Below are 143,639 nucleotides of genomic sequence, written 5' to 3' on the forward strand. Positions count from 1 at the left end.
ATTTCAGGGTTCACAGGATATCTTACGACTTTCACAGTAGACGATTGTCATGCATTTGTCGTGATGATGTTATTGTTGAAGGATTAACATGCTGTTTTATTCTGCTTTTTCCATTTATCTTTTAATCTTGCGTGATTGTGTCCTCAGTCATGTCCCACTCTTTTGCGATCCCATGAACTGTAGGATTAGGTAGATTCAAAACTACAGAATGTCACTTTAATCTTGCACAGAAACTATCTCATTTTTAATTTCTAAAATTTCCTGTGTCCCCTGGAGTTCCCCTCTCGTTCATCTTCTGATTCTTGGTTTATGGGCCCAAGAACTCTCGAAGTATAATAGTGATTTAAAAAATTCTTTTCTTCTCCTTACACTGCCCTTATTTTCTCCAAGTTTCCTTATTCTGACTGTTTCTGCATCTCATTTTCTTCTCAGAGTCTTTCCTCAACTACCTTGAGATCTTTGGCCCAACCCAAGCAGATACAGCATGAAGTGTGTGTGTACTCAGTTGTATCCAATTCTTTGCAACCCAGTGGACTGTAGCCCACCAGGCTCCTCTGTGGATTTCCCAGGTAAGAATACTAGAGTGGGTTGCCATTTCCTCCTCCAGGGGAACAGAATGAAGGGCTCTGTGTATATACATAATAGTGTATCAGTTGCTCAGTCATGTCTGATTCTTTGTGACCCCACAGTCTGCAGCCTGCCAGGCTTCTCTGTTCACAAAATTCTCTAGGCAAGAATGCTGGAGTGGATAACCATTCCCTTCTCCAGGGGATTTTCCTGACCCAGGGAATGAACCCAGGTCTTCTGCATTGCAGGCAGATTCTTTACCATCTGAGCCACCAGGGAAGCCCATAGGATGTGTCAATCAGTGGGCTTCTCTGTAATTGCTTGGGCAGCTTCAGCTTCCTTTAGTTGAGGGACTCTACACAATCAGTATCTGTAGGGTACTTCTCTTGGGTTGGTCAGTTTCCTACATAGGTGTCCTTCCACCTGCCTCCACTGGGTGGGGGAAGAAGGTGACTAAGTTTGGTTGCCAGTGTGTTTTTAGAGGACCTACAGGGGAAATAGGGAGAGATCTCATTTTTCTGTACATAGACTTTATTCAACCTCTGTATCCAATAAGGTACTCAAAACATGACCAGAGTCTCTGAATCCAGACCCTTGTGTTTCAACTGGTTCTGAAAATAAACTTTCTGTCTTTTCCAAGGTGGGAAAAAGAGCAGTCTTTGGTCTGCCCTGGGGTGAGAAATGGAATTGGATAGCTTAACTTCTTACACTTTTAAACTAATCATATTGTTTTCACCCCTACCCATACCCACGTCTTCCTTCAGAGTTACCTGGTACAATTACTGTACACTTACTGAACCTTTGGGTTTCTGAAATTTGAGAAACTTTATAAAATATTTACCCCAGCCTTTGCAGGGAATTAAGTATAAAGTCAGGTAAACACATCTTCATGCTCTCTAGATTCCAAAACTTTGTTGGCATCTATCCAGTTTTCTATATCCTTACTGACTTCTCAAGTGGTTAAATCCTAACGTGGGTAAACACACGTTTACCTTTGTCATCTTTTTTTTTTAATAAATTTTCTTTTTTTTTTTTTTGAAATGAACAGAGGAAAATTTATGCGTCGAACCTGGACTGGTCACTTATGATAATATACATGCTACAATTCCATTCTCCCCAATCATTCCACCTTCACCCTCTCCCACAGAGTCCCAAAGACTGTTCTAAATGCCTATGTCTCTTTTACAGTCTCTTATACAGGGTTCAGGTTACCATTTTTCTTTGCATCTTTTAAAATTTTGTTTATTTTTAATGGAAGATAGTTGCTTTACAATATTGTGTTGGTTTCTGCCATATATCAATGTGAATCAACCATAGGTACACACATGTCCTCTCCCTCCTGCCACTTTTTAATAGAAGTGTCATCATCCTTTTTAGTAAATCCCTTTCCTTGCTTAAATTCATTGATAATAGTAGTATTAACCAATGCTAGAAATGCATCTACAATAATATGTTTTCCAGACAAGGGTTCTGAATAGGGCTGAAGTAATAGGCCCATTAGACAAGTGACCTAAGATACCGTGTGCCACCAGAATGCTTTAGAACTGAGTGACCGAGTCAGTTTTTAAAAATTACCTAGGAGTTTTACTTTGTATTTCTTAAAACCCATTCAGACATTTGGATTTTTAAAAATTATCATACTTGTAAATATATAAGGAGATAAAAGCAAAAAGTGATTAAACCATTTTTAAAACTTCTTTACATTTAGAGTCAGCCCTCTGAATCATATTTTAAAAATATATTTTAATTAACAAATTTTTTAAAAACTCACAAAACATAAAATTTAACATCTTAACCATTTCAAAATCTGCAGTTCAGTAGTGTTAAACATATTCACATTGCTGAACAACTGATCTCCAGAACATTTTTACCTTACAAAAATAAAACCCTGTACGCATTAAGACAACTCCCAATTTTCCTCTCCCCCAAGTCCTGGCAACCACTATTCTACAATCTGTTTCTATATATTTGATTTCTCTATATACTTCATGCAAGTGGAATCATATAGTATTTGACTTTTTGTGACTGGCTTTTTCCTCTTACATTCTCAAACTTCATTCATGTTGTAGTAATGTGTCATGCTTTTTAATGAAATAAGTTTGGGGAAGAAAGAACACATTTCCCCTTAACAAGCAACACTGAAAGTACGATTCACTCTGAAAACACTGGATCAAAATTTTAAGGCCTTTGAAAGCATTCCTTGAAAATTTTAAATAAACGTTAAGCCAAAACCTAAGGATGGAGGAAAAAAAAGGTATTCCTCACTTCTGCAAAAATAAATAAAAATCACTTAAAAGTAACAGAAATAATGTGTCAAATATGTATTATCCTTGGAGTTTCATGGCAAATAGCCTCGCCAACTGATAATACAGTAAGTTATCAACAATAACTACTCAACTAAATGTCAGCCATTGGTTTTCCCAAAGAGCTTTTAAGTGAATGCCTCTGATTCTGGGAGAAGAGGAAAAACCTGTTTTCTTTTGTGGCTGTAGTCTAATTATGCTATGATCTGAAAAGTTCCCTGAACTCAGTTTCCAGGGTTTGTTTACCTTCACAGTGTAAAACCCAGCACAGAAATGAGGGGGAAGCCAGAGTTTGAGTTGCTTGAGTTGCTGTGAGAAAGCCCGAGAACTTGTTCAAGTTTGTATATAAAGAGGAATTTCCCAAAGACATTTTGAAAACATTTCTTTTCTAAGCATGGTAACCTACTGCTTAACCCACTGTGTTTCAAGAAATGGGCGGGTGCTTTCCCCTTTGCTCTCACAAGCCCGCCTTCCTCATGCTTGGAATTTTTCTGATTCCCTGTTGGCTCGCAGCTTTCTTTTACTTTCTGCTTTCCTCGTTCCCCACTGTGAGTTGTTTCCTCTGTGTAGTTCCTAACCCTTCCTGGCTCCCGGCCCTTCCCGTCTGCTCTGTCGTGTCCTCGTGTACACAGAGAACCCAGCAGGGCCTCACCAGCTGGGTGGGGCTTCATGTGGGTAAATGACCACATCCTGGAGCACCATCCAGCAGTGTTTTCTTAAGACTTGGGAGTTGAAGTCATAACATTTAAGGAGGGGGAGAAAAAGGGGAAGCATTTACTGGGATGGCTCTCCAGAGAATGGCTGTGTATACACCTCCAAAAGGTGTAATTGAGTGAAAGTGACCATGGAGGTAAGTCTTGGGTGGGTGCCAGAGAAGCAGTGAAAGGAAAAGGGCCCTTGGGTGATGGTGGAATTGAAATGGGGCAGGCATGGCTGCAGGTTGTGGCTGGATTCACAAGCTAAAGGTCTCTCTAACCTTCAGAGGCTTGGTCAGCTGTGGGGCTGTAGCTGGACAGCTGTCGGGTCCCATGGCTGTCTGTTCCTGTATAAACCTGGGCTGAATCCTGCTCTAGTTTGAAAAGACCAAAAAACAAAAAAAAGACCCCTAGCTGTTACTTCTAAAATAGCACTCCAGGGGACTTTTCTGGCAGTCTAGTGGTTAAGACTCTGACCTTCCACTGCAGGGGCATGGGTTCCATCCTTAATCAGGGCCAAAAATAACTAAATGAAATAATTAAAGTAGTTCTCTAAGTATTAGGAACATTCCATCCCCCAAGCATGGAGGTGGGCTCTGCAAGGTCATTGAAGAGCCCCTGTGTGCAAAATGTTTCTTGAACCATTCTGGAATGTAGTATTACAGAATGACCTATTTTATAGGGAGGGAGCCATGAACATTGTTATTTCAAGAATATCTATTAGGCCCTAACCTAAGGACAGAATGTAAACTTTAATAGCAGAATCTAAAATTCCATTTATAGTTTTATCCCTTTAGTTTAAGTCTTTACTACTTAACTGCTTTGCTCAGTCGTGTCTGACTCTCTGCAGCCCCATGAACTGTAGCCTGCCAGACTCCTCTGTCCATGGGATTTTCCAGGCAAGAATACTGGAGTGGGTTGCCATTTCTTACTCCGGGGGATCTTTCCTACCCAGGGATGGAACCAGCATCTCTCTTGGGTCTTCTGCATTGATAGGCAGATTCTTTACCACTAGCGCCATTTTAATCCTCCCTTAAAATGTAAGGAGATCCCAGGAGGGACGATAGACTAAACCTTCATGAATCTTGAGCCTCAAGTCACACCAGACCTACCCCTAACCTCCATCCCCCACATCCCTTGCTCCAGGCACCCAGAATCCACTCCTTGAGGCAACCCCAGGCTCCTTTAGGTCTTCATACCTGAAAGCTTTTGAGCCTGATTTTTCCTACCTGGGACACTTTCCCTTCTCTCTTTTTAACTATCTCGAAATCGAGGTAATGTCACTCATTGCTCAGAGTTATGCTCCAAGCCAGGCTTAGTCCAATGGTGGGTTCCCTGACCACAGGGGTCTCTCCTCCCTGATAGCCCTTGTCCCAGGGTAATTGTTGGCATATGGGGCCATCTTTCTACCACGTTAGCAGTCTCCTCTGGGTGACAGTTTGCAAAGGGCCAGGGAGCTTAGAGGCACACCAACTTCTTTTATACAATCTCTCTCAGAAGGTAACTAAGACTGTTGAAATTTAAAAGGCATCAACACATTCAATGCACTTGTCGAAGTGGTGTTTAAAGAATCGTTTCTCACAATAAAATAGGGCAAAGTTTCAAACTCAGATTTGCTTTGAATTTGTATCTGCTGCCATCTGTTAGTTCCAGGATCCTGGGTTACGTCCTTCTCATTTCTATGTTAAACATTACCAGCAATAAGAACAGAAAGGGGAACAAAAACGTGTGTAGGGAAGTTGGATTTCACAGAGGCTTGACAGTCTTATTCTCTTCTCTTTCTGAAATCCTAGAAAACAGAAAACCACAGGCAGATGGCTTATTGAGAAAGACCCTATTCAACTTGACCATGAGTCGAACAGGGAAGAAAAGTTCCTCAGATGGAGAAACTACACCCCAGGCTCCACTTGTCAACGAGAGCATCAAGGGGTCAAAATCCAGGTTTCCCAAAGCTGGAAGCAGAAAAGAGAGCATTGACCCTAAAACAACTGATTCCCAACCCCAAGACAAGACACCAAAGACAATCTTCTTAGACACTGGTAAGCTTCTGCCTGATGTTATTTCTTAATTTTTTAGATCAATTTTCTCCCCTAAGGGCTTCCCCCGTGGCTCAGAGGTAAGGAATCAGCCTGTAATGTGGGAGTTGCAAGAGAAGTAATTTCAATCCCTGGGTTGGAAAGATCCCCTGGAGGAGGGCATGGCAACCCACTCAAGTATTCTTTACTGCAGAATTCCATGGACAGAGGAAACTGGTGGGCTACAGTCCATAGGGTCACAAAGATTTGGACATGACTGAAGTGAATTAGCATTCTCCCCTAAAGAGATGACATGAGTTAAATGACACCTAATATAATGAAATCTGTTCTAAACATTTATTTTGTTAAATGTTTTAAATAATTTGCTCAGTTTACTTTTAAATTATCAAAAGTAATTATGTTGCAGAAAGGTTTAGAGAAAAATACCCAGTTTCCTTTCATTTTAACACAAAATGCTATCTCTTCAAGATTCTTTTCAGATTCTTTTCATATGCATATATTTATGGTCAACCAACCAACCAACAAATATTGAGTACCTCTTACATGCCAGTCACTTATTAGAAATAAAGCCATGAAAAAGAGAACCTTATGTACACAAAGAACCAAAAGCAGGCATACTTTTTGTGTGATAAGTCATATGAAGACCAATAAGCAATCTAAGGAGATAGCGAATGATGGGCTGGGGTAATTTTAGATGCAGTTGGCAGGAAGGAGTTTCTGATTTAGTAACAAACTCTGAGCTGAGATCTGAAAGGCAGCCACGTAGAATGAATGAAGCCAACCATATAGATATTTTAGGGAGTAGCTTTCCAGGCAAAGGGATCTGTAAATGCAAAGGCCCAATATGGGAGTGAGCCTGGAGTGCTTGAGAGATGGCCAGGAGGTTAGGGATGCTGAAGCAGGATGAGAGAGGGAGAGAGGACGAGAGTAGTAGGAGCCTAGTCAGAGAGGCAGCAGAGGCCAAACGGATGTACTTTGCCCAGTTCAGTTCAGTTCAGTCGCTCAGTCGTGTCCGACTCTTTGCGACCCCATGAATCACAGCACACCAGGCCTCCCTGTCCATCACCAATTCCCGGAGTTGACTCAAACTCATGTCCATCGAGTCGGTGATGCCATCCAACCATCTCATTTTCTGTCGTCCCCTTCTCCTCCCGCCCCCAATCCCTCCCAGCATCAGTCTTTTCCAGTGAGTCAACTCGTCGCATGAAGTGGCCAAAGTATTGGAGTTTCAGCTTTACTATCAGTCCTTCCAGGATTGATCCAATTTAGCATCAGTCCTTCCAGGATTGATCTCCTTTAGAATGGACTGGTTGGATCTCCTTATAGTCCAAAGGACTCTCAAGAGTTCTCCATCACCATAGTTCAAAAGCATCAATTCTTCGGCGATCAGCCTTCTTCACAGTCCAACTCTCACATCCATACATGACCACTGGAAAAACCATAGCCTTGACTAGACGAACCTTCGTTGGCAAAGTAATGTCTCTGCTTTTTAATATACTGTCTAGCAAGGAGATCCAACCAGTCCATCCTAAAGGAGATCAATCCTGGGTGTTCATTGGAAGGACTGATGCTACAGCTGAAACTCCAATACTTTGGCTACCTCATGCGACAAGCTGACTCACTGGAAAAGAGTCTGATGCTGGGAGGGATTGGGGGCAGGAGGAGAAGGGGACGACAGAGAATGAGATGGCTGGATGGCATCACTGACTTGATGGACATGAGTTTGAGTGAACTCTGGGAGTTGGTAATGGACAGGGAGGCCTGGCGTGCTGTGATTCATGGGGTCACAAAGAGTCGGACACGACTGAGCGACTGAACTGAACTGAACTGAGGTTGGTCATAATTTTCCTTCCAAGGAGTAAGCGTCTTTTAATTTCATGGCTGCAATCAGCATCTGCAGTGATTTTGGAGCCCCAAAAAATAAAGTCTGACACTGTTTCCACTGTTTCCCCATCTATTTCCCATGAAGTGATGGGACCAGATGCCATGATCTTTGTTTTCTGAATGTTGAGTTTCAAGCCAACCTTTTCACTCTCCTCTTTCACTTTCATCAAGAGGTTTTTTTAATAGAAGAGCTTATAAAACCCTCCTGAGCTTACATGGAGCTGTGATCCTACTTCTGGGACTTATTATACTGTTCAGTTCTTGCATGGTTACATGATGTTCATATGTCTACTTTTGACAGTGGCATAATATTCCATTCCATGCCTATGGCATAATTACTTAAGTTCCTTTTTTTGCCCTTTGGTGAATATCTTTGACTTTCCCTCTGCCTTGTATTCTGCTTCACTGTGTTACACTAAATAGCTGAAAGTTCCCAGCACAGAGATTACAAAATTCAAGGGTTATGAAAATATTGCCACTCTCTCTCTAAAGTCATGACATATACAGTGTCCTCAATATATTATTAGAGTAAATGTATTTTAAAAGCATTTATACTTTTCATGCAAACACGTATAAAGGAGAGAACAGTATGAGTCCCCATGATTACCTCCCTCTAACAATTATCAACCCATGGCCAGTCTTATTTCATTTATACTTACCCCCATGTCTGTCAGATTATTTGTACCAAATACCAGAAACATCACTTAACCTGTGAGCAGTTTGAATACATTTTTGAAAGTAGAAAATTAAGAAGTCTATCTTTAAAAGAAGGTAATCAGAAAGTTGTTGCTATTTGTTCTAAAGTATGATTTGGAGCTTTAGGAACATGGTTAATGGATAGCCATGCAGTAGTGCTCAGTTGTGTCTGACTTTTTGCAACCCTATGGACTGGAGCCTGCCAGGCTTCTCTGTCCATGGGATTCCACAGGCAAGAACACTGGATTGGGTTGCCACTTCCTCCTCCAGGGGATCTTCCCAACCCAGGGATGAAACCTGCATCTCCTCTGTCAGCAAGCGGATTCTTTACCACTGAGCCACTTGGGAGGCCCCAATGGATACCTACTATCATGATTAAATTAACAGTGCGGTCAGCTGGTTATCTCAGCTGGCCAATACCAGCCTCTCAAGATGTGCATGGCTTCTCCATTTTCATTTCTCCCCAAACTCAGTGGCCCCTGGAGTTATATGAATTGTCCCCCAAATGGCTCTGGGACCTAGCTGGTCCTCTCTGTTGCTGTCCTGGCTTTCTTGTCTACTGCATGGACCACTGCTGCTGTTCCCTGCCTGGTTTCTCTCCTCCTGGTCTTGCTCTCTTGCCAGTCTGTCCCCCACACTTCCACCGGGTGCTCTTTCTAAACCACAGATGTCTTCCACCAGTTTGAAATTCTTCACTGAGTCTTTCTTGCCTTAAAGAGAAAGTCTATATTCTCAAACATGGTCTTCATGGTGTTTGTGGTAAGCTGAATCTCTCTTCACGGCCTCTGCCTTCCCCCAACCTCACATTCATCCTCTACTGCTGATATTGTGATTTACCTGCAGTTTCCTGATCTGGCCACATTCCCCCAGAGTGGTTCCCTGTGTCCTTGTGTCTCTATCCTCCCTCCGCACCCCTCCCCCACTTATCCCTCCCTCCTGACCACCCACCTGCCTGACTCCAACTCATCTTTAAGGTGCGATTTATCTACCACTTTCACTTAGGCTTCCCTGGTGGCTCAGACAGTGAAGAACTTGCCCGTAATGCGGGAGACTTGGGTTTGATTCCTGGGTTGGAAAGATCTCCTGGAGAAGGAAATGGCAACCCGCTTCAGTATTCTTGCCTGGAGAATCCCAGGGACAGAGAAGCCTGGTGGGCTACAGTTCATGGGGTTGCAAAGAGTCAGATATGACTGAGTGACTAATACTTTCACTGGGAAGCTTGCCAAGGCCCATCCCAAGAACTGAAGCACTTACTGTCTCTACCCTGAGCCACCTGGCACCCCTGCTGGCCTCTACCATTGTACTTCTTCTCTGTACTGTGACCATGGCTCTTTCATCTGTCTCCTCCATCAGACAGGTAGCTTCTTGATAACAGGAACTTGTTATCTTGATTCCCTCTACGACACCACCCATGTTACAAACATATAATCGTGTTTTATGAGAGTATTAGGATTCTTGGTTGTAAACAACAGAAGCCAACCTCTCCAGGTTTAGCTTGGAAAAGAACCTAATGAGGAAGATCCTGCTTGGCTCACAGAATCTCCTGGAGAAGCAAGAATTTGGTTCAGTAGAACAGCAGCCAGAAAAGGCCCTGACTCGCTCCACGGAGCTGCTCACATGTGGTCACTTTGTCCCCTCTACGGAGCGCCAGCCCTCCTTTAGCAATAGCTACACAGAAGAACTGTACAAAAAAGATCTTCACGACCAAGATAGTCATGATAACGTGATCACTGACCTAGAGCCAGACATCTTGGAATGTGAAGTCAAGTGGGCCTTAGAAAGCATCACTACTAACAAAGCTAGTGGAGGTGATGGAATTCCAGTTGAGCTATTTCAAGTCTTGAAAGATGATGCTGTGAAAGTGCTGCACTCAATATGCCAGCAGATTTGGAAAACTCAGCAGTGGCCAGAGGACTGGAAGAGGTCAGTCTTCATTCCAATCCCAAAGAAAGGCAATGCCAAAGAATGCTCAAACTACCACACAATTGCACTCATCTACACGCTAGTAAAGTCATGCTCAAAATTCTCCAAGCCAGGCTTCAGCAGTATGTAAACCGTGAACTCCCAGATGTTCAAGCAGGTTTTAGAAAAGGCAGAGGAACCAGAGATCAAATTGCCAACATCCACTGGATCATGGAGAAAGCAAGAGAGTTTCAGAAAAACATCTATTTCTGCTTCATTGACTATGCCAAAGCCTTTGACTGTGTGGATCACAATAAACTGTGGAACATTCTGAAAGAGATGGGAATCCCAGACCACCTGACCTGCCTCTTGAGAAACCTGTATGCAGGTCAGGAAGCAACAATTAGAACTGGACATGGAACAACAGACTGGTTCCAAATAGGAAAAGGTGTACGTCAAGGTTGTATATTGTCACCTTGCTTACTTAACTTATATGCAGAGTACATCATGAGGAACGCTGGGCTGGAAGAAGCACAAGCTGGAATCAAGATTGCTGGGAGAAATATCAAAAACCTCAGATATGCAGATGACACCACCCTTATGGCAGAAAGTGAAGAGGAACTCAAAAGCCTCTTGATGAAAGTGAAAGAGGAGAGTGAAAAGGTTGGCTTGAAGCTCAACATTCAGAAAACGAAGATCATGGTATCTGGTCCCATCACTTCATGGGAAATAGATGGAAAAACAGTGGAAACAGTGTCAGACTTTATTTTTTTGGGCTCCAAAATCACTGTAGATGCTGATTGCAGCCATGAAATTAAAAGACGCTTGCTCCTTGGAAGGAAAGTTATGACCAACCTTGGTAGTATATTAAAAAGCAGAGACATTACTTTGCCAACCAAGGTCCGTCTGGTCAAGGCAATGGTTTTTCCAGTGGTCATGATTGGATGTGAGAGTTGGACTGTGAAGAAAGCTGATCGCCGAAGAATCGATGCTTTTGAACTGTGGTGTTGGAGAAGACTCTTGAGAGTCCCTTGTACCGCTTGGAGATCCAACCAGTCCATTCTAAAGGAGATCAATCCTGGGTGTTCATTGGAGGGACTGATGATGAAGCTGAAACTGCAATACTTTGGCCACCTCATGCGATGAGTTGACTCACTGGAAAAGACTCTGATGCTGGGAAAGGTTGGGGGCGGGAGGAGAAGGGGACGATGGAGAATGAGATGGCTGGATGGCATCACTGACTCTGTGGACATGAGTTTGAGTGAACTCCGGGAGTTGGTGATGGACAGGGAGGCCTGGCATGCTGTGATTCGTGGGGTCGCGGAGAGGTGGACACGACTGAGCGACTGAACTGAACTGAACTGAACCTGTAGCAGATCTGACTCGTTGGTTATATATATTGAGCTGTGACATAAGATATTTTTTGAAGGAAGAGTTTCATAGATATAAAAAAACATACATATGGTCTGTAAGCTGATGTGTGGGGGCCTCAAAAATGGGTACTCATACTTATACTTAGGTTTTTTGATAAAGATTTATCATCTTGATTTTGGTAATGAGGAACTATAAAGCTAATATTCATTCATTCACTCATTTAGTTATTTGTTCATTCAACAGTGTTTACAAAGTATGTATCATGTCAAAGGTATTGTAGAGTCCCATCTTCCTGGGAAGGTTCAGCAACTTTAAGTCACTACACTCCTGGTAAATGAACCAGGTGGGAATTATAGTTTCCATTTTATAGATGAGTAAACCAAGGCTCAGAGTAGTTAAATGACTTGCTTACCTGATAGACCCACAACTTGATCTAGGTTTTCCAGTTGCGATGCCTTGGGACTTGCCAATCATATAAAATATATATTACAGAGCACCCAAGTAGGATATGGTCTGCAAAGGGATTTCAGAATCTGTCAGTTGGTTGGTTGTTGGGCTGCACCCCTCTGGCCTGCAAATCTTGTAGTTGCCCAGACTTAAGACCAAAGAAAAAGCCTGGTAACAGCAGTGTCCAGTGGTTAGGGGCATCTTACACAAAGGTGCTGGAGTCGCACCCCACCATATGTGACAGATAATGGGCAGAACATGGCAGCAGTCTTGGATATTCACCAGGAGAAGGAGGCTACCATTTATAGGGGAGGTGGGCTCATCAGTAACCAGGGAAACCAGCAGCTGGGGCGGGGGCAAGCAGACAGGCAGTTACTGATTAGACCCTGTAATGAAGAGGACTGGATAGTCACGTGAGGGAAGCAGGGCCTGGTCAAGTAGGAGATGGAGAGAGATCAAGGGAACAACCATCCTTAATGGCCTGACCATACATACATCATTGGTGGTGGTGACCTTGGAGAAAGTTTATTCGGCCAGGTGAGCACGGCAACTAGAATGTGGAGGATTAATTGCTAACTGTGTTGAAGAAGTGGAGCCAGCAAGCACACCCCACTCTTTTCAAACATTTGACAATAAAGGAAATGATTGACAGAACAGTGGCTTGAGGAGAAAACAAAGAAACAGAGGGCTTGGTGAAGCTGGAACTTGAGCATGGTTGTAGGTTGAACCTACAGAGGTAAAAAAGCTAAAAGACAAAAAGGAGCGCAATAAGACAATGCAGAGAAAAAAATTTTAAGCACAAAAATTTAAAAAGCACATACACATAATGGGCTTCGGAGCAGTTGTGCTGGGTTCAAATTCTGATTCGGCTGCTGACCAATTAACAGTCTGAGTCTCGGCTTCCAAATCTGTGAGACAGTGTGCTTCCAATTCCTTGCACCAAGCGTACACAAAATGTTCTGTCCTCACTGGCATGTAAGAGGCAGTCCCTCTTCGACCCCCTCATCCATAACTCTCCTCTGATCCACCCCAAATTAGGGTTGTCAGAAAAAGAAAAATACCTGCATTATTTGGGATGTACTTTTACTAAACAATGATTCTTTGTTTACCAGAAGTTTAAGGTTAATTGGACATGGTATTTTTGTTTTTCTTAAATCTGCAAACTTACCCAAAATAAAATACCTTGTATACAACTTACTGTAATAAAAATTGAAGGCCAGAGTGAAGAGGTAAATGGTGGGTGGATGATGCTGCCTCTTACTGGTAGAGTGTGGCAACACCAACCATCCTATCAAAGATGTACAGCCTGTAGGTGGTTTTCTTAAGAATGGCAAGCCACTAGACCCACTGCAGAAGAGAGATGGAGTCTTTATTATCCTGTGAATATTTTAGTCTAAATTTACTACTCTGGTAATGCTGCTATCTTTTCATTTTCACTGGTGCCAATTTATTTCTTTATATGATTTGTATACTTTTTTGTCAGGGTTAGTAGAGTATTACTGTACATTTGGAACGTATGCTTTCCTATTGGATTCCAGTATGCATACTGTTTGTATATATTTTATTTATTTATTTGGCCTCACCACACGGCATGCAGGATTTAAGTTCCCTGACAAGGGATTGAACCCATGCCACCTATGGTGGTAGCGTGGACTATTAACTATTGCACCAACAGGGAAGTCCCTATATGTATTATCACTACAGGACCTGTTTAAAGTCACTGTCTGTACATGCTTATTCATTTTGTCTTACAAAAGTACAGTATGTTCCATATGTGGCTTACACGTTGACACATGCAGTAGCAGACAATAAAATTATTAATTAATAAAATTAATACAGCCCATGAGGTCGCAAAGAGTCAGACATGACTGAGAGACTAACACACACACAAAATTATAGCTTTTTATTTTTATTTAATCTTTTTAAATGTTAGTGACATAGTGCAGCGTTATTACAGAGGAACTTGGCAAGGGTGTCACATATGTCCCTAAAAAAAAAACAAAGTACCTAATAGCAAAGACAAATGAGGTTTTCTGAATATATTCTCTGGCAGGAGTTGAGAAAATACAAAAGCTCTTGTAGGCACTACTCTCTCTGGATTTATTAACTGAAGGGTCTAGGAAATGAGCAGCAAGTGCTTTACTTGCTCCCTTTAGCCATCTGAGGCTCATCAGGGGGGATTGCAATGTTCCCCCTTCCTTGTCTGTCCTGTTAGGAGGCCAGCATGTCTGTACATCCTTCCACCAGAGCTGTCTTAAACGCGGTGTTCACAAGTTTACCGCTTCATCTAGGAACATGATTCAATCTCCATGCAAGAAGCCTGGGTCAGGCCATGAAAGAAAAGCCCCTGAGTTCCTCAGGCTCCATTGTAGGCAAAGGATTCCTGGAGCAGCCAGTGTTGAGCACCAGCCACAGGGACAGAGGTCAGGTTTCGTTCCATTCTGAGCTGAGCTTTCACAAAGGACTAGTTCACAGTTGTCTGTCTTCTCATGTGTCTCAGCTTCAATACTGTCATTCACAGCACATTCTTCTTTATTCTTATCATACAGCCAAGACTCTTGCTTCAGAAACAGAATTGGGATCCAGGATGGAGGAAAACGAGTGGTTTCTGAAGAAGCTGGGCAGGAAGGCCATCAACAAGCGTCTAGATCTGAACAACTGCAGACTGACAACAGCGAATGTGAGGGAGACGGGTCTGTATGAAGTCAACCTTATCCAGAGGCACAGAGGGTACAGAGAGCTGAGATGAGCGGGCGAAGCACTCCATCCTCACTTGGTAACCCGAGGTCGGCAGGGTGGCCTAGAGAATTCGGGAAGAGCAGCTACATTGCTATTTTTTTTTTTTTACAAAAACCAAGTCAATTGATTCTTCCTCAAGTTTCAAAGATTTGAGACCAAATTTAGGAGGGAGGTTTGTTTTTCCTGAGCAATTTTCAGTTTAGTTCAGTTCAGTCACTCAGTCGTGTCCAACTCTTTGCGACCCCATGAATCACAGCACGCCAGGCCTCCCTGTCCATCACCAACTCCCGGAGTTCACTCAAACTCATGTCCATCGAGTCGGTGATGCCATCCAGCCATCTCATTCTCTGTCGTCCCCTTCTCCTCCCGCCCCCAATCTTTCCCAGCATCAGAGTCTTTTCCAGTGAGTCAACTCTTCGCATGAGGTGGCCAAAGTATTGGAGTTTCAGCTTTAGCATCAGTCCCTCCAATGAACACCCAGGATTGATCTCCTCTAGAATGGACTGGTTGGATCTCCTTGCAGTCCAAGGGACTCTCAAGAGTCTTCTCCAACACCACAGTTCAAAAGCATCAATTCTTCGGCGATCAGCTTTCTTCACAGTCCAACTCTTACATCCATACATGACCACGGGAAAAACCATAGCCTTGACTAGACGGACCTTTGTTGAAAGAGTAATGTCTGCTTTTTACCTCTCTACTAATTACCTCTAACTCTCTGAAACTCATCTCCTCCTGTATGATATAAACTCATCCATAAAAGCAAACCCTGCTCGAATTTAAAGGGGCATCATGTTGTTGTCTGTGGAATGAAAAGTATCATTCTTAGTGATTATCGCTCACACCTTTTTTTACACAAAAGAACAACTACTATTTGTGACACTCCAGCAGGAGTTGGATTGCAAAGAACCCTCTCCCCAACACCACCACCATCACTTTCTTAAAGATTCTCTTTTTTCGGACATCTTAAGTCAAGTATTTAATCACATTAAATGTGTCTACCAACAGAGGAATCAAAAGAACTGCGTTTTGAGTGGGGGGGGGCTGTCCTTGACTATTTTAATTAAAATCCATGCCATTACATTTGAGACAGATCTCTTAATAGGAAACTATAACCATGCCTGTGGTTCTCAAATGCCTGTGTATGTGTCAGAATCTTGCAGAACCTGTGGAAATGCATATACTTGAGTCCAACCCAAACCCACTGAACTGAAATCTTACAGAATGGGTCCCAGGAATCCTAGTGTTTTGCCTTCTAATGTGTTCAATAGGCTTTCATACTTTGTAAAGTTAAGATCATGGTAAACAAAATTAAATTGCTGAAATGCTTTGGGCTTCCCTGATGACTCAGACAGTAAAGAATCTGCCTGTAATGTGGGAGACCTGGGTTTGATCCCTGGGCTGGGAAGATTCCCTGGAGAAGGAAATGGCAACCCACTCCAGTATTCTTGCCTGGAGAATCCCAAGGACAGAGGAGCCTGGTGGACTATAGTACATGTAGTCGCAAAGAGTAGGACATGCTGAGTGACTAACACTTTGAACACTGGTAAAAAGAAAACATAAATATATTTTTTTGCCCCTAAGTGTGTCTTCAGAATTTCTTCAGAATGGTGGAAGGTTAGGAATTGCTGTGCCTGTAACTCTAGAAGCTCACCGTGTGATGTCTAACTGCTGCCACTATTTTGACATCCAAGACAGATATTTAAAAGCAAGCAAGCAAAGACACTTTCCACCCTTGACTTTGGCATTTCCACTCTCAAATCTTGTTGTCGCAGGAGATAAAGATAACCTTGGAGAATTTTGTTCACAAAGAGTAACTTCATTTTTCGCGAGCAATGGAGGAGACTCAGAGAAGGTTCTGGTCAGGCTTTGTGCCTGTCTAATCCTCCACATGTTGGCCCATGTAGGTATAAAAGGAGGTTTGTAAGATGGTGATACCCAGGTGATCTAGATAAGACAAAATAGTTAACGGGCACTGTCTGAGTGGCCAACAGAGTGTTCTCCAGGCCTTCAGCCTGAGGATCCAATAGAATGACAGAGTGATGGTTGTTAGAGTGTTTACAAAATAAAGGGACCAGTATACACATTGTAGTGACAGCGGTAGTAACAGCTGTAGCTGAATTACCATTTCCACTACAGTAAAGGAATTCTTGTGAAATCTCACAGAAACACCACTGCCTTTTCAGAATGCAGTTATTTGGCAGAAATAAAAAAGGTCCCAAGAAGTAGGATATGTAATATCACAATGTCTCCAGTTGCACACCTGAGGGAGCCCTGCTGTGCAGAAAGTCAGCCCGTCCATCCTCCTTCTATCCTCTTACAGAGCAACAACGGTAGATGAATCCTGTTTACTACAAATCACAAATTCCACATGTAAATCTGTCTTTTCTTGTGTTCACTTCTAGCTGCTTTGCTGCCTTCTCTCCCAGACTTGGAAAAACTGGATATTTCCTGGAATGATGTCATAGGTGGAAACCTCCATGTACTCACCCAGCAAATGCATCGTGTCAGCAAGTTAAAAATCCTGAGGCTGAGTAGTTGCAGACTTACCGCTGATGATGTTCGGGCACTGGGTATGCTGAATGCTTCCCTTGAGAGAGTGCTTGCCTGGAAGGATCTTTGCAATCCAAACCCTCAAGGGCAAATTATCTGGGTGACCACTCCCCTTGGATTCCCATGGACGAGGATGAGAGTGCTGTCCGTACATGATGCAATGCTGTGTTGAGCATTTGCATACTTTCTAGAGAACTGTGTAACCTGTACCCAGAATTGCACTAAGCCCTGGGATAAAGAGGGGAACAGGCTGACCAAGCCTCTGGTCTCAGGGAGTTTAAATGGAAACAATAATTGCAAAATTTGCTCACTCTGGATCTGTTACCTCATCTGTAACACAGAGAAGTTGGGATAGATAAATTAAGATCCTTTCCAATTTCAAAATATTTTTTTCTTTTCCCATCCCTATTTTTTAAAAATTGATCAAAACAAGATTTTTCACATAAAAGCAATGGTTTAAGTAGAACCAGAACCTCAGTTAAGTTAGTTTTGTATGTTGAACATTGAATAACCTAAAATGTAGGCGAAAATTTGTCACGCTGCTAACCCAGCTGCTTTACTGGAATGCTTGCTGATTTTAGATGCCAGACATACTTTTTTAGTCTTCTTTTCATCTCAAGTCTTTATTTCAATTATGTATTTTGATCATTTACATCTCGGTAAAGATTTCTGTAAAAGCAACAAAATTTATGCCAATGTCTTTTCTCTAAACTGGAGGAGGAAATGGCAATCCACCCCAGTATTTTCAGAAACATCCCATGGACAGAGGAGTTTGGTGGGCTACAATCCATGGGGGTCACAGAGTCAGACACGACTGAGCACACACAGATGCACTTCTCTCTAATCATTCCCTAGAATATGGCCAGATCCTAGTTCAAATCCTGGTCCCACTTCTAACTATTTTTGTGACCATGGACAAAACAACCTTTCTGAGCCTTGGTTTTATTATCTCTGAAATGGGGATGATATCCACCTCAAAAAATTGTGAGGATTAAATAATTTTTATAAAGTACCTACTGAAGAAGGCAATGGCACCCCACTCCAGTACCTTGCCTGGAAAATCCCATGGCTGGAGGAGCCTGGTGGGCTGCAGTCCATGGGGTCGCTAAGAGTTGGACACGACTGAGCAACTTCACTTTCACTTTTTACTGTCATGCATTGGAGAAGGAAATGGCAACCCACTCCAGTGTTCTTGCCTGGAGAATCCCAGGGATGGGAGAGCCTGGTGGGCTGCCGTCTGTGGGGTCACACAGAGTCGGACACGACTCAAGTGACTTAGCAGCAGCAGCAGCATAAAGTACCTACTACATTCTTGACACATAGTAGGCATGCAATCATTGATAATTCCTTCTTTCCCTATTTCCCCATCCAAAATTACCTTTCTGTGGTTGCCTCTGATCAATTTAGCCTCACAGGTTAGCAGCTGGTTATCATGTAGCATACTGTTTAAATTTAACATACTGTTACTCAGGCATGAAAAGAAGTATAGTTTCTTTATTTTTGACTAATCTGATCTTTCTCATGATCCTCCAACCTTAAGGAGCCAGAAATTAAATTTTCTTTTTTTAATGTTTAAATTTATTTTAATTTTGTTTTTGTAGGCACCGGGTCTTCGTTGCACAGACTTTTCTCTAGTTGTGGCAAGTGGGGTCTGCTCTCGAGTTGCAGTGCGTGAGTTCATCACTGTGGTGGCTTCTCTTGTTGAGGAGCACAGGCTTTAGGGCGCTCAGGCTTCAGTAGTTGTGGCACAGGAGCTTAGTTGCCCCGAGGCATGTGGAATCTTCCCTGACTAGGAATCGAACCAGTGTCCCCTGCATTTCAAGGAAGATTCTTTACCACAGACCACAGGGGAAACCCAGCAAGTGGAATTTCTACCCTGGGATTCACTCCAAACTCACCTGGCTCAGGAGAGAGTCTGCAACCTTGTCACTGATGTTTTGTGTCCTTTTCCCTCTCCACAAGAATTTATCCTCTCTGGAAGGACTTCTGTGTCCTCTTTACCAGGAGGAGCTTTCTTATCATCCATACTCTGCTTAGCCTTAATGGCAGATGGGGCATAAGAAGAGCAGGAACGTAAATGGTTTACTGTTGCTGCTGCTGCTGCTGCTAAGTCACTTCAGTCGTGTCCGACTCTGTGTGACCCCATAGACGGAAGCCCACCAGGCTCCCCAGTCCCTGGGATTCTCCAGGCAAGAACACTGGAGTGGGTTGCCATTTCCTTCTCCAATGTGTGAAAGTGGAAAGTGAAAAGTGAAAGTGAAGTCGCTCAGTCGTGTCCGACCCCTAGCGACCCCACGGACTGCAGCCTACCAGGCTCCTCCATCCATGGGATTTTCTAGGCAATAGTACTGGAGTGGCTTGCCATTGCCTTCTCCGAAATGGTTTACTGTTAAGAAAGCATAAATCAGGAGTCGTTCCAACATTATTACACCTGTTACAGTTGCTTGGTGCAGGATGGCAGTGTATAGCGCTGCAATATTAGATGTATTACAGACAATCATGCCCTCTTTCTCCCTGATCCTGGGCATCCCTCAGGGCTATTCAAAGCCACACCCTGTTGACTGGCAATGACAGACAAAATGATACCTGTTTATCGGCTTATGTTGTTAAACTTCCTGAAGAATTTGCATTTTTAAGCGGGACTCTCGGACTCCAAAAACCTTAAAGTGAAAGTTGCTCAGTCATGTCTGATTCTTTGCAACCCCATGGACTGTACAGTCCATGGAATTCTCCAGGCAAGAATACTAGAGTGAGTAGCCTTTTCCTTCTCCTGGGGATCTTCCCAACCCGGGGATCGAACCCAAGTATCCCGCATTGCAGGTGAATTTTTTACCAGCTGAGCCACAAGGGAAGCCTGAAAAACCTTAAACCATAGAATAAATAATCAGTGGCAGAAGCTCACACCCAGAATCCAGAAGTAGAATAGAGGTTTCTGGATTCAGTGGACCTTCCAACACTCTTAATTGGTGTTCAGATTGACTCCACATGTTGAGAAAGTACATTTTCCATGTGTGCAGCTCACCATTCTGTTCTGCCCCCAAAGCAATGGCAATCATTCCTAAAGACTGATCCCCCATTCTCTCCCGGCTTCCACTCTGTAGCCCTCAAGTGATTCTTGTGTGAAATGGTGCCAGAAATGTTAATTTTCATCCCAGCTTACTGCATTCTTCTTTACCCCAGGGCTGTCATGAGCTGCTTGCATCCCAAGGCATTATGAGCTGCTAATGCCTAGTGCTCTCTTACTCATTCCTCCCTGCCGTGGTTGGATCAGTTGTATGTGATATTCTTGATGTCAGAGTGAGCTTTTCCTCTGTGATGGCCAGTGCGTGGCTCAGAGGGTAAAGTGTCTGCCTGCAATGCAGGAGACCTGGGTTCAATCCCTGGGTCAGGAAGATCCCCTGGAGAAGGAAATAGCAACCCACTCCAGTACTCTTGCCTGGAAAATCCCATGGACAGAGAAGCCTGGTAGACTACAGTCCAAGGGATCGCAAAGAGTCGGACATGACTGAGAGACTTCACTTTCACTTTCTTTCTGGCTGAAATATAACAGTGGTTATGTTGGGAATAAAATTATGGGTGATTTAAATCTTCATGCTTTATTTTCTAAATCTTTTATATTTCTAACTCTGGACAAGCTTCTCAGCAATAATGATCCCTAAAGACAGTGGATGAGAGAAAGTAGATGGACTGGTAGAACTATTTACTACCATAAAAACGATTTGGTAAAATCATGGTGGCTCAGGTAAAGAATCTGTCTGCAATGCAGGAGACCTGGGTTTGATTCCTGGGTCAGGAAGATCCCCTGGAGAAGGGAATGGCAACCTACTACAATATTCTTGCCTGGACAATCCCACAGACAGAGGAGCCTGGCGGGCTACAGTCCATAGGGTCGCAAAGAGTTGGATACAACTGAGTGACTAAGACACACACACACACCTTACTGACAGGTAGTTTGCTTGTTTTTGTTTTTATTGTTTTTTGTGTGTTTTTTTTTTTTTTTTTTTTTTACAATTTTTGCTTATGAGCGTGGCTTCAGAACTCTGGCTGTGCCTAGAAGCTCACCCTGCTGGTCATGGGTAGGAACTGGCTCCTTTTCTCCTCTTTGTTCCCTGGCATCTAACCAGGACCTGGCCTGGCTTCAATACTTTGTAAATGATGGTTGTATTGACTTTGAAATGAATTCCCTGCTTTGTGAACTTGGCAACCAACCTGATCTTTGGAACTTTTTTTTTTTTTTAAACAGGAGAAGCACTTAAAGTGCTGCCTGAACTTGAAGAGTTGAATTTGTCCTGGAACAGTAAAGTGGGAGGAAACTTGCCTCTGATCCTTCAGACGTTGCAAGAAGGGAGCAAGATACAAACACTTGAGCTCGTGGACTGTACTCTCACATCAGAAGATGGGGTGTTTGTGGGTAAGTAGAATTTGGTAGAATCCTTCCCAGGAAAAATGTGAAGATGCCCATAATTGGAGAGCTTGGGTGTTGACATTGGCTGTGTTTCCTCTCACCCTGAATTGAAAAAGTAGCTCACGATGATATCCCAGGTCACAGGAAGATGTAACACTCCCCCCACCCCCACTCCCCGCCTGTCCCAACTTTCATGCCCACATCTGTTTTTTTTGGCTGTGCTGGGTCTTCATTGCTGCAAGTGAGCTTTCTCTAGTTGTGGTGAGTGGGTCTACTCTTTTTGCGGAGCACTGGCTCTAGGGTTCTTGGGCTCAGTAGCTACAGCTTGTGGGCTTCAGAGCACCGGCTTCAATATTAATAGTTGCAGCTTGCAAGCTTAGCTGCCCCAAGGCATATGAAATCTTCCCAGACCAGGGATAGAACTCGTGTCCCCTGCATTGCTGACAGATTCTTAACCACCGGGCCACCAGAGAAGTCCCACACCCTGCATCTTTACTGAGCTGTTCTTTGGATTTCTTTCCTTCCAGGTCAGTTGCTACCTAGACTGCAAAAACTTGAAGTACTTGATCTTTCTATTAACAGAAACATCGGTGGCAGTCTCAATAGTATTGCTCATGGACTAAAAAGTACCCCAAACCTGAAAGTCTTGAAGTTACATTCATGTGGATTGTCACAAAAGAGTGTCAAGCTACTGGGTGAGTTAGCAATGACTGAAGCTTCTATATCATTTTACTTTACATTTTAATTTTTTAAGCTGTTAGGAAATATAACAAACTAGAAACAGAGGTTAGGTTGGGGAATGAGATCATGGGTAATTTAAATCTTCAAGTTTTATTGATTTTCCAAATCTTTTACAGCGAGCATGTATTTTTACAATTACAAAACTAAATGGCCAGCTCCGAAAAGGCCAGCGTATTTTAGATTTGAGAGAGACAGTGTGCAAAATAAAAGTGTGCTACTAAAGCTCTCCATTTCTCTCTTACTTTTGAAAGTGCCAGCATTATTTTATGCTTAGTAGTAGGAAGGAATTGGTGCTGACAAAAACAGTTTCAGTGACATCTGTAGTTAAAATTTACTCTGCTATGTAGAGTACCCACATTACACGAGAATACGAAGTGAAATGTATTTTTATCCTTTCATCTTCTGTCCCGGAGAAGGCAATGGCAAGCCACTCCAGTACTATTGCCTAGAAAATCCCATGGATGGAGGAGCCTGGTAGGCTGCAGTCCGTGGGGTCGCTAAGAGTCGGACACGACTGAGCGACTTCACTTTCACTTTTCACTTTCACACATTGGAGAAGGAAATGGCAACCCACTCCAGTGTTCTTGCCTGGAGAATCCCAGGGACGGGGGAGCCTGGTGGGCTTCCGTCTATGGGGTCACACAGAGTCAGACACGACTGAAGTGACTTAGCAGCAGCAGCAGCATCTTCTGTCCTATCCTCCTTGGCAGTTTAAGTCTAGAATGCTGCTAATGTACCAATGCTCAAGGATAGTAGAGGAAGAACCATTAGTTGCAGAAATCTGAGCAAAAGAACTGGCAATCAATTCAGGTCATAGGGAGAGTGTTCGAAGCCATTGTCAGGTCCAAAGGGGTTAGTGGTACAAAGCAGACAGTTATCCCTCCATTTGGGGTTTTGTCATGACAGTGTATGTATTTTCTCAGTCTCCCTTCTCCACGCCTGCCCCCTCCCCTGCTCCACTCCTGCTGACTGTCCTGTAATATGACAGAGTGGGATTTTGACTTTCTTTGTAGATGCTGCCTTTAGATACTTGTGTGAGCTGAGGACACTAGACCTTTCCTGCAACAAAGAGCTGGGTGGAGGGTTTGAAGACACGGCAGGGCTGGCCACGCTGGAGCACCTGGAGGGGTTGGATCTTCGCCAGTGCTCGCTGACGGCGGACGACGTGTTGTCCCTGAGTGAGTAGGTGCTGCAGAGGGAGGACTCTCAGAGCCTTGGCATGTGTTTGGGAAACTGGCAAATCTGAGGTGTACTGTTTATGAAATTACTGGGAGGATCACATCATAAAAGTTCTGTGAATGTCCCAATATAGTATTTGGCAAATATTAGGTGCCCGATAAATGTTGTTGTTGTTCAGTTGCTAAGTCATGTCCGACTCTTTGCAACCCCATGGACGGCAGCAGACCAGGCTTCCCTGTCCTTCACTAATCTCCTGGAGTTTGTTCAGACTCACGTCCACTGAGTTGGTGAATGTTAGTGAATCTAAACTCCTATACACATCTGTGAAGGATAGATGTGGCACTCGAGGAAGAAATTTTGAATTCCTGTGGCTGTTTAGAAATGAATCTATTAATGTCACAAAGCATATTACAAAGAAGGATGTAGAGGGAAAGCCAAAACGAAGGGTGTGGAGGCATTCTCTCTCACAAGTTATGCCAAGGCACTTAGATAAGGTGAAGTTACAGAAAGTCAGTGGATAGTGCATAATTACAATTTTAGGTCACAGGTATAGTCCTGTAACAGGTAATATATATGCTGCTGCTGCTAAGTCATATGCAGTTTCCCCTAATAAACAGCAAGCATAGGCATAGAGATTAAGGGTGTTTTCCATCTGCAGCCATAATAAACCTTCAGGATACATGCTGAATCTGACCCTGGCTCACTGTTTAGACCTCTACTATCCTGCTCCAGCCTACTGTCAGTTCATGCCTAGATTATTGCAAGAGTCTAGATGGTTTTCCTGCTCTGTCACTCTGACTGCATTCTCTATTTCTTTCCCCCATCAACTTCTGCAACTACACTGTGCTGACTCCCACGCACACCAGCCATGCTCTGCTTTCTCTCCGAACTATGGGCTCTTCCTAGGTAGGGATGCTTTTCTTCAGTATCTCTCTATTGCTGTCCACAAGGTCTGGCACATAGTTGGCTCCCAGCAAATGCTTGTTGAATGTGTGATTGAATGAATCAATCAATAAAGAACGAGAAAAAGAAATTTTTTGTCATTTTTCGTACAGTTGGGGGAAGAAAACAGCAAAATAGGTCTTTGGGTCTAATATCGATCTTTTAGACCTGCTAATTTGTTTCTTAGACTCTTATCCCTCAATTTGGGAAAATGAAATGAGTTAGAGTCTTTCATGAAGATTTAAAAATGGTAAACAATACCTTTTTGAGCTTCAAATGGAGATTGTGATGGGATAAGCATCTTTTTACTTATGGAGTGTCATACCTGCAGAGACACTCCTGAATTATCATTCCATTGGATTCCAAATAATGAATTTCCCCTGCTACAACTGAATAACACAAACCTCACATCTCATCTTGCTGCTCGGATGAAGATTAAAGTGCTAGAGGACTTGAATTGTTACTTCTAGTGCAACCAAGAGATTAGCCTCTATTATCTGGATTCACAGACACCAACAGGAGTAAATGGCCCCAGAAAGGTAATGGTTATTTAATAAGAATTGCATGGTCCTCCCACTTAATTAAAAAAAGGCAGAATTGAAAATACATCCTGTTTTCTACCTTGTGATGTTAAAGAATTGAACATTCTTTTATCTGCTCATTCTCAATGGCTTCAAAGAAAGGGAATTGTTTCCTTTCTAATTCCCATCTAATTTCCTTTCTAATTCCCATCTAATTGTTCAAGGCCCTGTGCTGCAGGCTAAGGGAAATTCTGAGTCCGGAGCTTCAGTTTGGTGGGGGCAGAAATAAACCACATACATGGTGAGGATCCCTTGGAGAAGGAAATGGCAACCCACTTCAGTTTTCTTGCCTGGGAAATCTCACGGACAGAGGAGCCTGGCGGGCTACAGTTCATGGAGTCACGAAGAGTCGGACGTGAATGAAGTGACTTACCACACATGGTGAATACAACGTGCTGTGGGCATCAGACGAGGCAGAAATGGTTGCATTGGTGGGGATCACAAGTACCTGCCCTCTTTCCCCTTTCCTTCCCCTTCCTTTCTCCTGTCCTTCTCTCCTTCCACTAATGTTTGTGCCTCAGATTTCCAGACTCTGATGCACATTCTGGGCAGGAAGCAGCCTCTACACACAGAGCTCACCTTCAGTGAGGGAAGGCAGAAGATTTGCGTATGAACAATAGATACACAAACAAGTCATGGAATAGGGGTACTGGGAGGAAAAGAGAATAGGGCAATGTCATTGTGACCACAGGGTTCCTGTGGCTTTGGTGGCCCTGGAAGGCTCTGAGGAGGTGAGTTAGTCCCACAGGGGTCCCAGAAAACTATATTTCCCACACTGGGAAGAACTAGGGCAAAGGCTAGAAAGCAGGAAAAGCAGCAGAAAGACAGGGAAATAGGGGTCCCTCCTGGCACAGCAGGGGCCCTCAGGACCCCACTCTGGGGCTCTTACCAACAGACATCTGGTTATTTTTTTTTTTTTAACCAATGTACATACCTTACTTAAAAATAAAAAATTAGCTGCATGTGGGATCTTAGTTCTCCAACCCGGATTGAACTAGGGCCCCCTGCATTGGAAGCGTTGAGTCCCAACTACTGGGATGCCAGAGAAGTCCCAACAGACATCTGTTCTGATTGCTTGATTTCATTGCCTTCCTAGTACTTCTGACTTATATTCTGAGAAAAGAATGATCATATCAAACATTAACTGAGCAGTTAATGTGTCCCAGGCCCTGTACCAGGCACTTTATATATACCAAGTCATTTTATCTTCCCGTTGTCTCTATGGAGTAGTTATTGTTGTTATTATCATTGAGAAAACAGAGGCTCAGAGAAGTTAAGCAATTTACACAAAGCCACACTGTTCTTTAGCAACAAACAGGATGAGAAGCCAGTTTCCTCTGTCCCCGAAGTCTTGGCTCTTTACTTCCGGCCTGGAGAGAGGCTTAGAGAAGAGCCCAAGCTGCATTCTGGGGAAAGTGGCTGGCGTGTGTGGTGAGGAATGGTGTGTGAGGGAGGGCAGGGGTCACATAGGCAAGAGCCATGCTTGCTGATCAAGAAGACTGTGGCACCTCAACACCCCGAGACCCTTTGTGAGATGCTGCCTAAGCCATGTCACTCTTGATGTTTTAACAGCTCAGGTTATCCCTTTACTGTCGAGTCTTCAGGAATTGGATTTATCTGCCAACAAAGAGATGGGCAGCTATTCTGAAAACCTACTCAGCAGGCTCCGATTTTTACCAGTGTTGAAGTCATTGATAATCAGCAACTGTGCTTTGAAGTGTGAGACTTTTACTGCCCTGGGTAAGCGATTCTCCAGATCCCTGCAGACACTGGCACAGTAACACCCGAGAGGGAGGCCTGTTTCCCTCCAAGTGAATTTCATTCCAAGGCTCAGCCATAGGCACAGTGAAGTATCAATCTGTCTTCTTTTCAATAAAAAATACGCTCTTTTAAAAGTGACTTTCAAGGCCACATGGATGATTTCTGGCTTTTGCAAATTTAACCTTTAACATTTAAAGTGTGCATAGTTGACCCTTTGTATCCAGGGGTTCCAAATCTATGATTCAACCGACAGCAGGTCAAAAATAATTTGGAAAAAATTTATGGAAAAAAATTTCCAAAAAGCTCCAAGAAGCAAAACTTGAATTTGCCTCATTCAGGCAACTGTTTATATAGATAGAATTTATATTGTGTTAGGTATTATATAAGTGGTGCTAGTGGTAAAGAACCCACTGGCCAATGCAGGAGATATAAGAGTTCCGAGTTCAATCCCTGGGTTGGGAAGATACCCTGCAGGAGGTCATGGCCACCCACTCCAGTATTCTTGCCTGGAGAATCCCATGGCCAGAGGAGCCTGGCGGGCTACAGTACATAGGGTTGAAAAGAGTTGGACACAACTGAAGCGACTTATCACAGCACAGAGATGATTTAAAGTATATATATGGGAGGATGCACATATATTATGTGCAAATGCTATGCCACTTTCCATAAGGGATTTCAGTATGGATGGATTCTGGAAACAATATCCCTGTCTATATGGAGGGATGGCTGTATAACCAACTTTGGAGGTTCACATTTGTAGTACCTTGTAATTCCACTGAGGTCAATATAAATTGGGATTGCTGTGAGTCTGATGGGCCATCAGAAGGCATAACTCTTTTCAATTATAGCTACACAATCAAAGAATCATAATCAAGTAGATATTATACTAAATTGCATCACATGACATGAATCTACAGATAGTCCCTGACTTACAAAGGTTTGACTTAAGAGTTTTCGACGTTAAGATGATGTAAGGGCTTCTCTGGTGGCTCAGCTGGTAAAATATCCGCCTGCAATGCGGGAGACCTGGGTTTGATCTCTGGGTTGGGAAGATCCCCTAGAGAAGGGACCAGTTACCCACTCCAGTATTCTTGCCTGGAGAATTCTATGGACTATATAGTCTATGGGGTTGCAAAGAGTTGGACATGACTGAATGACTTTTACTTTCTAAAAGCAATATACATTCAGTAGAAATCATACTTAGAATTTTGATCTTCCCCTGGGCTAGTGATACATAATGTGGTATGATACTCTCTCATACTATCATAAAGGCAAACTTAACAACCACTCTGTACCCAGACAACTCTGGTTTTCACTTTCAGTATAGTATTCAATAAATTACATGAAATATCCAACACTTAAGTATAAAATAGGGTTTGTGTAAGATGATTTTGCCCAACTGTGGATGAATATAAGTGTTCTGAGAATGTTTAGGTAGGTTGTGTGCGTGTTTGCTAAGTCACTTCAGTTGTGTCCGACTCTTTGCAACCCCAGGGACTGTTGTAGCCCACCAGGTTAGGCAAAGCTATACTGATGACCTAGGTGCATTAAATTCATTTTTTACTTAAGATATTTTCAACTTATCAGGATGCTGCTGCTGCTAAGTCGCTTCAGTCATGTCCGACTCTGTGCGACCCCATAGACGGAAGCCAACCAGGCTTCCCCGTCCCTGGGATTCTCCAGGCAAGAATACTGGAGTGGGTTGTCATTTCTTTCCAATGCATGAAAGTGAAAAGTGAAAGTAAAGTTGCTCAGTCTTGTCCGACTCTTAGCGACCCCATGGACTGCAGCCTACCAGGTTCTGCCGTCCATGGGATTTTCCAGGCAAGAGTACTGGAGTGGGATGCCATTGCCTTCTCTGTATCAGGATGCAATCCCACCATAAGTCGAGGAAGATCTGTTTTATTCCATTTGAATTAAGAAGTAAACCAACAATAAAAAAGAAGTAAATCAAGTAAATATATACATATTTCTCTATATCATTTTTAGAAGAAAAAGTTCAATTTCTTATCGATAGGTCTCTGTATCATATGAGTGGGAGGGGTGTTCTTATTAGATATTATAATAAGAATATATATCTACCCCTCAAACATTTTTTAGAAAGAAAATGTAAAATGTAATTAATGACTATACCTCGTAAGTTGCTCTGCTTAGTTTTAATGTTAGGGGAAACTGAGAACTAGGCAGAAAATCTTTCAATTTCCTTTAAACATCTTTCCAAGATACACTATTTCCCTTCCTTGTTTCTGTAACTGCAGTTAAGTAAACACAATACATTTTGGTGTTTCAGAGTTCTAGGAAGGTTTGGCCTTGTCTCAGTTTCAGAAGCCATTGGGATATATAAAACCAGGACACACTCTGGAAATCTTGACTAGATGAGAAAACTGTTTATCTCTTTCTCCTTCTTAAACGTGAGATGAAGGAAAGAAGTGCCAGTTGATAGTGAATTAACCATTTAACCAAGTTTTACTTTTCTAAAGTTTCCAAAATTTCTTCCAAATGAAAATAGACAACATAAATTGAATCCGTGGATTTCAGGCAGGAGAAACAAGGAAATGTGGAGGGTACTGCCCACATTCAGAAATGATGTCCCTCTTTCACCCAATTTAATCCAAAGACTGCTGGATCTCAGGACTCTCCTAGTGGTCCCTGGGCTAATATTCCAGACTCCAATGCAGGGGACCCAGGGTTGATCCCTAGTCAGGAACTAGATCCCACATGCTGCAACTAAGACGTCTCTGAAAGTGAAAGTGCTAGTTGCTCAGTCATGTCTGACTCTTTGTGACCCCATGGACATAGCTCACTAGGTTCCTCTGTCCATGGGGATTCTCCGGGCAAGAATACTGGAGTGGGTCTTCCAGTGGATCCTCTCAACCCAGGGATCGAACCCAGGTCTCCCGCATTGCAGGCGGTTTCTTTACCATCTGAGCCACCAGGGAAGCCCACAACTGTCTTAACTCAGTGATAATCTGTTGCCCTAGCCTAGGTTGCTCAAGTTCAAAGTTTATGACCTCTAAGGAAGTCTAAGTTATTGCTATTCTTATCACTGTCAATTTCAGCCGAAGCCTCCATTCACCTCCCTGCTCTGAAAATAATCAACCTTTCTTGGAATAAGTGTATTGGTGGCAACCTGAAGCTGCTCCTGGAGACACTAAAGCTTTCAATGTCTCTTCAAGTGCTGAGGCTGAGCAGCTGTTCCCTGGTGACAGAGGACATGACTCTCTTGGGTTTGTATCTTCTGGTTCCAAAGCTGTCCTGACACTCAGAGCCCAGTGCACCTGCCCTGCCAGCCTGGGGGAAGGGAGGCGGAGGAGGCAATGAGGCCTGGAGTTAAGCCCTCTGTGCACCTTCCCTGCTCCCTGACATCTGCCTGGGAGAAAGCTGGCTTGTGCTCAGTCACTTCAGTCATGGTCAACTCTTTGCAACCCCATGGACTGTAGCCCAACAGGTTCCTCTGTCTATGGCATTCTCCAGCAAGAACACTGCAATGGGTTGCCATGCCCTCCTGCAGGGGATCTTCCCAACCCAGGGATAGAAACTGCGTCTCCTGTATTGCCTGCATTGCAGGTAGATTCTTTACCCACAGAGCTACCTGGGATGCCCTAAAATAGACACAGGCAGTTCTAAAACCAAATACACAGTAGAGACTGGTTCATAAAATGAGATGGAGGAATTCCTTGTGGTCCAGTGATTAGGACTTCACGCTTTCACTTCTGAGTGTGCAGGTTCTATTCCTAGTTGGGGAACTAAGATTCTGCAAGCCACCAGGTGCAGCCAACCATTAAAAAAAAGAAGAAGGAGATAGATACAGATATGGTGGTGGAAGGAGGAGGATTAGCTGACATAGAATAGCAAGTTGGAACTGGATGTGGATGGGAAAGGCTCCTTGTCCTTGGGAGGGCTGTGCATGTGTGGATTTTGTTTATGCCTGTTCCTGGCTTTGCTCAGCTGGATGTAGTCCTGGTGTTTCCTGTGGATGAATTACGTGTAAGCAAACAAGAAATTCGTGTTACATTCACACCGTTCTTTGATATTTCAATCTAGTTAGAATAAATACATGTTTTCAAAACACTGTAATTAGAAGATGGGGATAAATCACTGTGATTTTATTTTGGATTTCCCTAATGACTAATGAGGGCTTCCCAGTTGGTGCTAGTGATAAAGAATCTGCCTGCCAGTGCAGAAGACACAAGAAACATGGGTTCAATCCCTGGGTAGGGAAAATCCCTTGGAGAAGGAAATGGCAACCCACTCCAGATTCTTTCCTGGAGAATCCCATGGACAGAGGAATCTGGCAGGCTACAGTCCATGGGGTTGCAAACTGGTCAATTGATTTTTGACAAAAATGCAAAAGCAATTCAGTAAGCCTTTTCAACTAACAGTGCTTGATTAACTGAGCTATCATACACAAAAATATTAACTTCAGCCTATATCTCACAACTTGGACAAAAATAACTCAAAATGGATAAGTAAAATGTAACTGTAAAACCTTTAGAATACAATCTAGGAAAAATACTTGGGAACTTGAGTTTTGCAAAAAGTTTTTAAGATATAACACAGAAAGCTCTGCCCACCAAATTAGCAAATTGATAAATAGACCTTTATCAAAATGGTGAGTTATGCTGTGCAAAAGATACTGTTAAGGGGGTGAGAAGAAAATGTAGGTAAGTTCTTTACCACTGAGCTGCCAGGGAAGCCTCCATTGGTCTATGCATCTATTCTTTTACCAATTTCATACTGTCTTGGTTATTAAAGCTTTATAGTAAGCCTTGATGGAAATGGAGTATCTTACTTGGTCTGGAAGCCATGATGTTTGACAAATGATTGAAGGACCAGGGCATGTTTAGTCCTAACAGGGGGACATTTGAGGGGACCTGACTGTTGTCCAACACTGCATGGTTGGCATGTGGAGGGAGCTGAGATTCCCAGCAGGTAGGCAGTGGCAAGGTCAGATGGCGTCCAGAGGCATGGCTTCCTCCAGCTGAGAGCTGCTTCCCTCTGCTGGGGCAGCCTGAAAAGGGCTTCAGGCAGAATTGGGCTGGTCCCTCTTAGAGAAGCTGTGAGAGGGATTCTTCTCTGATCATCCATCTAGAGGTTGAATGAGGAGCCCTCCAGGGTCCCTTCCAGCTCTGAGATTCTGCACATCTCATTTCTATAACCCAATCCTGCTTTTGGCTGAAAAGGGAAGCATATGCTGTCTGCTCTGGGTGTCTCTCCTTGCTCCTTTTCTTAGTTCCTCATTAACAGTTATTTATTAAGAGCCATTTTAGGTAGCACTGTGACACTACCTAATGTGTGCTATTAAAAGGAAAAACTGCCCCATGAATCAGAAATTATCCAAGCATATTTTGTCCATGGAAATTACTCAATTAAATAACTGTTGAATGAAGAATGAGTAAATAATGAATAATGAAACAGCATTAAACAGCAAAATGTGAGATCACATTTAATTAGAGAAAGTCTGCAACAAGAACTGGGGCTCCAGGAGAGCAGAGATCATGAACTCAACCAGAAAAGACATTCTTTGGGTTGGAATTTGGAACAAGAAAAAAATCCATTTTCAAGCTGTACATGGGATGCAGAGAGGTGTTACCAGAGTAATTTCAAATGCCCTGAAAATAACTGCTAGCTAATAACATTCTATTACTTAGTGCCACTCTTATAACAAATCCTGGAGCTAGTGTGTTGTACTATTGGAAGTGGGAAACAGTTGCACTAGAAAGTGTTCTTGGCTTTTAGCAGAGTGATTTTGTTTTTCAGTATCAGTAATTCAGACAGGTCACCTGGTCAGGCTGCAGAAGCTGGACCTGAGTTATAACGACGGCATCTGTGAGGCAGGATGGACCATCTTCTGCCAAAACCTGTGGCTCCTCAAGGAATTAACTGAGCTGGATATCAGCCTTCGGCCATCAACTTTTAGGAAGTGCGGACAATGGTTTAGACACTTGCTAAGTGCCGTGACCAAACTTCCCAAGATCACTGACGTGGGAATGAAGAGGTGGCTTCTCCCAGCTTCACAGGAGGAAGAACTACAAGGCTTTGACCAAGATCACAGAAGCAGCATTCACTTTGACCATGGTGGGTTTCAGTAAGCTGACTTTCCAAGGCTCAACTAAGCTACACGTCACCCAAAGGAGGAAGAAAAGAACATGAGTGAATCCTGGTGAAGTCAAAGGAATACCAGTTTCTGGGCTGTTTAATGTGATTTATGTTACAAGAGCTTTGTAAATATATGTCTAGGGTAATCTAATATGAACATGCCTTTATACTCTATTTTATGAAACAATGATGACATTTTTCAATGGGTTTTCATTTGTTTGGATATATAGTCAGTTCACTCTCTATTTGGAAGGCCTGACAAAATGTTTCGATTCCGGTAACGCATCTCCTTTTTTCTTTCCCTAGAATTTTCTGCCTCTTTTACTAAATGTTTTAAATATAAGGGTGTGTATTTATGTGAGTGTGTAAAATTCCAATGTGAAAGGCACTAACTGTGGAACATTTTCGTGTTATCTTTATTATTATATGTGTCTCAATGTGGTCTGATGGAAATGTAATTTTCATCAGAAAGTATGCCCTTCAGTTGTTTATTGTTTTATGTTCTCTTGCCTTTTATCTCAGATACAAACCATGAATACAAATAATGGTCACTGACATACAGATTTTCATTAAAAGTGATAAAAAATTCAAAACCCAGTATCAAAAACATACCTTGTTAAAGTAAAATATTTTGTTGCTAAAATAAACAAATTAATATATTATTAATATCTCTGAGCATTTCTTTGACATGGAATTTGCCTCATAAAACCTATTTAATTCATTAATTAAAGTTCCTGTGTTGCTGTCAGTGATTTGGGGAATTTCTGGTTTCCTCTTACTAGAGCATGAAATTCATTGCATGGCAGAGGGATCTGCTCACACATTTCTATTCTGATATATTCTAATCAGATTATGTTTTGTTTTTTTCTTGCTACACTAGTAATTCATATTATAATCATTGCTCGAAGGACGTGTTGAATTTGAAATCAATATTATTCCAAAAGAAAAAGTCATCAGGGTGAGGAGGTCTTGATTAGTATAAATGGGGATGTTTTAGGTAATGATTCTTCACTTCTCTGAGTAAATGTTCGGAGCAACTTTATTCATACTAGCCACAAACTGGAAACAGAAACACGTTTCAATGGGTGAATGGTGAGCAAACTATGCAATGCTACTCAGCAACCAGAAAGGAATGAACTATTGCTACATGCACCACTTGGATGGACTGGAAGTGAATTATGCAAAAGAAAAAGCCAGTCCCCAAGTGTTACTATGTGATTCCATTTATATGATCCTCCTGAAATAGCAAAATTACAGGTTAGGGACTGGAAGAGAGATAGGTGGTAGGTGTGACTAAGAGTAATAGCACAAGTGGTGATAGAACAATTCTGTTTCTTGATGGTGATGGTGGCTACACAAAAGTTACGTGTAAGAAAATTGCATTGGACTACACACACACACAAACAAGTGACAAGAGCATGTATAAGTGATGGAATCTGAATAAGCTCTGTGGATGGTACTGATGTCCATTCCTATAGTCATGGGGGATGTCAACACTGAGGAAGGGTGAAGGGTGCATGGACCTTTCTGTATATTTCTTTGGAACGTCTTATGAATTGTTTCATAATTAAGAGTTTTAAAAGCAGTCATGGTAGTATAGTGAACCTCCATGTACTATCACATGCTTTTACAATGACCAATTTATGGCTGATCTTGGTTCATTTTAGGGCTTCCCTGGTGGCTTAGACAATAAAGAATCTGCCTGCAATGCAGGAGACCTGGGTTCAATCCCTGGGTAGGGAAGATCCTCTGGAGAAGGAAATGGCAACCTACTCCAGTATTTTCGCGTGGAAAATAATCCCATGGACAGAGGAGCTTGGTGGGCTACAGTCCATGGGGTCCTAAAGAGTCAGACATGACTGAGTGACTAAGCACACATATTGGTTCATTTGGATCATCTACACTTATCTCTCTCTGATATTATTCTGAAGCAATTCCCAGACATCAAAGCATTTTATCCATAAACATTTCAGTAAAAGAATCTTTATTTTTATATGTAACTGTAACTCTCTGAGTAATTTTTGTATGATAGGCATCTAATTCCTAGAGATTTTGCCTTCTTAATCCACCAGGTTTCATTACCTCAATTCATACATTTATAGAATTATTTATTTTTTCTTTACAGGTTTTCCTTTTACATCTTTCTTTCCTTTCTTATCTTTTGGAGAATTCTTTCCCTTCTTTTGCAGTTTTAGCAGTTCTTCAAACCTCCCAAGTCCTTTGCGTACCATCATTCCACGCCACCAAGCCTGAACCTGAAAATAAGAACAGCATCAGCTCATATCACAATGGACTGGGGATGGTTACAGCTCCTTGTTTTGGTATGCGATATGTGACTTTCAAAATATGGAGAATGGAATATAGCTAGAACTCTAAACCTTATCTTCTCTCTTTCTCAGTTGGCCAGTCACCCAGGCAAAGAATTTTTAAAGTATCTCGTGCTTTTACATGCCAGGCACGGTTCTAGGGAAACAGCAGTTGAATTACCAGTATCACTGAGTCGGTGGAGCTCACATTCCAGTGAGGGGAAAAGACAATAAACAAGAAACACATGACTGTATAATTTGACAGATGGTGACAAGCGCCACGGAGGTAAGAGTGCACAGCAAGGGGAATGGGTGTGCCTGTACTCTGCCTTCTCTCTTGTTCCAGGACCACCTGTGCTCCTGCCTACAGGTAATCATCACTTGTTCTTTTTTTAAAAAAATTTAACTTATTTTATATTGGGGTATAGCCAATTACTATTGTGATAGTTATAGGTAAACAATGAAGGGACTCAGCCAAACATATACAAATATCCATTTTCCCCTAAACTTCCCTCCCATCCAGGCTGCCACATTATATTGAGCAGAGTCCCGTGTGCTCTACAGCCCTCACTTGTTCTTGAGATCTTATTTCCTAGTACCCACTCAGGAACACCCCTTCTTTAGTAGACTCTTCATACTGCCAGTGGCTCCCGTTTCTCTCAGAATAAAACTCAAGTCCTGGTCTCTTGCCTTCTGAAACAGCCCATGCTTTCTCTGTGGAGCATTTCTCCCAAGGTCTTTTTCACCTTTTGAGACCAACAGCATTTTGTCTGTGGAATGTGTATACGTGTGGGCTCAGTCAGTTCAGTCCTGTCCAACTCTTTGCAATCCCATGGACTGTAGCCCACCAGGCTCCTCTGTCCATGGGATTCTCCAAGCAGGAATGCTGGAGTGGGTTGCTGTGTTCTTCTCCAGGGGATCTTCCCAACCCAGGGATCGAACCTGTGTCTCTTGAGTCTCCTGCATTGGCAGATGGATTCTTTACCACTGCACCACCTGGAATGTGTATCTCTCTAAATGAATCCACTTCTTAAAAACACAAACAAAAACCCAAAATTCAAGTCCTTGCATTTGCTTACAAAGCCCTATCGATCTTCCTCCACCCTCTGGACCTCTTCACTCTCCCTTTGCTCACTCCCTCCAGCCATGCAGGCCTCTTTGCTGCTCAAATGCACATAGGCACCATCTCAGCTCAGGGCCTTGGCCTTTGCTGCTTTCTCTGCCTGAAACACTCTTCCTCATATCCAGATGGTTCATGCCTCCACTTCTTCAAGAACCTGCTTGATTGTCATTGCTATGAACTGAGTTATATTCCCCCCAATTCATGTGTTGAAGTCTTAAACCCAAGTATGTTGTTATTTGGAGATGGGGCCTTATAAGGTAATGAGGTTTAGATAAGGTCGTAAGGGTGAGGTTCTCATGATGGAATCAGTGCTCTTACAAGAGGAGACAGATAGCTTGCTCTCTCTGTCACAGGAGGACGCAGTGAAATGGCAGCATCTGTGAGGTGGGAAGGGAAGCTCTCACCATGCTGGCACCATGATCCTGGACTTCAAGCCTCCAGAATGTGAGAAAAAAAAAATTTCTGTTGTTCAAGCCACGCAGTCTATGATATATTGTAATAGTTGCCTGAAACAGTCAATTTCCCAAAGAATCCTACATTGACCATCTCATTAAACTGAAACCTCTATAAATCTTTTTTTTTAAGATACAAATGAGCTTATTTACAAATCAGAAATAGATTCCCAGACTTAGAAAACAAACTTATGGTTACCAGAGGGGAAGGGTTGGGGGGAGAGATAGATTGGAAGTTTGGGATGGGCGTGTACACACTGCTATATTTAAAATTGATAACCAACAAGGACCTACTGTATAGCACAGGGAACTCTGCTTAATGTTATGTAACAACCTAAATGGGAAAAGAATTTGAAAAAGGACATTAACACATGTATATGTATAACTGAATCACTTTGCTGTAGACCTGAGATTAACACATTATTAATCAACTAGGCCCCAATATAAAATAAAAATTTAAAAAAAATAAAAGGAAGAAGCAGCTAACAAAGCAAGATCAGATGGAAGGAGACTAGAAAGACTAAGTGGCTACTTTAGTAGTCCAGTGAAATGGAAGAGCAGTCTGAACCCTACCAGGTTTTCCTATCTAAATACATGTTTTGACCAAAAAATAAAATAAAACCCCTATAATACACACACATACACACAACTTCTGGCAACCTCAGTTCCCCTTAGCTTGAACTTTTTTCCAATACCACTTAATCACTTTCTAACATATGATTATGTTGCTGCTGCTGCTAAGTCACTTCACTCGTGTCCGACTCTGTGCGACTCCATAGACGGCAGCCCACCAGGCACCCCCGTCCCTGGGATTCTCCAGGCAAGAACACTGGAGTGGGTTGCCATTCCCTTCTCCAATGTGTGAAAGTGAAAGTGAAGTTGCTCAGTCTTGTCCGACCCTTAGCGACCCCACGGACTGCAGCCTACCAGGCTCCTCCATCCATGGGATTTTCTAGGCAAGAGTACTGGAGTGGCTTGCCATTGCCTTCTCCGTATGATTATGTTAGAAACAACATAATCACTAACATCACTTAGAAATCACTTTCTAACGTATATTATGTGTCACACCTCATGTTCTTACTCTTTCCACATCAGGCTTTAAGCAATATGAGGACAGAAATATTTGCCCATTCTGTTCAGTAATGTATTTCCAGTGCCTAGAACAGTGCCAGGTACATAGTTGCAGCTCAGTAAATATTTGTTGGATGAATGAATGAATGAGGTGGGTGGAGGTATGCTGTTTTATATAAGGGGGCTTGAGGACAGGTGTACGGATATTTGAACAGAGACTGAACTAAGTGAGGGCCACAGTCTTGCCCACACCCGGGGGGGAAGCACCTCTGGACAGAGAGGCAGGAGCACGCGTGAGCCTTGAAGTAAAGTGAAAATGGGAAGGATGAGATGGAGCCTGAAAGCAGCAGACCAGCTAAGGTGGTGACTTTCCAGGGAAGCAGCAGTGCCCAGGAGAGGGACTCCAGAAATTCACAAGGCTTTTTGCGTGTTAAGATTCAACAGAGTTCAATCGTGTGCCACTTACTCTGGTCCACAGAGACTTTCCAAGCATGTGCAGGCTTGCATAGGTTGGAAGCAACTCATTTCCAGAGCTTCAACTCTCATCCATCCCCCTCCCTAAAATATGTCTGACAAGGAACACAACTGCTGATCTTCCAGTCCCACCTCGAGATCCATCACCCCTTCCCAACTGCCCCTTTGGCAGGCCCTCATTCATTTGAATCTGACCAGGTGGGTTGCCCAAGACTCCAAAAACCTCTGGGGCACTGAAAAAGGGGTAATTCAAAATAATAGTATTGATGTTGGCTCTAAGGACTGGGTAACCAATCCTTTTATAAGAGAGGTGGTTTCCAGCTCTTTGCCTTCAAGAAAATTGAAGCTGATTTATCAGCTGAAAGCCTACTATCTAATTTCGGGGGGCTATATCTGGAAGGAGTCCAGAGACGTGTGAAGCACTGCCATTTAAAGCAAAACAATACAGGCAAACAAATTTTTTCCATTCTTTTTGTTAACTTATGAATTTGAACAAGCTTTCTCAGCATGTCATCTGTAAAATAAAAAATAGGAATGGAACTGATGCCAAACCCTATTTCATTCTAGCAATAAGTAATATTTATGCAAGGATATATAAACTCTTAAAAGTCCTTTGGACTGCAAGGAGATCAAACCAGTTAATACTAACGGAAATAAACCCTGAATATTCACTGGAAGGACTGATGCTGAAGCTGAAGCTCCAATACTTTGGCCACCTGATTTGAAGAGCCGACTCATTAGAAAAGACCCAGATTCTGGGAAAGACTGAGGCAAAAGGAGAAGAGGACAGAAGAAGATGAGATAGTTACACAGCATCACCAACTCAATGGACATGAATTTGAGCAAGCCCTGGGAGATAATAAAGGACAGGGAAACCTGCCTTGCTTCAGTCCATGAGGTCACAAAGAGTTGGACACAACTTAGCAATTGAACAACAACAACATATAAACTATGTGGAAAAAATCTTTCCAAAAATCCTATCTATCAAATAATTGAATATCAAAATTTATACTAGATTTTATATTGTTTTGGTCAAATTTTATACTACCACTAATTGCCCAAAAACTCAATCCAGAATGTTAAAATGCTATGATCATAGAAAAAAAGTTTAGTTTACATAAAATTTGTGTAGCCTAGAAATATGAAAGGTGATCTGTAAATTATTTAGATTATATACACGCACACACACACACACATACTAAGGTCAATTCTAAAGGGAAAGTAGATTGGAAATACATGTTCAAGAAGAAAAATAAATGACAAAATTTTTGCATGTAAAGTAAGAATTTGTTCAAATATTTTGTAAATTGATGTTTACTGATATCAAATCATAATGGTATTTAGATTCCATTAGATACATTTAAAATATTGATCTAACAACAATATTTTAAGATGGCAATATATAAAATTCATTGGAAAGTAAATCCTTTGCAATGACTAAACTTAATGGCAAAAAATGGTCTAACATCAATTTTAAAATGTGCAAGAGGGTACATTGTTCAAAATATTCTAGGAAGTATCCTAAAAGTAGTAAGTAATTTCATTCTTCTAGTGTAGTCATCCCTGAGTATATACATATTAAAATTAATATTTCAATATAAACTACTTTTCTTTTGTATTACAGTTTGGCATTATTTTGATTTATTAAAATTATGTTTATGGTAGCTTATGTTATCTATGAGTCTAATTTAAAAAGTGTAAGGGAGGTTTTGCATAATATTTATTAGAGAAGGGAGGGTGTTAGTTCTGACTTGATAGAGGGCCATTGATAAAGGGTCTTACAGACCAAAGACTAATTTTTATTCAGGGCAAAAATGGAGAGTTGTTGATTTCAGCAAAGTACAGCAAGATCTGACCTAGGTTTCAACAGCATTAGGTCTGACTGCTCAGTGGAAGAATACATATGGAAGGGGAAACAGGCAAGTAACAAGGGACACAAGTTGGAGGAGTCATCTGGGAGTGAGATGATGCAGGTTTGGACCAGCTGAATGGAGAATACTGAATACTGATTGTAATGGACACATTCCTGGGCTCTGGGGTATCCTTATGTCTCCAACGGCTTAGTGGGCAATGAGGTTCTTAACACTTTGATGCTATGTTGGTGGCAGAGCAGGACTCTGGCCTCTAGACCTGTGCTCCACAATGCTTTCATTTTTAATTTTTCAGGCTTATCTGACTAAGTTAACATAAGCTTTTCACTCCAGTGACTAGTCCAACAGTTTTAGATCATTTTGGGGTTTGACGTTTTGGTTTCTTTTGCCTGTTTGTTGGCTTCTTATCTGACAAAGAGAAAAGGAACAGAAAAGACAAAAAAAATGCTAGGATTTTTGTTTAAAAATCTCTTGCTTAGGCCTGGGGATGTAAAAGTATTCAATAAGTAAGACTCACAATTTTCAAAGTGTAGATGTGCAAAGAGCAGCCCTATAGGATAATCTGTAAAGTTTAGCAATACCCTACTCTGAGCAACTGTGAATATGTTATCCAAAACCGTTTATTTTACCTTTGTTGCCAATTCCTTCATATTTCTCCTTTCTTTAAGGTATTCCCATACAGCCTCAGTGCCTTTGGCACACACTGACATTGGGGGTTCTTCCATGGGGTTGCCTGTTAGTGTCAGAACTTTTAGATTCACTAGACTATCCAAATTCTCTGGAAGACAAGTGATCAAGTTGTCCTCGAACCGTAATTCTTTCAAAGCTGAAATTATTTTTTAAAAAATAATGAATTTGTCTTAAAAACTAGCAAAATTAAAACATACATTGCTTAGTCCAAACACTCTGAAATGTTTATTTCCCGTTAGACCATGTAACAAAAAATATTTAATGTTTTATAACAACTGAGAGTTGCTGAAGTCAGTGTAAATAAGTGTTCAGTTCAGTTCAGTCGCTCAGTCGTGTCCGACTCTGTGACCCCATGAATCACAGCACGCCAGGCCTCCCTGTCCATCACCAACTCCCGGAGTTCACTCAAACTCATGTCCATCGAGTCGGTGATGCCATCCAGCCATCTCATTTTCTGTCATCCACAGGAAAATAGTAAATACTAAAAAATGTTGAGAATATTCCATTCCTCCAGAGATTAAGGACAGAATCAGGAGATGACTAAGGAGTATTGCAGATCCAACCCTGTGGCCATGCTTTTTTTTTTTATCTTTTGCTGTGCTGGATCTTGGTTGCTGCATGTGGGCTTGCTCTTGTTGCAACAAGTGGGAGCTACACCCTAGTTGTGGTGTGTGGGCTTCTCATTGCAGTGTCTTCTCTTGCTGCAGAGCACTGGCTGTAGGGAGCTTGGGTTTCAATAGCAGTGGTGCATGGGCCTACTTGCTTGTGAGATCTTCCCAGACCAGGAATTGATACTGTGACTCCTGCATCGACAGGTGGATTCTTAACCACTAGACCACCAGGGAAGTCCTGCTGCTAATCTTGGAATGTCCCAAGAGTAGGCAACAGAATCCAGTCATATTCCTTCATCTTTCTTTCATTAAAGAATAGTCATAGTTTGAAAATATATCTATAAACCTGAAGATTCAGCACAATATGGCAAAGAAACATTTTTAAAAAATCTGGTTCTAGGAGGATCTCAGCAAAACCTGTTAATTTTACAAAAACAGAGTGGTTTAGCCTAGTGGAAAATCTTTGCGTATTTAAATAGGAATGATGTATGATTTTTCATGTCAGTCAAATAGGTTCACCCCCAACCCCCCCAGCCCCAACTGCCTTGCTAATTTCATTACTCTGGGTCACTTCCTTTCTCTCGTAAGTGACTTAGTAATCTAATGCAAATTTACTACAGGACCCCCAAGTCCAAATTCTGGCAGATAATAGGTATTCAGTAAGTTCTGGTTCACAGTATAATGGCTATGAGAATGAATGCCAATCTTCTTAGCAGTTGATATTTTCTTTTCAATTCCCAACAAACTTACTGCCTTTGTGAGGCTTTTAGCTGTACCAATCAGGTACCTTGCCTTCCCCGTATCACCAACTAAGAAGCTCTGCAAGGAGCTGACAGGGTAGGTCTAAGCTCTCAACATTGAAAAGTGAAGTTGCTCAGTCATGTCTGACTCTTTGCGACCCCATGGACTGTAGCCTACCAGGCTCCTCTGTCCATGGGATTTTCCAGGCAGGAGTACTGGAGTGGGTAGCCATTTCCTTCTCCAGGGGAATCTTTCCAACACAGGGATTGAACCAAGGTCTCCCGCATTGTAGGCAGAAGCTTTTACTGTTTGAGCCACCAGGGAAGTCTCCTCAACATTGAGACTGATCTTTAGTAGTATAAGGATGCCTTCCATCATGGGAAATGCTAGTCAAACTCCACTGGGTTGTAGATCTATAAAGGTTTCTTACCTTGTGCTTGGCAAATAGCATCTGGGAGTTGCTTAATTAGATTGCAGTGGCAATCAAGAATTTCCAAGTTAGGCATTGATCCCAAGGATACAGGCAGGTACTCGAGATGATTGTTCTCAATATACAGCTCTTTAAGATTCTGAGTAACAGAAGAGTATGTTATCATACTATAATAAAAGAATTATGGTAACTAGAATCACCTATGAGTTCCCTTGTTCCTTCAATGGGAATATTATTCATTAGGATTAAGGGGAAAACACACTTAAAGAATCATCAACAAAAAATATAATTATTCTTGAGTTAAGCCATTAGTCATGGTTCCCAGGTATGTAGGGAAAAGAGAACATGGGAATCTAGTGTTTGTTTCACTAGAACTTAATGCAGAAAAACAATTTGGATCATTTAACTACAAATATAATTTGTTCCCTTTTAATAGCTAATTATCTGTGGCAGTTGCTATAGAACTGCAATTACCCCAGTTATCAATCCAACATTGCCCATGTGGAAGTAGCCAAAATGTACAGAGAATAGGTTGACTATTTTCAGATTCACTGGGTAAAAATTTAACGTTTGCATTTCACCCTAAGAATCTGGAGAGTGTGGGCTGACACGTACAAGGAGCAAACTGATGAAAGGAGTTCTGTGAACACAGACCAAAGGAATGAAGAATTAGGCATAGGTGAGAAGTACCCGTGCCATTATGTCATTACTCAATTCCATGTCTGGGAGCTATGTAGTGGCTTACACCTACTTTATTATTATTAAAAGTGTAGCACCAGGAACATGAAAAACTCCTGCTTTAAAGCATGCATACATAAAGACACATTGGTATAGCTACTTTGAATAATGTTATGTTGCGCTGCTGGGGTTTAGCATAGTGCTGTGGACCCATCTTCAGCATGAACCTGTTGCAATGGTTAAATAAACTGTGATATGCTTTCCACCATGCAGGAAGGGGAATCAGACTCGCTCATGCAAAATGCAGATTCCTGGCCACATCATCTGTATGATACTTTAACTTCAAAGTAGTACAACTTTCAGAGAATACTTTTAAAAAGTGGAAATTAATTGGAGAGTGGTATGGCTCAATTTTGCAAATAAAACATGCCAAACCACGCAGAAGGAATGAGTATGCCCTGACATATCCAAGACCAGTCACAATAAAATGTTCTTCAAGTGTGGATCCTGTGGTTGTTCAGGAAGACAGTGGAAGCCTCAAAGTGTAATAATGACTTCTTGTTGGGAGCTAAAAATCTAATATAGATGATTCCACATGCAACCTGTGAGAATACAACCATGTTTTCTCAGTATCAGCCAAGGAATCAGTGGGCATATACTTCTTTGCCTGCTCGTTTGGGGAGGCTTACCTGTAGTCTCTTAATGCATTCTGGCAGATGGGTAAGCTTGGCTCCCTCATCTTGGCCAATGTATAATTTCTCTAAAGACGCTAAAGAAAGGATCTCTTTTGGAAACGAAGAGAACTGATTTCCCGTTAGTCCAAGAATTTTCAGTTTTGAAAGTAAACCGAAGTCTGAAGGTAACTGGAAATATTTCAAAAACATAAGTTTCGGATCAGGATTATTTTCAAAAGTAAGAAAATAAATTGGGCTTTTAGTTTTGAGGCAGATTTTTTTTTTAAAGGGAGCAATTTAGCATCTCCTGCAGATGCAAAGTTGGCCCATATGTTTGCATCTATAGTATTTGTAATTGTAGATCTAAAGTCTGGAGTTCTACTTTTTTCCCAACCTCTGTGCTCTTTACTTTCATGCTCTGGATAAAGTTAGAGTAATTTTTAACCTATGTTATTGCAAATTTTTCAACTATGGTGTAGCAAATGCTTGACGCTACTGAAAGAAAAGGTACAAAACTTATTAGTATACTATTGCAACTATAATATTCATAATTAATTCAGTTATTGGCACTGATCAATTTAGTGACATGACGTCCATCCTAAAAGGCTTTAGGTCAGCAATTTTGAAACTTTAGTTAAAATACCAGTTGGAAGGAAACAGTGAAGACCATTATAATCATATCTTCTGCCCTGCAGTGAATCCCAAGTCTATGTGCCTGGTATTAGGCAAGCCTTGCACAGATTCCTAGACTTTCAGAGTTGGAAGGCCTTAAAAAGGTCCCTGTTCTTACCCTCTACTATGGTGGTTGGATACATTCCATAGCTAGCCATCCAGCTCTTATTTAAATACTACCTCCTGGGATGAAAAGATCATTGGATGAAGACCACTTGGATTTCCTTCTACATATTCGGATTTCCTTCTGTCAAAATCTGTGTCACTAATACATCCCCTATTGACCTCTTGCTGGCCCTCTGGAACGACATGGAAAATCTCATTCTTTAAATACATGACACAATCACCCTACTGAATAAGTTACATAAATACCTATTTTCTTGTAGCAAAAAAAGGCCCAACTTTGAATGTTATTACCTGGCTCTATTCTTCACTGGGCAGCCTTTCCTCACAGGCCCCTGCTTAAACCTTGGCTTTCCTTCCACCCATTCCCTAACCTGCCATTCTATTTTTTCATGAGAATGGTTAGTAGAGTTCAGCTCAACCCAACCTCTCCCTAGATGGGTAGGATAGGTAAATAATTAGTGAATAGATTATCCCCATAGTAGGCTTTCTTTTGACCTATAGGCAAAAGTTTCAAACACTTGGAATAAACCATAAGACATTTTCTTCTTTGTTATGGAAGGTGAGGGCTCATTTTCTTAAAAAGTTATAAAACATTTCCAGTTTTATTTACATATAGAAAAAGAAAACTCAGAACAAGTCAACTTCCAGAGAAACTGATGTTTAAGCTTTCCTTCTTGGCTATTTCAAAATTCTTCATCAGGCCCTTAGATCCCTTCAGTGCAAAGCATCTACATTTAGTGCAGTCCTAAATAACAGGGATTTATCAACCTAACCACCTCATTATAACCCAGTCATTTCATTCGTATTGCTGTATTCTTAGCTCATAGGTTTAGCATTACTTTTTCAAAAGCCCACTGAATATCTAAAGATTTTTTTTCCAGGGTATTCAAGAACCAATAATTAATACCATCATAGTCACATTATAGCAGAAACAAATTTGGATGTACAGAAAGCCTGCAGAGCATCAGGTGAGAACAAGTATTGCTGACAGTATAACTGAGCTGTAGCCATTCTGAAACTGAGTTTTCTCCCTTAATAGTGTGAATGTAAAATGTTGCCTGCCGAATCAGTAAACAAAGGATGCAGCAACCGTCGAGTCACTGCAGCCACTGGACCATGAACCCTGAGGGAACTCAGGATGGGAAGGACAGAATACTGGCCTTAGATAGCTAAGGCTCATATCAAAAGAATGGCTTCAACGAAGTCATTGAAATACATGCTTTCAATGAACCCAGACTCTTGCATGTTCCCATATATAGAAAAGCACGGAATTCATTAACTTGAGAATTTGGTTTCTTTTAGGGGTGAATGTTTTTGTTTTGTGTTTGTTTCTTGACTGCACCGGGTCTCAGTTGTGGCATGTGGGATCTAGTTCCCCAACCAGGGATCGAACCTGGGCCCCCTGCATTGGAAGCACAGAGTCTTAGCCACTAAACTACCAGGGAAGTCAGAATTTGGTTTTCTTTAATTAACAGTTAAATCATTTGAAGTTCTGACTACGTGTTCTTTGTTGTGAAAAGGTCTACATATCCTGGCTCCTCCCTCATCTCTGTGGAGCAGTCCCTCTGGGCTATCTGAGAGGCTGCTTTCTGGGATTCAGTTCTGTCCACCAAATAAAACACAGTTCTCAACTTTTAGGTTGTGCATCACTTTCTCAGTCAACAATAGGAATGGACCATACACATAAAATCCATCTAGGTATACATGAAAAGTCAGTTATTTTTGCCTCCATCTAGGCAAGAAAAAGCTACTGGCTAGGCTTCAAGTGCCAAAAGTCCATGACGTAAATTTGGGGGTGGGAGAGAGAAGAAGCTGGCTTAAAGGCCACGTGTCATTAGAGACAGAAATGATTGGGAGGTTCTTCGAGGGACTGGGATAATAGGAAATTGAGAAAGGAAGACAAAAACAGAGTAATACCATCATAAGAACTGAAGAATCATAAGTACTGGTACATGGAAATTTCCATGTTCAACATAATAACACTGAACATGTCCACGTTTTGGTGCAGTCTGACTTGCAGTAAAGCTTGGTATTGGATGAGGCTAATCTTTGGTGATGGACAGGGAGGCCTGTTCATGGAGTCACAAAGAGTCGGACATGACTGAGTGACTGAACCGAACTGAACTGAATCTTTGCTAAGGAGCCATCTATGTGTAATTCTCTCCTCTACCCTGACCTCTTAAAAAGTCTCACAGGAGAGGATTAGGTATCATTCATGACTCAATAGTCATGTGGAAAATTCTGAAAGAGATGGGAATACCAGACCACCTGACCTGCCTCTTGAGAAACCTGTATGCAGGTCAGGAAGCAACAGTCAGAACTGTACATGGAACAACCGACTGGTTCCAAATAGGAAAAGGAGTACGTCAAGGTTATATATTGTCACCCTGATTATTTACCTTATATGCAGAGTACATCATGAGGAACGCTGGGCTGGAAGAAGCACAAGCTGGAATCAAGATTGCTGGGAGAAATATCAATAACCTCAGATATGCAGATGATACCACCCTTATGGCAGAAAGTGAAGAGGAATTCAAAGGCCTCTTGATGAAAGTGAAAGAGGAGAGTGAAAAGTTTGGCTTGAAGCTCAACATTCAGAAAACAAAGATCATGGCATCTGGTCCCATCACTTCGTGGGAAATAGATGGGAAAACAGTGGAAACAGTGTCAGACTATTTTTTGGGGCTCCAAAATCACTGCGGATGCTGATTGTAGCCATGAAATTAAGACACTTACTCCTTGGAAGGAAAGTTATGACCAACCTAGATAGCATATTAAAAAGCAGAGACATTACTTTGCCAACAAAGGTTCGTCTAGTCAAGGCTATGGTTTTTCCCGTGGTCATGTATGGATGTGAGAGTTGAAATGTGAAGAAAGCTGATCGCCGAAGAATTGATGCTTTTGAACTGTGGTGCTGGAGGAGACTCTTGAGAGTCCCTTGTACTGCAAGGAGATCCAACCAGTCCATTCTAAAGGAGATCAATCCTGGGTGTTCATTGGAAGGATTGATGCTAAAGCTGAAACTCCAATACTTTGGCCACCTCATGCGACGAGTTGACTCACTGGAAAAAGAGTCTGATGCTGGGAGGGATTGGGGGCGGGAGGAGACGGGGACGACAGAGAGTGAGATGGCTGGATGGCATCACCGACTTGATGGACATGAGTTTGAGTGAATTCCGGGAGTTGGTGATGGACAGGGAGGCCTGGCATGCTGTGATTCATGGGGTCACAAAGAGTCAGACACGACTGAGCGACTGAACTGAACTGAACTGATGACTCAATAGGATTTAAGTTTACTGTGTTATACTTCCCAAGGGGACTTTATATTCTGATACTTTCACTCCCACTATGGAATGACAGACTTTGCTCACTGTAACAGGAATTCTTACATTGGCAGCGGAAGAGTTAGGGATGGGCAGAGGGCTTCTCACAGAACCTCTAAAATCCTCCAAGATGGGTTGCTACCTGTAATAAGTTGAACTGAAGACTAGATTCTCTTCCTAAATCTTAAAGTCATCATCAAAACGTTTACTTCCAGTTTTGAAACTAACAATGAGGAAAACAAAACAAAAAATCCCAAAGTTCTAAAAGTTGAAAATCAAGTAAGATTCAAAAAGAACAAAAAGCAACTTTAAAGCTAGGACTTTTATAATGTATGAGATACACATTGAGAGTGTTGTTCACAACTAGGAAAAACTGACATGATATTTGGGTACCATTGTTGGTTTCTAAACCTTCCATTCTTGTTCTCCAGAATAGTCTTTGTTTTTAACAGAACTCTGTTCTTTCAAATTTTCAAATATTAAAAAACAATAAGGGGCTTTCCTGGTGGTCCAGAGGTTAAGAATCTGCCTTGCAATGCAGGGGACATAAAATATGTGATATATGTTGTATACATGTAGTTTTGTGTGATTAAAGATTTCTATGTGGCATAATATTCTGCAGTTAGGTGTTTTACTTTCTAATAAACATCACAATTTTGAGATCAATCCACATTGGCACATATAACTCTAGTTCACTTAAATTATTGTATAGTATTCCATTTTATAAATACACTACAATTTACTTGCAAATTCCTCTCCCAACTGACATTCACATTATCGCCCATAAGCCATGATTATCAACAATACTATGATGAATATCTGAACACACCACCCTGCACACACATGGGAGAGCTTCTCTGGGGACTAATCTGGTTTTGCAGATATCTGATTTTGGAACATTAGGGCCTAAGGTTGCATGTGTCAGAACTCTGGAAGATGAACCCTGCAGTCCAATGCTATGGATTGGTATTCTGACTCTATTAGGTATAGGTGTGTGGCCTTGACACGTTAAAAGCCCCATGCCTCATTCTCCTCCTATATCCTTGAGGATAATATCACTCACATCAGAAATGGTGAGTAATGTATGCAATTTAAGAAAAATAATCATGCAGGAAGTCAGAGGATCTCAGGAAGGAAAGCAGAGTGTGACAAGACAATTTAACTGTATCACAAATGTATACATTAATCTTCCTCCCAATAACCAATAACTCCAGTCTTATGAGAAAAAAATCAAAAAATTCCAATAGTGGGGGCATCCTACAGCATATCTTGCCAGGATACCTCAAAACTGGCAAGGTCATCAGATACAAGGGAAGCCTGAAAAACTCTCATAGCCAGGAAGAGCTAAGGAGACGCAAAAACTAAATGTAATGCAGAAGCCTGGATGGGATCCTGAACGGAAAGAGATTAGATCAAAACTCCAGGAGTTGGTGATGGACAGGGAGGCCTGGTGTGCTGTGATTCATGGGGTCGCAAAGAGTCGGATGCGACTGAGCGACTGAACTGAACTGAAGGAAACATGGATAAATTATGGACTTCAGTGAATAAAAGTGTATCAATATTGGTTTATTAATTGTAACAAATGTACCATAGTAATATAAGATGTTAATTGCTGGAGAATCTCAGTGTGGAATATATGAAAATTCTCTGAAATACGTTCTCAGTTTTACTATAAATCTGAAACTATCCTAAAAAAGAAAGGCTATTTAAATTTTTTAAAGAATTGTGAGGATTAAATGTGATAATACACAAAAAACATTTAGCCCAGTGACTTGCACCGACATACTGCAAATAAACATCAGCTACCATTATGATTACTACTGCTATTCAGGCGGGAAAGGTAACATTAATGATGACCTTGTTGGAGAGATCTGTCAACCCCGATTTTCACTCATAAACTCAGCTCGAATTTTCTGATGTTTAGACACGGAACCACACCAATGTAGGGCTGGGCAGCATAGTGGCAGCCAGAAAAGGAATCAGTACCTGGCATATTTTATTATCATCCAGCGCCAAGACTTCCAGGTTCTTCAGCGAACAGATCTGTAACGGACAATGTTCCAGAAAGTTCTGGCTGAGGTCGAGAAACCGCAGGTTAACCAGGCGCCGGCAGGAGCGGCGCAGCACCCGCAGGCCGGTGTTGCGCAGGTAGAGCAGGAACAGCGAGGTCCACCTGCAGAGGAGGCGCGGTATCTTTTCCAGGTGGTTCCCATTCAGCCCCACCTCCGTCATCTGCGAGAGCTCGCCCAGGGTGTGCGGGAGCGCGTGGAGGCGGTTGTAAGAGAGGTCCAGCACCGATAGGCTGGTGCACCGGCCCAGCGACTCCGGAAGAACAGCCAGGCTGTTGTAGGACACGTAGAACTTCTTCAGCTTCGTCAGGTTCCCGATCTCTTCCGGGATGACCGTGAGCTTGTTCTCATCCAGGTCGATGATCTCCAGGTTGCAGAGACCACACAGCTCCAGAGGGAACGCTGCAAATTGGTTATGCTTCAGGTGGAGCTCCCTCAGTTTGGTCTGGTTCACTATTTCCTTGGGCAGGGATTTCAGGCGGTTTCCGGCCAGTCCGAGCAGCTCGAGGTGGTGAAGCAGTTTGCAGATGACGACGGGGATGTCCGCTAGGTCGGTGCAGTAGAGGCGGAGCTCGCGGAGCTGGCGGAGGCTGCTGAGCACCGGCAGGGACGAGGCTTCCAGCGGGTTGTCGCTCAGGTCCAGGCCCTCTAGGTTGCTCAGCCTTCCCATCTCCGGGCATAGATTTTTCAGCTTGTTCTTGTTCAGGTAGAGAACCCTGATCTTCCTTAAATGCTGAATATCATTGGGGATTTCTGCAATCTGGTTGTTTTCCAAATGCACTTCCTCTAATTCTCTTAATGCTAAAATGTCTGCTGGAATAGTAAGCAAGCTCTGATTCGAAGCATCAATGAAAAATATCCTATCAGAGACCTGCTGAGGATCACTTTTCTGCTGAATTCTAGATGAATGTTCGCATTTTGTGCTGTCACTTGACATTATTCTGATGGAAAGTTCAAATATTCAAAATCTGAAATATTGTGAAAAGAAAGAAAAATGTATCAGAGTTTTACTTGTCACCAGATTTAGCATCCCATTCTAGAGGAGATCAATCCTGGGTGTTCATTGGAAGGACTGATGCTAAAACTGAAACTCCAATACTTTAGCCACCTCATGCGATGAGTTGACTCACTGGAAAAGACTGATGCTGGGAGGGATTGGGGGCGGGAGGAGAAGGGGACGACAGAGAATGAGATGGCTGGATGGCATCACCAGCTCGATGGACATGAGTTTGAGTGAACTCCGGGAGTTGGTGATGGACAGGGAGGCCTGGCGTGCTGTGATTCATGGGGTCGCAAAGAGTCGGACACGACTGAGTGACTGAACTGAACTGAAGAGAAATAAAATTAGAATCTAGTTGATTAAATTTAGTGCTCACCGTGACACACATAAAATGTAGGTTTTTGTGTTTCATGTTGGAAGATAAATCAAAATGTAGATTCCTCTTTCTCCTAACCTAGGTTGACTCATATTAATAAAAAAAGGATTGTCTGGTTTGTCTAATTTCAGTTTTTAGAAATGCCTGTTTTGATTCTATTTTCAGGTTGGAGGTCTAGAAGGCTGCAAAAGATCATTGCTCTTACCATAAACACTGAGAAAACACTAGGAAAAAATAGCATTTTAAAATATAGAATTTGGGGGAGTTCCTTGGTGGTCTAGAGGAGAGAATTCCAGGCTTTCACTGCTGTGACCCGGGTCCAATTCTGGGTGGGGAACTGATATTCTTGCAAGCCATGCAGCCAAAAAACAAAGCAAAAATTGCATTTTCCCTTAAATCTAGCATAAAGATATAGATGCAAAGGCCAGTAGAATTAAATTCAAGAGATGAACTGCCCTTCTAAATAAGGAGAGGCCAGTGGGCACTTTCGTGCCTGGTGGAACTTTTAAGTTTTAGGACTGGCAGGTGGATGATCAAGTCTTCCATAGGCATAGGTAACAGCCATGTGTGAGTTGGCATGATGGATTAGAATCTGTGAAACCAAGGGTAGTTATCAGTTAGATCCATTAAACTATAACTTGCTTAATAAATAAAAAACTAACCTGCCTTCACTGACCAAGCTCACTTTGTTTTGTTTTTTAACAAAAAGCATTGTATAGCCTAAACAACGCTAACAGACCCTTCACCACCACTATGGATAGTATCTCTCACTAAGAGTCTTGAGATGTTTGCCCAGTTTGTTTTTCAGGAACTTGGAGTCAGCTGTTGACCAGTTGGTACCCCAGCCAGTTAAGACTAGTTGGCAGTACTGACCATGTACCTGGGTATGCGTGTTTGATAGGTGACCATTTGCCACCAGAAGCTCGAGAACTCTGACCCCAGAGTGAGCTAATGCCACCAAATTCTGAGCATGTATCCCAGAAGGCAGTGTGTAGCTTAGTTGTACCTGCACAGAAGGACAATTATCTCACTTTTTAAAATCTATAATCACCTTTCCCCATGCTCCCCATACCTCAGACCCCCCTGCTTCTTTGTCTCATAAATATCCTGAGTCCCTTGTCTTTGGGGAGGTGGATTTGTGATTTGTTCTTTCTCCTCACTTGACTGATTCATGATAAACCCGTTCTTTGCTGCAAACCTCCACCTCTCATTGTTTGGCTTGCTCTGTTCTCAGGCAAATGAACCTGGCTTGGTAACAATAGGTTGCAAAAGAAATAAACACGACTTAGTGACTAAACCAAACCAAGGCCTTGGTTATGAATACATGCGCACACATACACACGCACAGCCTAAGGGGGAAGGCAGGAAGGACTATGACATGATGGTGGCTGGGTTGATTGTGGCATCTCTGTGCCTCCTAGGGTAGGGTCTTTTATGCTGGAGGACTAGACCTCCCATCCAGGATAGAGGCCCAGTCACGATGGAAAGGGATGAATTCCCAGTCCTACATTTAATGTTTTTGCTCCTTGTGGCATAGCAGTGTGTGATTCAGATCCTTGTTTCTGTATACCTAGCCCCCCAAAGAGTTATGAGATGGTGTGGCTATTACTTAAAGAAAGAAAAAGATGGGGAATTCCCTGGTGGTCCAGTAGTTAGGACTACTTGCTTTCAGCGCCATGTTCCTGGGTTTAATCCCCTGTTAGGGTTTGATCCCCCAGTCAGGGAATCCCACAAGCCACGTGGCCTAAAAAGAGAGACGATGTATCATGGATTAAATTATGTCTAGGACTAGTTGTCTCTAACATTTTTGTCTTTATCTAATAGTGTAGAGGATAAAATCTCATTTCCTAAGTACAAATGACTGACAGTGCTGATGGCTTTTAGGCAATCGACAGTATTCAGACTGAGGTGCTAATATAAATAAAAATAAGAAATTATAAAGAGAAATAGAGAATACCAAGGACAGTTACTTGTTCTAGGTTTTACTTAACCTATTTAATCCTCACAAGAACTCTGAGAAGGAGGTACTATTACAATCCCTGTTTCACAAGTAAAGAAACAACTGAAAGGGTCTTCTCAAGACATAGTAGAAGTGGGAGAAGGAGCAGAGCATTTGACTGAACGTCAGTCACTTCCTCACCTGGATTTTTAACATCATTTGTTCTCCAGAAACCTGGTTTTAATTAAAATCTTCTTGGATGTGAAGGTTCAGGCTTGATTTTTCTTTTTCAGTCTTCCAACAGAGCTATCTGGGGGGAATTTTTGTGCACTCAGTTCAGTCGCTCAGTCGTGTCCGACTCTTTGCGACCCCATGAATCACAGCACGCCAGGCCTCCCTGTCCATCACCAACTCCCGGAGTTCACTCAGACTCATGTCCATCGAGTCGGTGATGCCATCCAGCCATCTCATTCTCTGTCGTCCCCGTCTCCTCCCGCCCCCAATCCCTCCCAGCATCAGACTCTTTTCCAGTGAGTCAACTCGTCGCATGAGGTGGCCAAAGTATTGGAGTTTCAGCTTTAGCATCAGTCCTTCCAATGAACACCCAGGATTGATCTCCTTCAGAATGGACTGGTTGGATCTCCTTGCAGTCCAAGGGACTCTCAAGAGTCTTCTCCAGCACCACAGTTCAAAAGCATCAAATCTTCGGCACTCAGCTTTCTTCACAGTCCAACTCTCACATCCATACATGACCACGGGAAAAACCATAGCCTTGACTAGACGGACCTTGGTTGGCAAAGTAATGTCTCTGCTTTTTAATATGCTATCTAGGTTGGTCATAACTTTCCTTCAATGCACTAGCCACACTAATTAAGGTTAATTAGCAAAAGTATGTCTGGGCTTCCAGACACATAAAAGAACTTATTTCTGTTAACATTCATCCTGTTCCATGATGAGACCTGCCTAGAAGGTCTCTATGTGTGTATTAGCTCACATGACTCATATCCCACATGTGTTTGGAATAAAGTTGATAGCCCTATGGAAGCTATTTATATTGTATATACATTGTTGTTAGTTGCTCAGTCATGTCTGACTCTTTGTGACCCCACCATGGACTGTAGCCCACCAGGTTCCTCTGTCCATGGAATTCTCCAGGCAAGAATACTGGAGTGGGTTGCCATTCCCTTCTCTAGGGGATCTTCCCAACCCAGGGATCAAACCCAGGTCTTCTGCATTGCAGGCAGATTGTTTATCTTCTGAGCCACCAGGAAAGTCCAAAATATCAATTCCTTCGAGCAGGATTCGAACCAGCGACCTAAGGATGCCTGAGAAACTTCACACTACAGTCCTCCGCTCTACCAACTGAGCTATCGAAGGAATTGCACTGTATATGCATTTTTAGTGGACTTAATAAAAGGAGGTTGTAAAGCCAGGATTTACAACAGCAGCCAGTAAATAAGAATAGGGAAGACTGATTCTTTATTGGCTATTTTAAACTAGGGATTGCTTTCTGGGTGTACTTTTACAACCCAGTATTACTGAGAAGTTTCTGAGTGGAATTACTCTTCAAGGGCCTTCCCAGGTGTCACGAGTGGTAAAGAATCCACCTGCCAATGCAGGAGACACGAGATGCAGTTTCTATCCCAGGGTTGGGTAGATCCCCTAGAGAAGGAAATCGCGAGCTACTCCAACATTCTTGCCATGGACAGAGGAGCCTGGCAGGCTACATTCCATGGGGTCACAGAGTCAGATACGACTTAGCGACTAAACAGCAGCAGCACAGGGAAGGGAGTGTGCTGAACTGTACCTGCATTCACATCTCAGTATTTCAGGCTACCTTTCAACTTTGCTGGTAGCACATGGGGTAAATGAAAACATAATTGTCTTTTCTATCATCATGTTTAATCTGAAGAACCACTTGCAGTGATGCTTAAAATCTGTGGGTTACAGAGTGTTTCAAGAGACCTCTGCCTTGCCTGGCACAATTTCTCAGCAGTGGAGCATGGTCTGGAAATGCCTGGCTGGGTAGTGGGAGGGAGAGAGGACTCAGATATTTTCTTTTTCACCTTTGAAAATAATAAACTTCATAAATGACCTGTTTTTACCTTGAGGATCTTCCTCACACATTTTTCAGTCAAGGAGTCTCTGGCTCCAGAGTCGTCTGCAAGGCCCTTTCACTTCCTTCTCTTTGACCCGTGGCAAACCCATACAGAAGGCCTTCCTTTCTTCCTTCCTTGTCTCCTCTCCCCCAGGCCCAAGTACCAAATCCTGACCCATTTACCTGGTAACTAACGCTGGGTTCTGTCTCCTCACTCCTCACACTCCTGCGATCTTTCAGACCTCTTCTCCCCTGCACATGTGCAAAGTCACTTCAGTCATTTCCGGCTCTGTGTGACCTTATGGACTATAGCCCGCCAGGCTCCTCTGTCTATGGGATTCTCCAGGCCAGAATACTAGAGTGGGTTGCATTTCCTTTTCCAAGGGATCTTCCGACCCAAGGATCAAACCTGCCTCTCTTATGTTTCCTGCATTGGCAGGCAGGCTTTTTTTTTTTAAACCACTAGTGTGGATCACAATAAACTGTGGAACATTCTGAAAGAGATGGGAATACCGGACCACCTGACCTGCCTCTTGAGAAACCTGTATGCAGGTCAGGAAGCAACAGTTAGAACTGGACATGGAACAACAGACTGGCTCCAAATAGGAAAAGGAGTACGTCAAGGTTGTATATTATCACCCTGCTTATTTACCTTATATGCAGAGTACATCATGAGGAACGCTGGGCTGGAGGAAGCACAAGCTGGAATCAAGATTGCTGGGAGAAATATCAATAACCTCAGATATGCAGATGACACCACCCTTATGGCAGAAAGTGAAGAGGAACTCAAAGGCCTCTTGATGAAAGTGAAAGAGGAGAGTGAAAAGGTTGGCTTGAAGCTCAACATTCAGAAAACAAAGATCATGGCATCTGGTCCCATCACTTCCTGGGAAATAGATGGGGAAACAGTGGAAACAGTGTCAGACTTTATTTTTTTGGGCTCCATAATCACTGCAGATGCTGATTGCAGCCAGGAAATTAAAAGACGCTTACTCCTTGGAAGGAAAGTTATGACCAACCTTGATAGCATATTAAAAAGCAGAGACATTACTTTGCCAACCAAGGTCCGTCTAGTCAAGGCTATGGTTTTTCCCGTGGTCATGTATGGATGTGAGAGTTGGACTGTGAAGAAAGCTGATCACCGAAGAATTGATGCTTTTGAACTGTGGTGCTGGAGAAGACTCTTGAGAGTCCCTTGGACTGCAAGGAGATCCAACCAGTCCATTCTGAAGGAGATCAATCCTGGGTGTTCATTGGAAGGACTGATGCTAAAGCTGAAACTCCAATACTCTGTCCACCTCATGCGACGAGTTGACTCACTGGAAAAGACTCTGATGCTGGGAGGGATTGGGGGTCGGAGGAGACGGGACGGCAGAGAATGAGATGACTGGATGGCATCACCGACTCGATGGACGTGAGTTTGAGTGAACTCCGGGAGTTGGTGATGGACAGGGAGGCCTGGCGTGCTGTGATTCATGGGGTCGCAAAGAGTCGGACACGACTGAGCAACTGAACTGAACTGAACTGAGCGCCACCAAATCCACCCTCCATCAGCTGTTCCCAATCTGAGAGCTCGCTGCCCCATAACAGCTGTGCTTCTCAGAGGATGCACAGGACTCCACGTGGATTCGGTCTGACTTGCTTCGCCTGTAACACACACCCAGTCTGCTCATCTGGGCAGCCCTAAGTACCTGCTCATCTCCAAAACACACAAAGCAGTTCCGCCCTCTGGCAAGTTCACCTGGACGGGTCAGGACGATACCTCCCCCAAGAAGCCCTCCCTGATGGCCCTGCCCTTCCACAAGACTGATCAACTAACCCCTTTAAGCTCCCTTACCTCCGTCCGTCCTAGCTGTGGTGGGCAACTGAGCTTTTGCACCTACCCTCTGCAGGTATGAGCACAACTTGGGGAGCGGACTGTGTCATAATCATCTTTGTATCCCCGGACCTTAGTTCATCAGCCATCCCCCTAAACCTGGAGAACTTCTCTCTGAAAAAGAACCGGGATGCCCTGCCTCCGTGTGTCTTTAACCCACGGCAGGGGACCAGGCCCCAGATGGCGAACAAGGAGCCTCCACAGCATCGGCGGTCACTACCTGCCCAGCCAGGCCTCCGGGACCGAGGAGGTAATGGCAGAGGTTCGTACAGCCAGGCGGCTAGGCGCTCAGGGTCGCGAGGTGGGGCCACACCGCTTGCAGCTCTTCGGCTGCGGCGGGCGGCGCAGGAGCACGCGCGCGGTGGTCATGACAACGTCGCCGCGGCCGGCGGGTGCAGGGAGCATGGAGCTCAGCCGGAAGCAGGCCGGGCCGGCGTCCGGGTCCCCACTTCCCGCTCCCTCTAGGACCCCGACGCCGGCCTGGGCTGCAGTGGACGATAGCGGTAAGAAACAGGGGGTCCCTTCGGCGCCAGCCTGGCCCGGAGGAAACGCGCGAGGGGCGTCATGGCCAGGCCGAGTTCTCCGAGCAGACTTTGGGCCAGAGGTTGCCCGGCGGGAGAGGGCCCCTAGGAACCCTAGCTTCGGGGGCCCCCAAACGTGGGGGAGAGGGCAGCCCCAAGCTCCCGCGGTGGGTTGTCCTGAATTCAAGTGTGTGTGTCGCTCTGTCTCCATGCACTACTTGGGCCCCTTTTTGTGAAGTCTCCAGAGAGCAGGGCCCAGGTGGGCTAGAGGCTCTGGAGACTACTCTTTGCACGTTCACGCCTGCGCGGTTTTAAGTATTTCTGCACCCGTGACTTATCTGGTAGCATGTTAAGCATTCTTGCCTAGAGAACTCCATGGAAGGAGGAGCCTGGCAGGCTACAGCCCATGGGGTCACAAGGACTCGGACACGACTCAGTGACTCACTGTCACTCTCATGTTAAGCGGAAAGTGTGCACCCCTCTCCCTTCACCATTTCCATTTTGGATGCTTGTGTGCTTGTAGGTAGGGAATTGTGCCACAGGCCTTACCTATCCCACACAGCACTGTGAGGTGGGTATTGACATGCTCTGCTTTTAGCATAAAAGGAAATTTAAGATCAAAGAATTTCAGTAAATTGACATCATACAGCCCTCCCGGATTAGCATCCAAGTCTGACTGACCCTCAGTCCTCAATCTCCCAGCACTTGACTGTTCCAATAGAAGAGTAACCACCTTCAAAATAAGCCGTTATCTAGTAATTTTTAAACGGGATATTAGGTAAAAATTATTTGGAATTCAAGAGTCAGGTGTGGATTAAACATTAATCTAGGTTAAATTCTTGACATTTTCTTGTAGAACTGGTTATTCCTAGGTTTTGTTTTACGATTTGAAAACCGGTTTATTATTTTCTCTTCATATGAATACAGTATAGGAAATAAATTGTTGGTGCCATAGAATCCTGACATACAATACTTGGCTGAATTTTAAATAAAAGAGAGAGTAGCAGAAAAATATAGCTGAGGCTCAAAAATACTTTAAATCCATGGCCAGGTAGTTAAATATACATATTCTTTGGCTTTGCTTAGCCTATAATCTAAGATTCCTTCATGTCTTCACATAAACATGACTTGTAAGTCTACATCTGTTTGCATGTCTTGGATATGGTTCTGCCAGCTGAGGGCAGGCAATGAACCTGAGAAATTCTCAAGGCAGCCCTCTCTTCTCTTTGATGACATATTTAAAATTATTTAAAAATCAAAATGGAGTAACTGTGGTTCAGGCATGCAAAATGGAGCTGGGTGGCTGCTGTGGATATGATTTCAGATGCATTCCTTCATCACTGAGAACTTGAATTGGCTTCCCTGGTAGCTCAGCTGGTAAATAATCCGCTTGCAGTGCAAGAGACCCCAGTTCGATTCCTGGGTCTGGAAGGTCCCCTAGAGAAAGAATAGGCTACCCACTCCAGTTTTCTTCAGCTTCCCTGGTGGCTCAGATGACAAAGAATCCACCTGCAATGTGGGCGACCTGGGTTCGATCCCTGGGTAGGGAAGATCCCCTGGAGAAGGGAATGGCAACCCACTCCAGTATTCTTGCCTGGAAAATCCCATGGACAGAGGAGCCTTGCGGGCTACAGTCCATTGGGTCTATACAACACAGTGTCAGACTCAAGGACACTACTGCTGCTGCTGCTGCTAAGTTGCTTCAGTCGTGTCCGACTCTGTGAGACCCCATAGACAGCAGCCTACCAGGCTCACACGTCCCTGGGATTCTCCAGGCAAGAACACTGGAGGGGGTTGCCGGTTCCTTCTCCAATGCGTGAAAGTAAAAAGTGAAAGTGAAGTCACTCAGTCGTGTCTGACTCTTAGTGACCCCATGGACTGCAGCCTACCAGGCTCCCCGTCCATGAGATTTTCTAGGCAAGAGTACTGGAGTGGCTTGCCACTGCCTTCTCTGCAAGGACACTACTAGTTGTTTTCAAAATAGGAGCTGCTAGGTATATGGGGTCACACAGAGTCGGACACGACTGAAGCAAATTTCTTCCCACCATTGCAACTTTGTAATCATTTCAGACTCCCAGTCATTCCTTGCTTAACAAGCAACCTCATTTCTTGCCAGCTCCAACCCCAATCCCAATTCTTGATGAACCATTTATGTAACCTCCTGGGTTTTTTGCCTTTGTAAGTCGCCACCATTTTGTAGTCTGGTGGAACACAGTTCAAGTGCTTCTTGGATCTGTGTCTCCTAGGTTGCATTTTAAACAACCACCAGATAATTACCTCTGTTTCAATTGGGTCTCCATTTCTGAGATTGTGTTTAACATTTTTAATACCAAGGAAGGTAAGAGCCAGAGGAGAGGGAAGAAACCCAGTGGGAGCCCAGTTCCAAGTAAATTTGTTTGAGGTCTACTTGTTTTAACATTTTCTGTTGAGGGTGCTAAAGGAGCATTTTTTGGATTGTATTCCATGTGAACCATGGCCTCCTAAGTCTAGGAGCATTTTTATCCTCCTTCCCCTCTGGGCTCAACAACTTGAGGAGTCCTTGTGTACCTGAGAGTTTTAAATGTCCCAAGAATTACTGTGGATAGAAATCTGTTTAGCTTTGTTTAACTCATCATTTCTCAAACTTATTTTACAATAAATCCCATTCTATTTAGAATATCTTTGATCATGTAGTAGATTAGTATTCCACAGAACACAGTTTGGGAAATACTGTGCTAAAGTATTATTTAATACATGAAATAAAGTATTATTTAAATATATAAATACATGTCCTAAAATAAGTGAAAGGTTTCTTTAAAAATTGTTTTTAAATTGGAGTATAGTTGGTTTACAATAGTGTTAAGTTTCAGGTATATATACAGCACAGTGTTTTAGTTATACAGGATATATATGTACGTTCTTTTGCAGATTCTTTTCCATTACAGGTTATTACAAGATATTGAGTATAGTTCCCTGTGCTATACAGTAGGTCCTTATTATTTTATGCTTAGTAAGGTTTCTTATGTACAATTATGCTGTTAAAAATTTTCAGACGGTATCTAATAAAATGGGAAAGATGCTCATAATGTTAACTGAAGAGGAAAAGTATATAGAAAAAGGAAAATAATAATAGGGAATACTCCCAGACCTCAGTTGCAGTGGTTCTTTGGCAATGATATTGCTGATCAATGTTTACTTTTGATATTGAAATTTCCAAGTTATTTGAATTAAATGAAGATAAATTTATTTATTTATTTAGGCCACACCATGCAGCTGCAGGATCTTAGTTCCCCAACCAGGCATTGAACCAGGAGTCTTGGCAGTGAAAGCACAGAGTTCCAACTACTGGACTACTACGGAATTTCCCTAAATTTTTTTTTTTTTTTAAGTTAAAAAAAAATAACTGTAAGAAAAGATTATTTGCTTTCACTTTTTAACATAATGTTCTTTCTCTTGAATCTTGTTTTGCACATTTGTTTAGCAAACTCTTTAGTTCATATAGTGCAGAAATCCACTCATGAAGGAACATTTTTGAGATGAAGAGACTTAGAGAAGCTGGATCCTCAAGATCTCAGGGTGGTTGAGTAGTGAGATTGCTGAGCTCTCTTAAAGAGACATACAAACACAAAAGCTAAGACAGAAAAGAGACAGGGAGTGGTATGTGCTTGTAAGAAAAGTGTTAGCATACCTTCTACCCTGCAAAGCCTGGGCCTGGAAAAAAGATGCTTTTAAAAGAATAACAAAGGTGAGGGGAGAAGGGATATATTGGGAGATTGGGACTGATATATACACACGTCTGTATATAAAATAGATAAGGACCTACTGTAACTCTACTTGATACACTGTAATGAATTATATGGGTGAAGTAAAGTGAAAGTTGCTCAGTTGTGTCTGACTCTTTGTGAGCCCGTGGACTATGCAGTCCATGGAATTCTCCAGGCCAAAATACTGGAGTGGTAGCTTTTCCATTCTCTAGGGGATCTTCCCAACCCAGGGATCGAACCCAGGTCTCCCACATTGCAGGCAAATTCTTTACCAGCTGAGCCATAAGGGAAGCCCAAAGCAACCAGCACCACCTTCAGGCCAGAAATGAACCAGTGACCGAAGCCTAAGAACCTAAAAAAGAGAGGATGTATGTATGTGTATGTGGGCTTCCCTGGTGGTTCTGATAGTAAAGAACCTGCCTGCAATGCAGGAGACTCAGGTTCAATCCCTGGGTCGGGATGATCCCCTGGAGAAGGAATGGCAATCTATTCCAGTATTCTTGCCTGGAAAATCCCATAGATAGAACAGCCTGGTGGGCTACAGTCCATGGGGTCACAGAGTCAGACAGGACTAAGCAACTAACACCCTACACAACACATAATGTTTAACTGATTCACTTTTCTGTATACCTAACCCAACACAACACTGTCGATCAACTATACTCCAATAAAATTTTTTTAAAAAGTAGTATTGAAAATAATAAGATGATGCATCAAGGAAAGCTGCAGGTATAACAGAGGAAGAAGACTTCAACTCCTGTTTTGTTTCTGTCTTCCCTATTAGTGACGGGACAGGGAAAAAGCACCTTTAGAAAGAGGAAATAGAAGACAGTGGTAGGTAAAGCACTTCTATGAGTGAGGTCTCAACTTGGAGAGACCTATTCTTCTAGGAAGAATAGACAGAGCTGTATTCAAAGATGCTATCAACTTACAGGGTATAGAAGGTCTTCAAGAAGCCTGTTGGACTTGATCTTTCAGATCCCTTTTGAGTTTAGACTATATGATAAAATTGTCTTTATCTGAAGCCATTATAAGCAAACTTGAGTTACCGTAATCCATTATGGCAGAATGGAAGGAAGCTTGGAGTCAAGTTTGATTCAATACTCCGCTGTATGATTTCAGGCAAAATACTTAATTTTTCTGGACGTCATTTTCCTCAGCTGCCAGGCCTATTACTTAACAGAAGTTAGTTCTCCTTTTGTGTCACTTCCAAGTTAAGTGTCTGCCCATCCTCAGTGGGTTCTTCTATGGCCCTAATTCTCCAAACAGCATTTTTCTTCTCTCCCAGTCTTTATTTTCTCTATTCTTCCTTTTCTTCCCCTCATACTCGACTCTACACACACACGTTTGTATCTTTGAAAGAAATCTAATTTTGGTGGGAGGAAGCTCCTGGGATAATTTATATGTGATGAAAAGTATTGCATTTATTTTTCAAAAGTTTCAGCATCTATTGGTGGTCTCCAGGAATATTATTATGACCTATGTATGGAAAAGTCCCAGGAAATTAAGCCTTGTATATTGCAAATACTCCAAGAAGTGGATGAAGAAATTGAAAAAGGGTAAGGAAGACATATACTCGATAGCATCAGGAACAATCACTATACTCATCTGTGTGAAAACTCCTGGAATACTGAGTGATTTGAAAGCCATTTGCAAATGCTGGATGAAATGGACATGCTTTCTGGATTCAGCATAGATGACTGACACAGGTCTTGGAGGTAGTCTAGTTAAAAAAAAAAAAAAAAGCACTAGACCAGCATTACCCAAGTCTGAGTTCCAGATTTGTCATTAACTCCTGTGAGCTGGGTTTATCTATGCAAATCATTGAAGTCTTCAATGTCATTACCTATCAAGTGGGAATACTTTGGTTTTTCTGTGGTTGAGAAATTAAATTATGCATATATTAAAGTGCTTTTCAAAAGCTGTAGTATATATTCAGTAGTTTTTAAGTTACTTGATAAAAATCTGTATTGTGGTACTTGGTTCCAGTAAATACTCTCCAGTGATGTCACTAAACATGAAGGAAAAATATTTTTATTTCTTTACTGGATTTCCTTTTAATATTTTAACAGATCGGTAGGAATCACATTAAATATTGCTGGTAACAGTCGCTCAGTATCAGGAGAAAGGGTAACAGGTGAAGATTTCCGGATTCTTTGCAGAGTTTTAAAGAATAGTTCATATATTAATGGTATGTCTCCTTAAGAATCATTCCTTCCTGCTCTCATTCTCCTGATTAAGTTTCATTAGGAGGAATACCAGCTTCTATTCATCTGTATTCTTCAGGTTTGGATGTTAGATACAACCTCCTAAGTGATGTTGGCGCGTACTACGCTGCAAGACTGCTACAGGTATTTTACTGCAAAATGTTCTTTGTTCATTTTTTTTCTTCCAGGACCAAGTTAAGAACCAGTCTTTTCTTTGGAATGTGCAGGGTTTCAGCAGCCCTAGCCTGCTAAACTAACCATTTATTGTAGACTTCACTTTGGAGATACCAAACTGAAATGCTGCTTTATGGTTGCGTTTTATTTAAGAAAGGTAGTGTGGTCCACCAATAAGAACAGGTGTCCTTAAAGAAAAGGCTTTGTTTCAACCTCAGAAGATTGGCATATACATGTGTGTGTCTGTATTTTCAGCTAAAATAAAATGTTTAAAGCAGCATATATAATTTTTTATTCTCCCCTTAAATTGCCCAATTTCGTAGCTATGTGTCCCATTCTCATGGGCTGCAAGTGTCTCTATTGAGCCAAAAAGGATCTTAAAATTCTCATACCCATGAAATGGCACAGAATACAAGGATGGAGTGAAAACAAACAAACAAACAACTAACCAAGTTATTTTCAACAACCACAAATCAAAATGCTGCAAAAATCATAGTCACCAAAATGTTCTCAGATCTGTTTATGGTGAAATCACCTAGTCTAGTGACATATTCACAAAACATAGTTTTGCAAGATATCAAGGATCTTGACTGTGCTAGAACACTTGAAATACAGTAAAAACACATTTGTGTATATGGTCTCAGTAGAGCTCATACCTAAAGCCTCTTGAGTCATCTTTTGCAAAGTGATACATGATGGTTCAGTACATAAAACACATCTATACTATGAATCATTGATGAAAAATGAATATAGTGGGAGGGAGGCTCAAGAGGGCTATGTGTATACTTAATGGCTGACTCACACTGTTGTACAGCAGAAACTAACACAACAGTGTAAAGCAACTATCCTCCAATTTAAAAAAAACTAAAAATATTAATATAGTCTTTTTTGTTATCCTGTAATTATATTTGTTTAAATGAGAATGTTGATTTTTTTTCCTTAATCGTCCTTTGTCTTGCTGGACCTTGAAATTTCCTGGTTATAAAGATCTTCTTTGCTGGTAAACACTTTTACTTAAAAAGCAGCTCATATATTCTTGATTGATTTCTAGTAATACATGTGTAATAGCTTCTTTTCTCTTATTTTAGAAACAACGTAATCTCATTTACTTAAATCTTATGTTTAATGACATTGGGCCTGAAGGTGGAGAACTGATTGCTAAAGCCCTACATGTAAGCATTCATATACCTCAAACTAACAATTTGGGGATTTTAGTTTCTTTAATTTTACCTTGAAACCAACAGAAACAAATGTTAATGTCAACTTATTTTAATATTGTGCGAATGTATATTTTTTGTTACACTTTATTAACATTTAGATATCACATGAGTACTTTTGAACTCACTTTTAATACAGTTTTATGGATAAACCATAATGGAAAATATAAAAAAATATATGTTTGCTGAACAGCAGGAATTAACACATTGTAAATCTACTTCAATAAAAAAAAATCAAGTTTTATTAAGACATAATTCACATACATAATTTACCCTTTGGAAGTGTTCAGGTCAGTGGCTTTTTTAGTATACAATGGACACCTTGAACAGCACAGGTTTGAACTGCATGGGTAAACTCATATATGGGTTTCTTTCACTAAACATGCTACAATACGATATAATCCATGGTCAGTCAAATCCGAGTGTAGGATCTTGGATATGGAGGGCCAACTGTGAAGTTAAACTCACTTTCAGCAGCACAGGGGGTCCCTGCTCCTAACCCCTGTGTTGTTCAGTGATCAGCTATATTCAGTTTTGTAACCATCACCACTATCACTGTTGTTAGAACACCTCCTCCCCACAGAAGAGAGACCCTGTTAGTAATCCCTGTCTATGCTTCTCTCCCTCACTCTCCAGCACCTTGCAGTCATATCTACTTTCTACCTGTCTATTCTGGCCATTTCATATAGATAGAATCACCATATAACATGTGGCCTTTACCGACTGGCTTAACGATTTCAAGTGTCATCCATGTTGTAACATACTTCATTCCTTTTCATTGACAAGTAATATTCCATTGCACATTTCATTCATCCATTAGTTAACAGGTATTTGGGTTCCCACTTTTTGTCTTTAATGAATAATGCTACTATGAATATTTATTTGCACACATTCTTCTGTGCACTTATGTTTTCAATTTTCTAGGGTATATACCTTGGAGTGGAATTGCTGGATCATTTGGAAACTCTGTTTAACATCTTCAATGACTGACAAACTTTTTCAAAGCGGTTGCCCCTTTTTATGTTCCACCGACAATGTATGGGTATTCTGATTTCTCTATATCCTCACCAATACTTGGTACTTTTTGACTTGAGCTATCGTAGTTTGGAGAAGGAAATGGCAACCCACTCCAGTGTTCTTGCCTGGAGAATCCCAGGGACGGGGGAGCCTGGTGGGCTGCCGTCTGTGGGGTCGCAGAGTCGGACACGACTGAAGCGACTTAGCAGCAGCAGCAGTAGCAGCAGTGGGTATGAAGAGGTTCTGTGGTTTTGATTTGCATTTTCCTAACGAATAATGATGTTGACATCTTTTCACATGCTGAGTGGTTATTGCTATACTTTCTTTGGAAAATTATCTTTTCAAATGTTTTGCCCTTTCTGGATACAAGTCCCTTATAGGATATGACTTGCAAATATCTTCTGACAGTCTGTAGGTTGCCTTTTCACTTTCTTAGTAGACTCTTCAGAAGCACCCAATTTTAGTAGTTCGATAAAATGCATTGTTTTTCTTGTTGTTTATGCTTTTGGTGTTACATCTAAAGTCGTATCTGACCTAAAGTCATGAAGAGTAACACTTACATTTTCTTCTAAGTTTTTGACTCTTTCATTCAGTTCTTTGACACATTTTAATTTTTGTATATGAAGTAAAGTAGGAGTAATTTCATTCTTTTTCATGTGGCTATCTAGTTGACCCAATACCTTGTGTTAAAACTGTCCTTTCCCCACTAATTTTGACATCCTTGTCGAGTCAGCTGATTATAAATGTGAGTTTATTTCTGTACTCTCTATTCTTTTACATGTCTGTTCTTAGGCCAGTCCCACACTATTGTGGCTATTGTAGTCCTGTAGTTAAGTTTTGAAGAAGTGTGGGTCTTCTTTGTTCTTTTCAACCTTGTGTTGGTTCTTCTGGGTCCCCTGCATTTCCACATGAATTTTAAGATCAGTTTATCAATTTCTGCAAAGCAAACAAACAAACTGGGATTTTGAGAGGGATTGCTTTAAATCTTTACATCAACTTGGGGAATAGTGCAGTTTTGTCTTCTGATTCAGAAACATGGGATGTGTTTTTTCATATATTAGTTCCAACAGGTCTTTTTTTGTTTTGGTGGATTCCTTAGATTTTTCCACATATAAGATTATGTCATATGCAAAAAGTTTTGCTTCTTTTCCAACCTGTATGCCTTTTTTTCTTGCCTTATCTAGCCCCACCCAGTACAATGTAAAATAGAAGTGGTGAGAGTGGACATCCTTTCCTTCTTCCCACTCTTGGGGGAGGTGGGGGAGTTTGACTTAATTTGAAAGGTAATCATGTGCACTTATGGTTCAAATATTTATTCATTAGGACAATGAAATGTCATTTTGTGAACGATTTATCGAAAGAATGAATTACGAGAAGGAACTTTGCAAATGTCTGAGAAATTGTGTCACTTTCCAAGTAATACGGGGAAATGTGAAGTGTTTAATGGGTACAGGGTCTCCTTTAAGGGTAAAGAGAATGTTTTGAAATTAGAGGTGATGCCTGCACAACACTGTGAATGAAGTAAAATCCAGTGAATTGTACCTTTTGGCTGCACCACGTGGTTTGCAGGATCTTAGTCCCCTGACTAGGGACTGAACCTGAACCTCTCATCAGTGAGTGTGCAGAGTCCTAATTGCTGGACCACCAGGGAATTCCCAAACTGTACACTTTATATTTTTACCTATTATGGGAAATTGAATGTTACACCTTTATGGAATATATTCTGTTCAATCTCCATGAAAAACTGACTGAGTCTGCAAACAGTAATACAATCTTCTAACTCATGTAATCTGAAGAGAATTCTTTGGGTTAAAATTTTAATCCAGTTTTGCCTCTTTTCCTTTTCAGAAGAATAGAACTCTGAAACACCTAAGAATGACTGGAAACAAGATTGAAAATAAGGGTGGAATGTTTTTTGCTGCAATGCTACAAATTAATTCATCCTTAGAGAAATTAGATTTGGGTGACTGTGATCTGGTGAGTTAAACTGGTTATGAGAGTCACTCATGTATTTGATCATTCTCCCTGGAAACTAGCACAGAGCAGTGTCAAGAGACTAGCTACATGACAGTCGAGTATCAGAGAAAGAAAATCTTTAAAAATCAGATTATAATAATTTTATGGAAGAATATCCAGTGTAATAAAAATCTTCCTAAATTTCCATCTATTACCCTTTTAACTTGCACGGGATTTTCTAAAGAATCTTATGTTCCTTTTAATTAAACAGATACTTCATTTGTATAAATTTTTTATTTGTGGAAACATTTTTCAGTGAGTAGTTATAGCATAAAACCTAAGACAATTCTAAGAGCCCTCATCTGACCTCATATAAAGTCCAGGCTTCGTTTTCTCAAACATGCCTTCAAACCTTCAGGCCTACTGTTAGGAACCTAGTTAAAAGGTTAATGCAAAATCGCTGGGACAGGATGACAGTAAGATGGGCCAAGGAGACTCTTTGGTGTAATAGGCTCTAAAGTTTAAGTGGGTAGATACAGTAAGGAAGGAACGGGGAAAGCATTAATTCAACATACAGTTGACTCGACAACATGGGTTTGAACTGTTGGGTCCAGGTAAATGCAGACTTTTTACAATAGTAAATACTACAATTGCTACAGGAGTCAATGTTCTTTGAATCCATGGATACCAAGGTATACAATTGACCCCTGGCTCTTTAGGGTCAACTGTATATTTTCTGCACATAATAGTCACAATCCTAGATTCTAAGGATACAGGAGTGCATCAAGATATAGTCTCTGCCCTTATAAAGGTTATATTTTAGTTGGGAAAATATCAGTAAATTAGAGCAAAGTGCTACAAAGATGGCAAAGTACTCTGATAATGGGTAGGCAGGAGCTCATCTGTGTGATAGGATGGTTATCCCTGAGGAAGTAATACTAGGATGAAAAGAGCTGCCTCATCTGTGAAGAATGAGAAAGAGCTGCCTTCAGAGGGACATGGCAGAATATTCCAGGCTAGGGATCCAGAACATGCAGACCCTCAGAGAGTGCTTCCCCAAGTGTGGTATGGTGCTGAGAGTGCTTCCCCAACTGTAGCATGACTGACATAGACTGAAGTAATTTTAACATTCACGTATTTATTTTTACAAATGCTTTCTATTTATTTCAAGGGTTTATGGTTTCCCGTTTATGGAAGTGATACAGTTTTAGGAAGTTTCTGCACTAGTTCAGGTGGGTGATGAGAACCTGGGTGAGGTGGTAGCTACAGAGATGGACTAATTAGACATCTTTTGGAAGCAGAATCTATAAGATTTGCTTCTAAGATCTGGCAATCAACTGACAGGAAGGTAAGAGGACTGGTAGAGTGGGAAGAGGCCCAGGTTTTCTGGTGTAACAACTAGGTGTGTATCCATCACAGAGACGCGAGAGGATCAGGCCCTTCCAAAAGGCAGAGGGGCCAACTGGAGTTGTGAAAAATGTGATTAGTAATGGTTTGCCGCCATAAACACACATTTAAAGTGTGTTAGTATGAATATAAAAGGAGGTTTGCATTAAGGATATATTAGTAGTACAGAGCCCTAGCTGGGATCCACTTGTGTGTCCGCATGTCTGACGTCTGACATCAGAATCTAGAATCTTGAAGATTTAGGAGCAAACCTAGAGGTAAACATCGAAGGAAACCTTAAGAAACTCCCTGTGCATGTTAAAGATGGGTTTTTTCCAAATTTGATCAACATACATTCAAGAACTAGGAAATTAAACGTTTAAGAGCACAATTTTGATTTATCAGAGCCCAGTTTTACTGATCTTGAAATATTAAGGAGGTTACTTTATATACTTTGTCAGTTTCCTTAATGAATTTATCTGTTTTTAGGGAATGCAAAGTGTGATAGCATTTGCTACAGTCCTAACTCAAAATCAAACAATTAAGGGATTAAACCTAAACCGACCCATACTGTATGGTGAACAGGTATGTATTCTAAGTGAGCAGTTAATAATGCTGTATGTGACTAAAACGAAGGTACTGAGGATTATGTCCAGGTTCTTGAATGCGCTGTATTTTTAGAATTGTAAACTACCATTTACAAATGAAAACTTGAATGGAAAATTTTAAATTCTTGGTAAGAGTTTTATAAATATGGTTTTAGATGTTGCTTATTTAAACAAATATGTTGTCTTTTGTTCTTAGAAACTAATTCTCAGTTGGTAAACCTGTGAGGGGCAGAGTGCTTAAGATGAACACATAAATGATTAAGGGCTAGAGAATTATAAGAGCCCAGTGTGAATTGTTTTGCCATTTGTTTGTTTTGTTATATTGATGTGATGAACCAGTGCATCTTTGAAATCATAAGTAATAATGGCATACTGCCTAAGAATAGCAGTCCGAGAGGTCTGGACTTCATCCTATAGATAAGCTGCATTCTAGAGCTCATGGGATCTCTGTTCCCCAACCAGGAACTGAATCTGGGTCCAGTAGTGAAAGCAAGTCCTAACCACTGGACCGCCAGGGAATTCCCTCATGCTCAACCATAGTACCAATTACTGTGATTTTTTTCCCTTCTGGGATGATTGGTATTTTTTAAATAATTTCTGTTGTTGCTGTTCAGTTGCTAAGTTGTGTCTGATTCTTTGCCAATCCCATGGACTGTAGCACGCCAGCTTCCCTCTCCTTCATTATCTCCTAGAGTTTGCTCAAACTCACGCCCATTGAGTGGTGATGCTATCCCAACCATCTCATCCTCTGTTGCCCCCTTCTCCTTTTGCCTTCAATCTTTCCCAGCATCAGGGTCTTTTCCAGTGAGTTAAGCTCTTTACACCAGGGGGCCAAAGTACTGGAACTTCAGCATTAGTCCTTCCAATGAATAGTCAGGGTTGATTTCCTGTAGGATTGACTGATTTGATCTCCTTGCAGTCCAAAGGACGCTCAAGAATCTTCTCCAGCACCACAATTAGAAAGCATCAATTCTTCGGCGCTCAGCCTTTTCAACTAACCTCTTTTACATCACTTAGTCATTGTACTTTACAAGTGCCCACTGCCTGTTTCTAAGATGGTTAAGGTATCATTTGTGACAAAATGATTTCTTTTTAAAAACCATGCTAAACAAATAGCAAACTGTAGACTAACAGTGTTAACTGATAAAATCTTCTTAAAAAGCTAATTTAAATAACTGACCATGTTTGAAATAAATATGTACTGCTTTAAAATTATATTTTAGAAAAAAAAGACTATCTATTTTTAGGAAGAGTCTACAGTTCACCTAGGCCACATGTTGAAAGAAAATCAGTGCCTTGTTGAATTACACATGTGTAAACATGATATAAAAAATTGTGGTATGAAACAGTTATGTGATGCACTGTATCTGAATAGGAGCCTACAATACCTTGATGTAAGCTGGTAAGTGATAATCTATGTAAAGATTCATAGTAGGTATGATTCTGTATTAGACACTAAATCCAAAAATTAGGAAATAAAACCATTTTTATCTTTTTATCTTGAGCTTCACTTATTATTCAGTTTAAACTGATATAATATCTCCTAATAACGAGAGTGAGCAATTTAAATATGTAAACCAGAATAGAAGCAACATTTTATGGCAAGTTTTCATTAACATTTTTGGAAATTGATTAAAATAAATCTTAACTAAAATAGAAAGTACTGCTTATAAGTTTCTAAGCCTGCGATCTCTATGAATAAAAGGACACTTCATATTTTCAAATATAACTACATATTTTTCCTTTCCCAGCAATAAAATAACTCAGGATGGAATGAAGTGTTTGGCCGATGTTCTGAAAAGCAATACTACCCTGGAAGTAATAGACCTTTCTTTTAACAGAATTGCAAATGCAGGAGCCAACTATCTCAGTGACGCTCTTGCTTCACACAACAGGACTCTTAAAGCGTTAGTATGGTTTTACATTTAATCAAAATAACAGAAAAAAAGTTGTTTAGAACACTGACCTTAAACCTCTTACCACTTAAGATTCATGATGAGATATGAAAACTCATTCTAAACTGACATATTAAGTTACAGGAAACATTTCGGTATCTTCTGTTTTCTTTTTAAAGGAATGTTCTTTTTAAAATTAGATTGATACCAGTTATGAATGCTTAAGGTTAATGAGAAAATTCTTATCACTTACATTATTTATCCTGAATTCTAACAGAAAAGTTATAATCATTCAATATGATAATGACTTTAAAATAAGAATGAATCAAGAAGAAAATATTACTCAGATGACTTTATCCTGAAAAATATGTCTGTAATCCACTCCAAACCTTTACTGAATAATAAGTAGAACAATAGTCTCTATTTCCAAAATGTAGGTAGCTCTACTTAGATACATGAAAAATCCAATTAGAGAAGTTTCTTGAATTTCAGGAATTGTAAGATCAGTATTTTAACAACTATATTGAATATATTTAATGCTAAGACAACACAGTAAGATGTATGTAATAAATGCTGTTGGTAGCTCATCCATTCTCTCTGTGGAACTGTTTCCAGGGTTATTTTTGTTTCTCCACAGGCTGTCAGTGGTGAGCAACAACATAGAGGGAAAAGGACTTGTTGCACTTTCACAATCAATGAAAACAAATCCTACACTCTCTCATATCTACATCTGGGGAAACAAATTTGATGAAGCTACATGTGTGGTAAGTTTGTCTTCACTGAGGTTTTTTCCTGGGGCTTTCCCTGCAACATCAGATGTTATTTCCTGATGAGTTAGTCAGGATTACAAAGTATAGTGAGACACTTAAGTTTTGATAAATTTTAACATACGTTCTAAAAATTAGCTACTGGAAAGTTCTGTGGTTGAAACAGTGAAAGATATCAAATACTACATATTAGTACAAATATCACTGAGGGACTTTTCTGGTGGTTCAGTGGTTGAGAATCCACCTGTCAATGCAGGGGACACACAAGTTCAATTCCTGGTCTGGGAAGATCCCACATGCCATGGAGCAACTAAGCCCATGTTACACAAATCCTGAGCCCATGTACCACAACTACTGAAGCCCATGAGCCTATAGCCTGTGCTCCACAAGAGAAGCCACCACAATGAGAAACATGCACACGGCAATGAAGAGGAGCCCCTGCTTGCTGCAACTAGGGAAAGCCTGTGCACAGCAACAAAGACCCAGTGCAGCTGAAAATAAATAAATAAATAAAATGATAAACTATATAGTCCTAATTTTACTCCAAAGTTAACTTAAAAATCACAATTGTTGATTTATTATAAATTTGATGTGGCACAGTCTCTAATCTGCTACCCAATAATTAAACCAAGAAACAGAATTTGAAAATACAGTACAAGTTGTCAAAATATTTGGTATGTTGCTTATGTAAATATATAGACCCCTTAATACTGCTTTCAAAACACAAAAAAGCACCATAATGAATAGTTTTCAGTTAGAAAGAATAGAAAGAAAAATAAGGTGTCAGAATTCTCAAAAACTGCCAAAAGACTAATCAGAATTCTATCACTAAAAAGATTAAAAACATGTACACTATTTTTAAAAAAACTTGATTTCAGAAAAACACCACATCCACATTCTATAACACTACAAGCTGAATTGAGTTGGACTAATAATGACAAGCTATAGCAGAAAGCAACTAGACTTGAATCTTTTACTAATTTCTGCTTTTCTCTACAGTAATCACAACCTTACTGACAAATTAGTTTAACATGTTTGTATGACACCTTTATGTAGATGTCAATGATCCATACAAGATATACAAAGAAAATTCTACAATGAAGAAATAATTATGTGGCCAGCTATGCCAAGGGAATGGTCTCTCAGCCTAAATCTGTCAGCTACCTTCAGGGAGTCCATGAACTCAAAGTTTTAAGCCAAAATCTGTGGGTGTTTATTTTTCTAAAAAATGGATCCCCAGATATCACTGGATCTTCAGGGGCATATACAATAGCACTCCACCCTCATTTATGAGTCACCTTGGGACTTGAAAATTTTGACTTGAGACCTCTGGTCCACAAAATTGTTAATATATATAGAATTGTTATCTCAGTGAGTCATAAGACAACAAAATATACTTAAAGTTAAAATGCAGAAATAAGTTTTATGAGATTGTAATTTCCACACTGTGTGAACAATACCTGAAAAATATTAAAATTCAGCAGTTATTCAGAATATTTCAGGCTACAAATTATCACATCTAAATATGAATGTTGAAATTTGTAAAATGAATAAACTATTTTCTTAATGATACAGTTTTTCTTAAAAATCCTAGGCATATTCAGATTTAATTCACACAGGCCGTCTAAAATCAGACAATACAGATGTGGAGTCATTTGAGGTGGACGGGCACGTGTACCTTGCAGAAGTCTCCAATGGCCTTAAAAGACATTATTACTGGACACCAGGTTATGGAGAAGCTTGCAGCCCATCATCTAATTCAGGTTTTTCTCTTGCACCAGTAGGTCAACATCTATGAAAAACAAACTTTAAAGTAGTTTTCATCTATGTCTTATTACTTTTCAGATATTAGTATTTTATTGTCTATTAAATTCTTTCATAGATTATAATAAGTTACTTTCGTTAGACAGGTAAAAGATACTAAATTCTAAATAACTGTCCATTGTGATAAACTGAGTAATTTTTTCAGAAAAATTTTACAAAATAGGGACCAAAATTTGAATAACTTGGAGAAAGAAATCAAGGAATTAGTTTCTTTTTATAAAGAAAATACACCCAAACAGTAAAGCAGTATAGAAGGAAAAGTCATTCTAGGTATCCTAACTGAAAGTTGTCATGAAGTAAAAAGGTTTCAGGGGGCAGATTCCAGGACCATCAAGGTGTTTAGAGGTTGAAAAAATATTTAAGGTGTTATAGATGGGTTTGGTACAATTTCACAAATGCAGGCAAATATATATAAACAGACACACATATAAATACATATAAATGTATACTTTCCAAACATGTCAGTGCTTCCAGTGAACTTTTAAAGAGAATTCTCTTTTGGAGGATGCCACTAACATTTTAATGATTTGATGGCAAATAATTACCCTTGTTTGTGGCCAACTGTTTTCAAATTAAGATTTCTACAAAGAGGCAACAGACACTATGGTCCTTTGACTACAGACTCATGTTCACAAATTTATTATTCATATATACCACTTAACTGTTTAACCTGAATGATTTATTACTGCTAAAGCCAAAGTGTGAGGAAAAAAAACACCTGTGGACAATTTAAAGAGGTTACTCTAAGTTTTGCATCTAAAAGGAAAAACCATCTGTCTCTAAATGTTGTGAGTGATGAGGTCAAATAAAGGTGGTGGTCAGTATTACAGTTGTCAAAGTACTGCCTTCACTTAAGTACTATGAATTCCTCATATCATAGCTGTATTTATTCCAAAAATTTAACATTACAAAAAAACCCAAATCTGTTATTCTCCATTCCTTTAATAAAGAATTAAGATAAAAATTTCCTATTATTTAATGATTTTTAAAATTTATCAGGCTTTTCCTTATATTCATCACCTAATACCACATTTCCATACTCTCTAGGGAAATGTGTGTGTGTGTGTGTGTGTGTGTGCGTGCAGGGGTGTTGAGGGGTAGGCACAGATGGTGGTAATGGTTATGAAATGGGAAGAACATCTGAGTAAATTATACGAGCCATTATTTTTCACTTAACGTTCTAGAGTTACTGAGCCAGAAAAGACCTAAATGGCTTACCAAATCCATTCTCACGCTTTCAGAGAGATGAACTTGAATCATCCAGGACAGATGGTTGCTATCAGGTTGAGTCTGTGCTGAAAAACAAAATCTTAAAAACATCTGCAATTGTTTGAGAAATACACTTATTAGTTGATGTTAATAATAACAAAATGTGTGAAATGGATTTCAGGGCTTTTTTTGGAATAAGTATCGTTCATATGTTATATTAAAATAAACTACAATCTGATAATGGAATTTTAGAAATAACATGACTTTCCACTGTTTGCAAAAACACTTATTGAAGATCTTCTGTCACCAAATGTTTACAATGGAACCAAAAAAACTGTACAGACTACAGAATTCTAAGTGTGACTTAATGGATCCTGACACTTGTAATGACTGATTTTACTTACTGATTTTACTCTTAGTGTAGTTTTTAATCAAACTTAAGTTTCCAATTTGCTGAATGTTTCAGATTTTATTTTCTTTTCACTTTAAGGCTTCTTCTTTGAAGACATAAAGACTTTGTTTTTTACAAAGTTCTCTTACATTCAGTTCAGTTCAGTCACTCAGTCATGTCCAACTCTTTGCGACCCCATGGACTGCAGCACGCCAGGCCTCCCTGTCCACCACCAACTCCTGGAGTTTACTCAAACTCATGTCCATTGAGTTGGTGATGCCATCCAACCATCTCATCTTCTGTCGTCCCCTTCTCCTCCCACCTTCAATCATCCCCAGCATCAGGGTCTTTTCAGATGAGTCAGTTCTTCACATCAGGTGGCCAAAGTACTGGAGTTTCAGCTTCAGCATCAGTCCTTCCTATGAATATTCAGGACTGATTTCCTTTAGGATGGACTGGTTGGATCTCCTTACAATCCAAGGGACTCTTGAGAGTCTTCTCCAACACCACAGTTCAAAAGCATCAATTCTTTGGCACTTTTACATTACATGCTAAATATAGCTAGAACTAAGTAACTGTTCATTGGAGGGACTGATACTAAAGCTGAAACTCCAATACTTAGGCCACCTCATGCGAAGAGTTGACTCACTGGAAAAGACTCTGATGCTGGGAAAGACTGGGGGCGGGAGGCGAAGGGGATGACACAGAGTGAGATGGCTGGATGGCATCACCGACTCTATGGACTGAGTTTGAGTGAACTCCGGGAGTTGGTGATGGACAGGGAGGCCTGGCTTGCTGTGATACATGGGGTCGCAAAGAGTTGGATATGACTGAGTGACTGAACTGAACTGAAGTAACTGTTATCTAAAAAAAAAGTTGCTTGTCAGAGGCAAGTCAGGTTTCTATATTGTTAAAAATGCAATAGGAAATAAAATTTTTTGATCAAATCTGAAAAACCACGGAATTCAGTGTGTAAGAAAACCATGCTATAAGAAAAATTAAAAACATTTTTAACAATTGTCATTATATTTGGAAAACATTAAGCTGATGAGGAAATGCTACTCTTAGCAATTAAGAGAGCCAATAAACTCAGACTTATGTAACAGTATGACAGACTTCTTATGCTCGAACATCTGCCCAGAGTATAGTTTAAACTGAAGATACTAAATCAGCATTTTTTTAAAAGTATGGAGAATGAGAATCAAATGGGGGAACTGTTAAAAATAGATTCTTAAGAGTCAGACCTACTGAATCAGAATTTCCAAACAGTCTGGGGAACCTGCATTTTTACAGTCCAGGGTCATCTTTAATCTCACTGAAGTTTAAAAACCAATGCTCTGGTTTTCTCATTCTTCAAATTAGTTTTTTTTTTTTTAATATATACGTCTTTTAAATGGAAGTATCTAAGTCAATAACTAAATGAATTATCACAAAGCTAACCCATCTGTGTTAACCACGATACAGATAAACAGTAAATGTCAGACCTGCCTCCAACCATCTTCCCCAATAGACAACCACCATTATGATGTCTAACACCATAGTTTTGCATGTTTTAGAATTTTATATAAATGGAATCATATATATGCTTTGTATCAGACTACTTTTGTACAACATTAGTGCAATTCATTCATGTTGTTTAATGTAGCAGTAATCCATTCAGCTTTTGTTTTGAAATATTCCGTAATATGCTGGGTAGTAGGGGTGTCAATAGGATTCTGAAAGAGATTCTCCCAGGTTAGGACACAGTCACATCAAAGTAAACCTTTGTGGTACAGTTTACTTTCCCAGGCTACTCTCTGTTCCTCTGTGCTATGGAGGGGACCCACAAGTTCCAATATTCTCCCAAGGGGAGACTCACAAGGTAGCTGAGTGGGAAGCAAATAGGTGAATGTGAAGAAAGTAGGCTTATGTGGAGCCTGCAGTGGGGTGCCATGTACTAAACCTGCAACCAAACAGGACTGTTTGAGGCATTTATGCAGAAGTCTCAGGGCTCTCTTTTTTAACATCCAAGAAAACTAAAGTGAAGCCAGGTCAGCCAAGAAGTACTGGGCTCTGACAGGCTAGGAAAACACCTGATCACATATTTTATAAGCTGCTGCCTACTGCATCAGAGGCCAGCAGGATGTCCAGAAAATGGAAAAGAACAGTGTCTTCCCTCATGTCCCTTGGTCATATAAGCCTCCTCTCCTCCACATAGGTAGACACCATTTTAGAGAAGACAAAGGGTAGAGATAAGACAACAAGTTTTAAAATGTTTAAGCACTCCCTTAAGATATAAATTGTCTTCTTTATATCAGACTAGGTTTTAAATTTTTTTCCAGACTTCCCAACTGCGTGGGAGCTCAAGGGGAAGAACATGTTAAGTTCTATAGGAAAACTCTACTTCTTCTGCACATCTGAATTGTACTGAGTAGATCTGCAACCATATACATATCAAACATTTTCTCCCATTTCCTTCTTAGTGGTCATCCTTTAAGATCCAATGCAAATCCAGGCTTCTACTACATGCTGCAGACTCTATTATGCTCATCACTTATCAATGTTTCAAGTTTGAAAGCAATAAAGTGGTTTATACTTTTCAGATATTTGATAAAATGATTGTTTGCTGTACTCACTCTGCTTTTCAAACTAAGTAGTTTGAAAAATCCTTACATCTACTCAAACTGTACCCACCTGACTTCTACCCATGATTATTACTGCAGTTGCCTTTCTCAAAGGATCATCACGCTCCAGTTACCCAACCCCATTTTGTCTTTGACTAGAATCCTATTTCTCTGTACTATATGATCAGTACAAAGCCACTTCTGTCTTCATGAAATCTGCACCACCCTGGTATTCTTCCTGTTATCAATTTCCATCTTCTGTTCTGTCTTTTGCTCATTCTTCAGAATGTACTTTCCCCCATGATTCTGTCCTCATCTTTTGTTCTTCTATACCATCTCCCAGGGTTGCCTAAATCATTTCCATCACAATAATTATTAGCCTTATGCTGCAAGATCTGTATCTCTAGCTTTAACCTCAGCTGGGTTTCAGTCCCCATTTCCAACCACCGCTAGACATTTTCACATAGGTGTCTCATCACCAATCAAATTCAGCAGATAAAAAGTCTTCTCTTCCATAAACCTCCATCTTATCTCCCTATCATAATTAACAGCGTCACCATCTACTCAATCACTAAGGATCTAAACGTAGGTTACTAAGTTGGGGATGCAGGAAGAGAAACTGGCTCATTACTGCTTAAGAAAAGGGGGATTTAGGGAATCTGCAGGTTCAATCCGTGGCTGGGGAGCTAAGATCCCACAAGCTGCGCAACATAGCCAAAAAAAGAAAAGGGGGATTTACTGTAAGGATTTAATAGGCAAAAATCATGGGCATTCAGGCACCAGGAAACAAAGCATAGCTATGCCACCTCGGTGGGACTGCAAAGTCCGAGGCCACTTTGGTTGCTCACAGGGTCGTGGTCGCTTGGTTCTGCAAACCTACTTCATCCCCTTGCTTTGTTCTATAGATCAGCTTTCTCTGCTTCTTCACTATTTCCTTTAGATTTTTGGCCTGCTTCACTGACTATGGACCAGATCTAAATGATCTTTTTTATGTACATGTAAACCAAGTGTCTGAAGTAGCTCGTTTGGACTAAGAACTCTTTTCTTCCTGGTAAGGTGTTCTATCAGCTGTGATCAGAAGCATGTTACAATCATGGCCATCTACTCCTTGCCTTTTAGCATTCAACTGTAGTTGAGGGTGTGAGATCCTGGAGTGTAAACCTGGCTATCTAATTCCATTCTTCAAGCACAAGTGAAAGGCAGAGGACTCTTTCAAGGTGGTAGAGGTATAGTGCTAGATGTGTCTTTGATGATTCTGATCTCTGCCAACACCTTTTAGATTTTCTCACCATTCCCCTACCTCAGTCAGCTGTGAACAAATCCCTCCCAATAGCCATCTCCTCTTGCCTGCCTATCGAGGGAAGCAACAGCTCTTTCTGTCCATTCAGTTTCCAATGACTGCTTGACATTTCATTTCCTGCCTTCCTCCATTATAACACTTGGCATTCAGGCCTGTCTTTCCCATTTGACTGTAAACTTAGGAAATCATCTTGTTCATCTTTACGCCTTTATGTATTCTGATTTCAATAATTTTCTAGCATTTCAAGTAATAGCCAGATATTTTAATTCAAATACTTGATTCATATCCATGGTGTTTATTTCAGTATATACTTCTTGAAAATAAATACCCTATTTCTGAATGACTACTATGTTTACATGATAATTATCCAAATCCCTTAAGCAAATACATCGCATCTCTGCTGAATGAAGTAGGGTGGGGGTTGCAGAGGACAGGTAAGTAAATCATATCATTGTCTCAAGAAATGCTCTGATAACTATCAATAATGTTCATAAATAATGAGTAAAAACAGAGAATTTACAGAAATGGCATTAAAATACAATTTATTTGGTGGTATTTCTAGCCAAATTCCAAAGACTCAAAATCTGAGTAAAAACTGGAAAGTCATATTAAGAGCTTCATTTATCAAGAGACAACATAGGAACTTCCCTAGCAGTCCAGTAGTTAGGACTCCACACTTTCACTGCTGAGGGCCCAGGTTCAATCTGTAGTCACAGAACTAAGATCCCACAAGTTGCAGGGTGCAGCCAAAAAAAAAAAAAACCACAACAAAATGATAGTGCCTACATACCACATATCAAGAGCCGAAAGGAAGAACACCAAGAAGTGTTTAGGATAATCGTTTTCTGTTTGGTATGCATTAAGACCACCTATGGAGCTTTTCTAGCATGTTCTGGAGACTGATTCAGAGGGTCCAAGGTGCGGTGGGGCTTGGACACCACTATTTTAAAAATGTTTTTGATGTGTATCAAATGTTAGAGCTATCATTATTTTAAAAAATGAGTACATGTAGATTAATTGTCTTTATATAAGTACATTTCAACTATCATTTGTACAATTTCTATAGACATGAAACATATAGAAGTGACAAACTACTGTTGCAACAGAACTGACAGGACCTTTTCTTTTGGAAAAAAATAAAACACTTTTCTAAAATCTGTCTATCAAAATCATTCTATGAAATGAAACATAAAACAAATACCAGCAAAAAATCCTTTATATATAATCTATGGTTTCTTTTTAAAAAGCCTAAAATCTAACAATACAGAAGGAATTATCTAATACAAATACAAAACAAAATTAATTTAGAAAATAATTTCTTAGTAAGCTCTTCAGCATTCTAAAAAGACTTTCAAAAAACTTAGTAATACTTACATAATTTAGAATAGGCCTTTCCCAAAACACTGCACTGTAACAAATATATTTAAAGATGAACTTAACTGATAATTATGAGTGTTACAATGATAGCAGATACAACTAAAATATATGCATATGATACAGCATTAGAAGAAGAATGACAGGACAAAAACTCAGTCTTCAAACTTTCTTTACAAGTCATTTCTGGAAGAGTGCTATGCCATGGCAATCTAAAATAAAATTATTTTAGCTAAGAAGCAGATAATGTGATGAAAAACACAATAAATCAACCTTAGCCACTCCAATCCTTTAATCCTAAAAATAATAAATTTAAAGGCTAATTTATGTAAATACAAAATACTAATTAACATCATGTTAGAGGAAATCTGGTAACTACTACTGTTACAGAATTATGACATCACTGTAGCAGTTTTTAAAAAAAATTTTGTTCATTAGATGCTTGGATTAATGAAGATGTGAATTAAATATAGCCTCTCCATTTCAGCAGACTTCTTAAAAAGGCTGAGTCTTAATTTTCTTTAATTTCTTCACATTCCAATAAATTCCTATTGAATTTAAGCCAGAATAGATTAGTTGAACATTTTTATAACTTTATAAATTGTATTTAAACCCTGTATTTAAATTAATACATATGAATAATTAGATTTCTTAGATAAATTAAATACTAAGTTTGATGTACACTGTACAAAGGCAGTATTTCAAACTCTATTAAGTCAATCCCACTGGTGGCAATTTATTGTGAAAATGCTGAGTGAGCTGTGAAATGGTGATGATCTGTACAGTTTACAAGAATTTAGTTTTATTAAGTCTTCTGGTTGGTTCCTATGACTAGGACACCAGAGAAAACACAATTAAAAAAATCAATATCAATAGAAAATACATTAATGTTATTACAGGTGTCGTTTAAAAGCAGAAAACAAATAAGCCATAACTAATGCATGGCAGAAATAGGAAATAATGTCACCACGGTGTTTGATCAGCAGTATAGGAACAGACTTTGTGGAACTAAAAATTTAATGTCCAAAGACTAGGCAGTGAGATTAAATCAATACGTGGGGAAAATGGAAGGGGCAAGTGGTAGTATCAGAATAAATTTGAATTTTCTAAGTTCATTAAGAAGGAAAAGGAATACTGTAAAACTATAGCCATCACCAACTGTTATAGTTTAGTCTATAAAAATTTCAAACTTCAAACTTATAAAAAACTCAAATATAAAATGTTTAATAAACTGGCTTTCTGATAACTCAAATGTCTACTTATAATTGAAGTTAATTTTTAACTATTTATGAATATAATGTACCAAATTCAGAAGTCAAGTGTTTTATACTATGCACTAAGTTTCTATTTAGAAAATTTTTTAGGATTTTATTTTTTAAAAAGTGCATAAGAGGTATAAGAGAAGCTTATCAAAATTTTTCAAAACTCAAGTATATTTCCCTCATCTCCAATAATCTAGAAACTTATTAAAACAATCTGCATCAAATTTGAAACTGTTTTTAATAAGATAAAAACACCAAATATCTATCTAAAATTCATTTTGAAAATGTAGTCTCAGATAACTCAAATCAAAAAAGTACTGACCACTGGTTTTCTCCAGAATTCTGAGTTCTACACAACAAAATTTATATCTAGTTTTCTAGTTTTTAAGAGAAGCACTTTTTATTTCATTAGAAAAGTTACCTTCAGTGGACTATATTAATAGAGAAATAGCACAATTCTTATTCAGTACCTCAATTTTTATAGTAGAAATATGAATTTCCCCCCTCACAGTTTATATGTGAGTCTTCCCTTGTGGCTCAGCTGGTAAAGAATCCGCCTGCAATGTGGGAGACCTGGGTTCAATCCCTGGGTTGGGAAAATACCCTGGAGAAGGGAAAGGCTACCCATCCCAGTATTCTGGCCTGAAGAATTTGCCAAAGAGTCAGACACAACTGAGCGACTTTCATAGTTTATATACTGGTCTATGGAGCTTGCTAACAGCACTGTCATGGGCTGATACTATTACGGATTTTGTTTAAATTTTGAGAAGAAAATAAACATTCTACAGGTCAAAACTCAATCATAAACTGATAAGATTTCACTTCAGTAAATGAAAGGCAATTCTGAAATGAAAAATAGAAATGGAATTAAGGCAGCTCTAAAACAAAGTTATACTTATTTACCCAAAATAGTGTGATTGCAGTATAATTCATTCCTTTAAAAGTTGTGTGTATAACCTAGACATAAAAGCCAAACATCAAAACAAGCATTGCAGCTATGATGCAGCATCAGGTGCTTTTACTTCAGTGAATGAAAATAATGGTCACAACTCAAATGAATGGTCAATTTAATATGAATATATGCACCTTACCAGAGATGTTTATGTTTACTACCAGAGACGTCTTAGCAATTCCATATTCCTCACAAAGTCAATATAGCTGTTGTAAAAAAATCAACTGTGGTTCTGAATACCCATTCACGGTCGACCTCAGCAATGTATCTGACGTAGGAGACTGGTTATCTGTGACAGGCAGTAGCAAGTGGTGGTCCTCAGTCCCAAGTGGAAGAGTTAGTGGTAAAGTCATATCAGAAGGTTTCACATCCAAAGTTTCTGACAGAGGACTTTTTTGTATGGAGTCTTGTTCACTCAAGGGATGATCCTCTATACTGGAATCTAGAATTTTATCTGCACCTGAAGAAGGGAAAAAATTCACCATCTTTAAAAACAAAACAAAAACCCCGAGGAAGACTCATCTACTTACCATTCTAACCCACCTTTAGTCACACTGTCTCTCTTTTGCTGATTTGCCCTTCTTATTACCTGCACAAACCCATTATGGGCCTCAAGACTAGGTTCACGCATCAACTCCATTATAAAAATGGACTTAATAGCTCTCGACCAGGGTAAGCTGTTTCTTAATCACTCATTTGTCAATACTTCATATACCACCTTGTGACACCTAGCTATCTATCTTACTGCTATGTAACATCCTACTTAGGTATGCCTTGAATGCTCAACAGACTATATATTCCTTAGAGCAAATGTCTATACCTCTCTACTTCCAAGTGCCTCATAGTGCTACATAGACAAGTACTCTTTTTAATTCACTGAATGTATTAGTGTGTAATTCATATCATTCTGTGAGTTCAAGTTCAGAAGTATGGCACTTTCATTTTCAGAAGAAATTCTGCGTTACTCAAGGGATTAATTATCCCGCTGACTAAAGACACACTTTTCAAACTGTCCACAAGCTTTCCCATGCTCGTCACTCCAAAAGTACTAACATGATTTCAATCTCACTACCTTCATTAGACAAACTTGCATACTTTTGTAAAGTTATAACTCTTATTTTTGCCAAACTATTCTTCAGTTCAACCAGTCAAGAATACAACCTGCAGTCTCCTGCAGTGACTCTCTTCACAATGTTCTCTCTGCCTGGATGAACATTTCCTTTCCTATTTCCATCCTCCATGTTTCAGGTTCTCTAGAATTAAGCTTTCCCAATACTCATGTCAGAAGGACTTAATCTCTTCTTCAGTACTCATGTCTTTACCATATCCTACATTTTGTCTTGTAATCATAGTTATTTATTTAATTTCTGGTTTCCCACACTAGACTGTAAGCTCTTTGAGGACTAGGACTACACTTTCCTAGTACCTGCATGGTTAGGTGTACTTTAGAGGTACTTAATAAATGCTCGTTGAATTTATGACTCACTGAAGTTTCCAGATGTTACTACCTTAATCTTTATGATGTTTATGTTTACTACCCAAAACTACTGTCACCTCTACACAGTGAGGAAGATTAATTTTGTTTCTAGGCATAAAAGAATGGTAAGCACGTTGAAACTTTTTCAAGGATTCATTTCTAAGCAACAGACTAAAAATTCTGTAGTATGGTTTTCCACTTCACATATTATGACAATTTGGGGATATCTGTTTCCCTATTTCCTTCTCATACAATTTCTGGACTAGTGTTCATGATGCTCCTTTCTCTGCATAACTACAATAAACCCCAGGTAACCCAGACTCTGGTATGGGAAAGAGTGATATACAGTTGTTTATGTATTCTTTCATTCTTGAAATTGTTCATACATCAGGAGAAAATATTTTAAAGCAATGTTTATTACAAGGTCAATATAGAAAGAGTGAACTCACCTGCACATTACAAAGCTACCTTCCTCATATGGGTACACCTTGTTTTAAAAAATATATATCTAATTTAAACTGTGATAATGTGTATCTCAACATTTCAAGGAATAGCACAAATATGAGAGCTCCAAATTTTTAAAAAACACATTTACCAGAATGTACTTTTGTTTTGTGCTTCTTTAAATTTTTAATATCTGTGTAAGAATTTCCACATAATTCGCAGATAAATGGTCTTTCTCCTGGAAAATAAGTTAAAAAATCAAAGTCTCAGTATTTCAGAAACTGCTAACGCAAAACTATCAATGTTCATGAACACAGTGCTAACATTATTATATTAATTTCTTTCAAATTACCATTTTAATCTCTTGGCTCTAACACAGCGAAATAAAAACTTCCATACATAGGCACTACTTTCCTTTATGCAAAGTGTCCCTATTTCAAGGAAAAATCAAGCATTTTCACTAACAGAAACCTCAAACTAAAAAATTAACTGTATCAGACATTTAGTGAGTGCCAATTATATGCCAGACTCTGGCTAAGAGATGTAGCTAAGGGGAAAAAATGCATAATTACGGTTTCTACTCTCAGGTAGCTTATAAATCAGAAAATCCTTTCTATTATGAGGAATAACTTTTAGAAAGATAAAGAACAGTACATTTTCAAAGCAGTCTTTTCCTTTGATTTAAAAAACCTTGAACATTTAATGTTTTCTTCATACTATCTATATACTACCTTTTAGAAAAGGCATGTCATTGTTAGAATATATCCCTAAAACTTGCATACTGAATATTGTTTATAAGAAAATCTGATATTATCTTAGTATTACCTATCCCTTTTCATTTTTTGGCATATCTGTGCAATTTTATCCAAATCATTTAAAAACTACTGATTACCTGGAACACGTCTTAGAAACTCTACATAATTCTTGACCCAATTTAATCCATACTCCAAACAACAAAAAAAACCAAACAAAAACTGATACTCATACATTAAAATATAGCTATAGCTAGAGTATGACTAGATACCATAGTCCATAATGGTTTAAAGTCAATGTTTACATAAAAAGAAATTAGAGAGAACAAAAAATAATACGTTCTCCCTAAACACAGACCTGTATGGGATCGAAAGTGTTTGTTGAGCTCTCCTGAGGAAATAAAACTTTTCCCACAAATACCACATATGTATGGTTTTTCACCTAGATGGAAAATAAAAGATAGCGAAGTGGTGTACTATACCAATATAATATTTATCAATTACAATAATCTATAGTAAACTGTTCTAAAGTATTATTTAAATTAAGACCTCTTTATATTGTATTTTAGAGGTATTTTCAGTGTAATCCAACTTAAATGAACATTAGTAATTATTTTACACTGTTCATATAACCTGATACTTTTTCATATAATAAAACGTTCTCCAAATATCCTTCTAGCAGACTAAAATGGGCAAGAAGTCTGATTTTTATAAAATTAAAAACATGAAAATTCATCAATCTGTATTTCAATTCGAGGGGAATTAAAATCACTTAGGAAGATCTATTAAAAAATTACCCTACAAAAAAATAAAAATCTTTGAACAGATTTTGCTTCAAAATTGATACTTTGGGTTTGAAGTATCTATTTAATTTACAAATCTTAGAATGTTTTGTAGAAAAAGTCCTAAGAAGTCACTAAATTGATGTTCTATCCAAACTCATCCCAACCCCTTTAACTTTACAGCTTTATTCCAGGGAAATGAAGCTTCAAGAGGCTAAGGAGTTTTTCTAACGCCATAAAAAATGTCTTAACTCAAACTTACATACTGTCAAAATTACCTGATTTTCATGTACATAAGTTACATGATAAAAAAAATTTCACCCACTGTGTATTATTCTAGAAACTAAGTCTGTTTTTACATCTAATATTTATGTGAAAATCAGAAACATAAAAAGCTTCAAGAAGCACAAACACAAAAGCCTGTAACCTACTTTTTGTAAAGGCTCAATTTCCCTTTTTATTTACAACTGTCCTTATTTTAGGCAATCTCTGTGTCACATTCTTACCTGTATGTTTCCGAGAATGAGTGATAAGAGAACTAGAGACAGCAAATGCCTTCCCACAGGTATCACACACATAAGGCTTTTCTCCTGTATGCCTTCGAACATGGTAGGTCAATGTGCTGGCTTGGGCAAATCGCTGTCCACACCTATCACAGACATATGGCTTCTCTCCACTATGCTTCCTATTAGTAAATAATTATAGATATATATGATGGCAAGTAAAACAATCTGAGGATCATGCTACATAGCAAACTTTTCTGTACAATTTTTCATGCATCATTTTGTTTCATTTCATCTGAACAGATCTAGAATATGTATTTTAAATCAACAGTTTTCCCCAGAAATAAAGCCATGCACCTATGATCAATTAATCTGTGACAAAGGAGGCAAGACTACACAATGTTGGAAAGACAGTCTCTTCAACAAACGGTGCTGGAAAACTGAACAGCTACATTAAAAAAATGAAATGGATTAAATACCTAAATGTGAGACCAGACACTATAAAATTACTAGAGGAAAACACAGGCAGAACACTGACATAAATCTTAGCAATATCTTTTTCGATCTGCCTCCAAGAATAATGGAAATATTATTACATTAATTTTATTACTATATAATTATAAAATATAATTTGCTATATTAATAATTATGTTAATATTATTTCCATATAATTTCCATTATTAATAATAATGGAAATAAGCACAAAAATAAATGGGACCTACTTAAATGTAAAACCTTTGGCATAGCAAAGGAAACAATAAACAGAACAAAGACGACAACCCACAGACTGGGAGAAAAGGTTTGCAACTGTGACCAACAAGGGATTAGTCTCCAAAATTTACCAACAGCTCATATGATGCTTAACAGCATCAAAACAACCCAATCAACAAATAGGCAGAAGACCTACATAGACATTTCTCCAAAGACGACATACCGATGGCCAAGAAGCACATGAAAAGATGTCCAATATCATTAATTATTAGAGAAATGGAAATCAAAACTACGACATAAAAAGAAAAGAACTACAACATATGACATCACACCAGCCAGAATGTCTTATCATCAAAAAATCCATAAACAAACGCTGAAGAGGGGGTGTGGAGAGAAGGGAACTCTCCTGCACTGTTGGTGGCAATGTAAACTGGTACAGCCACTATGCAGAACAGTATGGAGGTTCCTTAAAAAATTAAAAGCAGAGCTACCATGACCCTGTAAGCCACTCCTGGTCATACATCCAGAGCAAAACAAGATCCAAAAGGATACATGCACCCCAATGTTCACTGCAGCACTGTTTACAATCACCAAGACATGAAAGCAACTTAAATGTCCATCTACAGAGGAATGGATAAAGATGTGATACTTTTATACAACAGAATATCAGTCAGCCATCAAACAATGAAATAATGCCTTTTGCAGCAACAAGATTGGACCTAGAGACTGTCACACAGACTGAAGTCTGTCAGACAGAGAAGAAGAAATATATGAAATCCCTTATATGTGGGATCTAAAAAGAAATGATACATATGAACTTATATACAAAACAGAAAGAGGCTCAACACACTTAGAGAAAGAACTTATGGTTCTGTGGGAGCGGGGCTGGGGGGAAGAATGGGAAGGAATAGTTAAAGAGTTTGGGATGGGCATGTACACACTGCTATACTGAAAATGGATAAACAAAAAGGACCTGCTGTATAGAGCATGGAACTCTGCTCAATGTTATGTGGTAGCCTGGATGGGAGGGGAGTTTAGGGGAGAATGGATATATGTATATGTATGGCTGAGTCCCTTCTCTGTTCACCTGAAACTATCACAACATTGCTTATTGGCTATATTCCAATACAAAATAAAAAGTTTAAAAAAATTTTTAAAAACAAAGTCAACAGTTTCAATGTATAATGTCAAGAATAAATGTTTCAGTTGTTATGAAAACATTAGTTCTGAGATTAGTTCAAAGTTTTCCCATCAGCTGTATGTGGCAGTCAAGTATGCCCACAATACTACAGGCAATTTTTGCTTGTCCATTCACTTTCCTTAAACCTTCAGCACCCATCCTCGTTCTCAGCTGATGTCCTTGCTTCCTGTTTTGCTAAGAAAAATTTTAGCAATCAGAAGAAAATTTTTACCACCACAAACCTCCACCTATAGGCATCTGTATCTAGAGTTTGCTTTTCTTCACTCTAATACAAGAACGGTAGTTCTTCCTATTTGTATACTTAAGACACTATCCCCCTTGCCGACTCCAGGTTCACTCCTGAAATTTACATCTCCCATCTTAAAAAAAAACAAGACCCCGACCCTACTTGTTCCTCTATTTTTCTGCTCTCCTTTTAGTAAGATCCTGAGTCTCTAACAGTTCTACTTTCATTTCTTCCCCATGAGTCTCTGCCAACACTGTTTTCGTCAAAACCACTGCTAACCTTTTACTTTGCCAAATCCAATAGCCAGTCCAGTCCTAATCTCCCTACCATCAGAATTTGACACAATGACGGCTCCCTTCTGAAATCATTTCCTCCACCTGGATTCCAAGACTGCCCAACATTCTGGTTTGCCCCTATTTTTGTTCCTTCCTAGTCACTTCAGCTGGTTCTTGCCTATATCTCAGAACTCAAAGTTAGTGTGCCTCATGACTCCATCCTTTGATGTCTTTTCTGTCCATCTTCATTCTCCTGGTGACCTCATCTCTAACATTATGACTTTAAAAAACTACCTACATGCCAATGATTCCGGATTTATGCTGCTGCTAAGTTGCTTCAGTCGTGTCCAAGTCTGTGCGACCCCATAGACGGCAGCCCACCAGGCTCCTCTGTCCCTGGAATTCTCCAGGCAAGAATACTGGAGTGGGTTGCCATTTCCTTCTCCAATGGACGAAAGTGAAAAGTGAAAGTGAAGTTGCTCAGTCGCTTCCGACTCTTGGCAACCCCATGGACTGCAGCCTACCAGGCTCCTCCATCCATGGGATCTTCCGGGCAAGAGTACTGGAGTGGGTTGCCATTTCCTTCTCCACTGAATTTATGTCTTCAGCTCAAACCAGTCCCGACTTCCAGACTGAACCATCTCTTACACATTTTCATTCAGGTATCTAATAGTCATCTTAAATTTAACATGATCAGAACTCTACTCCTAAACTCCCACACTCCTACTTAAACTGCTCTATCCACAAATTCCCATTTCAGTTAATGGTAATTCCATCTTTTCATATGATCAAGCTCAAAACCTACATATCGTTTTTAATTATACTCTTTTTTATACCCCACACCCAAAGGTGCCGAGAATTCTGTTTGCTATACCTTTAAAGTACATGCAGAATCTGACTACCACTTATCTCTCACACTACTACTTTTCTGACCTGAACCATCATCCCTCTCACTCGGTTTTATCTATAGCTTCCTAACTGGTAACTTTGCTTCCACTCTTGCAATCCCATAATCTTTTGCTAACAAAGTATCCAGAGTGATCTTACAATGCAAGTAAGTTCACATCACTTATTTCTCATTCTCAAACATAAAAGCTTCATAATGGCCTACAAAACCTTCACTTTCTGAACACCTTAGTGAAAGTGAAAGTCACACAGTCGTGTCCAACTCTTTGTGACCCCATGGACTGTCCATGGAATTCTCTAGGCCAGAATACTGGAGTAGGTAGCCTTTCCCTTCTCCAGGGGATCTTCCCAACCCAGGGATCGAACCCAGGTCTCCTGCACTGCAGACAGATTCTTTACCAGCTAAGCCACAAGGGAAGCCCTCTGAATACCTTAACACCATTCAAACCTTATTTCCCTCCAGGCATTATGGCTCCCTTCTGGTTCCTTCACTGTGCTAATAATATAGTGTGACAGTACCACAATTAGAATTCTACTGTCTGAATTCTCATATAATAGTCTACTTAAGGCTACAGTGATTTACAGACTTAAAGATCAAATGTCTTTCTTTGCTTTTATTTTTACCTTGCATGAATCTTGAGATTGCTAGAAGTTGCAAATTGTAAATTGCATACATCACATTTATAGGGCTTTTCCTCACCATGATGCATGCGACTATGGAAGACTAGCTGGCATTTCTGAGCAAATCCTTTATCACACAATTCACATTTGTATGGCTTCTCACCTAAAAGAAAAGTAAATAAAATTTATATTTAGAAGGAAATATTGTTTTAGTTGCTTAAGTCATACAAGCTTTCAAAAGAGTTCAACAGTATTAGTTTCAGTATTCAGAAAATATTAACTGCTAGAAGTAAAAAAGCATATAGGATCTTTTTCCTGACTGATTACTGAAAACACCAATAAAATTAAAAGAAATTAGTGCTTCTTATTTCATAATAGTGAAAGGTGATCAGAGAAACATATAATGCTTCTAAAAAGTACAAATCTAGTATACCAATGAAGGTTGAGGAAGGAATGTACATATAATTTACGTTCAGAAGTTGACAAAGGAAGCAGATAGTGAGATATGTTGGCAAAATCTGAGAATCAGCCTGAGTTGTAATTACTTTTTCTCTTTATCAGTTTTAATATATTGTCTGTTAAACAGTTAGCAAGCTAGAACTAAGTTTATGCTTATTTTAACTGTGAGGAAAAATGGTTTATAGAGTTCACACACTGGGACTTCAGAGTACCAATTATAACAAAACAAAGAGCCATTAAATATTTGGTCACAATTACAAAGGTATTTTCAAGTCTAACATGCTCAATATTTTTATGACTATAAGTGTATACTAAATTTTGGACATCGGTTCAGTTCAGTCACTCAGTCGTGTCCGACTCTTTGTGACCCCATGAATCACAGCATGCCAGGCACTATATATTAATATCTATAAAAACATTTCAGTCACAATATGAAAACTATACTTCCCACAAACAGTCTTACCTGTATGAGTTCTTACATGAGTTTTCAGCTGGTTACACTGGGTAAATGCCTTTCCACACAAGTGGCAGACATAAGGTTTGACTCCTTTATGTATTCTCATGTGCCTTCTCAAGCTGCTGGCTTCTGAAAACACTTTCCCACATGTGTTACACATTGGTTTGGCCTTGGAATACCTCTGATCCAGCTCTTCCCCAGAGCTTTCCAGTTCATAAGAGTTCTTGACACTGGCTATATTAGACATAGAGTGTTCTTTCAGAGCACAGTTTGGCTGTGATTTTCCACGTTTCCGTTTCACTGTAACAGTCTGCACAATATCTTGTGCTGGGAAAGTATTTTCCACAACTGATGTCAACTCAAGTTCTGAATTACTTCTTTGTGCAACTTGTTCTATTATAGGTGTGGACAACTTATTTGAATCGAGAAATAATTCAACAGATGCATTCTCTAAAATGTCACTGGGATATTGCACTGTTTTATTCTGCCCTGTTTTCTGGGAATTGAAGGCCTTCTTCTTCTTTTTAGTCTGAGATGACTTCTTTGCTAAAGCTCCTTGTTTAGGATTTGCCTGAACTAAATCTGTAGACACTTCTGATTTCTCCCGACTGTTATAATCTCGCAGAGTCAGGAGACAAGTCTGTTGATTCAATTCAATGTTTCCAGTAATACTAGATATCTCTGTAGAAGAGGGATTAGCAATAAAAGCAAAATCTTCCATCTTTATTTTACATTTAGTGACCACCTCTTCCACTTTGAGATAGTCAGCAGCCTGATGAATTTCTTTAACATTCCAACTGTAAGGAAACAAGGCTAAATGACAATATTCTGATCAAAGAAAAAACGTTTCTGAAACACAACTACACACATATTTCTTTTAAAGACCTAATGAAGTAGAACGATGAAAAATGATTAACAGAACAAATTTTTAAAATTTATTTGCTGAGAATGTTTAGGAAAAAATCTTCAGTTTTACAGAACTTGAAAAGATAAAAAGTAATAGATCATTCAAATGTACAACCATGGAAAAACAAAATGTTAGTATCTCTACTTGTTAAAAAAACACCTGAAACACAAAAACAGTTGTTGGCAACCTACTGCCTCCTCCCATTTATCCTGAGGCCTCTTCAGATAGCAACCAACTTTTCTTTATTTGTAATTAGAAGAGTCTTAAAAAACTATTATCTTCCTCTGCTCCCCTATGAGCAACTTGAACAGTATTTCTTGAAACTTCCTGTGCGCGTGAATTACCCAGGGATTTGTTAAATGTAGATTCAGATTCAATAGGTCTGTTTTGGGGCCCAAGCATCTGCATTTCTAACACACTCCCTGGTGATGCCAATGCTGCTGGTCCATGGATCACAGCTGAAGGAACAAGGTTTTAGAATGCACTAAGCTCCCTCGAGAAACCTTCCCAGCTTTTTTGTGTTTGATAGTCAACACAAATTAGCTGAAGAATTTGTCATATTAGAGTCATGCAGAAAAATTGAATGTTCAATTTGAATGTTCAACATTCAAATCAATATTTACTGAGCATCTACCATGTGTGGTACTCAGAGGGATATTAAGACATATAAATAGTCTCTGCCCTCCAGAAGTTTACAATGCAGGGGAAGGCTGGTTGTTCACTTATGTTAGCAACGGCTCTGGACTACTAGCTGACTTAATCAAGGTAAGTTAGCATCTTTGGGGGCTTCAATTTTCTTAGTTGTAAAGTCAGAGAGCTGAGTTGGTATTAATACCAAAAACACACCCTTTAAATTATTTGAGAATGAATATATACTTACACACATATACAAACACCCTCAAGTAACGTTCCTATTTGTCATTTTCCCCAGAAAGAAATTTTTTTCAGAAAAAATTAAGTAGATTTATAGACTAGTCTGGAAACCTAATCACCAGTTTTAGTGAACATTTTATTCTGGGAAAATCCATCCCAAATTCCTAAATACACTACACAAACTTTTGGACACATCTGCAAACTGACTTCCTTAGCTAAGAATACATTACTTACTCTATTCTTATGGCCTTTGGCTATAATTTTGGAAGAAGTAAGGAATGATCCTTATAATCAAGTCTCTGTTTGCAAAGGTACAGTATAAATGCCCCCCAAACAAATACAATCTTATTAGTCTTCCGTATGAATTTCTTTGCATGCACATACCACTTAGTCTGTAAAAACATTGTGTCTTAAGCATTTAATTGATTTTTGTTACAGTCTATTATTAAATTACCGTTAAGTGAGAGACACTATTAGAATGAAACCCAAATTTATTCTATCATTTATTATATCAAGATCTCAAATTACAATTGTTCTTAGTAAATGAACCACCAACTAGGTGAGATAACCTTTAAGACCACTACAAACCAGTGCTGAATCACACACGAATTGTTCAGAACTGAAACCGTAATTCATACAAATTATTTACCTATTTCATTGATAGCCTATAAGCTCAGTTACAGTTAAGAAAATCAATCAGTATTTGTTTATGTCAATAACTGATTTGCTTTTGTTTATAAGCATGAAGTTAAAAGTGTGTGCAAACTTGCTTTCACTTTTTGAACAGTCACTGAAAATCATTTAATTACCTATGCCAGATATATGGCTAACTGCTTTATATGAGTAATTGCAATCACCATTTTACATATAAAGGATCAGAGGTTCAAAGAAGTAACTCGTCCAAGATCACAGAGCATAAGAACTAATATTTCAGCAAGGAAACTAGCTCCTGAGTCCACTTAATTCTTTATTATTCTGTTTTCTTAATAAGTTGTACAGACTTTCTATTTTTTGGTATATATCTTCTCTTACATTTGTGGCTGGGTTCAAACAACTCCCCAGCTCTCCAGGAAAGATATGTATCAAAAAAGACTGAACCAAATATCTGGCTCTTCTTCACACTGGTCCTCTGCATGAAGGCTCAAAGTAAGTTGCCCTTCAGTGTGTTCAAATCAATTGAAGATTTTTCTGGCAAAGTTAACTGAGAAAGGAAAATCACTAAATTAAAGATCAACCAAAATTCACTGGGTTTTGTGATTGTTTATTTTATATTATGCATTCTAAATTTTTAGATCAAAGGCACTTGTATAGCCAAATATTCAGTAAACTTAAATAGTATCATGTGACATTTATCTGTAACACTGCTGTTCCTTTAAGCAAATTATACAGAACTGACACAAAAATTTCATTACATCAAAATTTAAAATTCCAAACAGCACGAATTCTTTCTTTTTAATAGGATTAAGGAAAATCCTGATTCCAGCTTTTCAGAGAAATATATTTTCATGATAAGCTGCAATGTAAAGGGAGGGAAGGATTTTGTTTAATGTGTACACGTATGTATCTATAGAGATCATCCGGAAAACAATGAAAGAATATTTATCAGAGTGTTAAGAGTGATTATGCGTGTGTGGCAGAATTTCAGACATTTCCTTTTTTATTTCCTTAATTTTTCTCCAATAAATGTGGATTCAAAGGATTTGGAGAGTAGGATAGAAAAGAAGAAATAAAGGAAGGAAACTAATGTTCACTGGGAGATAGTAAATCCTAAATTTTCACAGTAAAAACCCATGTAGTTATTATCATCTCATTTTTTCAGATGGAGGAACTGAGGCCTAGAGAGAATGTATATTTTACAAGAGACATAGTGACTGACAGGCAAGATCTAATTCTAAAGTTCGTAACTGTGCTATGTCAGATGGTGACCTATTCATGTTTACACTGTCAAAAAAGCTGGAGAAAAGAAGGCAGGAGTAATTTGATGGGTTTCTCTTTCCTTTTATCCCCATCGCCTTTCTCTCCAACAACCAGTAAACATATTAGTATTAATCTAACTACACAGTTCATCGAAAATGAAAGACAAAACACCTGCCTTATCAGGTTATTCAGAATCTAGTTCTTGTGAGTGCAGTGACAGCATTCAACATCTCAGAGAAGCACTCTAGCCGACTTAAGCATTGTATTTTTCTGAATCAAGATCAATAAGAGGTCCTGCATGTTGCTATTCATGGCTAGAAAACGGGGCACTATTAAAGAACAGATTCTTTCTTCTTTCTCCACCTATACCTCCCACCCAAACATCTTATGAGGTAGGGGATGAAGAGTGAAAGAAGACCAGAGGGAACCTAAAGACCAAAAAGCAAGGGGAAATTGGAATTCAATGAAAATTCATCGTATTTCAATTCTGATCTTTAAGTTTCCATTCCTCAAAACACACACTTTGTTTCAGTAGGTAAGTCAAATATGTCAAAAACCATGCTGTAATCCTACGAACATCTGTACTTTTTGTGCTTATGAAATGTAGTCTGTTTACTGCAAACCAGGGATATTGACCTCTTTATTAAAAACAACACTGGGCACATCAGTATTTGAAGACTGAGAGTTCAGGGATTGAAATACTAATCTGCTTTAGCTCAAGACTATTGACCAGCTTTTGTAAGTGGAAAAAACATAGGTACCTTACCTGTCAAGATTTAAAGTTCCTGTGTATATAAACTCCAACAATTTCTGAAATCCATCAGCCTTCACCTGACTCTGATCAAGAAAGACATTGTTCTCAGACGTGCTCCTGTAGATTGCACCAAAATATTCACTAAACGAGGCAAGCACATTCCTGTGAGCTTTAAACTGGAATTCCCCAATCACTATGGTGCAGTCACAAAGAAAACCTGCTTCCCGTTGTTTGTTCAGTCTCTCTAAAAGGTGCTCACAGTGGTGCGAATACTGCATTTTGATATCGGAATCGAATTCTATCCTTGTTCTAAAAAAACAAGAGAGAGAGTAAATCAGTACCACTAGGCTTTCATCAAACTTTTCTCCCAAGCCATTGGTGAATAAAGAGACACAGAATCCAAACAAGAACAAAGTCTGTTCTTATTTTACGCCCCCAGAAAATTCTTACCAAGCAAATATGGATAAAAATGCTGAAGGGATAAAAATCCTTCCTGGTTTCTATTTCATCTTGGTCAACTAACACAATCCTTTGGACACGTCAACAAATGACGATGTGTGAAAACATTTCCACAAAGTGAAAACAAAAAAAACACTGCAAAATTTCACACTTCTACATCGCAAAGAGTCGGACACCACCGAGCGACTGAACTGAACATCAGTTGAACTTTCACAGTTTCAAGCTCAGTAGGCACATGTAAATTACGAAAAAAAAAAAAAAATCAATAAACCACCAAGAAATGATTCCTTGGGACAAATGGTCAAAGGACATGGTACGAGTTCTTTAAAATTTTCTCAACTGCTTCTGTGCCTTTCGACTAAGTGTAAAATTGCTCTCAAATCGCCGAAACCCGTTCCCTTCCGCAGAACATAGAGTGGCTTAAACACAAGACGGGTGCCGAAGGGGGCGGAGAACCGGCACCTGGGCCAAGAGTTGTCAAAGATCTGGTCACCCGCCCCGAGGAAGCCACGTTCCTCCCTACCCACCCCCCGCCCCACCCGTCTACTCGAGGCCGCCAGGGAGAGTGACAGTAAAAGCCGGTCTCTCCCGGCTTCCGCCTTCCTGCCCTTCGCCCAGCTTCCACTCCCCCAATTCCCACGGCAGAGGCTGTGGCCAAGGCCAACACCGGGGCTGCCTCGCCCTAGCTTTCCACCCTAACACCTTCACTCCGGCCTGAATGCGAACTCCACGAAGCCTGCCTTCCAATGCCCCAAGGTCTGGAGAGAGCGGGAATAGCGGCCTGGGAGCAAAGACAGAACTCACCTATAGAAACCCGAGGGGGAACACAGTTTCTTCACTCTCTCTCCGCCATGTTGGAAGGACGTCAGCACGCCACGCTCCGCCTTTCCCTGCTTCCTTCACGATGGCGTCACATCCGGTTCCGGGCGTTCCGCGGCAACGCTGTAGGCTCTAGGACCCTGGAGGTCCAACGGCGGCCTGAGTGCAGCATGCTGACGCATAGAGACCCAGCTACTTAGCCTGCCAGGAGCACCCGGAAACAGGGAGAGTCTTGGCTAGGAGACTAAGGGCTCGCTTACGGAGCCACGCCTGTCGTCCTCAACGTGAGCATTCTAGACAGTCTTTCGCGCTCCGCCTGCGTTTTGTGCGGAGGCTGAGCCGCGCTGCCCTGCGGGCCTCTTTCCAGGAGCCAAACTATGCATTGTATGCTGGGGCTTGTAGTTAGCTGCTCGTCTTCTCCCATTATCCTCACTTCCTTGAGGCCCCACGAGTGGGAACAGTTACTTTGTGTACTCTGGCTCTCGGCCATGGGAATTTTGGAGCTGAGACTGATCACCCCTTTTTATTTTAGGTACTACCCGAAAGCAGCCAACTGGAGCCCAGTATCCAGGATACCCTTACCTGGTGATAGAAGCCTGAGATGCAAGAAAGCGACGCAAAGCAGTAGGGCACACTGGGCATGAGCTTGGGGAAAGGTGGGCTTTATACCGGAAAAGGTTCTGCCTGTGGACTAGAAAACATTTAATACAATTATTTGCATTCTATTCAGATTTTGTACAGTGAGGGAAGCTTGGCAGGCTACATACAGTCCATGGGGTCGGAAAGAGACAGGACTGAGCACGCAGTCAACCGCAGTGAGGGAAAGGTTGTGCTAGTTATCTCCGTGATTTAAAAAGACGTACAAACGGTACGTGCTGATATGTTAGGGTGAGTTCTTTAATGCTACTCGCGGACATCAAAAATCCAAGAAAACCAAAACTTAAGCATTTTTTTTCTTGTTAAAAGTTGTGTCAGGACCATGGGAAATTTATTCACGACTTTATTTTAAAGAACATTGTAAACTTGAGTTTATTCTTTTTTTTTTCTCGAGATTTTTTTTACAACCAGATTTTGTTTTCTCTCTGTAAATCCTTTTTTCTCGGTAAGAACCGTGTTTATGGGGAGGGGGGGAAGCCCCACAACCGTTAGTTTTATAAGGTGAAAAAATGAGGCTGGTTCTTTCTTGATTTCGTCTTGTCTTTGAGTATAATTTTCTGGTTACATTTATTTTTGTCGGAATCCTTTTCGGTAATTTATTAATTCAGGGATAGCTGTGAGTCTCTACTAGGTGTCAAACAGATACGAAGTTTATGAAAGAGCGCAAAACATGGTCTGTGGCGTTTAGAAAAATCAGCAATCTCAATGGGAAAACTAATGGAAAACCGAATGACTTGTAATACAAAGAGTGCTGAGGTGACAGGGCTTGCCAGTTTTTACCCTGCGTTTAATTACTCTTACTAGGCTGTACGTTATTTTTTCAGTATCTGGTTGTGATTTGAATTTAAAAAACAATTGTTTAAAGTCTGGAACCCTACTTCCACGTGCAAGCCATTAATAAGAATATTTGTTAAACAAATACCATCCACATTGAAAGTTCAAATTCCCAAGGTACTGCAAATTATCAGAATTTTGCTTTTTAAAAGGGTAAGAAAAGGAGGATCACAGGCTCCTGGTAAAAGGGAAAAGGAATGACAGTTGTTTCCGCCCGGTTTCGAACCGGGGACCTTTCGCGTGTTAGGCGAACGTGATAACCACTACACTACGGAAACCTACCTGAGAAAGGCCGTTGAGAAATTCCCTCATAGTTCTCTGTAGTTCTGTTGTACCATGCAGTTCACAAAACCAGCGGTAACTTTTAATAAAAGAACAAAGAAACCCCAAAGGGAAATAACCATATGTCCAATTAAACAGTGCTACCGTTTCAAAAGCTGGAATTTATGTACATTGTTTTCAAAGCCCCTAGTTAGAAACTGGGCACCCGTTAGTTGGCCATTCTTTGAGGTTTGCTTTCTTCTATGGAAAAGAAGTATATTAGCTTCTTTGTTGCTGAGTGTCTCGGGTGTGTTTCGGGGCTTTAGCTGGCTAGGAAGAGGCGACTGCGCTTGGATCCTGGAGGCCTCGCTTACGCAGGGGCGGTGGCGGGGTGGAGTGGGAGAGGGGCACCAAACTCCCTAACCGTGAACTTAGCTTCTAGAGAGAAAGCGACGCTTTCAGCCTCTTGTGGAAGGACGTGTAGTTTGGTTTTGAATTTCCTCCCTTGCTTCTGTACTAGTTTTAGAGAATACTTAGTTTTAAAATCTTCTATGGGGTGTGCAAAATTCAGTTGTTTTTTTTTTTAATCAGACATCAAGATGCACTTTTTGCCGCACAGCGTGCATAAATTTTCCAAGCCTGAACTTCTTATGACCTAAGTAATATCGTTTACCCTGGAAAGAGGCAGATACACCCTGATGCCTAAAAAAGTCAATAATTTTTAGGGAATGAGAATGAGCTTTCATATTACCCCGGGGGCGGGGATTGGAGGAGTAATCTGATGGGATTGCTTAAAAAAATTTAAAAGTGAGATGGTACTATTTCGGTTTTGAGTACACTTTGTTTAGAAACCACGGGGAAAGAAAGCATTGCCGATTATATGTAGATATAATAACAAAAGTATGTTAAACCCACTTTAAATCCTGGCACTTTCCCCCTTTCTCCTTTTAGAAATTGACAAAGTTCTCTTTCAAGAAGTTCGGAAGCGTGAACCGTGCCCCCTTGCCTTCTACACTTTCCCGGTTCAAATCTCTGCACCTTTTGCCGATTTCAAGGGCGCATCTGCGAACTTTCCGCAGGACCCTGGACAGACATCTATTAACCACAATGTAGATGGTAAAGGGTCTGCCTGCAGTGCGGGAGGCTCGGGTTCGATCCCTGGGTCGGGAAGATCCCCTGGCGAAGGAAATGGCAACCCACTCCCGTATCCTTGCCTAGAAAATTCCATGAATGAAGGCGCCTGTATAGTCCATGGGGTCGCAAAGAGTCGGACACGACTGAGTGACTTCATTTTAATGACGTTGAGAACTAAAAGGTTTTATAGCTTATGGAGATATTAGAGATAGCCTTTTGTGAAGCCCTTTTTTTTATTAAGCTTTTGAGGAAGAAAGTCAGGTTTTCCTGATATTGGTATTCCTGGATTCCAAGGGGGTGAGGAGTGGTCCAGGCCGAGTGAGACGCAATTGTAGGTGGCACTTTAGAGCGCACGTTGCATCCGTTGAGTCCTCTGCCTGGGACTCTCTCGCCCCCAACCCCTCCCCCGCTCCCCGCCACCCCTTCCCTAGCCAGCCCGGCTCAGTCCCGGTGGGGCAGTGCCAGGGCCTCTATGACGCAGGGTTCCAGGAGCTGAGACCCCGCTCATCACTTTCCGCGCTCCCCGCGCAGCCAGGGCCGTCGGAACAGCCAGAAGACAGGAGGCGGCGGCGGCATGAGTTACTACCAGCTACCAGTGGTGATCGACAACGGCTCAGGAGTGATCAAGGCAGGCCTGGCCGGGTCCCGGGAGCCTCAGTTCGTCTACTCGAACATTGTGGGCCGCGTCAAAGGCCTGACGTGCGGTGTCCAGGCCGCGCAGGAAGTGTGGGTGGGAGACCAAGCGGAGCAGCGGAGAAGCTCGCTTTCCATCAGGTACCGCCTTCTCCTGGCGGTGAGGACTGGGTGGAGGGGAAGGCGGGAGAACCCAGAGGAGGGGCCGAGGCTAAGGATAAGAAGCGAGCAAGGAGAGTCTCTGCCATGCGGCGTTATTGCAAGCGCTTGAGCACAAATCTCTGAGGGTACCACGTACCTAAAGAGTGAACATTACTTGCCCTTTGTATCTATTCGAATATATTCAAATGTATAAACATTATCGTTCATAAAATACAAGTTCATTTAGAAATGTTAATTCCTGGTACCTTTGTCATTTGGGCTATTTGTTTTCAGCTAACTGATATGAAAACTGCACTATTATGTGAAGATTTCCCTATTTTCTTTTTAATTAAACAGGTTATTCCAAAGGGGCAGGGAAGATGGAAATCAACAAAAAATTTCAGAGTAAGGTAGCTAGGCTATCTTTTGCTGGCAGTTACCATCTCTAGAGGCGCTGGCAGTCACCGCCCATAAAGGGATACTGGTAATAAATATGAGGATTAACCCAGGTTTGAAGAGAGTAAGAATTGGAAAAATTTAAAGCTTCCATTTATCTTATTGCTCTTCTTACAGCTACCCAGTGGAACGTGGTCTCATTACTTCGTGGGGGGACATGGAGATCATGTGGAAGCATATCTATGATGACAACCTCAGGCTAAAGCCCTGTGATGGCCCAGTCTTGATTACAGAGTCAGCACTGAACCCACTGGCCAACCGGCAACGGGTCACTGAGGTGTTTTTTGAGCATCTGGAGGTTCCTGCCTTCTTTATGTCCATCCAGGGGGTGCTAGCTCTCTTTGCTGCTGGCTTCACAACTGGCTTCGTGCTGAATTCAGGTGCTGGGGTTACCCAGTGTGTACCCATCTTTGAGGGTTACTGTCTGCCTCATGGTGTCCAGCAGCTAGATCTGGCAGGTCTTGACCTCACCAACTACCTCGTGATGCTGCTGAAGGAGAGTGCCATCATGCTGCTTCGTGCTTCAGATAGAAAGATTGTCACAGACATTAAGGAAACCGATTGCTACGTGGCAATGAACTTTGAAGAAGAAAAGGCCAAGAAAGCTGACTGTATAGAGAAGATTTACCAACTACCTGATGGGAAGAGGTTCAAGCTCCATAACCAGCTCTTTCATTGTCCAGAGGCCCTCTTCTCTCCAAGTCTCATGCACCTTGAGACCCCTGGCATTGATAAGATGTGCTTCAGCAGCATAATGAAATGTGATGCAGATCTGAGGAATGCTTTTTTCTCCAATATTATCCTTGCTGGGGGATCAACCTCTTTCCCTGGTTTAGATAAACGTCTAGTTAAGGATATAGCAAAGATGGTGCCTGCCAACACCCCTGTGCAGGTTATTGCTCCCCCAGAAAGGAAAATATCAGTGTGGATGGGAGGCTCTATTCTTGCATCCCTGTCTGCCTTCCAGGACATGTGGATCACTGCTGCAGAATATAAAGAAGTTGGACCCAATATAGTACACCAGAGATGCTTCTGACTACAGATAACATGGTTAGGAGAAAATGTTTTGAGTATATGTGACAGAAAACTTTGGCTATTATATGTTTCTGGGAAAACAAAATATTTCAATTATTGGAATGTCCATGTCTCTCTTGCATTTCTATAATGGGGGGAAATAAATGGAGAAGCAGTCAAATAATAGATGCTTACTGAGTTGAACCAAATTAAATGCTTGTGCTAAGTTGCTTCAGTTGTGTCTTCACTCTTCGTGACTCCATAGATAGTAGCCCACCAGGCTCCTCTGTCCATGGAATTCTCCAGGCCAGAATACTGGAGTGGGTTGTCATGCCCCACTCCAGGGTATCTTCCCGACCCAGGGATTGAACCCACGTCTCATATCGCTTGCATTGGCAGGCCAGTTCTTTATCACTAGAGCTACCTGGGACGCAAGTTAAATGCTAGAGGAGACATTATTCTTGACCTTGGAGATCTCACATTTCCTTTAGAGGGAGGGAGCAATTTGTGGTACAACATGGTATGTGCCAAATGAGTGATATAGCATTCAGTTTGTTGAAGTTTATGAAAGGAAGGTTGCTATGAGGGAAGATTTCATAGCAGAGGAAGCCATCATGAATGAGGTAGCGTTAGGATGGGCATGGCAGGGTGAAAAAAAAAAGGGCAGATATTCAGAAGAGCATAATGGAAATGAGTAAGTCTAGATATGAGGATGAACGAAGCATATTCAAGGCATGTTTAATACACTGGTTTAGTTAAAATGAAGAGCTCTTATTGAGCAGACTAAGAGCAATGACTGGGAATGTAAATTAAGGCCAGAGGCTGTGGAAGGCTTTGTTTTAAATGTATAGGCAAAAGATTTGAAAACAGGCGACATAAAGAAATTGAGATGAATGTGGTGGCAGTTGGGAGGATAAATTGCCCTGGGAAAGGCCCTGTAGATTCAACGATCAATTAAAAAGTTAGGCTAGATATAAAGAAGTCAAGTCTCACACTCAAGATTATAAGCAAGAAATGAAAAACTGACAAGTCTTGGTGCTTAATTAGTTATGAAGGGGAAAGAAGGGTCTGAAATGACCGAGATGGCTGAGAGAATGTCGGCAGTGTTGACATGACTCAAAGTGTAGTATCTGCCCTGGGCAAAGCACTGTGCTAAGTGCAGTAAGTGCTAACTCAGGAGTCAGATTGTGTCCTGTGGAATCCAGCAGTCCAGTGTAAGAGATGAAATTCGTATCTACTACAATAAGATGCAAAGTGGGTTAGTGTCCTAAGAGAAATGTGAAATGGGCTTTTGTAGGAGGGAAAACACCTTGAGTGCTCAGGAAGACTTTCTGATAGATTTGGCTTTTGGGCTGAACTTGAAGCTGGAATTTAAATCTAATAGATTGCCCATCCCTCTGAATTTAGGGGCAATATATGTGGATTCAGGTCCAGGCCCTGCCAGCCTACCAGCTGCATTTCAACAAATTGTTTAAACATTTTGAATATCGATTTCCTCATTGGGAAGTGGGGTTGCTAATCCTAATCCCTATCTGTTTCACAGAGTCTTTATGAAATACAAATGAGATAATGTTTCTACAAGCACTTTCAAAATGTTACTTTGCTTATAGAATTAGACAATTTACAGATCCTGCTGCTGCTGCTGCTAAGTCGGGTCAGTCGTGTCCGACACTGTGCGACCCCATAGACGGCAGCCCACCAGGCTCCCCGTCCCTGGGATTCTCCAGGCAAGAACACTGGAGTGGGTTGCCATTTCTTTCTCCAATGCATGAAAGTGAAAGTGAAGTCGCTCAGTCGTGACCCCATGGACTGCAGCCCACCAGACTCCTCCATCCATGGGATTTTCCAGGCAAGAGTACTGGAGTGGGTTGCCATTGCCTTCTCCCATTTATAGATCCAGTTCATGCTAATTCCTCCGCAGAGTCAAAAATCGATTGTGTCCTTCAGTGCACATTATATTACTTGAACTTTTATTGATCACAGTTTATGCAGGCTTTTCTTTTGGTTTGCTTGTCTTTCTCCCTTACTAGATACATTCTTAGAAGATGAGTTGTGGGCTTTCTCTTCATCTCTGTCCTCTTCCCTCATGACTTCTGTGGTAGGTACGCAGATATACAGAAATGACGAAAAGCACACTGATGGCAGAGGGAACATCAGGGCAAAGGCTCCAAGGTGTACAAATGAGGGTATGTACAAGCAGCAGGAAGTAATTCAGTTTGGCCTGAAGGAAACATTTGTGAAGAGGTGCATTTCATTTTTTGACATGTGTTTCCCATTTAATTAATAGTGATTGTAAGCAAAACTACTAGCTTGCATATAGTGTAGAAAATGATTATATGAGAGCAGTTTGAACATTTGGTGAGGTACTCACTAGATTCACAAGCATTGTAGAGAGAATGACCCCAACTCCCTCACTTCAGAGTTCTTAAAGTGCTTTTTTCCTATAAGAAATCTCAGCCAACATGTTACCTTAATTTAAACTTCAACAGCTCAGAGAGATGGGCAAGACAAGTAGTATTCCCATTTATAAATTAAGAAGCTGAGATTTAAAGAGATTAAGATAAAAATTTAAAGTGATTCCCAAAGTAGCTTACTGGGTTAACTAACTTAACTAATTTAACTGTGGCTTCTTAGGCAGTTAGCCCAACAACTAGCCTGGAATAGACTCCAGCGTTTTAGGATTATGGATGATCCTTTTCAGGAAATCTAGGGAAGGGAAATAAAATGTGAAAATTTTCGTTTATAGTTTTTGTTGTTCCCGTATCAAATTAATCCCCATAACATTTTACTTTTCTCTCATATAGTGGTGCCAACAGTGGCAGCTCCATGGAGTTCACCCAATTGAAAAGTTCAACTTTTAAGATCAGCCAATTATATGAAAAACAGCATCGTACCAGCTAATATGAAAACCTACAATTTATGCTACAATTTATGGTGCATTGTTCTTTCTTAACGTGATCATGACACATTAAAGCAAAGTCCATGATTGAAAAGCCGTTATTTCCTAATAAAAGGGAGATTCAGTTTTTAATGTTAAGATTAAGAACGAAGTAGTTATATGTAATAAAAACATCCTCTGCTCAAAAAGTTGACAGGACATTCTAAGGAGGAGGGAACAGGCTAGGACCTCAGAGGCAGACCAATGAGCCTAACCAAGATTCTGGTTTAGTCGGTGCTGCTGCTGCTGCTAAGTCACTTCAGTCGTGTCCGACTCTGTGTGACCCCACAGACGGACGCCCACCAGGCTCCCCAGTCCCTGGGATTCTCCAGGCAAGAACACTGGAGTGGGTTGCCATTTCCTTCTCCAATGTGTGAAAGTGAAAAGTGAAAGTGAAGTCGCTCAGTCGTGTCCGACCCTTAGCGACCCCACGGACTGCAGCCTACCAGGCTCCTCCATCCATGGGATTTTCTAGGCAATAGTACTGGAGTGGCTTGTGCTGCTAGGGACTCTATTAAAGTTCTCTATCAAATGTGATGATCAGAACTGAGCATCCTTGTATTGGCCCTAAATTTTTTCTGTGAACTCCATTTCTTTAAGATGATATCTTGCGCCGTACCTGGTTTTTAAGAGGTGGAAAACAGCGCTCAGAAGCATTCAAATTAACTTTCAAGTCACAAGGTCACACATCTGAACTAAAGATTCAAATGTCCGGATAAGAAACGTGGGGTGGGGCGGCGACTCTCCTTTTGGCCGGAAACAGAACTTTTGAAAAAAAATTTGCGAGACCGGTTATCGCGAGAGCCGCGGTGGCCAGCCTCGGCCAATCCGCGTAGGCGCCGGCTGCTGCATTCATAAGGAGACGCAGCGGGCGGTGCGGCGGGTTGCGGAGGGTGGGCCCCGGGCTGGTGGCAGCCATTTCTCATCTAACCCTAATTGAGGCAGGCGTAGGCGCTGTGCTTTTGCTTACCGCGCGCTGTTTTTCTCGCTGACTTTCAGCGGGCGGAAAAGCCCCGGCCTACCGCCATCCACCATCCAGTCTGGAACAAACAAAAAATGTCAGCCGCTGGCTCGCTCACCTTTCCCGGGAACCTGCGGTGGCCCGTCCGCCCAGCCCCAGCGCCCCGCCTGAGGCCGCGGTCGGCCCGGTGCTTCTCCGGAGGTGCCCACTGCCGCCGTGAAGAGTTGGGCTCTGTCAGCCGCGGGTCGCTCGGTGGGCCGAGGCATGGCTGTAACCGCAGGGAAAGGAACGGAGCGGGGTCCCCGCGCGCGGTGTGCTTCCCTGAGCTGTGGGACTTGCACCCGGGACTCGGCTCAGACACCTGCAGCTTGAGGGACTGCGGGGGCGGGAAGGGGGAGGGTAGCGGGGGGATCTGTTTTCTCCCTGAACGGAGGGGGTCCGTATATGTGCGTCTGTCTTCCCTGCCATCAGTGGCCCTCGAATCTTGCTGATTGCACCGGAGAGCGCGCAAATAAACTGTCAGAAGGACAAGTGGAGGCAGCTCCAAAATCCGTCCAATTGAATGGGCAATGAGCCGAGAGGTCGGCTGTCTTATAGGGTTTTTTCCTCCTCCCCTCTGTTGGTTTTATTGCGCTTTATCAGTGTATCACAACCTAGTTCCTGCTCTGTGGATTTTGTCCAGGTTTTTACCTCTGCCGAACTTGATCCCGATCAGTCCTGGGATGTGAAACAGCGATTTTTTTTGGTGAGATCATTAATTCACATTTGTTAACAGGAACATCTAGTGTGTTCTCAAAACAGTGGAGGTCATGTTCCTTAATGGTCTTTGCTTTTCATCTTTGTCTCCATCTTTGGATGCAAAGTATTAAGTGGCGATAGGAGTTTAAGAAGAAATATATGCCCCCCACCCGCAAGAATTAGGTCAAGTTTCTTTGTCAAAAGGGAAGGGAAAAGAAAAAAGCCCGTTAGGAAACAACCAACAAGTCATTCTGCCCTCCTGTCATAAAACCTAACTTCCAAGTTATGTGAGGAATCATCCGAAGTCAGTGCCTTCACTTTCTTTTATTTCTATAATAATAAAAGCATTTTAATTGGCGAGCAACTGCTTTAGTGTTGCAGTGGTTCCTGCTGTCCAGAAGTGAACCAGCCGTATGTATAGATCTGTCCCGCTCTCTTGAACCTCCGCCAGCTCCCCACATCTCGCCCGTCTAGGTCACCATAAAGCTCCAAGCTGAGCTCTCTGTGCTATACGGCAGCTTCCCACCAGCTACCTATTAATATTTTATACATGGTAGTGTGTGTTTGTCACTGCTGCTCTCCCAGTTTGCACCTCCACTCCGTATTCCTACCCTACAAATAGGTTCAGTACCATTTTTCTGGCTATCATACATATGTTAATATCTGACATTTGTTTTTTGCTTTCTGACTTCACGCTGACAGACTCTAGGTTCATCCACATCACTACAAATGACTCAATTTTGTTCCTTTTTATGACTGAGTAACATTCCACACACACCACCCCCGCACACACACAGCCCCCCCCCACACACACATACCACATCTTTATCCATTCATCTGGACATTTAAGTTTCTTCTATGTCCTGACTATTGTAAATATGCTGCAATGAACATTGGGGTACATGTGTCTTTTTTGAATTATGGTTTTCTCAGGGTATATGCCCAGTAGTGGGATTGCTGGATCATACGGTAGTTTTATTCCCTGTTTCACAAGGAATTTCCATAGTGTTCCATAGTGGTTGTATCAATTTACATTCCCACCAACAGTGCAAGAGGGTTCCCTTTTTTTCCACATCCTCTCCAGCTTTTGTTTGTAGACTTTGATGAGGGCCATTTTGACTGGAGGCCTTCACTTACTTAAGACAGCTATTCTGGTAGCAATTGCTGGGAGAGAGAGTAGCAGGCAGCCTGAATTACAAAGGCAATCAATCAGTGTGATACCCTGTTGGGATCTTGACCCTGAAAAGATAGATCAGTAAGACCATGGGAGTATATGTATTTATGAACGTGTCTAGCATTTCATCTTATTGCCTGAAGTAGGTCCCTCAGTGTTGTCCAATACAATTCTTATCCTTCAGTTAAGAAATGTGAAAAAAAGAAGGGAAAAGAATCTTCCCATCAGCATGGTTTTGTGGAAAGAACATGGAGTCAATCAGTGAATGAGGTTCTAGTTCCGATTTTGCCAAAGATTTTTCTAGGCTTTTGAGGTAACTCAGCTACCTTTACTAAGCTTGCATTTACTCAGAAAGGACTCTTTTAAGATCGCTTTTGAAGACTGCCAGTGTTCCTTGAACTATAAGTAAATAGATGTCTTTTGTTCCTGCTCCATCTAGTGGTACTTTTGCTTCTCCACATATACAAAATTTGTGCTGGAGACTGGTCTGAAGCGAGCCTCCTGCTGGGGAGGCTCTTTCTCTCTTTTTTTTTCTCTTTAGCTGCTCTGTAAATCAGTGGGGTTCCCCAAACCCATGCACCCTGCAGTGAAAGTGCAGAGTCTTAACCACTGAACAGTTAGGGAAGTCCCTCTCTCTCTCTCTTTTTTCCTTTTTAAAATATTTTATTTTTTAATTGAAGGTAATTGCTTTACAGAATTTTTTGTTTTGTCAAAACTCAACATGAATCAGCCATAGGTATACATATGTCCCCTCCTTTTGAACCTCCCTCCCATCTCCCTCCCTCTCCCATCCCTCTAGGTTGATACAGAGCCCCTGTTTGAGTTTCCTGAGACATACAGCAAATTCCCATTAGGTATCTATTTTACATATGGTAATATAAATGTCCATGTTACTCTTTCCATACATCTCACCCTCTCCTCCCCTCTCCCGGTGTCCATAAGTCTGTTCTCTACGTCTGTTTCTCCATTGCTGCCCTTCAAATAAATTCTTCAGTACCATTTTTCTAGATTCCGTATATATGCATTAGTATATGATATTTATCTTTCTCTTTCTGACTTACATCACTCTGTATAATAGGCCCCTTTCTCATTTTTAAAAAGGAAAGTAGTGATTTAATAAGTACAGTTCAGAAAATACTACAGCTATTTTCTTGTTCTTACACTTGAAATTCTCTCCTTGACAAATGTCTTATAAACATTCCAAAGGAAAATTCTCAGTAGTATAAACATTTGATATCCAATGAGATACTTTACATGACAATGTTTTGTAGATAATAATTATGACAAATAAGACTTCTTATTCCTACAAGATTTTAGTCCCTTTATCAGATGGAGAAACTCCCTTATCTAAGTTTATTTTTTGCTGAATTGGGACCAGCAACTAGCCCCTTGAACTTTTCAAGTTCAGTGTCGTATTTACTAAGTGCCAGAAGGCCTACAAGACCTTTTAGAACTAACACCCAAAAAAGATGTCCTTTTAATTATAGGGGACTGGAATGCAAAAGTAGGAAGTCAAGAAACATCTGGAGTAACAGGCAAATTTGGCCTTGGAGCACGAAATTAAGCAGGGCAAAGGCTAATAGAGTTTTGCCAAGAGAACGGACTGGTCATAGCAAACACCCTCTTCCAACAACACAAGAGAAGACTCTACAGATGGACATCACCAGATGGTCAACACCGAAATCAGATTGATTATAATTTTTGCAGCCAAAGATGGAGAAGCTCTATACAGATAGCAAAAACAAGACCAGGGGCTGACTGTGGCTCAGATCATGAACTCCTTATTGCCAAATTCAGACTGAAATTGAAGAAAGTAGGGAAAAGCACTAGACCATTCAGATATGACCTAAATCAAATCCCTTATGATTATACAGTGGAAGTAAGAAATAGATTTAAGGGACTAGATCTGATAGAGTGCCTGATGAACTCTGGACGGAGGTTCGTGACATTGTACAGGAGACAGGGACCAAGACAATCCCCATGGAAAAGAAATGCAAAAAAGCAAAATGGCTGTCTGAGGAGGCCTTACAAATAGCTGTGAAAAGAAGAGAAGCGAAAAGCAAAGGAAAAAAGGAAAGATATAAGCATCTGCAGAGTTCCAAAGAATAGCAAGGAGAGATAAGAAAGCCTTCCTCAGCGATCAATGCAAAGAAATAGAGGAAAACAACAGAATAGGAAAAGCAAGAGATCTCTTCAAGAAAATTAGAGATTCCAAGGGAACATTTCATGCAAAGATGGGCTCAATAAAGGAGAGAAATGGTATGGACCTAACAGAAGCAGAAGATGCTAAGAAGAGTGGCAAGAATACACAGAAGAACTGTACAAAAAAGATCTTCACGACCAAGATAATCACGATGGCATGATCACTCACCTGGAGCCAGACATCTTGGAATGTGAAGTCAAGGGGGCCTTAGAGAGCAGCACTATGAACAAAGCTAGTGGAGGTGATGGAATTCCAATTGAGCTATTTCAAATCCTGAAAGATGATGCTGTGAAAGTGCTGCACTCAATATGCCAGCAAATTTGGAAAACTCAGCAGTGTTTTCCACAGGACTGGAAGAGGTCATTCTTCATTCCAATCCCAAAGAAAGGCAATGCCAAAGAATGCTCAAACTACTGCACAGTTGCACTCATCTCACACGGTAGTAAAGTCATGCTCAAAATTCTCCAAGCCAGGCTTCAGCAATATGTGAACCGTGAACTTCCAGATGTTCAAGCAGGTTTTAGAAAAGACAGAGGCACCAGCCAAATTGCCAACATCCGCTGGATCATGGAGAAAGCAAGAGGGTTCCAGAAAAACATATTTCTGCTTCATTGACTATGCCAAAGCTTTTGACTGTGTGGATCACAATAAACTGTGGAAAATTCTGAAAGAGATGGGAATACCAGACCACCTGACCTGCCTTTTGAGAAACCTGTATGCAGGTTAGGAAGCAACAGTTAGAACTAGACATGGAACAACGGACTGGTTCCAAATAGGAAAAGGAGTACATCAAGGTTGTATATTGTCACCCTGCTTATTTAACTTATATGCAGAGGAACATCATGAGGAACATCATGAGGAACGCTGGGCTGGAAGAAGCACAAGCTGGAATCAAGATTGCTGGGAGACATATCAATAACCTCAGATATGCAGATGACACCACCCTTATGGCAGAAAGTGAAGAGGAACTAAAAAGCCTCTTGATGAAAGTGAAAGAGGAGAGTGAAAAGGTTGGCTTGAAGCTCAATATTCAGAAAACAAAGACCATGGCATCTGGTCCCATCTCTTCATGGGAAATAGATGGGGAAACAGTGGAAGCAGTGTCAGGCTTTATTTTTTTGGGCTCCAAAATCACTGCAGATGCTGATTGCAGTCATGAAATTAAAAGACGCTTACTCCTTGGAAAGAAAATTATGACCAACCTAGATAGCGTATTAAAGAGCAGAGACATTACTTTGCCAACAAAGGTCCGTCTAGTCAAGGCTATGGTTTTTCCCGTGGTCATGTATGGATGTGAGAGTTGGACTGTGAAGAAAGCTGATCGCCGAAGAATTGATGCTTTTGAACTGTGGTGCTGGAGAAGACTCTTGAGAGTCCCTTGGACTGCAAGGAGATCCAACCAGTCCATTCTAGAGGAGATCAATCCTGGATGTTCATTGGAGGGACTGATGCTAAAGCTGAAACTGCAATACTTTTGCCACCTCATGCGACGAGTTGACTCACTGGAAAAGATTCTGATGCTGGGAAAGGTTGGGGGTGGGAGAAGGGGACGACAGAGAATGAGATGGCTGGATGGCATCACCGACTCTATGGACATGAGTTTGGGTGAACTCCGGGAGTTGGTGTTGGACAGGGAGGCCTGGTGTGCTGTGATTCATGGGGTCGCAAAGAGTCGGACACGACTGAGCAACTGAACCGAACTGAACTGAACCTTAATGCTTCATTGGCTTGCCGGCAAAGACTATTAGTGTTAGCCCCACCATCATTTTCTGGCTTAGAATAAAATAACATCCTTAAAGATTACTTACCTATGAGCTTAGTTTTAATTACTTATGATGAATTTCAAGTTGTAAAGGGGAATGTGAGAATTTAAAATTACTGAGAAACATGGGTTTTGTTTTGTCTTTAGAAAGAGAGTCTTCTTTTTTAAGGTTGGCTATAGTTTTTGATTTGAGGATGTCATGAGTTTTAATTTAGTTTGTCCTGGTTCTGTAGTCAAAAATTTTATATTGGCCTGGCTCAAGATGTAAGAGACAAACAGAAGATACCTGCACCCACACTCACACAAAGTGTAGAGAAAGAGTGGTTTTAAATTCAGGTGAGAATGAAATGACAAAAGGTAATTGCCGTTCCTTCCCCATTTATTCTTTTAAGGTAATAATGTGTGATGGAAATTAAAAACAGCAAAAATGTCCAAGACTTAGGCCAAGGTTCGCAATTTAAATCTCTGCAGTGCACCAGAGGAAACAAAAGGAATGAATCACATCAAGATTAAGAAAATAGACTGTGGATATAGTGGGGAAACTATCCCTTTTAAAGGGGAGGTGGCCTTGTGGGAATGGAGTCCCCAAATTGCAAATATTTCAGGGGGAGACAAAAAGGAGATATTTATGTGAAGACTGATTTTAAAATATTGATAGTTAATTTAAAATAAAATTTAAATATTGTTACTGAGAAATTGTGGGGTCCAGCTGCTCACTGCTCAAAAACTCATAAACAGTCAGGTTGGTGGAAAGGAAAATTTGCTTCATTTCATATGCTGGCAACTGGGGAGGAAGGCGGGAAAGGCAAATGTCTGTCCAAAGGTCAACTCCCGTTCTGGCAACCAGTGGGGCAAGAGGTTTTTTTTAAAGACAGAAGGAAGGGGCTACCTGCAAAAACAGAACAGTCAGCTCTGACAGTCATCTTCAAATGGACCATCGTTGGTCTGACCAGAGTAATCTTGGTTGTTTTAAGTATAGTTAATATCTTCAGTTCCAGGGTCCATTTGTTCACATTTCTTTGAAGCCATTTCTCAGAATTGTGGCAGCTCGTGTCATGGGTACAGTCTGGTCATCTTGTAGTTAACTTCTCCACCTGGTGTTTTGCTGTCTACAAGACAGCTCACAGGATATGGCTTAGAGTATTATTTATAGCCCTTGAGAAAGAACTAAAGGTCCTTGACTATGCTTAATGACTGCATTATTATTATTTGGTCTTTCTCTGTTTTGTTTCTGTATTTCTCACTTCTCTGATTAAACTTATTCTTTGACTAAAATTTTCCACAGACAAAAGGCAAGCAGAAGACATGGCGGGGGTGGGTGGTGGGGGCAAGGACCATAGGGTCCTGCTCCATTTCAGTATGGTTGTATAATAAAGAATTTGTTGTTGTTATTGTTAAGTTGCTAAGTTGTGTCAGCCTCTTTGCTATCCCAGAGACTGTAGCCTGCCAGGTTTCCTCTATCCAAATACTGGAGTGGGTTGCCATTCCCTTCTCTAGGAGATCTTCCCAACCCAGAGATGGAACCTGAGTCTCCTGCATTGGCAGGCAGATTCTTTACATCTGAGCCATTGGGAAAGCCCCAATAAAGAATTTGGATGGCTTTTATTCCTGAATCCTGAGAAGTAGCTCCTATATCCTTGTGATTTCCTAGGGGTGCCTTTCTTATTCATGGTGGGCCCCTCAGACCACACCTGAAAGTGTATGGGATGACCTAGGATGAAGGCTGGTTACACCAGCAATCCCAAACATGTCCTCATCAACCAGACCTCTCAAGAGAGTAGTGGGGTTAGAGACTGACCAATGACTCAAGCAGGCATGCTGACATAATGAAGTCCCAATAAATACTCTGGACATTTTGAAGCTTGGGCAAGGAAATCACTTTGGGGACCCTCCCAGACTTCACCATATACCTCTCTCTCTTTGACTGGTTTGGATTTGAATCTTTTTTCTGTATTAAAACTGAAGTTGTAAGTATAGCACTTTTCTGAGTTCTATGAGTCACTATGAATTATCTAACCTGAGGAGTAGTCAGCGGAATTGTAGCTAGCTGGTCAGAGTAAGGATGGCTTGGGGAACCCCTGTATCACCCTTGATATCTCTAAGGGCAGCCTTATGGAGAACTGTGCCCTTAACCTGTGAAGTCTGGCCTAACTTGGATGTTGGTGTCAGAAGTCATTGCAATGGGCCACTCAAAAACATTTTGAGGAAAAATCTGGCCCACTGTACCTACTAATCTGTGACCTTTGGCCTAGGTAAATTCAACAATACTGAAGGAGGAAACAGAAAAAGCTCTATCTTGAAAGTAGGACTCCATCTTGGGCCAGACTGTGGACTTTGAGCTACACGCCCAGTACCTATGGAAATGACAAACCAACTGGAAAACCAGACCCCCGGAAGGAAGAGCCCCAGGGCTTTCTGTTGCTGAAAGAATATCCTAATTATCTGTGTAACCAAATAGAATCATGCATTCTATTATGCTTATTGGGGTATGACTGCAGGCCTATTGATAATTGTCCACTGTTAACTACCTAGGCTTAAGGCGTGTGAATCACGGGTTAACTTTTTAGGTGGATTTGTGCCTGTACACTTAGGGTATATAAGGTTTTCACAAAAACTGGTCGGGGTCCTTGGCTAAGAGGAGACTCTGCCTTGTACCTACTTGTGTAATAAACTGCACTCCACTATCTGCATTATCCTTCTGAGTGAGTTTGTTGCCCGGAACGCGTGGCTACAACAATACCAGAAGTTAGGAATGATTTTCCCCGAAGTAGGCAGTTTGGGCCATCCCACCAGTTAAAAGCCTATGCAAGATAATTGTATTTGAGAGGAAGCTATGCTCATGGCAACTTTTGTAGGCCCCCGGAAATATCACTAAAGACAGAAGTTTCAAAATAAAACTTTAATAACATTGTGAAAATGAAATTAGAACTCCGTCCCCACTTTTAGGACCTAGGACACCGAGGACATTTGTTTCGTGAATCAGCCTGAGGGATAGGCCTGTCCTTCAGTGTCCATCTGTCAGATCCTGGTGGGGTGTGAGGAGGCTTCTACCATCCCTTGGTGAGGTTGAGGCCATTTCCTCCCATACCCTTTCTCCACCTTGGTTTAGATCTCCCTTCTTAGAAAGTCATCCAAGTGTGCAGTATTGAAACCGAGTAGAACCCTGTGGGGCTCCCAGGTACAACTGCTCTCTGGGTCGCCCTTTTTTAATTTGTAGGAAAAAGGCTTCATTCAGCCTCTGTGACCTTCCCTGAACTTCAAAGGGCTAATCAGGGAGGAGAGGGAATGCAGAAACAATGGAGGGGCAGTCAAGAAACAATAGTCTAGTCAGGAGGCAGAGTTCTGTAGCCATGGGGCAGGGTCCTAGAGGAATATTTCTAACAATATCTTTGAATTCTTCTGCAGAACCAAGTCCCCCACTCAGGTGGAGGGTGGAAACTTCAGGCTCACCGTAAGATGCCTGGAGTACTGCCCTGCTACCTCACCAACCAATCAGAAGAAAGTCACACACCTTCCAGCCCTCACCCCAAATTTGGCCTATAAAAACTTTCCCCCCATAACCATTGGGGAGTTTGAGGTTTTTGATTACAAGTCACCCATTCTCTTTGCTTGGCCCTGCAGTAAACCTTTTTCTGCTCCAAATTCTGACATTTTGGTTTATTTGACCTCACTCTGCATCAGGCACACGAAATTTGTTCAGTAACAGTATCTTCAAATTCTCATTTCTTCTCCAAGAGAAGATGGAAACAGGAAGAAATACTCAAACATTTTAAGCCTGGGTTCTAACCTGGCGGAAAGAATCTAGTATAAGTCATCTGACTGCAGACTCCACATTTATCAAATGGATATACTAAGACTTAAATGGTTTTACTTAAGAGCAGAGATGGGTCTTATTCTCATAGTTTGCAAGGAGTGATTTTATAGCACTCTGTGGGGAGCATTGTGTCTACTCCAGCAGAAAGTGGTTTTGATTTGTGTTGGGCATATAGGTAAAGGATGTATGGATAAGGGTGGAAGTGCTAATGTCGGGTTTTTTATATCACACTGATTATGAACTTGATGCACATCTGCAATAAGACATACTGTTCCAGGAACTTTCCTGGTGGTCCAGTGGTTATAACTCCATGTTTCCACTGCAGGGGGGAATGGGTTCAATCCCTGATTGAACAGGGGGAAGTAAGATCCTGCATGCTGCATGACCAACAAAAAAAAAAAAAAAGAAAAAAAGTTGTTCTAGAAGATGTTTACTATCCTATGTTTTGTCTTGAGGGCTGTAGGCCTTTACTTCAATATTTATGTGTGCATCATGGCTGTCTATGTTAGAAATGTTGAAAGAATAATTATAACTATTAAACCCTATTTTAGGAGAACCCATCAGAAAAAAAAAATACAGCAAATGAAGAAATAAAAATACTGAATTTTTATATCAAGTTTTGAGTGAGGATATTATAGCTAAAATGAAAAGCATTATTTGTACATATCATTTAAAGAAAATAGTTGAATTCATCTCATAATTATTTAAAATGTAAGTAGCTTACTAAAGTGAACCATTGACTTATTTTCAACCTTGGGAGAAAAACTCAATTAAAGCTGCAATTGAACTGTAATGGCACCAAAGAGTTCAACTTGACCTCATATGCCAGATGATAATCATCTTTCAAGTGTACAAACAAGGAAGCACAGTTATCAAAGAATGAGAAATACATTTGTTCAAAGACCATTTACTGCTTTAACAAGAGGTGAAAGCTTGCCAGAAACGTATAAACACCTAACACGGTGCTATTCATAGGCTTAACATGTTCAAAGACTTGGGGGGCAATTTAAAAATATCTTTGAAGTTGTGGATATTCATCATCATATGTAATAATGCTTACTTTCTAGAGCCTCTCTCTAAGGAGGGCAAAGCAATTTATCTGACTTATTTTCATGACATCCTTGTGAGATAAGGCAACTACCATTATCTCCCTTTTGCAAATGGAGAAAAACTAAAACACCGGGAGGTAAAAATCACTTGAAGAAGGTCAGTAGCAGGCCCAAGAATTTAAACATACACACTAAAGCTTTTAACTCCCATTTTAGTTTAACTACAGAAAACTAAACAAACGAAGAATTACAAAAATAAGCATCTTAAACTTTTTCTTTTTCATTTAAAGAATAATTAATGGTCAATCACTTTTTCCTTGTTTGCCTTGGTAAGGGAAACTGTCTAAAATCAGGCTTTTCACAATAAGTAGAATTTTATTACACTGAAAGGAATGAAATATTTGCAAAACTGTGACATTCATTTCACACTTACTAAATGCTTTGTTTGTAACATGTTGCATTGTTGAGACTTCAAAGGTGAGAAACATATTCCCCTCCTCAAAGTTCTTCCTGGAGAGTAAGATTATATAAACAGGTTATATATTGCATCTGTTTTTTTTTTTTGGCAATGCCACATGGCAAGTAGCATCTCAGTTTACCAACCAGGGATTATACCCATGCCTCTTGCATTAAGAAAGTGGAATCTTAACCATTGGACCACCAGGGAGTTCCCAGAGTGTTATCAGTTTAACTAAATTCTTCATTTTATTTCCCTAATTCTTGCTCACTTTTCCCATCTCTGTAAGTGTCATTGCTATATACACTCAACTGCTCAAACCAGTAATCTGGGCCTCACCCCTGTCTCATTCTTCCCTCACTTCACCATATCCTCTGGTCTATCTCTAATTCATTCCATTCAGTTCAGTCCAGTTCAGTCGCTTAGTTGTGTCCGACTCTTTGCAACCCCATGCACGCCAGGCCTCCCTGTCCATCACCAACTCCCAGAGTTCACTCAAACTCACATCCATCGAATCAGCGATGCCATCCAGCCATCTCATTCTCTGTCATCCCCTTCTCCTCCTGCCCCCAATCCCTCCCAGCATCAGTCTTTTCCAATGAATCAACTCTTCACATGAGGTGACCAAAGTATTGGAGTTTCAGCTTTAACATCAGTCCTTCCAATGAACACCCAGGATTGATCTTCCTTAGAATGGACTAGTTGGATCTCCTTGCGGTACAAGGGACTCTCAAGAGTCTTCTCCAACACCACAGTTCAAAAGCATCAATTCTTTGGCACTCAGCTTTCTTCACAGTCCAACTCTCACATCCATACATGACCACTGGAAAAACCATAGCCTTGACTAGACGGACCTTTGTTGGCAAAGTAATGTCTCTGCTTTTTCATATGCTATCTAGGTTGGTCATAACTTTCTTTCCAAGGAGTAAGCGTCTTTTAATTTCATGGCTGCAATCAGCATCCGCAGTGATTTTGGAGCCCTCCAAAATAAAGTCTGACACTGTTTCCACTGTTTCCCCATCTATTTCCCATGAAGAGATGGGACCAGATGCCATGATCTTAGTTTTCTGAATGTTGAGCTTCAAGCCAACCTTTTCACTCTCCTCTTTCACTTCATCAAGAGACTTTTTAGTTCCTCTTCACTTTCTGCCATAAGGGTGGTGTCATCTGCATATCTGAGGTTACTGATATTTCTCCCAGCAATCTTGATTCCAGCTTGTGCTTCTTCCAGCCCAGTGTTCCTCATATAAGTACTCTGCATACAAGTTAAATAAACAGGGTGACAATATACAACCTTGATGTACTCCTTTTCCTATTTGGAACCAGTCTGTTGTTCCATGTCCAGTTCTAACTGTTGCTTCCTGACCTGCAGATAGGTTTCTCAAGAGGCAGGTCAGGTGGTCTGGGATTCCCATCTCTTTCAGAATGTTCCACAGTTTATTGTGATCCACACAGTCAAAGGCTTTGGCATAGTCAATGAAGCAGAAATAGATGTTTTTCTGGAACTCTCTTGCTTTTTCGATGATCCAGCAGATGTTGGCAATTTGATCTCTGGTTCCTCTGCCTTTTCTAAAACCAGCTTGAACACCTGGAAGTTCACGGTTCACGTATTGCTGAAGCCTGGCTTGGAGAATTTTGAGCATGACTTTACTAGCGTGTGAGATGAGTGCAATTGTGCGGTAGTTTGAGCATTCTTTGGCATTGCCTTTCTTTGGGATTGGAATGAAGACTGACTTTTTCCAGTGCTGTGGCCACTGCTGAGTTTTCCAAATTTGCTGGCATATTGAGTGCAGCACTTTCACAACATCATCTTTCAAGATTTGAAATAGCTCAACTGGAATTCCATCACCTCCACTAACTTTGTTCGTAGTGATGCTTTCTAAGGCCCACTTGACTTCATATTCCTAGATGTCTGGCTCTAGGTGAGTGATCATGCCATTGTGATCATCTTGGTCATGAAGATCTTTTTTGTACACAGAAGAACTGTACAAAACAAAAAAAAATTCATTCCATTACCACCTCCCTAATCCAGTTCACTGTTGTCTCCTGCAGAGAACTTCTGACTAGTTCTCTGCTTCTTATCATGTCTCTACTCACTACCAAATCATTCTTCACAAAGCAGCCTAAGTGAACTTATTAATGCAAACCAGACTGTTTCTTCTCTTCAATAGTTTCACATTCCAAAATTTTTATCAAGGTTTTGCATGATCTGGTCCCTCCTTACCTTTTCAACCTCATTTTCTCCCCTCTTCTCTCTTTTTCTGTGCTCCAGCCCCCCGGGCCTCCTCCTTTCAGTTCCCAGGACTTGCCAAGCTCTAATTCACCATAGTTCCTCTGCTTGCATTGCTCTGTCCCTGCACTTGGAATTTTGGGAAACTTCTAATCCTCATCTCAATTTAGACACTAACTCCTTGGAAGCCTCTGACCCCCTTCTAAAGCAGCTTCTCCTTCCTTGGTTACCTTCATAGCATGTTTTCCTGATTTGTAATAAATTATTTGCTTATTGTCTGTCTTCCTCACTAGGCTGTAGGGATAGGGGCAGGGACAAAGTCATTTCCCTCACTGAAATATCCCTGGTGTCTAGTACATAGTAGGTAGTGAATAATTAGTCAACAACTGTTGAGTAAATGAGTGAGTGCTGTTGGGACAGACCACAGACCAGCACTTGTAACTGCTCTTTTATCAGCACAAAAGCCAAATGCTAATCTGCCAAGTAAGAATGCTTTCTAATTTTTTTCTTCAGTTATAAATGAATGTAACAGTATCACAAAAAACATTGAGAACTAGATAACAGTATTTCAGTAAAACTCAAGTACCATTTGGTATATTTCTTTTTAGTCTCTTTTTGACTGTATATTTTACATAATTATATCTGACATGTACATTTTACAGAATTATTTTTCAAATTCTGTTTTTTACACTTGGTAGTAAAGACGTCACAGGCATTGCTTTTTGATATTGCAGATCCTTCAGAACTGTTATTTAAGACTGTTACTTAATGTTCCATTGAATGGTTGAACCATAATCTACATGACATTTTATCTACTGATGGATATTTAAGTTAATTTCAACTATTTTCCTGCTATTGTGAATAATTATTATGCACATATTGCCATATTTTGATGTTTTTCTTTAAAAAAAATTTCTTTTTGCCACACTACACTGCATGTGGGATCTTAGTTCTCTGACCAGGGATTGAACCCGTGTCCTCTGCATGGAGAATTAACCATTGGACAATCAGGGAAGTCCCTAATATCTTACCTTTATTTTTATTTTTGCCTGTGTCACACAGCTTGTAGAGTCTCAGTTTCCTGACCATTGATTGAACCTGAGCCCTGGCAGTGAAAACCTGGAATTATAACCAGTAGGCCACCAGGGAACTTCTTGACATATTTTTAGATTATTCATTTACTTAATTACTGAGAGTGCATGACTAACACAAGCAATAGTATTGGTTTGAAGCAGAATTGTCCAAACTGGTATAGTATCTCTAGGTAATCTACCTATTTTGCGTTCTCGTCTAAGGTTTTCATAATAAATTTTTTTCTGGATCATCACACACTTTGCTAATCTAGGGCATTAGTTTGGACCACAGTTTCAGACTTCGGGTAGCTGTGTAGATTTAATCATTCATTTCTCAAGTCTAGAAGTTTTCTAGAGTCCGTCTACCAAAATGAAGGACATATTCTATCTTTTTTGTCTTTTCCTCGTCCCCTTTCCCACCTTGCTTTCACTGCCAATCAGTTTTCACAAAGCAGAAGGTAACAGTGATATGAGAATGAGAGAAAGAAAGAGAGGGAAAGAGTGGAAAGAGAGAGAGAGAAACCAAGGACAGAGTGAGTCTCTTTCTTGCTCGGCTCGGACGTTCTAAGTTACAGGGACAAAGAACATCGGCGCAGAGGATGGATAGGGAGACAGTGATGCCATTCCTACATCACACCTGACTCATGCATTCAGTTGCAGCCATGCATTGCAGGTGGGATAGATTGACCCTGGCCTCTTTCTGGAACGGTTCTAATCCCATCTCCCTTGTCATTATGATTGTTCTAGGATGGTCCAGCTGATACAAGTCCCGCGCTTCAGTTTAGTGATTAAATGAAGTAAGGGTCTCTTCTGATGGGAACAAAGAAGCAAGAAACTGATGTTGCTTCTCTTGGCAACAAAGAGGGAAGCCATTCTGAGGACAGTCAACACATAAAGAAAAGCAGAACCCAGAGACACACAGAGAGAAAGGTGGAGTCCTTAATGGACTATACTGTAAATCTTGCCCTACTTCTGGACTTTTCAAATACATGAGCTGATAAATCACTTTATTGTTCTAGCTAGTTGGAGTCGAAGTTCTTGTTGCTTCTACTAAAATCAGTGTAATGATGCAGGAGGACTGGTGTGACTGCAGTATGATTGCTATCTTGCCAAGTAATGGTACTGTGTTCCTATTCTAGGTGGCTTCTGTCCTAGAAGAAAATGTTTTCCATGACACAGGAGGCTTGCCTCGGAGATCTCTGGGGTCTGTTCCTGTGGGAACTCCTACAGCCTGGATGCCCAGAAAGGGCATTGTCCTTTCTAAAGACAGGACTTGCAACTTTCAGATACTATATTTGCAAGTAAATTTTCTCCTGTTAGGGATGTTTTGTAGCTACCACTACCATGGGTGTGACATGTGATTATTTATAATATCAAACAGCAGAGGCACAGATGCTGAAATGCAGAGGCAGCACCAATCTTGACAAGGGACTTATGCTATTCAGGGTTATAGGCCCAAAGACTAGGAAGTTGGAGCCAACTTCCTAAGAATGCTTAGGTTGCTTATTCTAAAAGAAGAAAGAATCTTTTCTTCTATGTGTGTGTCTTTTGTGTTGATGTGTAGCTTTTCAATAATGAGATATAGTAATGAAAACTTGCATTTTTCCATCTCCCAATCCCATTCCTTCCTTTTTTTCAGAATAGTCTCTCCCCTTATTGGCTGGTTGTTTATTATAGAGAAGTTCCTATGAATAATGTTACATCTGAAGTCAGGATATCCATCCACTTTAATTTTTACCTAAAAGTTAATGTTTAGGACTTTCCTAGTGGTCCAGTGGTTAAGAGTCCACCTGCCAGTGCAGGGGATACTGGTTCGATCCCTGGTCTGGGAAGATTCCACATGCCTCGAGGCCACTAAGCCAGTGTGCCACAACCACTGAGCCTTCCTGCTCTAATAGAGAAAGTCCACACGCAGCAACAAAGACCCAGCACAGGTTAAAAATAAAAGTTAATGTTTAAAAAGAGTTAATACGTGCTGTTGGATGATTGTCTAATGTGCTATTTCTGCGTGGAACAAATCTTCCTTTGGCATTCATCACAACAACCTGAGTCTAGAGAAGAAGAGCACTGTTGATGATACTGCTTCTGAATTGTTGACTTTCAAGTCAACATATCTTCCCTTCTCTATCAGACAGGATGGTGTTCCAGAAAAATTGTTCTTACCTGTTCAATAGTGTAATTTTCTCTGCTAGCACAGATATGGAACTAAAACAGAGTTATATGGAGGGCAAAGAAGAAGGCTAGAGGGGATGGCTGTTACTTTTTTTAAAACTTAAAAAGCTATTGTTATGGAAAAAACCCAATTGAAATTTCTGGCCAACCCAATAAAAATAGAGTTGCCATATGATCCTGTAATCCCTTTCCTAGTCATATGATCTGGGGAAATTATAATTTAAAAAGACAATGTTCATTGAAGCACTATTTTACAAAAACCAAGACAGGGAAGCAAACTAAATGTCTGTTGACAGATGAATGAATAAAGAATATGTGCTATATTTATCGGAGAAGACAATGGCAAGCCACTCCAGTACTTTTGCCTAGAAAATCCCATGGACGGAGGAGCCTGGTAGGCTGCAGTCCATGGGGTCGCTATGAGTCAGACACAACTGGGCAACTTCACTTTCACTTTTCACTTTCACGCATTGGAGAAGGAAATGGCAACCCACTCCAGTGTTCTTGCCTGGAGAATCCCAGGGACGTGAGAGCTGGTGGGCTGCCGTCTATGGGGTCGCACAGAGTTGGACACGACTGAAGCGACTCAGCAGCAGCAGCAGCTATATTTATACAATGGTCTATTACTCAGCCATAAAGAAGAATGAAATAATGCTTTTTGCAGCAACATGGATGAACCTCAAAGTTATCATGGTAAATAGAGGGAATGGTTTGAATTTACCAGTTCTCTCTGCTTTTCTCCTCTCCCGTCTTCTTTCTTGCCTTTCCCCACTGCTTGGTTGTTTGGTCTTTGTCTTAGAGATTCAAATGCTGATTTTTTAATAGCGCACAAAGACTCAGCTATATTATTTTGAATTTCACACTATTTATGCTATTATTTCTTGAAGGTGTTTTGCAGGTATTTGCTTATTTTTTGCATCTGTTTATTCATGTATTCATTAATCCAAAAATATTTATTGAGTATCTGCTATGTGTCATCATTATGCTGCTGCTGCTGCTAAGTCACTTCAGTCGTGTCCGACTGTGTGACCCCATAGACGGAAGCCCACCAGGCTCCCCCGTCCCTGGGATTCTCCAGGCAAGAACACTGGAGTGGGTTGCCATTTCCTTCTCCAATGTGTGAAAGTGAAAAGTGAAAGTGAAGTCACTTAGTCATGTCCGATCCTTAGCGACCCCACGGACTGCAGCCTACCAGGCTCCTCCATCCATGGGATTTTCTAGGCAAGAGTACTGGAGTGGCTTGCCATTGCCTTCTCCGATCATTATGCTAGGTGCTAGGAATGCCAGGCACTGGGTGACCAAACCTCAGGGTCCCAGGCAGTAAACCAGGGAAGACAGACAGTGACAAATAAACTAATAAATACATAATTACAGAGTGTAAAGAAAATGATCAGGGTGTTATGCTAGAGAATAATGAGTAGGGGAGAAGGACTTAGGTAGTAGATGGAGGAGGAGAGGACTGTATATTTTCAGATGATATTTTGTAGAAAGGTCTATGATAGGGATTTTATGACATGTATATGAGAGAAGAAAAAGGGGAATTGGTCATGATTCTTAGGTTTCTACCTGAGCAAGTAGGATGAATGTAAATTAGATTTAATAATACGAGGAAGAATAGGTCTTGTAGGAATGTCAATGATTCAGTGTTTTTATGTTGAGTGAGATGTGAAAATATTTAGACAGTTGTCATTAGTTTTAGTTTGTGTAGGACAGGCCCTGCTTGTTTCTACCAATCAGTGTAATTATTTTTTAATTAATTAATTAATTTTAATTGGAGGCTAATAACTTCACAATATTGTGCTGGTTTTCACCATACATCAAAAATTATGGAACGCTTCATGTATTTGCATGTCATCCTTGCGCAGGGGCCATGCTGATCTTCTCTGTAACGTTTCAGTTTTAGCATTTGTGCTGCTGAAGCGAGCACCATCCAGTGTAATTATTAATGTTGCCTTTCATTCTCAAAAGTTTTGGTTTATACAATATTTACACGGTCATCCCAAGTATTGGTGAAAGTAGTTTCAGTGGATTAGGGAAGTATGATATTGTAATTTATAATTAGAAATATATATTTAGTCTTCCTTCCTGTTCCTGCCACAGAGCTCTCAAAACCCTTGGAATTTCCTAAGTGGTAAGAATGACAAAGATGTCTTGATATTCACAAGAAATTCCTTTCAGCCACACCTGAGCTTATGTTAATAAGTTGATTTTTGGAAAGCACCTAAAGTCGCTATGGAAATCAACCAGGTGATTAGGGGGTTGAAACTTTCAGTCCCACAACCCTCGACTCCTCCATAAGATGTCAGAGCCTAGTATGTGCAAGGATTCCTTCATTCTTCTCATACTTAAACAACACTTTGTTGAATACTTTAGACTAATGGTTGTTGAATACTTTAAAATGATTATTAGTACAAAAACTACTATTGTAGCTACTACTATCTGGATTTTATATAGGATAAAATTGAGGGTGAGCAAGGTTTGTGATCTCCTCACTTAACTAATGCTGCCTCTGTACTTTCAACATCACTATGCCCCACATAATTTATTTAAATTTTCTCCTTTTGACTCTTTTCTTTTTTGGCTCTGCCACACAGCATTTGAGATCTTAGTTATCAGCCCAGGGATGGAAACTGCACCTGCAGTTGAAGTAAGGAGTCTTGACCACTGGACCACCAGGGATGTCCCAGGCTAGGCTATTATGGCAGGTCTTTAAGCTCTTCCTGGCAAGAACGAACACCCAAAGGCACAGGGCTTCACAGAAGCAGCACACAGCAGAAAATAGTTAAAAACAAAAAGCTTATGTTCTAGAATCAGAAATTCATCCATCCCACGTGCTTTATCTATTCTGCAATCTCCTGATAGTCACTTCTCATTGCCTGGACTTAGGTATATTTATGCCTTTTTTGCCTCTGCTGGCCTCCTTGAACTTGACTATATGTTGTCAGTTTGACCTCTGCTTCTATTTGAGCCCTCTTTTTAGACTCCCACCTAGATCTGGCCCCTCTTAAATAATCATGTCATCAATGCTATCCCCACCCCAATTCAGTTATTTTTTATCTTAGCTTTAAACCATATCTGGAACATGAGTCATACATTCTGTTGATGGGAATTTCCTGGTGGTCCAGTGGTTAGGACTCTGAGTTCTTACTGTCAAGGGCACAGGTTTGATTCCTGGTCAAGGAAGATCCCATAAGCTGTGTCTCATGGTCAAATAAATGAAATAAATTTTGCTGTATTAATCATACATACAAATATTTTGTCTTCCTCATTGCTTCCACCCCTGAATTCCTTTCAACACCTGTAGCTTAAAAAACCACCAGGCACAGAACCCTCCTGGACTGTGTGTCTTTCATTAAATCACATGTGTGCATGCTAAGTCACTTCAGTCGTGTCTGAATCTTTGTGACCCCATGGACTATAGTCCGCCAGTCTCTTCTGTTCATGGGATTCTCCAGGCAAGAACACTGGAGTGGCTTGCCATGCCCTCCTCCAGGGGATCTTCCCGACCCAGGGATCAAACCTATGTCTCTTATGTCTTCTGCATTGGCAGGCGGTTCTTTACCACTAGCGCCCTTGGAAAGCTCCTTTCTTTTTTTTCTCCTGTGTGTCTTGAGTCTGGGCTTTTCTAGATTCTCTTTCAGTTGCCCAGTTATGAGTTAGCCAACTCCTCATTCCCCTTTTCTGTCTGTCTCCAACACACTCCCTGCTTATCTTAAATAAAAACTGACTCATCTCCTCTAGATTCTCAGTTGAATTCAGCCCAGCTTCTCTTTTCCTTACTTGATAATTGGCACGCTTATACATTTCATACCTAGGAATTCTCAGTTTAGTTTAGTTCAGTTGCACAGTTGTATCTGACTCTTTGTGACCCCATGGACTGCAGCACATACCAAGCTTCCCTGTCCATCATCAACTCCTGGAGTTTGCTCAAACTCATGTCCATCGAGTCAGTGATGCCATCCAACCATCTCATCCTCTGTCGTCCACTTCTCCTCCTGCCTTCAATCTTTCCCTAGGAACTCTGCTGCTGCTGCTGCTGCGTCACTTCAGTCATGTCTGACTCTGTGTGACCCCATAGACGGAAGCCCACCAGGCTCCCCCGTCCCTGGGATTCTCCAGGCAAGAACACCGGAGCGGGATGCCATTTCCTTCTCCAATGTGTGAAAGTGAAGTCGCTCAGTCGTGTCCGACCCTTAGCGACCCCACGGACTGCAGCCTACCAGGCTCCTCCATCCATGGGATTTTCTAGGCAAGAGTACTGAAGTGGCTTGCCATTGCCTTCTCTGTAGGAAATCTACCTGTCTGGTATTCAAGTAAAGCAGGAAATTATCGATCTGGTGCTATTCCAAAACCATTCGAAGATTACAGAAATCTACACATGAAAGAAAATGACATATAAATACAGCAGAGTTAATTACTTTACCAAGTTTCAAAGTTGATGATGTCAGAGCCATATTGAATCCCAAGTCTATTTGTTCTAAAGCCTGGGCTGCTAATTGCCATGCTTCTTATCTCTTACTTTCAAAAAGTTAATAAAATTATACTTATGTTGAAAGATAACTCTTAAAAAACTGAACATACTTACCATCAGTTCAGTTCAGTTCAGTCGCTCAGTCATGTCCGACTCTTTGTGACCCCATGAATCACAGCACGCCAGGCCTCCCTGTCCATCACCAACTCCCGGAGTTCACTCAAACTCATGTCCATAGAGTCGGTGATACCATCCAGCCATCTCATTCTCTGTCGTCCCCGTCTCCTCCCACCCCCAATTCTTCCTAGCATCAGATTCTTTTCCAGTGAGTCAACTCGATGCATGAGGTGGCCAAAGTATTGCAGTTTCAGCTTTAGCATCAGTGCTTCCAATGAACACCCAGGATTGATCTCCTTTAGAATGGACTGGTTGGATCTCCTTGCAGTCCAAGGGACTCTCAAGAGTCTTCTCCAGCACCACAGTTCAAAAGCATCAATTCTTCGGCGATCAGCTTTCTTCACAGTCCAACTCCCTGCAATTACACTCCTAGACATTTATACCAGAGAAATGAAAGCTTTTGTCTTTACAAAAACCAGTACATGTGTTCATAGCAGCTTTATTTTTTTTTTATATTTTTATTTTGTATTGGGGTATAGTTGATTAAGTATTCTTGCTTGGGAAATCCCATGGACAGAGAAGCCTGGCAGACTGGAGTCCATGAGGTTGCCAAAGAGCCGAACCAACTTAGTGACTAAACACAACAAATATCTGGTTAACGATGTTGTGATAGTTTCATGTGAACAGGGAAAGAACTCAGCCATACATATACACGTATCCATTGTCCCCCAAACTCCCCCCACCCCATCTGGCTGCCACATAACACTGAGCAGATTTGCATCATAGCAGCTTTATTTTTGAGAGCCAAAACATTGGAAAAAAGCTAAAATATCCTCTACTGGGTGAATGATTAAACAAACTGGTACATCCATACCATGGGATGTTACTCAGCAGTAAAAGGAACCACCGATACTTGCAACAACTTGAATATATCTCTGACATTATTCTGAGTGAAAGAAGCCAGTAACACAAGGTCATAGAAATATGATTCCACTTACATGACCTTCTAAAAATGACAAAATTATAGAGGTAGAGATTCGTGGTTGCCAAAAATAAGGATGATGGAGGGAAATAAGGGTAGATGTATCTGCAAGTGGGTAGCATGAGGGACATCTTTGTGAAATGGTTTCAAGTCTTGATTACACTGATGGCTACACAAATCATATTTGATAAAATGACAAAGAATTACACACATACATTACTGATATCAATTGCCTGGTTTTAATATTCTGTGGTAGCTGTGTAAGATGGTCCCATTAGGGGAAACTAGGTGAAGAGTGTATGGGAGCTCTCTGTACTGTTTGCTACTTCTTGTGCATTTATAATTATTTCAAAATAGAAAGCTAAAAAAATAGCTGGATTGTCTTTCATCTTCCTCCTGACTCTCTTTTCTCCAGTCCAGCTTATAACTCAGCCAGAGACTAGGTAACATTAGACTCTTCTTTCTGTACCCCCAGATCTAACCAGCCTTGAAGTTCTGTTGGTTCCACCCTCAGTGTGCATCTCCATATTCTGACTGTCTCCCACCCTCTCTGACTTTGCTTTGTGTCAGATCCTCTAGTCTGATCTTTTGCAATAACTCTTGGACTGGCCTCCTATCCCCTACCTATCTTTCTCAATGCTGGTGTACTCTGTAATTTATGAATCAGATCCTGTTACTTCTCTGCCCATGAACAGGTAGTTCCCTGATGCCCATAGCTTCGAATCGACTCAGTGTGGCCAGCTGGAGCCTTCAGTTCTTGTTCTCTGCTCCTCTTAGGAGCAATAAATCTGCGTGTCCTGGAGGCTCTTCTCCTCTCTGTTTTTGATAGATTAGTAGATGTTTGGTTTAGCAAGGCAGAGTTTGCATGCAGAAGAAGAGGCTCAAGGTTGCTTCTCTGTCCAGGGAGCATGCAGGGAGCAGAGACATTCCCTGTTCCCCAGAACATTATGCGGTGACTCCCCTTTCTACAGGGAATGGGATGTTAGCTGTTGGGGAGGTGGACTTTCTATGCAGGGCCTAACCTCTGGAATAATGAGAGTTCAGGGGATTATGACACTATACCACTTCTCTGTTGATAAGCTGTTCTCCTTATAACCTTTATATCTTCCCTGCGTATAAGACACTATGCATATATGCCTGGGGCTCCCACATGATATTTCCTCCCTTGATTCCCCAGATGGTGCCTGCTTGAGCGTGTGGCATTCCACAATGACCTTCAGTTCCCAGAAAATGTCCTCTTTGCTGGCTCATGTACTATTCAGTTTTCTATCACCCGCACCTTTCTGATTCCTGCTGCGTCCACCAAGCAGAAACAGATCTAGTATTGTTTATGTTGTTAATGCCTAGTGCTTCTTCGTTCTTCTGTAAGGAAACTTCTAACAGTGTTTTGTAGACCCAGCTGTGAGGTTGCTTCCTTCTTACTTCACCTGGACTTCAAGGCTCTTTGAAGGACAGGCGAGTCTGTCTTCTAACTTTGCATTTCTGATGCTTGTGAGAGGCTTGCACTTGGCTGGTGCTCAGTACACATTTGTTAAATGAACAAATATATTGTGACTTGAATGAGGGCCCCTCAAAGCAGTAAATGCTCTACCAATATTAAACATGATGAAAATACCTTAAAGAATCCAGCAAAGTAAACCATAATGGCTGGAACCAGAAAGGTTGATAAAGCAAAATCAGTTAATAGCTTTTACAATCGTTAAGTCCTCTACAGACATACACAACACAAATATACATGGATACATATCATACACAGAGGATGGTGTATGGTCAGCTTTCATACTTGGATTAACACGCTGCAAAGAGCAAAGGTCTCTTTTCCTTTCGTTTACTGGGGGCTTGCTTGGCACCATCCATGTATCACCCTTCACATCCACTTTTCTTCAACAGGAGATAGCTGACACAGGCCATCGCATAGTGCTCAGCTGTTGACAGTTAAATAAATACTTTTTAAAGGGAAAAATATTTTCTTAGGTGCAGAAACAACTGAATTTCAGCCACCAGATCATTTCCTCCAACTCGTCACCGGGAAAACGACAGGTCATTCTTCATGTTGATGGACCTGGAGGCACAGAGCTCTATCTCCCCTTACCAGCAGGAGAGTTATAATGTGGCTGGCTTTCTTGACTCAGATGCACTGCTTTCCTGGTAGGTTTTTTTTTTTTTTTTTCTTAAATTGGAGGATTGTGTTAGTTTCTGCTGTACAACAAAGTGAATCAGCTATATGCATACATACTACCCCCTCCCTCTTGGACCACTCTCCCTTCCTATCATCCCACCCCTCTAGGTCATCACAGAGCACAGAGCTGAACTCCTTTGTGGTAGCTTTTTGCCCTAAAAGGGCTTTCTCTACATTTGAACTTGCGTGCTTCAGTAGTGTGCGACTCTTTGCCGCCCTATGGACTGTAGCCTTCCAGGCTCCTCAGTCCGTGGGATTCTCCAGGCAAGAATACTGGCGTGGGCTGCCATGCCCTCCTCCAACATTTGAGTTTAACTATGTACTGTTAGAGGCCCCCCAAAAGGCTGAATTGTTAACTACCCTATTTTTCTGAAGAATATTTATAGCTGAATCTGAAGTTAAAAGCTGACTTTGTCTTATGCACTTCCAGTGGCTTTATGAGAAAACAAAGGAAATAAATTAATCTGTACCTTAAAACTTCCATGATAACTCAGGAGGTAAAGGATCTGCCTACAGTGCAGGAGACTTAGAAGACATGGGTTTGATCCCTGGGTCGGTAGGATCTGCTGGAGGAGGAAATGGCAACCCATTTCAGTATTCTTGCCTGAAAAATCCCATGGATAGAGAATTTTGGTGGGCAACAGTCCAAAGGGTCCGAAAGAGTTGGACACAACTGTGTCGAAGCACACATATAAGTTAAATTTTTAAATGAAGAAAGATGATTAAAAGGGGTGATATTTATATTTATTCTTCACTTTAGTATCTAAAATGATGAGCCAAATAGAAATCGATAAAACAATGATTTGCTTTTAACTCTTAGTCAGAAATAAGAATAATTACACATAGCACTTTTTCTGATTTTAGGGAAGAAAGTTTTGTTTATTTGTTATATTTTCTATTCTCCTTAGTTTTCAAATGACTTATGAATACCAAATCCTACTTTCATAAAGTCATTTTTTTTTCTGTTTTAAATTTATGCTCTGTCAAAACCTTAAGGCTAAAAACTTTGAGCTTAACCATTTTATTTTTTCTCAACAGTAGATGGCAATATCTGTTCACCTGTAGCAAAAACCTCAATCATAGTAATGACTATGGACTTAGCGTTTATATTTTCCTCTCACCCTGTGGAGTGAAATCAGTCTATTTAAAATGGTAAAACTGAACACAGAAACTGTCTGCATGCCGGTATAATCTTACTTTAAAAATTTTGGTTGAAGTGGTACAGAAGTATATGAGTAGATTAAACTGTGCCTTTTCACTTCAGGGTAGAGAGGCTGGCAGTGCCAAGAAAAGGCTGCTAGACGCAGTGAACAAAGAAAACAGAGGGAGACAGTCCGAGGCAAGAATGAGAGAGGTTAAGCTAACAGATTTAGCTAGTTCTGTTAAAATTTATGCTCAGATCCTGTTACATACTCACAAAGATTTTTTGCCTTTTTTTTTTTTAATTTCAAAGTGTGGTTTTGCCTAGAAAATTTTAAACTTATACTTTTTTTTTGAGAAATAAAGAAAGAAAACAATGCCAGTTTTGTACCCAAGGCTCACATTTACACTTTCCTTCTCCAGAAAGAAAAGGAGTAGGGGATTGAGACTAGCATTTGGGAGAGGTTTCCTTCAGATACAACCCTCCTCTGATCCCCTCAGCCAGAACATTTCTTATAAAGTGGGTTTCTAATGTTTATTTGAAGAAATGGCCCTGCAGCTTCAAAAATTTCAAAAATTCCTACTGAATTCTGGAATTTAGAATTGTGCTTTACCAGTTCCTCAGCACTACTTCTGTGATAAATCAATAGATAAGCTTTCTTAACATTTTTTTTTTATTTAATTTATTTAACTGTGCCGAATCTTAGTTGCAACATGTGAACTCCTATCTGAGGCATGTGGTTCTTTAACCAGGTATCAAACCTGGGCCTCATACCTTGGGAGCTTAAAACCTTAGCCACTGGACCACCAGGGAAGTCCTCAAGCTTTCTTAAAGATAGGGATAATATGCAGTTGTATCCTCCCAAGCATATAGCATCATCTGTGCCTTTGGAAGTGCTAATGTATAGTGTTGTGCACCATGATGAGAGAAACATACTGATATATTCTCCAGCTTTTACTTTAGGAATTCCCAGGATGAGTATTATCATCATTAAAATTTATATTTAATAATTAGCATTTGGTACTAATTTGACTGCTTATTAGCTATACCTTTCTGGTTTTTTTGTTTTTGTTTTTTTGACTGGTGATGGAAATAAAGTTTGATGCTGTAAAGAGCAATATTGTATAGAAACCTGCAATGTTAGGCCCATGAATCAAGGCAAATTGGAAGTGGTCAAATAGGAGATGGCAAGAGTGAACATCGACATTTTAGGAATCAGTGATCTAAAATGGACTGGAATTTGTGAATTTAACTCAGATGACCGTTATATCTACCACTGTGGGCAAGAATCTCCGAGAAATGGAGTAGTCATCAGTCAGCAGAAGAGTTCAAAATGCAGTACTTGGATGCAATCTCAAAAACGACAGAATGATCTCTGTTCATTTCCAAGGCAAACCATTCAGTATCACAGAAATCCAAGTCTATGCCCCAACCAGTAATGCTGAAGAAGCTGAAGTTGAATGGTTCTATGAAGACTGACAAGACCTTCTAGAACTAACACCCAGAAAAGATATCCTTTTCATTATAGGGGACTGGAATGCAAAAGTAGGAAGTCAAGAAACACCTGGAGTAACAGGCAAATTTGGCCTTGGAGTACAGAATGAAGCAGGGCAAAGGCTAACAGAGTTTTGTCAAGAGAACACACTGGTCATAGCAAACACCCTCTTCCAAAAACACAAGAGAAGACTCTACACATGGACATCACCAGATGGCCAATACCAAAATCAGATTGATTATATTCTTGTGGCCAAAGATGGAGAAGATCAATACAGTCAGCAAAAATAAGACAAGGAGCTGACTGTGGCTCAGATCATGAATTCCTTATTGCCAAATTCAGACTTAAATTGAAGAAAGTAGGGAAAACCACTAGATCATTCAGTTCAGTTCAGTGGCTCAGTTGTGTCTGACTCTTTGCGACCCCATGAATCACAGCACGCCAGGCCCCCCGTCCATCACCAACTCCCGGAGTTCACTCAAACTCATGTCCATTGAGTTGGTGATGCCATCCAGCCATCTCATTCTCTGTTTTCCCCTTCTCCTCCTGCCCCCAATCCCTCCCAGCATCAGAGTCTTTTCCAGTGAGTCAACTCGTCGCATGTGGTGGCCAAAGTATTGGAGTTTCAGCTTTAGCATCAGTCCTTCCAATGAACACCTAGGACTGATCTCCTTTAGAACGGACTGGTTGGATCTCCTTGCAGTCCAAGGGACTCTCAAGAGTCTTCTCCAGCACCACAGTTCAAAAGCATCAATTCTTTGGAGCTCAGCTTTCTTCACAGTCCAACTCTCACATCCATACATGACCACTGGAAAAACCATAGATCATTCAGGTATGACCTAAACCAAATCCCTTATGATTATACAGTGGAAGTAACAAATAGATTCAAGGGATTAGATCTGATGAACAGAGTGCCTGAAGAACTATGGATGGAGGTTAATGACATTGTACAAGATGTAGTGATCAAGACCATCCCCAAGAAAAAGAAATGCAAAAGGCAAAATGGTTGTCTGAAGAGACCTTACAAATAGCTGGGAAAAGAAGAGATACTAAAGGCAAATGAGAAAAAGAAAGGTATACCCATTTGAATGCAGAGTTCCAAAGAATATCAAGGAGAGATAAGAAAGCCTTCCTCGGCAATCAATGCAAAGAAATAGAGGAAAACAACAGAATGGGAAAGACTACAGATCTCTTCAAAAAAATCAGAAATACCAAGGGAATATTTCTTGCAAAGATGGGCACAATAAAGGGCAGAAACGATATGGATCTAACAGAAGCAGAAGATATTAAGAAGAGGTGGCAAGAATATACAGAAGAACTGTACAAAAAAGATCTTCATGACCCAGATAACCACAATGGTGTGATCACTCACCTAGAGCCAGACATCTTGGAATGTGAAGTCAAGTGGGCCTTAGAAAGCATCACTGTGAACAAAGCTAGTGGAGGTGATGGAATTCCAGTTGAGCTATTTCAAATCCTAAAAGATGATGCTGTGAAAGTGCTGCACTCAATATGTCACCAAATTTGGAAAACTCAGCAGTGGCCACAGGACTGGAAAATGTCAGTTTTCATTCAAATCCCAAAGAAAGGCAATGCCAAAGAATATTCCAACTACTGCACAATTGCACTCATCTCACATTTTAGCAAAGTAATGCTCAAAATTCTCCAAGCCAGGCTTCAACAGAACATGAGCTGTGAACTTCCAGATGTTCAAGCTGGATTTAGAAAAGGTAGAAGAACCAGAGATCAAATTGCCAACATCCGTTGGATCATAGAAAAAGCAAGAGAGTTCCAGAAAAACATCTACTTCTGCTTCATTGACTACGCCAAAGCTTTTGACTATGTGGATCACAAACATGTGGAAAATTCTTCAAGAGAAGGGAATACCAGACCACCTGACCTGCTTCCTGAGAAGTCTGTATGTTGGTGAAGAAGCATCAGTTAGAATTGGACATGGAACAACAGACTGGTTCCAAATCAGGAAAGGAGTATGTCAGAGCCGTATATTGTCTCCCGCTTATTTAACTTACATGCAGAGTACATCATGTGAAATGCTGGGCTAGATGAAGCACAAGCTGGAATCAAGATTGCTGGGAGAAATATCAGTAATCTCAGATATGCAGATAGTACCACCCTTATGGCAGAAAGCGAAGAACTAAAGAACTTCTTGATGAAAGTGAAAGAGAAGAGTGAAAAGGTTGGCTTAAAACTCAACATTCAGAAAACTAAGATCATGGCATCCAGTCCCATCACTTCATGGCAAAGAGATGAGGAAACAGTGGAAACCGTGAGAGACGTTATTTTCTTGGGCTCCAAAATTATTGCAGATGGTGACTGCAGCCATGAAATTAAAAGACACTTGCTCCTTGAAAGAAAAGCTATGATCAACCTAGACAGCATATTAAAAAGCAGAGACATTACTTTGCCAACAAAAGTCTGTCTAGCCAAAGGTATGGTTTTTCCAGTAGTCATGTACAGATATGAGATTTGTACTCTAAAGAAAGCCAAGTCCTGAAGAACTGATGCTTTTGAACTGTGATGTTGAAGACTCTTGAGAGTCTCTTGGACTGCAAAGAGAGTGAAAGGTTGTTGCTGAGCTACAGAAGACACCAGAATTCTTGGCCTTTGGAGGAGAAGAATTTAATCCGGGGTCAGTGACAAGGCTTGATCACTCGGAGCTTTTGTGTAATACAGTTTTATTAAAGTAATAAAGAGATAGAGAAAGCTTCTGACATAGACATCAGAAGGGGGCAGAATGAGTGCCCCCCTATTAGTTTTTAGCTGGATGTTATATGTTACTACCAAGCTATTAATTAGGAGATATTAGGAGAAAGGAGATATCTCAAAACTCAGAGTGGCAACAGGCCCCTCAGCCACAACGTGCATTTTGAGATAACATTGTCACCAGGTGAGTCATCACGGGCCATAAAATGATTGACATGAATCTTGAAGAAAGGCAGGTTTCCAAGTAAATATATAGTTTCGTTAACATAGATTAGAAGAACAATGTATGAGTAAAACATGCAGATTTGTCAAATAGGTTCTGAGTCTTAGGTGGAACTCACTTGAAGAAAGACAGAGTCTAGGGTAAATGTATACTTCATTAACGTAGCTTAAAACAAACATTTTCATAAGAAAAACGTATTGGTTAGCACAAGGTTTGAGAAAAGTTAAGTTCAGGTGGAACCAGGTGTCGTTATGGCAACAAAGAATTTTAAGAGAAACCTCTTTTTAAATTTCTAGAGAGAAGGAGAAAAAATCTAACACTTGTTCTTTTCCTCCTGCCACTTAAGAGCGAGAAAAAAAATGTCTGACACTTGCAGCCTATTTCCTCCGTTTGGAGATCCCTGGCCTTCCCGCTGTTACTCTCTCAAGATCCAACCAGTCAATCCTAAAGGAAGTCAGTCCTGAATGTTCATTGGAAGGACTGATGCTGAAGCTGAAACTCCAATACTTTGGCCACCTGATGCAAAGAGCTGACTCACTGGAAAAGACCCTGATGCTGGGAAAGACTGAACGCGGAGAAGGGGACGACAGAAGATGAGATGGTTGAAGGGCATCACCAACTCAATGGGCATGAGTTTGAGTAAGTTCTGGGAGTTGGTGATGGACAGGGAAGCCTGGTGTGCTGCAGTCCATGGGGTCACAAAGAGTCAGACACAACTGAGTGACTGAACTGAATTGAACTTGCCTCACCACACACAGTATGCAGGATCTTAGTTTCCAGGTCAGGGATTGAATACAAGCCCCCTGCAATGGAAGGAAGCTCAGAGTCCTAACCACTAGATTTCTAGGAAAGTCCCTATAACTTTCCTTTTTGTATTTTAAAATAAGTTGTCCTTTTGTCAAACTAGTGCCATTGAGAATTTGCCCCTTGGAGGACTGTGGATGGGAAGACAGCTGTTTTCAGACAGGACTGCTGGGAAGCATGACAAGAGTCTACTACTGGACCACCAAGCATCAAGCCATATGCGACACACAAAGAAAAAGATAAAATGGGTCATGCATGCATGCTCAGTCGCTCAGTCATGTTTGACTCTTTGCGACCCCATGGATGTAGCCCGCCAGGCTCCTCTGTCCATGGGATTCTCCAGGCACGAATACTGGAGTGGGTTGCCATTTCCTACTCCAGGGTATCCTCCCAACTCAGGGATTGAAGCTGCATCTCTTGAGTCTTCTCCATTGGTATCAGTTCAGTTCAGTTTAGTTCAGTCGCTCAGTCATGTCCGACTCCCCGCGACCCCATGAATCACAGCACGCCAGGCCTCCCTGTCCATCACCAACTCCCGGAGTTCACTCAAACTCATGTCCATCGAGTCGGTGATGCCATCCAGCCATCTCATTGGTATACCTTGTATCAAATAGGTCTAGCTCCCACGACATCATACTGACCCAGACTTCAAATGTTTTTATGGCCCACATTAATATTGGACCAATTTTCATAACAGAGGAAATGACTGTTTCTTTGTCTTGTGATTGACAATCAGCCTCTCAGAATCAATATCTGATTATAGTCCTTTGGATTCTTTTTTTTTAAATGTTTCACTTGTACCGATGGCTGATTCTTATTGATGTTTGATAGAAAACAACAAAATTTTGTAAAGCAATTATCCTTCAGTTAATAAGCAAATAAAGTAGAAAACAATGATTCACTTGAAGTAGCTAGATTTTGGAGATAAATGTTTTGAGGAGCCAAGGAGAAATAAGATATAATCTCAATATTTCTAGGTCAGTCTGTGTTGGTGACTACTGATTTCAGAAAAAAATTCCTTAGGATTCTGGAGATTTACACTGATACCCGAATTCCTATTAAAGAACAGGTCCCATGGTTGTCTGTCTCTCTTATTATTTAAGAAGGTTATGGCATGTGTGGTTAACTGAACGCAGTTACTGCATAAATAAAGTGACCACATTCCATGGAGTTTTGATGGGTTTATGGTCAAGTGAAGGAAATTATCTTGGCTATTTCCTGGTGGATCTTTTCCATAGAAGACGCTGTGCTTCTCTCTTTATTTCCTGTGATGTGATGGGTTTCACAGCAGAAGCTTACATGTTTTTAGGATCACTGGACATCTGGCCAATTTTGTTATTTATGAGCAGTCTTCCTCCAGGCAAAAACTACATTTCATCTTTTCTTTTATCATATTAATATGCTTGTAAAATAATGCATTATGGGATCTACTACATGTAGCTGAAGACAATCTGCAGTGTATATCTATATATTTTTCATCACAAGAAGCAGCTTGAATTTCTTTATAACACATGAGACTCTCATCTATCTTATTTCACAACAGCCTTTTGCTGTTCACCTGGTTTTATGGTCCTTACTATGTACAAAGAAAAGTGTGGACCTAAGAATAGGCCTTATGTTTGTAAGCTCTTCACATCAGAATACATTAAAGATTCGATTTAATATTACCCATTTGTAGGCAGCTTTGAACAAACTAAGAGTAATGATTATGAGTGTGAACTGGTAAAGCCTGTTAATTTCACTTTCTTTCCATTCACTCTTATCTCAGATTTTCCAAGGTGGGACTTTCATCTGCATGTTTCCAAGAACATATTAATTATGTTCAATTAATAACAGAAAAGAATTAAGACTGATACAATCATTTCATGGCTTAATTTAGCTCTTTTAAACTGAGAGCCGGGAAGAAATAGTACAATTTTCTTGTTTGCTTGTTTGATCCAGTTTTTCTCCCATTGTATTGGCCATATAACAGATTTAGTAGTTTCTTCTCAGTAATTTATCACAGTCATTTGGTTTTTGGTCACTTACCACATGGCATATACCAAATTTAACTCTGAGTGAATAATATTTGAAATGTTAATTTGTAATCCGCACAAGTCTTACTCAAATCACAGGCACCCTCTCTATTTAGAGCAACTATCTCCTGCCAAGGTGTCCACATTTTATGTCCCTTACATATCCCTCCCATGTTTTCTCCTCTAACCTTGAATTGCGTTACCCTCCTCCTGTTAACCCTGGGTTCTAGGCCCTCTGTGTCCTGTGTTTAGCTATACCCCCAGCAGTTAAAGAGTTGGAAAGAAAAAGAGCTAGTGCAACTGACATGCAGCCAGATCACTCCATCCTTTGAGACTTAATTAAATGAACTCAACCTCTAACCCCATACGTGGAGGGAATGCAGGCATCTCTTAGCCCCACCCCATCCCTGCCGTGTCTGAGGATTCTTGCGGGTGCTGTGCTCCAGACTGAGGCCCTTGGATTTTTGCCTTTCTGCTTCTGGAAACTTTCTCCACTGTGCATTTATCCTTCTGTCTGTATTTTCTGCCTGCTTTTGTAAGTGTCTTCTTCCTGGACATCACTCAAATCTTCTGCTTAAAGTCCCGACAACTCAAGATTGTGCATAAGATCTTATGAAGGGCTTGGGGCCTTGAAGGCATGCAAATCACTTACAAGTGAACTTCAGATGTTCCTGTTCTCAAAAACCCTTGGCTTTGTGGCCTGTGGGCAGCTGCAGTCTTCCAGACTAGGAGGATGCAAAGTTCCCTTTTTCCCTACTTCTGCTGCTGCTGCTGCTCAGTTGCTTCAGTCGTGTCCGACGGTGTGCGAACCCATAGACGGCAGACCACTAGGCTCCACTGTCCCTGGGATTCTCCAGGCAAGCATACCGGAGTGGGTTGCCATTTCCTTCTCCAAAGCATGAGAGTGAAAAGAGAAAGTGAAGTCGCTCAGTCGTGCCTGACTCTTAGCGACCCCATGGACTGCAGCCTACCAGGCTCCTCTGTCCAAGGGATTTTCCAGGCAAGAGTACTGGTGTGGGGTGCCATTGCTTTCTCCCTCCCTACTTCTGAGTTGCTTTTTTCCTGTGACCAGTGCCTGCTCCCGAAGTCCACAAATCCTGGTCTGCTCTTACGCAGGACAGACTTGCTCCTGGTCTTTTCCTGCCTCATTAACGTTGTGCCCCAAGGATTCTTTTCAAAGCTGAAATGGCTGTCTTCACCAAACAGAGTCTCTTCTCTAAGATGACTTCTGATACTAGCAGTTAAAGCAGTGTTTGTTTAATGTGCTATGCTGAATGTGAATAGTTAATGGATAATCCCCTTCTGGAGATATTTGCACTTGTTCACAGGGGATTAGCTTGAGGAACTGGCTGACTTAGACTACATAAGAGTAGAGGTAAAAGTCTCACCTTTCTCCTTTTGGTGAGAGGTGTCTGATTAGGAGAAACTTTTTAAACCCCACAAATTGTATCATGGAAGCCATTGATTTCTCCAATATTCTACCTTCTTGTGGTTTCCTTATTTTTCTCTCTGCAAGCATAGAAAGGAATGCGGAGACATTTAAAGAACAGAGAGTCATAATTAAGAGTTTAATTCGATGTCTATGCTAACTATTTATATGCATTATTTTATTTAATAAAAACTCACATGAATGAGGAACTTGTGTGACAGGAAATTGTTGTTGTTCACTCGCTCAGTCATATCCAACTCTGCAGCCCAATGGACTGCAGCATGCCAGGCTTCCCTGTCCTTCATCATCTCCTTGAACTTACTCAAACTCATGTCCATTGAGTTGGTGATGCAATCCAACCATTCCTCTGTTGTCCCCTTCTCCTCCCGCCTTCAATCTTTCCCAGCATCAGGGCTTTTTCCAATCAGTTGGCTCTTTGCATCAGGTGGCCAAAGTATTGGAGCTTCAGCCTCAGCATCAGTCCCTCCAATGAATATTCAGGACCGATTTCCTTCAGTATTGACAGGTTTGATCTCCTTACAGTCCAAGGGACTCTCAAGAGTCTTCTCCAACACCACAGTTCAAAACCGTTAGTTCTTCATTGCTCAGCCTTCTTTATGGTCTAACTCTCACATCCATACACGACTACTGGAAAAACTGAAAAAAACTTTGACTAGATGGGCCTTGTTGGCAAAGTAATGTCCCTGTTTTTTAATATGCTGTAGATTTGTCATAGCTCTTCTTCCAAGGAGCAACTGTCTTAATTTCATGGCTGCAGTCACCATCTGCAGTGATTTTGTAAATAGTCCCCTTTGAAGTAACTCACCCAAGGCCACATAGGCAGTGGATTCACTCTAGATGGGTCTTACTTCAAAATCTGGTGCCCTTCTCCATTAGGCAACATGAAACTTTTCTCCATACACAAGGTCAGTACATTTATTCAAGGGCAGAAGTTCGTTGACTTCAATGTGCTAATTTCCCCCCCTTGTCAGTAAAGACAGCATTATTTAAACACATACTATTTCTTTATACCTGAACAAGAATCAGTTTGTTGTGGGATATGTTGGCCTTGTGACAAGTTTAAATCAACGATAGGGGATTGAGGTAATGCAATATTGTCTAAAAATTAACCTCTGCTTCTTTATAAATATATGTTTTATATATATACATATATAATATAATATGAAATCTATTTTCCTCTTTATCTTCCTGTACCTGTCTCAGTATAAAGAGAGGTTGGTATATTCAAAATATCTCAAAATTTTTTGTTTGCCAAATTACAGTAATGTGATAAACTTTGTTAAAATTAAATATGAGAAAACAATGACCATTTCTAAATGAAATATGATGCCCTGTAATATGGTTCTCCTAAAAAATAGGGATTGTCATAAATATATTTACAAAATCATTTCCTGGTATAAGAAGGCTCATTTCCAAATAATTCATAGAGGAAAAAAAAAAGTCCAATTAAATTTTAGTTTAAATTTTCTCAGTAGGTAATGCAGGTGGCACTCGTGGTAAAGAACCTACCTGCCAATGCAGGAGACATAAGAGATACCAGTTTGATCCCTGGGTCACGATGATTCCCTGGAGGAGGGCATAGCAGCTCACTCCAGCATTCTTGCCTGGAGAATTCCATGGACAGGGAAAGCTGGTGGGCTACAGTCCATGGGGTCACAGTCAGACATGACTGAGCTACTGAGCATGAATACATAAATATGTGCGTATTTAAACACTCTCTTGTACTTTGCTTTCTTTGCTTAATAATATGTCACGGAACTTTTCCCATGTCAGTTTATAAAGAATTTTCCCCTTTTTTTTCAATTGAATAATATTCAGTTGTATAGCTGTACCATATGTCATTTACTCAGTCTCCATTCAAAGGTTATTTGGCTGTATTCAATCTTT

At 40.8% G+C, this 143,639-nt stretch overlaps 5 protein-coding genes and 3 non-coding genes across 18 annotated transcripts; 3 read left to right on the top strand and 5 right to left on the bottom strand.

The window, feature by feature from the left end:
• Positions 1-3,588: 3,588 nt before the first annotated feature.
• Positions 3,589-34,380, top strand: LRRC31 (leucine rich repeat containing 31). 3 transcript variants are annotated; one of them, XM_055410160.2, is made up of 10 exons: positions 3,589-3,720; positions 5,359-5,604; positions 14,454-14,597; positions 17,046-17,213; positions 21,437-21,604; positions 22,126-22,293; positions 23,353-23,517; positions 26,614-26,781; positions 29,862-30,029; positions 32,563-34,380. In XM_055410160.2, exons 2-10 carry the CDS (start codon positions 5,415-5,417, stop codon positions 32,892-32,894), a joined length of 1,671 nt encoding a protein of 556 aa, XP_055266135.2. In that variant the 5' UTR covers positions 3,589-3,720; positions 5,359-5,414; the 3' UTR covers positions 32,895-34,380. The 3 variants fall into 3 exon arrangements, with proteins under 3 accessions (XP_055266135.2, XP_055266160.2, XP_055266145.2); XM_055410185.2 differs by lacking the exon at positions 29,862-30,029; XM_055410170.2 differs by lacking the exon at positions 14,454-14,597.
• A 629-nt stretch (positions 34,381-35,009) lies between these two features.
• LRRIQ4 (leucine rich repeats and IQ motif containing 4) lies at positions 35,010-51,174 on the bottom strand. The gene is made up of 5 exons (XM_088839251.1): positions 50,130-51,174; positions 44,038-44,211; positions 42,671-42,809; positions 40,828-41,024; positions 35,010-35,156 (listed from the first exon to the last, which is right to left on the bottom strand). The coding sequence occupies exons 1-5, from the start codon at positions 51,147-51,149 to the stop codon at positions 35,010-35,012; spliced, it is 1,677 nt and encodes a 558-aa protein (XP_088695377.1). The 5' UTR covers positions 51,150-51,174.
• A 3,640-nt stretch (positions 51,175-54,814) lies between these two features.
• On the bottom strand, positions 54,815-54,904 carry TRNAY-GUA (transfer RNA tyrosine (anticodon GUA)). Its single transcript is given in 2 exon segments — positions 54,815-54,850; positions 54,868-54,904. It is a non-coding gene; the product is annotated as a tRNA-Tyr (tRNA).
• Positions 54,905-57,669: 2,765 nt separating this feature from the next.
• On the top strand, positions 57,670-75,914 carry LRRC34 (leucine rich repeat containing 34). Of its 5 annotated transcripts, none has more exons than XM_088839278.1 (11): positions 57,670-58,004; positions 63,204-63,324; positions 63,838-63,956; positions 64,052-64,116; positions 65,235-65,318; positions 68,229-68,357; positions 70,212-70,307; positions 71,578-71,732; positions 72,082-72,237; positions 72,863-72,989; positions 73,249-74,121. In XM_088839278.1, exons 1-11 carry the CDS (start codon positions 57,755-57,757, stop codon positions 73,348-73,350), a joined length of 1,404 nt encoding a protein of 467 aa, XP_088695404.1. In that variant the 5' UTR covers positions 57,670-57,754; the 3' UTR covers positions 73,351-74,121. The 5 variants fall into 5 exon arrangements, with proteins under 5 accessions (XP_088695404.1, XP_088695400.1, XP_088695405.1 ...); XM_088839269.1 differs by lacking the exon at positions 73,249-74,121 and adding an exon at positions 74,587-75,910 and having other exon boundaries at positions 57,674-58,004; XM_088839274.1 differs by lacking the exons at positions 65,235-65,318; positions 73,249-74,121 and adding an exon at positions 74,587-75,914 and having other exon boundaries at positions 57,672-58,004.
• Positions 74,653-98,540, bottom strand: MYNN (myoneurin). Of its 4 annotated transcripts, none has more exons than XR_016038126.1 (9): positions 98,436-98,540; positions 97,185-97,481; positions 92,728-93,518; positions 91,809-91,968; positions 87,869-88,047; positions 86,939-87,022; positions 85,980-86,066; positions 76,035-84,367; positions 74,653-74,784 (listed from the first exon to the last, which is right to left on the bottom strand). XR_016038126.1 is itself a non-coding variant. In XM_088839262.1 (8 exons), exons 2-8 carry the CDS (start codon positions 97,448-97,450, stop codon positions 84,105-84,107), a joined length of 1,830 nt encoding a protein of 609 aa, XP_088695388.1. In that variant the 5' UTR covers positions 97,451-97,481; positions 98,436-98,540; the 3' UTR covers positions 75,962-84,104. The 4 variants fall into 4 exon arrangements, 2 of the variants coding, with proteins under 2 accessions (XP_088695388.1, XP_088695393.1); XR_016038127.1 differs by lacking the exon at positions 74,653-74,784 and having other exon boundaries at positions 75,962-82,241; positions 84,047-84,367; XM_088839262.1 differs by lacking the exon at positions 74,653-74,784 and having other exon boundaries at positions 75,962-84,367.
• Positions 98,541-98,596: 56 nt separating this feature from the next.
• On the top strand, positions 98,597-103,815 carry ACTRT3 (actin related protein T3). Of its 2 annotated transcripts, XM_055410231.2 has the most exons (5): positions 98,597-98,734; positions 98,983-99,106; positions 101,154-101,318; positions 101,868-102,110; positions 102,684-103,815. In XM_055410231.2, the coding sequence occupies exons 4-5, from the start codon at positions 101,911-101,913 to the stop codon at positions 103,600-103,602; spliced, it is 1,119 nt and encodes a 372-aa protein (XP_055266206.1). In that variant the 5' UTR covers positions 98,597-98,734; positions 98,983-99,106; positions 101,154-101,318; positions 101,868-101,910; the 3' UTR covers positions 103,603-103,815. The 2 variants fall into 2 exon arrangements, with proteins under 2 accessions (XP_055266206.1, XP_088695414.1); XM_088839288.1 differs by lacking the exons at positions 98,597-98,734; positions 98,983-99,106; positions 101,154-101,318 and having other exon boundaries at positions 101,773-102,110.
• Positions 100,147-100,219, bottom strand: TRNAV-AAC (transfer RNA valine (anticodon AAC)). The gene has a single exon. It is a non-coding gene; the product is annotated as a tRNA-Val (tRNA).
• Positions 103,816-125,971: 22,156 nt separating the features above from the next.
• LOC129553999 (U6 spliceosomal RNA) lies at positions 125,972-126,078 on the bottom strand. Its single transcript, XR_008685546.1, has one exon. It is a non-coding gene; the product is annotated as a U6 spliceosomal RNA (small nuclear RNA).
• Between the last annotated feature and the right edge of the window lie 17,561 nt (positions 126,079-143,639).

This window comes from Moschus berezovskii, chromosome 1 (genome assembly GCF_049115385.1).
Source record: "Moschus berezovskii isolate FMDL1 chromosome 1, NW_MosBer_1.0, whole genome shotgun sequence".
In the NCBI taxonomy this organism is placed as follows: domain Eukaryota; kingdom Metazoa; phylum Chordata; class Mammalia; order Artiodactyla; family Moschidae; genus Moschus; species Moschus berezovskii.

Bases quoted from the DNA above. Each gene is read 5' to 3' on its own strand.
- LRRC31 (XM_055410160.2), top strand. From the start codon at position 5,415: ATGAGTCGAACAGGGAAGAAAAGTTCCTCAGATGGAGAAACTACACCC. The intron at 22,294-23,352 runs GTGAGTTAGCAA...CTTTCTTTGTAG, and splicing joins AAAGAGTGTCAAGCTACTGG to ATGCTGCCTTTAGATACTTG. The intron at 30,030-32,562 runs GTTTGTATCTTC...TTTGTTTTTCAG, and splicing joins AGAGGACATGACTCTCTTGG to TATCAGTAATTCAGACAGGT.
- LRRIQ4 (XM_088839251.1), bottom strand. From the start codon at position 51,149: ATGTCAAGTGACAGCACAAAATGCGAACATTCATCTAGAATTCAGCAG. The intron at 41,025-42,670 runs GTAAGAAACCTT...AAATAATTTCAG, and splicing joins TGCTATTTGCCAAGCACAAG to CTTTGAAAGAATTACGGTTC. The intron at 35,157-40,827 runs GTAAAATAAACG...TCTTATTTTCAG, and splicing joins TGAAGGAATTGGCAACAAAG to GTTCAGGCTTGGTGGCGTGG.
- LRRC34 (XM_088839269.1), top strand. From the start codon at position 57,755: ATGGCAGAGGTTCGTACAGCCAGGCGGCTAGGCGCTCAGGGTCGCGAG. The intron at 70,308-71,577 runs GTATGTATTCTA...ATCTATTTTTAG, and splicing joins CCATACTGTATGGTGAACAG to GAAGAGTCTACAGTTCACCT. The intron at 72,238-72,862 runs GTTAGTATGGTT...GTTTCTCCACAG, and splicing joins CACAACAGGACTCTTAAAGC to GCTGTCAGTGGTGAGCAACA.
- MYNN (XM_088839262.1), bottom strand. From the start codon at position 97,450: ATGCAGTATTCGCACCACTGTGAGCACCTTTTAGAGAGACTGAACAAA. The intron at 91,969-92,727 runs GTAAGACTGTTT...CTTTTCTTTTAG, and splicing joins TCATGTAAGAACTCATACAG to GTGAGAAGCCATACAAATGT. The intron at 86,067-86,938 runs GTCTGTGTTTAG...CTTATTTTCCAG, and splicing joins ACACTTTCGATCCCATACAG to GAGAAAGACCATTTATCTGC.
- ACTRT3 (XM_055410231.2), top strand. From the start codon at position 101,911: ATGAGTTACTACCAGCTACCAGTGGTGATCGACAACGGCTCAGGAGTG. The intron at 102,111-102,683 runs GTACCGCCTTCT...CTCTTCTTACAG, and splicing joins AGAAGCTCGCTTTCCATCAG to CTACCCAGTGGAACGTGGTC.